Raw genomic sequence first — 144179 nt, 5'->3', positions numbered from 1 at the left:
AACTGCAGTCCCCATCCCCCCCACACACACAAGCGGCACCCCCTCCCCTTTCCACTCCATCCAGCTTTCCCACTCACACCTGAGGCTCTGCAGTGAGGGAGAAGCGGACAATGCAGCAGATTCTCCATTAACATCCAACTCTCTCAACTTCATTTCCAAAACAAGTCACAGCGCAGTCTGTAATATCTGGCTGCACCATTGAATACCTCAGGAATCGACTGGAGTTTTAAAAAAAGTATCAATACGCTTTATGCACAGCATCCTTCACTGGGCCACTCAACCAGTTGCAAGATGTTAATGCTGTCCTCTCTTGCTCCATTCTGCACTTAATATCACTCCCTCCATCTCATCTCCTCCCTCCCACCCCCATTCAACACCATGCGTCCCAGAGTAGTAGAGGTCCACAGCACAGAGAAAAGACGTCCAGTTCATTGCATTTGCTCTGGTTAAAAACAGCCACCTAAATATTCTAAGCCCATTTTCCAGCACTTGAAACGTAGCCTTGAATACCTTGTTAAAAATCACGGACACGGACATTTACTATAAACCGACCGACTCCCACAGCTACCTAGACTACACCTCCTCCCACCCTGCCCCCTGTAAGAACGCCATCCCATATTCCCAATTCCTTCGTCTCTGCCGCACGGCGGCACGGTGGCACAGTGGTTAGCACTGCTGCCTCATAGCGCCAGAGACCCGGGTTCAATTCCCGCCTCAGGTGACTGACTGTGTGGAGTTTGCACGTTCTCCCCATGTCTGCGTGGGTTTCCTCCGGATGCTCCGGTTTCCTCCCACAGTCCAAAGATGTGCAGGTCAGGTGAATTGGCCGTGCTAAATTGCCCGTAGTGTTAGGTAAGGGGTAAATGTAGGGGCATGGGTGGGTTGCGCTTCAGTGGGCCGGTGTGGACTTGTTGGGCCGAAGGGCCTGTTTCCACACTGTAAGTAATCTAATCTAATCTATCTCTGCATCTGCTCCCAGGAGGACCAGTTCCAAAACCATACAACCCAGATGGCCTCCTTCTTCAAGGACCGCAATTTCCCGCCAGACGTAGTCGACGATGCCCTCCACCGCATCTCTTCCACTTCCCGCTACTCCGCCCTTGAGTCCCGCCCCTCCAACCGCCACCAGGACAGAACCCCACTGGTCTTCACCTACCACCCCACCAACCTCCATGTACAACGTATCATCCGCCGTCATTTCCGCCACCTCTAAACGCACCCCACCACCAGGGATATATTTCCCTCCCCTCCCCTATCAGCGTTCCGAAAAGACCACTCCCTCCGTGACTCCCTCGTCAGGTCCACACTCCCCACCAACCCAACCTCCACTCCCGGCACCTTCCCCTGAAACTGCAAGAAATGCAAAACTTGCGCCCACACCTCCCCCCTTACTTCCCTCCAAGGCCCTAAGGGACACTTCCATATCCGCCACAAATTCACCTGCACCTCCACACACATCATCTATTGCATCCGCTGCACCCGATGTGGCCTCCTCTATATTGGGGAGACAGGCCGCCTACTTGCGGAACGTTTCAGAGAACACTTCTGGGACACCTGGACCAACCAACCCAACCACCCCGTAGCCCAACACTTTAACTCCTCCTCCCACTCCACCAAGGACATGCAGGTCCTTGGACTCCTTCATTGCCAGACCATGGCAACACGACGGTTGGAGGAAGAGCGCCTCATCTTCTGCCTGGAAACCCTCTAACCACAAGGGATGAACTTAGATTTCTCCAGTTTCCTCATTTCCCCTCCCCCAACCTTGTCTCAGTCAAATCCCTCGAACTCAGCACCGTCTTCCTAACCTGCAATCTTCTTCCTGATCTCTCCGCCCCCACCCCACTCCGGCCTATCACCCTCACCTTGACCTCCCTCCACCTATCGCATTTCCAACGCCCCTCCCCCAAGTCCCTCCTCCCTACCTTTTATCTTAGCCTGCTGGACACACTTTCCTCATTCCTGAAGAAGGGCTTATGCCCGAAACGTCGATTCTCCTGTTCCTTGGATGCTGCTGACCTGCTGCACTTTTCCAGCAACACATTTTCAGCAAAAATCACAAAACACCAGGTTATAGTCCAACAGGTTTAATTGAAAGCACACTAGCTTTCGGAGCGCTGCTCCTTCATCAGGTGGTTGTGGAGGACACAATTAAAAGGCACAGAATTTAGGCATCTCCAAATTTTGAATGCCTTGGCATTGCAAGTGTACATTTAAATGCCTAGCGTCAGAGAGCTGTGTAGCGTGGAAACAGACCTTTCGGTCCAACTCCTCCATGAAGACCAGATATCCGAGATTAATCTTGTCTCATTTGCCAGCACCTTGCCCATACCCCTCTAAACCCTTCCTATTCATATAACCATCCAGATGCCTTTTAAATGGTGAAATTGTACCAGCCTCCACCACTTCCTCTGACAGCTCATTCCATACACGCACCACCCTCTGAGTGAAAAAGTTGCCCCTTAAATCCCTTTTAAATCTTGCCCCTCTCACTCTAAACCTATGCCTGCTAGTTTTGGACCCCCCTACCTTGAAAAAAGAGCTTGTCTATTTACTCTATCTATGCCCCTCATGATTTTATAAGCCTCTATAAGGTCACCCCTCAGCCTCCGACGCTCCAGGGAAAACAGCCCCAGCCTGTTCTGCCTCTCCTTATAACTCAAACCCTCCAACACTGGGCAACATCTTTGTAAAAATGCTCTGACCCCTTTCAAGTTTAACATCTTTCCTTTTGCAGGTAGGAATTGAACAAAGTACTTGGGAAAAAGTATTCCCAAAGTATTCCCAAGTATTCCCAAAGTGGCCTAACCAATGTCTTGACATGACATCCCAACTCCTGTACTCAGTAAAGGGAAGTACTGACCAGTAAAGGCAAGCAGACAAAACACCTTCTTCACTATCATGCCTACCTCTGACTCCACTTTCAAGGAACTATGAACCTGCACTCCAAGGTCACTTTGTTTGGCAACAGTCCCCATGACCTTACTGTTAAGGTTAGATCCCCTACAATGTGGAAACAGGCCCTTCGGCCCAACCAGTCCACACCAACCCTCCGAAGAGTAACCCTACTCTGACTAATGCGCTGAACACTACGGGCAATTTAGCATGGTCAATTCACCTGACCTGCACATCTTTGGATTGTGGGTGGAAACCGGAGCACCCAGAGGAAACACACGCAGACACGGGGAGAATGTGCAAACTCCACACAGACAGTCACCTGAGGCTGGAATCGAACCTGGGACCCTGGTGCTGTGAGGCTGCAGTGCTAACCACTGAGCCACCGTGACGCCCTGATTATAAGGGTATAAGTCCTGCCCTGATTTGCCTTACCAAAATGCAACACGTCACATTTATCTAAATTAAACTCCATCTGCCACTCCTTGGCCCACTAGCCCATCTGATCAAGGTCTCATTATACTATGAGATAACTTACTTCACTGTTCACTACACCTCCACTTTTGGTGTCACCTGCAAAATTACTAACCATACCTCCTATATTCACATCCAAAACATTAATATAAATGACAAAAAGCAGTGAACTCAGCACCGATCCTTGTAGCACACTACTGGTCACAGGCCTCCAATTTGAAAAGCAACCCTCCATCGCCACCCTCTGTCTTCGACCTTCAAGCCAATTTTGTATCCAATTGGCTAGCTCCCTCTGGATCCCATGTGATCAAACCTTGCCAACCAGTCTACCATAGAGGAGGACGTAAGGACTGCAGATGCTGGAGATCAGAGTCGAAGAATTCCTGATGAAGGGCTTATGCCTGAAATGTTGAATCTTCTGCTCCTCGGATGCTACCTGACTGGCTGAGCTTTTCCGGCGCCACATTCTTCAAACCAGTCTACCATGTGGAACCTTGTCGAATGCCTTACTGAAGTCCTTATAGACAACGTCCACCGCTCTGCCTCATCAATCTTTGTCACTTCTTCAAAAAACTCAGTCAAGTTCGTCAGACGTAATTCACACTTCTTCAATGTTACGCTGTATCACACTTACAGGGCAGTGAGTTCCAGATTCTCAACACATCTTTCTTGTACAGTGGTGACCAGAACCGCACACAGTGCTTCAGTGTGGCCTAACTAACGTCACATACAGCTCCAACATAACCTCCCTGCTCTCATACTCAATGCTCCAACAAATAAGGACAGGTATCCTACGTGCCTTCTTAACTACCTTATTTACTTGTCCTGCTGTCTTCAAGGACCTATGGAAATGTACGAGTTCCATCTGATCATCTGTACATCCAATGGGCCCTACCATTTACCATGCACTCCCTTCCTCATTAGTTCTTTTAACCTGGTACCAGAAACAGCAATTGGGATGAATAAGATACAGAGAGTTAATCGACATTCAGAGGCATTTGCATACTTATTTGGATGGAAATGGTATGCTGAGATATGTGAGAAAGGTAGGGGATTGGATGGAACTCAATAGTAGAACCAGTGCAATCAGGATGGGCTGAATGGCCTCCTTCAGTGCCGTAGCATTTCTGTGGTTTAAGGAGAAGCCATTTAAGTCAGTGTAGGATGGAGGAGAGGAGGCTCAAGTTTGACTGTCAACATTGTCCATTTGTTGATGGACTCTTCCTGTCTTGGAGATTTGAAATAATTCGGTGACCAGCCCCCCACCTCCCCACTGTGATTACTGAGGCTCTTTCCCCGAAGAAGCAGTGACCACCAAAAATAAAAAGCCCAACGAACAGTAACTTCTAAGAGGTGTTTTTCAAATGCAGCTTTGGCCTGGGGTCAGAATTGTAGCCAGTACCAAGATCAAGGTGCTATGTTGGTGTAATGACTATCTCACAGCTCCAAGGAGGAGAAAGGCATCTCCAGTGAAGAGCATTGGTCTTTCGCTCTCAGCCCATTGTTTATCAGAGTGATCTATTTGAAACTGATACATTAAAGCTCTGCTACAATTCCACCGTACAGTGCCTTGACGTCATCAGTAAGTGAGTCAGCAACTTTGGTGTTCTGATGCGGCAAGAGCACATCCAGCACCTTTCCTAACTTTTAGCAGAACCCAAGGTACTTCATAGCTCATGAAATTCCCACCTCGGGTGACTGTGTGGAGTTTGCACATTCTCCCCGTGTCTGCATGGTTTTCCTCTGGGTGCTCTGGTTTCCTCCCACAATCCAAAGATGTACAGGTCAGGTGAATTGGCCATGGTAAATTGCCCGTAGTGTTAGGTGCAGTGGTCAGGGGTAAATATAGGGGAATGGGTCTGGGTGGGTTACTCTTCGGAGGGTCGATGTAGACTTGTTGGACCGAAGGGTCTGTTTCCACACTGTAGGGAAACTAATCTAATCGAACAAAAAATCTAACAAATACTCTTTGAAGTGTTATTACTGCTGTACTGTAGGAAATAAGCAAAGCAGGCTCCCACAAACAGCAATGTGATGACGCAGAGATTGAAATAACTTCATAGAGGTCAGTATCCCATCACCAAGTCACCTTTTATTTACGCATGAACAATCCTTGACAATGGAACTGCCTGGTACAGAGTCAGGCATCTACTTACTCCATTTTAATTTTCTTTTTCTTTTTTTTTCCTTCTTCTTTTTGAAATCCCTTACAGTACTGCCAAACAACAGTAACGCTTATTTCTTGCCAGCATCCATATAGGTGCAGGAACATCAAATGCAGAAAACTAAGAAGGATAAGTCCCTGAGTGGCCAGTAACAACCAGTACCATGCTCACCCCTTTTTATACATCAGTCAGGGCTCCCTGACTGGACCAGATTAATAGCCCCAATCAGGGAACTCATATTCTCTGGGGTTCAGCTGGCCGACCTTGATCAGCTGATTTTTTGGTGACATTGTTTGAGGGTAACATTCTTCACAGTCGAGGCATGTTCCACCTGAAAGGGCAGATCAGGGCTGGTCTTCCACGCAGTGCCTCCAGCAGTACAGCACTCCCTCAGTCCCACACTGAAAGCATCATTCTCAGTATTTATGCTCAGGACTCTGGGGATGGAAGGTTGAGCCAACAACATTCTGGTTTAGAGACTGGAACACTGACCACCAAAACCACAGCAAACGCTGTAACTAAATCCTGGCAGAACTTACAACTCTGCCAAAGATTTGGGACCTGTCGCTCCTAATCGGTAAATCCATACGCTGTCTGCTGGCAATCTGCCACCACTGCACCACATCTGTGTCACTCTACAGCTGGATTAATATAAATTGGGAGATTTATACTGCTTCAGTCAATCAGAGGCCACTTGGGATGAATTAAATGATTTTTATTATGGGACGTCATGATTGCCTATTAATTTAGTCTTTCTGCGTACCAAACCTTTCTAGGAATAGAGACCATTCAATCCCTCTAGTCTGTCCTACAAGTCAATTAACTCATGCCTCATCAGAAGTTTATCCCCCACCTTGGCTCTGTACTTGCCTCCCTTCACTTGATCCAATAGCATATATATCGAACAGAAACAGAACTTTTTTAATATTCATTCATGGGATGAGAGCATCACAGGCTAGACTAGCATTTATTGCCCATCCCTAATTACCCAGAGGACAGTTAAGAGTCAACCCCAATGCTATGGGTCTGGAGTCACATGGAGGCCAGACCGGGTAAGGATGGCAGTTTCCTTCCCTGAAGGACATTGGTGAACCAGATGGGTTTTTCCGCTAGCAATCAACTCATGGTCATCATTAGACTATATATTCCAAATTTTTATTGCTTTCAAATTCGACCATCTGTCATAGTGGGATGCGAGCCCAAGTCCCCAGGACATTACCTGGGTCTCTGGATTAACAGCCCACTGATAATGCTACCTGGCCATCACCTCCCCCATTACTGGAGAAACTCAGTGACTCAGACAGTGTCTCCTGTGGTGGACGGAATCCACGTCAAGTGGATATATCCTTAAAATTAGGGCTGGACTGTTCAAAGTGATGTCAGGAAATGAACCAAGCAGAGTGCATGGCTGGAACTCATTACCCTACAACTGTAAATTTCTAAGTTGAAATTGGTATGTATCCTACAATAAAACAAAGAGCTGTACATGTTGGGGATCTGAAACAAACAAAAACAGGAATTGCTGGAAAATTTAGCAGGTCTCGCAGTGTCAGTGGAGAGAGTTAACGTTTCGAGTCCGGTGACCCTTCTTCAGAGCTCAAGACTTTATTTCAAAAGGGTTGAATTTGTCATTTATATAAATGATTTAAATTTGAACATAGGTAGTATAGTTAGCATTGGTATAGTTAATAAGTTCGCAGATGACATCAAATTTGGAGGTGTACGGGACAGTGAAGAAGGTTACCTATGAGTATAATGTGTTCTTGATCAGATGGGCCCATGGGCTGGGGAGTGGCAGATGGAGTTTAATTCAGATAAATGTGAGGTGCTGCATTTTGGAAAAGCAAATCAGAGCAGGACTTATACACTTAAAGGGAAGTTCCTGGGGATTGTTGCTGATCAAAGAGACCTTGGAGTACAGGTTCATAGTTCCTGAAAGTGGAGTCGCAGCTGGATAGGATAGTGAAGAAGGAGTTTGGTATGCTTTCCTTTATTGGTCAGAGTATTGAGTACAGGAGTTGGGAGTTGAGAGCATGATGCTGGAAAAGCACAGCAGGTCAGGCAGCATCTGAGAAGCAAGAGAATCGACGTTTCGGGCATAAGCCCTTTATCAGGCAGCTTGTGGGCCAGGAGGCTGAGAGATAAATGGGAGGGGGTTGGGATTGGGGTAAGGCAGATGAGAATGCAATAAGCAGATGATGGTGAGAGAGAAGGTGATAGGTTGGACAGGAGGATGGAGCGGATGGAAGGAAAAGGTGATGAACAGGTTAGGGTTGGAGCGGAGGGAGTGGAGGGCTGTGCATTGTGAGGGTGAGAGGTTGGAGTGGGTGAGGACGGTGGACAGGTTGAGATGGTCGATGTCATAGCGGCAGATAGAAATTAAGAGGTCAAGGGCAGGTAACAGGCCAGTACGGGCTGTCCAGTTGGATGGGGTGTGTTGGAGGTGAGAAAAAGGTGGGTGGGCAGGAGTCTTGATTGAAAAGTGGACTCGGAGGCGGCGGAAGAAATGTTCAGGTCATGATGTGTGTCAAACCCATTGCTCTGGGAGCATAGAGGGATGAAGGTCCGGCCTCATTCCTGATGAAGGGCTTATGCCCGAAACGTCGATTCTCCTGGTCCTTGCATGCTGCCTGACCTACTGTGCTTTTCCAGCACCACACTCCCGACTCTGATCTTCAGCATCTGCAGTCCTCACTTTCGCCTATAGGAGTTGGGAGGAGATGACATTGGTTAGGCCATTTTTGGATGAGTGCGTGCAATTCTGGTCTCCCTCCTATCGGAAGGATGTTGTGAAATTTCAACTGGTTCAGAAAAGATTTACAAAGATTTTACCAGGGTTAAAGAATTTGAACTAAAGGGAGAGGCTGAATAGGCTGGGGCTATTTTCCCTGGAGCGTGGGAGGCTGAGGGGTGACCTTGTAGGGGTTTATAAAGTCATGAGGGGCATGGATAGGATAAATAGACAAGGTCTTTTCCCTGGGGTCGGGGAGTCCAGTCCGTTCCACTTAAGGGATAATGCAGGAAGCTGCAGACAAGGTAGAAGGGCAACCATGATTTTGGGGTAACAGGCTTGAGGGGCTGAAGGGCCTACTCCTGTTTCTTATATACCTGTGTCTGAAACACTTAGGAGTTTAAGGTGAGCACGGGAAAGATTTAAAAGGGGTCGAAGGGGCAGCTTTTTCACGCAGAGGGTGGTGTGTGTATGGAATGAGCTGCCAGAGAAAATGGTGGAGGCCGTTACAATAACAACATTTAAAAGGATTTGGATGGGTATATGAATAAGAAGGGTTTAGAGGGCAAATGGGACTGGATTAGGTGAGGATATTTGGTAGGCATGGACTAAAAGATCTGTTTCCTTGCTGTACATTTCTATGTCCAATGGTGTGTGGTTCTCACCATAAAACTCAGACAGAGCAAAGTTTAGGTATTTTTCGATTAAACCTTTGCAGTGATGCCGTTGCATATCACTGAAATCGAACCCATGCCTCCTGGTTTAGGGGTACGGACACTACCACTATCACTGAGACCCAATGATAGATATTTTCAAAAACTTGTTCAGGAATGTTATGGTAGAACTCTGGACTAGGTAGCTCTTGAACCCTGATCTCCTAGCCTAGAGAAAGGGACACTACCACTGTACCACAAGACGTTCAGCCTATTGAGTAATAGGACTGGAAACAAGGACTTCTGCTTGAAAGATAGGGGCACTACCACAATGCCACAAGAGCCCTGAGTGTAAAAGTCTATCCATTCACATCACAAGTAACACAGAAAATAGCTAATTTTTAATTAACTCTCAGAAACCATCCATAAGGCACTGTGGCTCATAAAATTGCAAAGTAGATTTGAAACATCTATAGGTTGGCGGAATTCTCTGTCTCTTCTTTCAGATTAATGGGCCATCCCAGACTTATTTCAGTTACAGGCAGGCTCAACAAGCAATTAAGAAGGCAAACGCTAAGTTAGCTTTTGTTGCAAAAAGATAGCAGTTGAAGAATAAAGATGTGCTAGCAGAGCGATGCATGGTATTGGCCAAAACCACACTTGTGTGCTGTTTTAGCTCTCTTTACCTAACAGAGGGTATCACTTCCCCAGAGGGAGGGTACCAAAAGTTCACAGGACAGGTTAGAGCTGGTACATTGACAATACGAGACCTATTCATCCTGAATTTGGTACTCACCACACTGGTGAGTATATCCCTATTGTCAGTCAGCCACCTCATCGGAGCTTCTTCCTGCATTTAGCTGGCCAGCCACGTGAATTATTTACCCTGTCAGAACAGCAGAAGATGGATGCAGTCCATGGGAAAGGTGGGAAAAGATGGAAAACATATCGTCCTGATAGATGCTGAAACTGCGGGCAACACAGCTCATTCTGACTGACAAAGGGGATATACTCACCAGTGCGCTGAGTACCAAATTCAGAATGGCCAGAGGAATTGGATGAGGCCATTCAGCCCTTCCAGCTTGTATTATACTTCAGTTAGAGCCGACCCGTCTGTACCTCAACATTTCATCTCTTTGTTCAAGATAAAAGTCTATCCATCTCGAGCTTGCATTTTTAAAATTCAGAGGAAAATGTTTCTCGCGGAATGGGCAACTAGAACACACAGCAACCCTCTAAGAAAGAACAGGTTGGCCATTGAAAACAAGAAATGAGAAGATACTTTGACATGCAAAGAGTTGTGAATCTTGGGATTCCTGCCAGTGACACTCAGTCATCAAGTGGGGAGAGGGACCAGGTAGATTCTGCTGAGACTGAACCTGGAGTATTGTGCACAGTATTGGTCACCTGGTATAAGGAAGAATGTCAAGGTATTAGAGGCAGTTCAGAGAAGGTTTCCCAGACTTATACCTGGTATGGGCTGTGCTGTCTACTCAGGAAAGGTTGAACAAGGTAGGCTGGGGTTTTGAAGTCATGCTTGCAGCGTATATGACCCTGAGGGGTCTTGAAGTGTGGACACAGAGAAGCTGTCTCCTGTTCCTGCAGAACCAAAACCCAGGAGTCGTTGTCTGAAAATCAGATTAAAACAGAGATGAGAACATTGTGCTTTTCTCTCAAAGGGTTGAGAATCTTCTGGAAAATGTGGCAGAAGCAGAGCTTTTGAATAGCTTTCGAACAGAGGTAGCTAGATTTTTGTTAAGCAAAAGGTTGAAAAGTTATCAGGGGTGGTCAGGAATGCAGATTTGAGGTTGCAGTGAGGTCCACCATGATTTTATTGAATGGTGTTAGCATGATTAAGGCCTACTCCTGCTCCTAATCCATATTGTACGTCCCACTTAAGGGATAAAGCAGGAAGCTGTAGATAAGGTAGAAGGGCAGCCATGATTTTGGGGTAGCAGGCTTGAGGGGCTGAAGGACCTACTCCTGTTTCTTATATTCCTATGTCTAAAGCATGTAGTTAACCTGTCACATGTTTTAACAGTCTCCCACACAATTCACAGTGAAAGACAAGCGTAATTAATGGTCCTCATCAACGTGACAACCTACTTCGTCCATTGTATCTAAATCCCTTCAGTCATGTTTTTTCATCTGAAACAGCACTGCAATCCCCCCGCGCCCCCCCTCCCCCAATGCAGAAAGTGTGAATCATGTGACTGTGACCACTACCTCTCCTTCGCCTTCTCGACCAACTGTCCTAAGTTTATCCGCATCATGCTCCTTTCGGCATGTTGAGTATATTTAAGATTGAGGTCGAGAGGTTCTTGAGTATCAACGGGATCAAGGGTCACGGGGAGAAAGAGGAAGAATGGGGTTGAGAAACGTATCAGCCATGACTGAATGGTGAAGCAGACTCGTTGGGCTGAATGGCCTAATTTCTGCTCCAATGTCTTACAGTCTTATGGCATCCAGCAGCACAGGTTCCATCCCAAATCTTCAACTGCATGGAAAGGATCTCCTGCAAACTTCTCTTCCTGCCCCTGCACCGTGCACTTGCAGTGCTCCACCAAGGATCTATCCCTGGCTCCCTCCTGTTGCTTATCTACATCCTATTACTCAGCAACATCAGCTGAAACCAATCAGTCAAGTCCCACATGTACACTGACATGAGAATTAGAAGCAGGTAGGCCAATCAGCCCCTTGAGCCTGCTACCCCATTCAATACAATCATGGCTGATCTCATTGCGGCTCCAGCTCCACTTTTCTGCCTACTCTCCATAACCCTTCAAGTTGTAACTAATTAAAAATCCGTCTCCCTCTTTCTTATGTTTATTCAGTGCCCCAGCATCCACTGCACACTTGACAGCAGTTACAACTCAACAAAAACTTGTCTTCACCACTGAGGTTGAATTCTCTCCCACAAGAAACTGTTGGAGCCAGTTTGTTTGGTATAGTCAAGAAGGAGCTGGACATGGTCCTTGAGGCTAAAGGGATTAAAGAGTTTGGGGAGAAAGTGGTAGTGAGATACTGAGATTGCATGGTCAGTCATGATCATATTGAATGATGATGGAGATACGAAGGGCCAAATGGCCTATTCCTGCATGCATTTTCTATTTTCTATGTTTGTCTAAAGTCTGGTCTTGGTTGAGCCAAAGTTTCCTTTAAATTTTGGCAAGTTCATTGTCTTAAGACAAAATCCTCCCTACGGATTCCAGCCCATTCTGTTTAAAACTGGACCGGTCTGTTCATAGCCTCAGTATCGTTTTTGACCCAAGGTGAATTTGTGACCACATAACCATGCCATCAGGAATCACACCAGCTTCCACCTCTGACATATCACCTGACTGCCTCCCTACATCAGCCCATCTATTGCCCCTATCCACCTCTAGGATCAGCTGTTCCAATACACTCTGACCTTTTACCCTCCCTAAAGTCAAGCTCATTCAAACCTCTGCTGGCCGTGTTCTCAACCACACCAAGACCCCTTTACCACATCACCCTTTGTCATGGTGTCATACAGCACAGAAGTGGCCATTTGACCCATCAAGTCTGCACCGACCTATCTATAATAATTTCCCAGCACTCAGCCCATAACCTTGAATGTTGTGACATTTATCGAATCCTACAGGGTGGAAACAGGCCATTTGGCCCAACAAGTCCACACTGACCCTCCAAAGAGTAACTCACCCAAACCCATTCCATTACCCTATTTCTCGACATTTCCCCTGACTAATGCATCTTATCTACACACCTCTGAACACTGTGGGCAATTTGCCATGGCCAATTCACCTGGCCTGCACATCTTTGGACTGTGGGAGGAAACCCACGCAGATACGGGGAGAATGTGCAAACTCCACACACAGACAGTCGCCCAAGGATGGAATTGAACCCAGCTCCCTAGCACAGTGAGGCAGCAGTGCTAACCACTGAGCCTCCATGCTGCACATTTCAATAACCTATCTCTCCATGTCCTTTTTAAACATTTTGAGGATTCCTACCACTCCTAATCTACTTTGTGCTCACTCGTCTGGTTCCTGCTTATCTAGCATTCCATTGTGGACTTAGAATCCCTCTCCTTAGAATCCCTCTCCTAGCCTTTCACTCACCCTTCAATATCTCTCCATCACCCCTTCAGACAAACTCTGTGGTCCTTCAAAGCTTGGTCTCCTGTGATTGCCCAACTTCCTTCTGCCCACATTTTTGGCAGCTATGCCTTTAGCTTACTCTGTCCCAAGTTCTGGAATCTCTCCTTAAACTTCTCTGACTGTCTACCTCACCCTGTCTCCTTGTTTAACTCCTTAAAACTTGCCTCATCCCAACTATTCATCGCATGTTCTCAAATCTCCTCCTTTGGCTAGGTGTTAGATTCTGTCTGATACCTCGGTGGTGGATAAGTTGTTGAAGGAGATTCTGAGGGACAGGATTTACATGTATTTGGAAAGGCATAAATTCATTAGGGACAGTCAACATTGCTTTGTGCATGGGAAATCATGTCTCACTGACTTGATTGAGTTCTTTGAGGACACAACCAAAAGGATTGATGAGGGCAGAGCAGTAGTCATGGTCCACATGGACTTTAGTAAAGCCTTTAACAAGGTTCTGCATGGTAGACTAGTTAGCAAGGTTAGATCACATGGAATCCAGGGAGAACTCACCATTTGGATATAAAATTGTCTTGAAGGTAGGAGACAGAGGGTTGTGGAGGAGGGTCATTTTTCGGACTGGAGGCCTGTGACCAGTACTGTGCTGCAAGGATCTGTGCTGGGCCCACTGCTTTTTGTCATTTATATAAGTGTTTTGTCATTTATATAAGTGAGCATAGGAGGTATAGTTAGTAAGTTTGCAGATGACACCAAAATTGGTGGTGTAGTAGACAGCGAAGAAAGTTACCTCAGAGTACAACAGGATCTTGATCAGATGGGTTGATGGGTTGAGGAGTAGCAGATGGAGTTTAATTAAGATAAATGTGAGGTGTTCCACTTTGGAAAAGCAAATCAGGATGGATGTATAGATTTAATGGTAGTATCCTGGGGATACCAAACAAAGAGACCTTTTGATCCAGGTTCATAGTTCCTTGAAAGTGGAATCCCAGTAGACAGGGTAGTGAAGAAGGTGTTTGGTACGTTTGCCTTTTTTGGTTAGTACATTGACCTTAGGAATTGGGAGGTCATGTTGCAGCTGTACAGGACATCGGTTAGGCCACTTTTAGAATACTGCATGCAACTCTGGACTCCCTGCTATAGAAAAAATGTTGTTAAACTTGCAAGGGTTCAGAAAAGATTTAGATCAGATCCCCAACAGTGTGGAAACAGGCCCTTCGGCCCAAGCAGTCCACACCGACCCTCCAAAGAGTAACTCACCCAGACCCATTTCCCTCTAACAAATGCACCTAACACTATGGGCAATTTAGCATGGCCAATTCACCTGACCTGCACATCTTTGTACTGTGGGAGGAAACCCACACAGACACGGGGAGAATGTGCAAACTCCACACAGACAGTCGCCCGAGGCTGGAATTGAACCTGGGACTCTGGTGCTGTGAAGCAGTAGTACTAACCACTGAGCCACCACGCCACCCTAAAAGATATTTACAAAGATATTGTCGGCATTGGAGAGTTTGAGCTATAGAGAGTGATTTAATAGGCTGAGATTGTTTTCCCTGGGGAATTGGAAACTGAGAGGTGACCTCGTGACATTAGTAAAATAATGAGGGGGATGGATACAGTGAATAGTGAAGGTCATTTTTCCCAGGGTCTGGGTGCCCAGGAACTAGAGGGCATAGGTTTAAATTGAGAGAGGGGAAAGATTTAAATGGGACCTAAGGGGCAAATTTTTCTCGCAGAGGGAGGTGCATGTATGAAATGAGCTGCCAGAGGAAGTGGTGGAGACTGGTACAATTATAACATTTAAAAGGCATCTGTATGAATATATGAATAGGAAGGGTTTACAGGATATGGGCCAAATGCTGACAAATGGGATTAGATTAGTTTAAGATATTTGGTCGGCATGGCGAGTTGCACCGAAAGGTCTGTTTCTGTGCTGTACATCTCTACGACTCTATGATTCTATACTTACCTTGTGAAGCACCTTATGGTATTCCGCCACATTAAAGTTTCAACATAGCTACTAGTTACCATTGTCTCCATTTGGTCAATGGAGGTTGCTTGCTCTTCCTTCTTCAGATATCCTAATGAACGGTCATCACTCCTCTCTCCAAATTCTTCTGAACCTGCTGAGTATTTGCAACAAATTCGGCTTCTATTTGGCACTGTACCTGACCTGGGAGTGTTTGATGGGGGACAGTGTAGAGAGAGCTTTACTCTGTATCTAACCCCATGCTGTCTCTACCTTGGGAGTGTTTGATGGGGGACAGTGCAGAGGGAGCTGTACTCTGTATCTAACCCTGTGCTGTCCCTGTCCTGGGAGTGTTTGATGGGGACAGTGCAGAGGGAGCTTTACTCTATATCTAACCCAGGCTGTCCCTGTCCTGGGAGGGTATGATGGGGGACAGTGCAGAGGGAGCTTTACTCTGTATCTAACCCGGTGCTGTCCCTGTCCTGGGAGTGTATGATGGGGGACAGTGCAGAGGGAGCTTTACTCTGTATCTAACCCCATGCTGTCCCTGTCCTGGGAGTGTTTGATGGGAACAATGCAGAGGGAGCTTTAGCCTGTATCTAACCCCATGCTGTCCCTGCCCTGACAGTGTTTGATGGAGACGAGGCAAGCTGCATAATTGTGAACCTAAGTTTGAAAGAAAGCAGCTAAGTTGATGCTTTGACATTTCACAGGGTTAAGGTCAGAGGTGAATAGCTCTGGCAGTATCAGATTATATCACAGGTGCCTGACTCCCTTTGAATTAGCAACTGCACACTATGGCTCTTAGCATCCCTGCTGATCCTTCCCTGAGGGGAAAATCCCAGCGGAACCAGTAAAGACACAAGTGCCTGCTGTTAATTTTCTATTAGACCTTTATTTAGATTTAATCAATGTGGCAACTTGAGGATAATGGTTTATTTGCAGTGTGCAACTCACAGATTGAAGCCACATTTAATCACACTTGCCCTTTAGTGAGCACTGTGTTTGTCACATTGAGTAAGTAAACACACTAATCCTGGCCTCAAGATTAATGAGGCTGGAGGGAGAGTTCGGCCTCTATATTTCTCTCATTCGGTTTTCAGCTATCTGACTGTCCACTGCATGTTTATTTTAAAGGAATGCTGTTTCATTAAAAGGGTTAATGAACTGGCACTAAATTTCTGTTCCCTTTTTCTCTAAAGGATGCAGAAGAGAAGGTTTACCTCTTCACATCCCACTGTTCAGCAATTGAAGTTGTTTCCAATTCTCTGTTGTAAGGCAGGAATCACAGCATCAAGTCTGTGCCTTGCCCTGCCATTGGCGATGAGGTAAAGGAGCCAGTCACCTGTGTTCAATTTGGGATTTCTGAATCGAGGGAGACCAAGCCACCAGGGAGCATTTTCTTGCCTTTATTTGAGGAGCAGCCATGTGCCTTCCCAGATATACGACCATTTAACATTATGCCTGAAGGATGCAGATAGGAGCAAAATGTTCGAATGTCCATTCCCTTTGTATCCAAGTGACTATGTTGGGCCTGCAAGTGGATGAGAGACCATTGATTGGAAACAACGCCCCTCTTTCACTTTGAGCTAAACAAGAAGAATGAATATTGCCGCATAGTAACAAGAGGCGATCATTCAACCTCTGAGGCTTACTGTTCCCATTCAGTCCAGATTATAACTGATCTATAGTTTAACTCCATTTACCTTGCCTTGCTCTCAAATCAATTGATATCATTCCCTGACAAAAACCTTTCATCTCTTTTTTGCTTTATTCCCTTTTCCCTTCCCAAGTGGGACTTGCTGCTGAAATGTCAGAATATTTTATGGGACTTCAAATGGCTTCGCTGTTAATTTATTCCTTTCAAGTTATAAATTTAACGATCAGAGTCATTAAACAGTCTCAGAAACAGCCGAACGTCCTTCACATGAGAATAAGAAACAGCAAGAGAGAGGACAGAGAATCCTTATGGTCTTAACCACTCGATAAAAAAGGCTGCGTGGGGTAGCGGAAGATGTTGCTTGCTGACCTTATACAACTCAACGAGGCAGTAGTGAGGGAAATGCAGCCCCAGTCCACATTAGGTGAGAGTTTAGCTAAAAGATCGAAGAGCAGAGTCTTCGCAAATAGTATATTCAAGCAAGTACCAGAAGACGTGCAATCAAGATAGATTAACACCTTTATTGTTCCTTTTGAAAGGTTTTTCTTGAAGAGATTACCGTTTTGAACTACATCTGACTCCCAACCAGTACATCAAACATTTTACAAGGTCTTCACTGAGTCACAGATTCATACAGCATGGAAACAGATCCTTCGGCCCAACCCATCTGCACCAAAACAGACATCTCAATCTGACCTAGTCCCATTTACCAGCATTTGGCCCATACCCTGCTAAACCCTTCCTACTCATGTACTCATCCAGATGTCCTTTAAGTTGGAACCAACGACATTGGAAAGGAAAAGGTTGAGCTTCTGAAGGGAGATTACAGAGAGTTTGGCAGAAATTTAAAAAGGAGGTCCTCAAGGGTGGTAATATCTGGATTACTCCCAGTGCTATGAGCTAGTGAGGGAAGGAATAGGAGGATAGAGCAGATGAATGCATGGCTGAGGAGCTGGTGTATGGGAGAAGGATTCACATTTTTGGATCATTGGAATCTCTTTTGGGGAAGAAGTGACCTCTACAAGAAGGACGGATTGCACCTAAATTAGAAGGGGACTAATATACTGGCAGGGAGATTTGCTAGAACTGCTTGGGAGGATTTAAACTAGTAAGGTGGGGGGGGGGGGGAGGACCCAGGGAGATAGTGAGGAAAGAGATTGATCTGAGAGGGGTACAGAACAGAAGTGAGTCAAACAGTCAGGGCAGGCAGGGACAAGGTAGGACTAATAAATTAAACTGCATTTATTTCAATGCAAGGGGCCTAACAGGGAAGGCAGATGAACTCAGGGCATGGTTAGGAACAAGGGACTGGGATATCATAGCAATTACAGAAACATGGCTTAGGGATGAACAGGATTGGCAGCTTAATGTTCCAGGATACAAATGCTACAGGAATGATAGAAAGGGAGGCAAGAGAGGAGGGGGATTGGCATTTTTGATGAGGGATAGCATTACAGCTGTGCTGAGGGAGGATATTCCCGGAAATACATCCAGGGAAGTTATTGGGTGGAACTGAGAAATAAGAAAGGGATGATCACCTTATTGAGATTGTATTATAGACCCTCCAGTAGTCAGAGGGAAATTGAGAAACAAACTTGTAAGGAGATCTCAGCTATCTGTAAGAATAATAGGGTAGTTAACTTTCCAAACATCAACTGCGACTGCCATAGTGTTAAAGGTTTAGATGGAGAGGAATTTCTTAACTGTGTACAAGATAATTTTTTGATTCGGTATGAGAATGTACCTACTAGAGAAGGTGCAAAACTTGATCTACTCTTGGGAAATAAGGCAGGGCAGGTGACTGAGGTATCAGTGGGGGAGCACTTTAGGGCCAGCGACCATAATTCTATTCGTTTTAAAATAGTGATGGAAAAGGATAGACCAGATCTAAAAGTTGAAGTTCTAAATTGGAGAAAGACCAATTTTGACGGTATTAGGCAAGAACTTTTGAAAGCTGATTGGGGGCAGATGTTCGCAGGTAAAGGGAAGACTGGAAAATGGGAAGCCTTCAGAAATGAGATAACGAGAATCTAGAGAAAGTATATTCCTGTCAGGGTGAAAGAGAAGGCTGGTAGGTATAGGGAATGCTGGATGACTAAAGAAATTGAGGGTTTGGTTAAGAAAAAGAAGGAAGTATATGTCAGGTATAGACAGGATAGATCAAGTGAATCCTTAGAAGAGTATAAAGAAAGTAGGAGTATGCTTAAGAGGGAAATCAGGAGGGCAAAAAGGGGACATGAAATAGCTTTGGCAAATAGAATTAAGGAGAATCCGAAAGGTTTTTATAAATATATTAAGGACAAAAGGGTAACTAGGGAGAGAATAGGGCCCAAGCTGAAAATGTGTTGCTGGAAAAGCGGAGCAGGTCAGGCAGCATCCAAGGAACAGGTGAATCGACGTTTCGGGCATAAGCCCTTCTTTAGGAATGAGGAAAGTGTGTCCAGCAGGCTAAGATAAAAGGTAGGGCTTGGGGGAGGGGCGTTGGAATTGCAATAGGTGGAGGGAGGTCAAGATGAGGGTGATAGGCCGGAGTGGGGTGGGGGCGGAGAGGTCAGGAAGAAGATTGCAGGTTAGGAAGACGGTGCTGAGTTCGAGGGATTTGACTGAGACAAGGTTGGGGGAGGGGAAATGAGGAAACTGGAGAAATCTGAGTTCATCCCTTGTGGTTGGAGGGTTCCTAGGCGGAAGATGAGGCGCTCTTCCTCCAACCGTCGTGTTGCCATGGTCTGGCGATGGAGGAGTCCAAGGACCTGCATGTCCTTGGTGGAGTGGGAGGGGGAGTTAAAGTGTTGGGCTACGGGATGGTTGGGTTGGTTGGTCCGGGTGTCCCAGAGGTGTTCTCTGAAACGTTCCGCAAGTAGGCGGCCTGTCTCCCCAATATAGAGGAGGCCACATCGGGTGCAGCGATGCAATAGATGACGTGTGTGGAGGTGCAGGGGAATTTGTGGCATTATGGAAGTGTCCCTTGGGGCCTTGGAGGGAAGTAAGGAGGGAGGTGTGGGCGCAAGTTTTGCATTTCTTGCGGTTGCAGGGGAAGGTGCCAGGAGTGGAGGTTGGGTTGGTGGGGGGTGTGGACCTGACGAGGGAGTCACGGAGGGAGTGGTCTTTTCGGAACGCTGATAGGGGAGGGGAGGGAAATATATCCCTGGTGGTGGGGTCCATTTGGAGGTGGTGGAAATGACGGCCGATGATACGTTGTACATGGAGGTTGGTGGGGTGGTAGGTGAAGACCAGTGGGGTTCTGTCCTGGTGGCGGTTGGAGGGGCGGGGCTCAAGGGTGGAGGAGCGGGAAGTGGAAGAGATGCGGTGGAGGGCATCGTCGAATACGTCTGGTGGGAAATTGCGGTCCTTGAAGAGAATAGGGCCCCGCAAAGATCCCGGTGGTTGACCTGCTGCGCTTTTCCAGCAACACATTTTTAAGCTCTGATCTCCAGCATCTGCAGTCCTCACTTTCTCTCTCAAAGATCCGCAAGGCGGCCTTTGTGTGGAGCCACAGAAAATGGGGGAGATACTAAATGAATATCTTGCATCAGTATTTACTGTGGAAAAGGATATGGAAGATATAGACTGTAGGGAAATGGATGGTGACATCTTGCAAAATGTCCAGATTACAGAGGAGGAAGTTCAAAGTTTGTGCGAAGATTTGTAGCTCGGGTGCTCGTTGTTGTGGTTCTGTTCGCCGAGCTGGATGTTTTTGTTGCAAACGTTTCATCCCCTGGCTAGGCGACATCATCAGTGCTTGGGAGCCTCCTGCAAAGTGCTGGATGCCTTGAAACGGTTAAAAGTGGATAAATCCCCAGACCTGATCAGGTGTACCCGAGAACTCTGTGGGAAGCTAGAGAAGTGATTGCTGGGCCTCTTGCTGAGATATTTGTATCACCGATAGTCACAGGTGATGTTGGAAGACTGGAGGTTGGAAAACATGGTGCCACTGTTTAAGAAGGGCGGTAAAGACAAGCCAGGGAACTATAGACCAGTGAGCCTGACCTCGGTGGTGGGCAAGTTGTTGGAGGGAATCCTGAGGGACAGGATGTGCATGTATTTGGAAAGGCAAGGACTGATTCGGGATAGTCAACATGGCATTGTGCGTGGGAAATCATGTCTCACAAACTTGATTGAGTTTTTTGAAGAAGTAACGAAGAAGATTGATGGGGGCAGAGCAGTGGATGTGATCGATATGGACTTCAGTAAGGCGTTCGACAAGGTTCCCCATGGGAGGCTGTTAGCAAGGTTAGATCTCATGGAATACAGGGAGAGCTAGCCACTTGGATACAGAACTGCAAATGTACCAGCCTCCACCACTTCCTCTGGCAGCTCATTCCATACACATGCCACCCTCTGTGTGAAAAGGTTGCCCCTTAGGTCTCTTTTATATCTTTCCCCTCTCACCCTAAACCTATGACCTCTACTTCTGGACTCCCCAACCCCAGGGAAAAGACTTTGTCTATTTACCCTATTATTGCCCCTCATAATTGCCCCTCTATAAGGTCACCCCTCAGCCTCCGACACTCCAAGGAAAACAGCCCCAGCCTGTTCAGCCTCTCCCTATAGCTCAAATCCTCCAACCCTGGCAACATCCTTGTAAATCTTTTCTGAATCCTTTCAAGTTTCACAACATCTTTCCAATAGGAAGGAGACCAGAATTGCGCGCAATATTCCAACAGTGGCCTAACCAATGTCCTGTACAGCCACAACATGACCTCCCAACTCTTGTACTCAATACTCTGACCAATAAAGGAAAGCATACCAAATGCCTTCTTCACTATCCTTTCTACCTGCGACTCCTCTTTCAAGGAGCTATGAACCTGCTCTCCAAGGCCTCTTTGTTCAGCAACACTTCCTCGGACCTTACTATTAAGTGTATAAGTCCTGCTAAGATTTGCTTTCCCAAAATGCAGCACCTCGTATTTATCTGAATTAAAATCCATCTGCCACTTCTCAGCCCATTGGCCCATCTGGTCAAGATCCTGTTGTAATCTGATGTAACCCTTTTTGCTGTCCACTACACCTCCGATTGAATGGCCATTTGCTGTGTCCTATACCCTATTGGACCCAATGACATTTCATCGAAGGGATTTTGCTTTGGCTCAAATTGGCTGGATGTCAAGGGTCATCCTTTCAAAGTTCTTTGTTGTATGTGCATTGCTTTGAGACATTGCCTGGCAACATGCTGTAGAAATGCTCAGATGGCTTAGCACTCTTACCTCTGAGGCCAAAGGTCACAGCATCAATCATCATAGAATTCCTACAGCGTGGAAGCTGACCATTTAGCCCATTGAGTCCACACCAACCCTCTGAAGAGCATCTCACCCAAACTCTGCATTTCCCACAGCTAACCTACACATGCCTGGATACTATGGGCAATTTAGCATGGCCAATCCATCTAACCTGCACATCTTTGGACTGTGGGAGGAAACCGGAGCACCTTGAGGAAACCCACACAGACACGGGGAGAATGTGCAAACTCCACACAGTCAGCCACCCAAGGCTGGAATCAAACCTGGGTCCCTGGCGCTGTGAGGCAGCAGTGCTAACCACTAAGTCAACCATCAAGTCCCACTTCAGAGGGACTCAAGGATAATCTCCAGTTTAACTTCCCCAACACAGGCTTGAGGGAGTGCTACACTGACAGAGGTACTGTATCTCAAGTGAACTTTAAACAAAGGCACCATCTACCCTGTCAAAGGCAATGATGTGAGGAATTCATGTGCTCTACTTCAAAGAAGATTAGAGGGGTTATCCCTGAGCAGCTAGTCAAGATTAATCCCTCAACTAACATTGCTGAAAAAGAATACAAATGATCTGGTCATGATCATATTTTTTTTGTGGGAACTTGCTGTGCCCAAATTGGCTGCAACTCTTCAGTTTGAGTTATAAAGACAGGCTGGATAGGCTGGGACCTTTTAAACAGGAACATGGGAGGTTGAGAGGTGACCTGAAAGAGGTTTACAAAATAGGGAAGGGTATATATAGAGTTAATGGTAGTTGGCTTTTCCCTAGGATGGGGGATTTCAAGACTAGGGGGCACATTTTTACAGTAAGAGGAAAGAGATTTTAAAAATACATGAGGGACAATTTTCTTACAAAGAGGGTGGTTTGTGTATGGAACGAACATCTGAGGAAGTAGTGGACGTGGGCACAATTTAAAAGACATTTGGATAAGTACATGCATAGGAAAGATTTGGAGGGATATGGGTCAGGAGCAGGCAGATGGGACTAGTTCAGTTTGCAATTATGTTCGGCACGGATTGGTTGGACCGAAGGACCTGTTTCTGTGCTGTATGACTCTAAGATTCTATGACATTGGTGAGAGCATGTTTAAAAAGTTATATTACTGGTTATAAAGTCCTTAGGATCCTGATGCATGAAGGTTGCTACAGAAACACAGGTGTTTTGATCTTTCTAACATGTTCTTCATAACTCTCAAACCAAAAAAAAGGACATGCTGAACCAAGATCCCATGGTATTAAGAAAGCAGGGTAACTCCGGGCTCTTGCTGTGCTCGTATTATTGGAGTCCTCGATCTTGTCTGTCTTGCATGCCATGAGGCATCTTCACTGCACAATCTCTGTCAACACAATGGAGGTTCACCACAAAGTTGTTCGTTTATTTCAAATCAAAATTGCTGGAGCTATACAGTGTGTCCACTGGCATCTGGGGAGAGAAAGCAGAGTTAACATTGCACCACTCAAAGCATTAGATTAGATTACAGTGTGGAAACAGGCCCTTCGGCCCAACAAGTCCACACCGACCCGCCGAAGCGAAACCCACCCATACCCCTACATTTACCCCTTACCTAACACTATGGGCAATTTAGTATGGCCAATTCACCTGACCCTGCACATCTTTGGACTGTGGGAGGAAACCGGAGCACCCGGAGGAAACCCACGCAGACACGGGGAGAACGTGCAAACTCCACACAGTCAGTCGCCTGAGGCGGGAATTGAACCCGGGTCTCTGGCGCTGTGAGGCAGCAGTGCTAACCACTGTGCCACCGTGCCGCCCACAAACTCTACATCTCTCTCCACACATGCTGCCAGTCCTGCTGAGTTTCTCCAGCAATGTCTGGCTTTATTTCTGATCTCCACCATTTAAGGTTCCTTATTTCCTTTGCGTGAATTTGAAATGGTGGAAATTCATTAACAGCATGCTGTCTCTGCAGCAAGAATTCATTGAAAGGTGAAGAATAAAATTCATTTGACGGTCCTCCCCCATCAACAGATGGGTCATTTGAGGGGTATATTACTTTCATTACTTCACTGCTGTCTTCCCAATTTCCCCACTTATGATCTGCTTCATTTGTTAATTTGCCTGCCTGTTTCGAGGGTCTTTGGGCATTCTATTCGATTACAATGCAGCCCTGGACTGATATTAATAGGAACTTTCTGTCATCTTTGCCAAATGAGTGCTCATTAAACCCTGTTAAATAATAAATTTCTTCCAACAGCCATTCTTCTCCACTAAATAAAGAAACACAAATGAACAGGAGTGTCATTTTTTAATCTGATTTTAATGACCTGTCCCGCTATCTCTTCAACCAAAACAAGAAAGGAAAGGAGAGAGGGAAGAAAAAGTTGCATTTGTGTAGTGTCTTTCACAATTTTAGAACGTTCCAAAGTGCTCAACAGTCAATACGATGTTTATTCACTATGGTAATGTTAGCAACATTGCAGCCAATGTTTGCACACAGCAAACTCCCGCAAACACTAATCTGATTGTGATCTTGATTGAGGGATAAATATTTGATAAGAGATACTGGGGAAAACTCCCCTATGCTTCTATGAAACAATGGCTGTGAGATGTTTTACATCTGCCTGAGAGAGGATAGAGGACCTTAGTTTAATGTTATGTCAGAAAGATAGGATCTCCAACATTCCTTCAGCATTGACCCTTCGACATGCCCTGAGCTCTGACCCTCTGACAGTGCAGCACTCCCTCAGCACTGACCCTCTGACAGTGCAGCACTCCCATAGTACTGACCATCTGACAGTGTGGCTCTCCCTCAGCACTGACCTTCCAACAGTGCGGCACTCCCTCAGTACTGACCCGCGCTCCCTCAGCATTGACCCCCCCGACAGTGCGGCACTTTCTCAGCACTGACCCTCCGACAGTGCAGCACTCCCTCAGCACTGACCCTCCGATAGTACAGGGCTCCCTCAGCATTGACCCCCGGACAGTGCGGCACTTTCTCAGCATTGATCCTCCAACAATGCGGCACTCCCTCAGCACTGACCCTCCGACAGTGCAGCACTCCTTCAGCACTGACCCTCCGACAGTGCAACGCTCCCTCAGCATTGACCCCCCGACAGTGCGGCACTTTCTCAGCATTGATCCTCCAACAATGCGGCACTCCCTCAGCACTGACCCCCCGACAGTGCAGCACTCCCTCAGCACTGACCTTCCAACAGTGCAGCACTCCCTCAGCACTGACCCTCCAACAGTGCAGCGCTCTCTCAGCACTGACCCCCCGACAGTGCAGCGCTCCCTCAGCACTGACCCCCCGACAGTGCAGCGCTCCCTCAGCACTGACCCTCCGACAGTGCGGTGCTCCCTCACCACTGACCCTCCGACAGTGCAGCGCTCCCTCAGCATTGACCCCCCCCGACAGTGCGGCACTTTCTCAGCACTGACCCTTTAAGATGGAAAAAGAGAAAGAGGGGGTAAGAAATAAAGCAAAATGGAAGGAAAGAAAGACTGGGTTGAGAGAAGGGATAAATAGAGAGGAAAAAGAGAGGGGATCAAAGTGGGAGGAAGAAGGAAGAGAGAAAAAATAAACGAAGGAGGAGAGCTGAAAATGGTATGTCATTGTCAGGATTTGAAGCAAGGTTTCAGAGTGAAGGGACAGAGATGAATTTGCTAGGGTGTTGGGGTTGAAATGGTGGCGTGCTGTATTGCGACAGTGAGACCGGGAAAGATAAGGACAGGCTGGCATCTCTGCCTCAGCTGCCCAGCTCTCGGTTATGTATTATAACCGCAGCTTTCAAGTTCACAGGCACATTCCCAGGCAGAGTGAGTAATGATGCTGTAATGATATTAGGCTCTGAGCAGCATTTCAATGAGTCCGCAGCAATGGCTTGCTGCTGCAGTGTTGCTGCATCCCCGCACTACATCACTGCTGTCACCAAGGTCCATTTCTCTTCAGATGAGTGGCGACTGGATCTGGTGTTTCAGACCCTCGAATACAGCCATACACACACACACACATAAAGACTGGACCTGAGGCACTTTGTAAATCTGCAAGGGATTCAGTTAAAGCAGCCAGTCAAGGGCAGAAATTTATTTTTAACAAGTACTTCGATTGAGAGCTTTAACAAGTAGCCCAGAGCTTTGATCTTGCTACGTAATGGGTTCACAAAGTTTCTACAAACTAACGGCGAGAGACGAAATTGCAGCGATTAAGATGTATCCTTTTAATCGATGTAACAAAACGGCCTTGACCAATTGCAAGTTCCGAGTAGCGTCATGTGACTGCTGTGGATTTTACGCCTAGCGCCAAGTTGACCAATCAGCACGGGACAATCATGTGGCATGACTAACATAGCAACAACCCTGCTCACAGATCAAAAACTGGGCAGTGAATCACAGAAAGACAGAAATAAAAACAAGAGAAACAAACCACAGGGCAAATATTTCAGGAACTCTTTACATCCTGATAATTGATGGTTCTCTTGCTCCGCTTCCAGCGTTTTCACAATGAGATGGGATTCACATTCCAGCCAAATCTCGTGTCTACGATGCTCTCTGATAATGAAAGGAAGACTTGCATTTATATAGCACCTTTTCAACATCTCAAGGCATTCCCCCAAAGTGCATGGCAGTCAATGAAATGCATTTCTTTTTCAAGGAAGTTTATAAAGTCATGCAGCACGGAAACAGACCCTATGGTCCAACGAGTCTATGTCCAACATAATCCCAACATAATTAGTGCCACTTGTCTGCTCCAAACAAGTGCAAAAGCAATTTACAGGATGAGGATAGATTGAGTTTTGAGAAGATTTGTAGCTCAGGTTGAGGTTCTGGATGTAGGTTTGCTCGCTGAGCTGGAAGGTCCATTTTCAGACATTTCATCACCATACTAGGTAACATCTTCAGTGAGCCTCTGGATGAAGCACTGCTGATGTTTCCTGCTTTCTATTTGTATGTTTGGGTGTCCTTGTGTGGGTGATGTCATTTCCTGTGATGATGTCATTTCCTATGGTGATGCCATTTTCTGTTCTTTTTCTCAGGGGATAGTAAATGGGGTCTAAGTCAATGTGTTTGTTGATAGAGTTTCGATTTGAATGCCATGCTTCTAGGATGGGTCACTTCATTAGGCAGCTAAGCAACAACCACATTGTTGTTGCAATATCCCTTTAAGTGAGAACATTATAGTGAACAAGAATGCAGAACATTTGACCAACAGCCACTCTGAGTATAGACTGTAGCATTTAGTGTTAGGGATTGTGGATTCACTTTTTTAATTCTATAGTAATAGTTTGCTGAGCTCAAATCCATCTCTTGTGACAGATCTTAAAATAAACAGATCAGTATTGCCCATTTGCCAGTCGTGTAGTGAAATTGGTAAGTTTGTGTGAGTAAACGCAAATGTACAGCCATTGGATTCTGGTGTCACATCAAGGTCTGCTACACAAGAGAAGATCACGTAGTGTAGAGAGTAGCGTTTTAGCATGGATCAAGGGTTGGTTCACTAACGAGACACAGGGAATCTTTCTCTAAGTGGATACAAGGACAGTTACAATGTTTAAGAGATATTTAGATAGGAACAAGATTAAGAAATGTTTGGAGGGATATGGGTCAAGTGCAGGCAAGTGAGACTAGTTTAGTTTGGGACTATGGTCAGCATGGACTAGTTGGGCTGAAGGGTATGTTTCCGTGCTGGATGACTCTATGGGTCTGGAACTGGTAGAGTGCCACAGGAGTCAATGATAGGGCCTCAACTAACAACTGAATAAGCAGAGAACTGTTACAGAGCAGAATGAGGCCATTTGGCCCATAATACCTGTGCCACTTTGTGCATCAGCACCTACTGTCAATCTTCTTCTTTATCGCCATACCCTTGCACTTTTAATTGTATCCAAATAATTATCTAATTCTCTCTTGAATATCTCAACTGAACCTACTTCCACCACACTTCCAGGCAGTGCATTCCATACCCTAACTACTTGCTGTGTGGAAACATTTTCCCTTACTTCACCCCTTCTTCTTTTGCAGATCACTTTAAACTATGCCCCCTCATTCTTGTTTCTTTTTCCAGTGGGAACATCTTCTCCTCATCAAGCCCTGGTCATGACTTTGAAAACCTCTATCAAATCTTCTGACGGAAATGTGTTGCCGGAAAAGCGCAGCAGGTCAGGCAGCATCTAGGGAACAGGAGAATCGACGTTTCGGGCATTAGCCCTTCTTCAGGAATGAGGAAAGTTGGTCCAGCAGGCTAAGATAAAAGATAGGGAGGAGGAACTTGGGGGAGGGGCGTCGGAAATGTGATAGGTGGAAAGAGGTCAAGGTGAGGGTGATAGGTCAGACTGGGGTGGGGGCGGAGAGGTCGGGAAGAAGATTTCAGGTTAGGCGCTGTACATGGAGGTTAGTGGGGTGGTAGGTGAGGACCAGTGGGGTTCTGTCCTGGTGGCGGTTGGAGGGGCGGGGTTCAAGGGCGGAGGATCGGGAAGTGGAAGAGATGCGGTGGAGGGCATCGTCGACCACGTCGGGGGGGAAATTGCGGTCCTTGAAGAAGGAGGCCATCTGGGATGTGCGTTTTTGGAACTGGTCCTCCTGGGAGCAGATGCGGCGGAGTCGAAGGAATTGGGAGAATGGGATGGCGTTTTTACAGGGGGCAGGATGGGAGGAGGTGTAGTCCAGGTAGCTGTGGGAGTCGGTTGGTTTGTAGTACAAACCAACCGACTCCCACAGCTACCTGGACTACACCTCCTCCCATCCTGCCCCCTGTAAAAACGCCATCCCATTCTCCCAATTCCTTCGACTCCGCCGCATCTGCTCCCAGGAGGACCAGTTCCAAAAACGCACATCCCAGATGGCCTCCTTCTTCAAGGACCGCAATTTCCCCCCCGACGTGGTCGACGATGCCCTCCACCGCATCTCTTCCACTTCCCGATCCTCCGCCCTTGAACCCCGCCCCTCCAACCACCACCAGGACAGAACCCCACTGGTCCTCACCTACCACCCCACTAACCTCCATGTACAGCGCCTAACCTGCAATCTTCTTCCCGACCTCTCCGCCCCCACCCCAGTCTGACCTATCACCCTCACCTTGACCTCTTTCCACCTATCACATTTCCGACGCCCGTCCCCCAAGTCCCTCCTCCCTATCTTTTATCTTAGCCTGCTGGACCAACTTTCCTCATTCCTGAAGAAGGGCTAATGCCCGAAACGTCGATTCTCCTGTTCCCTAGATGCTGCCTGACCTGCTGCGCTTTTCCGGCAACACATTTCCGTCTCTGATCTCCAGCATCTGCAGACCTCACTTTCTCCTCTATCAAATCTTCTCCCAGCCTTCTTCTCTCCAAGGAGAACTCTCCCAATGTCTTCAATCTACCCTCATCACTGTAGTTGTTCATCCCTGGAAGCATTCCTGTAAGTTGCTACTGCGCTCTCTCCAATGTATTCATAGCCCTCCTATAATGCATGATCTTGATTGGCAGAGCGGCCTCAAAGAGCCAAATGGCCTAATCCTACTCGCACGTCAGTGGGGCACAGTGGCTCAGTGGTTAGCACTGCTGCTTCCAGTACTAGGGACCCAGGTTCGATTCCATCCTCAGGTGATTGTCTGTGTGCGTTTCTCCCTGTGTCTTCATTGGTTTCTGCTGGATGTTCCAATTTCCTCCCATAATCCAAAGGTATGCAGGTTAGGTGGACTATCTATGGTGTATGCATGGTTATGGAATTACGGCTGGGTCTGGGAGGTACACTTTTTGGAGGGCTGGTACAAACTTAATGGATTGAATGGCTTCTTTCTGCACAGTAGGCATTCTATGATTCTAATATGATAGTAGGCCGTCTTCGCAAACCTCCATAGTCTTTGTGTTGTAGGACCCCCACAATGTTGGGTCAGCACAGTGGTCCGCACGACACCAGGGGTCCTGGTTTGATTCCACTCTTGGAATGGCCGTTTGTGTGGAGTTTGCACATCCTCCCTGTGTCTGTGTGGGTTTCCTCTGGGTGCTCCGGTTTCCTCCCACAGTCCAAAGATATGCGGATTAAGTGGATTCGCCATGGGAAATTGCCTGGAGTATCCAGGGATGTGCAGGCTTGGTGGGTTAGCCAGGGGGAATGGAGGCTCACAGGGATACTGTAGGTCTGGGTTGGCTGCTCTTTGGAGGATCAGTGTGGACTCAATGGGCCTGATAGCCTGCTTCCACTCTGTACGGTTTCTATGAAGCCCTACATTCCTATAGTTAGACCAAGAGCAATTAGAGGGAAGGAGAACAACTGCTGCTCTTCCGCACACCCCATGAAAGAATAAAGATAAACTGAATAAATCAGTTAGGATAGTTTTAAGAGCTTCATGGAAATGATTTTCTATTTTTTCCGAGTTTTAGTTTGGATTTAACAGGAAGATTTCAGTTCAGGCCTCAGGGATACTTGCTCCATGTACATATTCCACCCTCCAACATGGGAAATATTCCAAGGCTTGAAAAATAAGGGTTGTGTTGCAATGGGGGAGCAGATGTAAGACAAGAAGCAGATTTTGGATAACAAGGGGGAACATTTTGGAAGAGGTGCCCCTTTAACCCGCTCGACATTAAGGGGTGAACTGGGGGGGGGGGGGGAGGGTCTCAAACTGGCATCCAAGCTTAAAGCCTGTTTTTCCTGGGGGAGGGGGTTTTTGGATTAAAATCAGGATGTGGTCTCACTCAGTGTGAAGCCAAGATGGTTCCTACCCCACAGCCAAGAGTTATAGAGTCATACAGTACAGAATCAGACCCTTCGGTCCAACTCATCCATGCCCACCAGATATCCTAAATGAATATAGTCCCATTTGCTAGCACTTGGCCTATATCCCTCTAAACCCTTCCTATTCATATACCCATCCAAATGCCTTTTAAATGCTGTAATTGTACTAGCCTCCACCACTTCCTCTGGCAACTCATTCCATACACACACCACCCTCTGGGTGAAAACGTTGCCCCTTAGGTCCCTTTTAAATCTTACCTTAAACCTATGCTGTTTAATTTTGGACTCTGCTACCCTGTGGCAAAAACCTTGGCTATTCACCCTATCTATATCCCTCATGATTTTATAAACTCCTATAAGGTCACCCCTCAGCTTCCAAATCTCTGGCAAAAACAGCCCTATGGAAGGAGAGACTTGAAGGATACTAATGTTGGATCAGATTCAGGGGAGATTGGGAATAGAATCACTTGATAGCACTCCCATTTGCAAGTTACAACTTCAATCGCCAGATTGCACCCCATCCACAAACATTCCAGGGATTTGAGCATCAAGTCAAGAATTCCCAGAGTTACTGAGGGAGTACTGCACTGTTGGAGGGGCAGTCTTTTGAGAGATACATAAAACTGATGATCCATCTTCCCTCTCAGTCTGAGGATGCTTCAGGCCTGTGTTTGGAAGAGGTGGGGCATTTACCTTGGATAGTGATTATCTATCAAGAAACATTGCCATTTGTGGGATCATGCTGTGCACACATTGGCTGCCAAATAATTATCTAGAGTGGTGGATTGCACGTCAGAATTTCTCTGCTGGCTTTGAATTGCTTTGGGCTGGCCCCAGGGCTGTGAACGACGCTATATGACTGTAAGGTTTTTCAACCTAACCATGTTTTTCAACTGGATATTGTCAATTTCTGGGGCAAAAGGTTTTATTTTCAGTGCAATCTGGGAGAATTCGAGGCCTGGTTGGATAGAACTGGCCTTTGTAATCTGTCACGCTCCAAATGGAAATGGGAGCTAGCAGGGAGTGTGTGAAAATCTGTTGGATAATTGAAAAGTTTGGATTTATGTTCAGGATGTTTGAGAGTTTTGAGTTTTTTAGACATCAGCGAGTGAAGCAAATTGCACTTGGGTATAAAAATGAATTTTTCCAATTTGGAAACTTTAAACAGGGAAGAAGGACTTGGATCAAGTGAGGACTGCAGATGCTGGAGATCAGAGTCGAGAGTGTGGTGCTGGAAAAGCACAGCAGGTCAGATAGCATCCGAGGAGCATGAGAATTGACGTTTCCGGCATAAGCCCTTCATGCAAGGACTTGGATGCCTGCCCAAAAATCCAAGACCACCCGGAGGGCAAAGAGCCAGGGATGTACAGTCACTGGTGTAATACAAGACAACATGGCAGCCAATCTGAGCATAGAAAGGTCCCAAGAACCAGAGTTTTTCATGGACCAGACTAGTGCTCTTTTCTTTTTGTGAAACTGGGTAAGGGACAATGAAAGCTTTGCTGAAAAAGTAACATCGTTGACCGGTTTTTTTTTCTGTCTTGCACTGATCAGGACAGAAGCAAGAAAGCCAAACTTCGAAAGGCACAGCAGTTTCCACTGCAGTAGAAAAGCGCACGCTGATTGGTTGAGAAGTTCATTCCGATTGCTCGTGGCATTACCATGGAGAATGCCAGGGAACTATTGGTCCCCCATAACACTATCTCCAAGCTTTAGAGTCATAGAGATGTACAGCTCCGAAACAGACCCTTCGATCCAACTCGTCCATGGCGACCAGATATCCTAAATTAATCTTGTCCCACTTGTCAGCATTTGGCCCATATCCTTCTAAACTCTTTCTACTCATATACCCTTTCCAGATGCCTTTTAAATGCTGTAATTGTACCAGCCTCCACCACTTCCTAAGGCAGCTCATTCTGTACACGCGCCACCTTCCGGGTCCCTTTCAAATCTTTCCCCTCTCACCTTAAACCTATGCCCTCTAGTTTAGTTTAACTTGAAAGAGGAACAATGCCTACAACAGAAGATCATGTTACATTTGCTTGCAGAAACCAAGCTGCTGAGTGTGAATTTGTATCGTTTCTCAGCAGTGTGAGATGCATTGCAAGGTTGGCTGACAATCTCAGCTTGATTGTTCACATAATTCTCAACATATTGCTCAAAAAGAGATAATAAAAACTGCAGATGCTGGAATCCAAGGCAGGCAAGCAGGAGGCTGGAAGAACACAGCAAGCCAGGCAGCATCAGGAGATGAAGGGTTACACCCGAAGCTTTGACTTCTCCACCTCCTCATGCTGCCTGGTGTGCTGTGTTCTTCCAGCCTCCTGCTTGTCAATATTGCTCAAAAAAAGCAGGAAGAACTCCCCTGCTGTTTAAATATTGCCATGGGGAGTTTTTAGGCACACATCTTGAAGGAGATAGAGACTCCAGTTAAACAGCGCAACCAAATCCTGGCACCCCCAACAATGCAGTGCGGACTGACCATCTGAATTAGATGTCAAATGTGTTGTGTGGTGCACAGGCCCATGGTTTTCTATCTCAGAGGCAAAGTGTGCAACCCACTAAGTCATTGCTGATAGCCGAGGAAAGATGGTATCTTTAACACCTGCAAGTTATTTCTTGAAAAACATGTCGCTACTTTGGAATCAAGGAACTGAGAAGTCATCCAGTAGCATTGCAGGTTTTCCTGTGTTCCCTGTTAAACTCAAGTAGAAAGCTGCCTCTTGGCAGTTGGTCACCGCGTGGTGGGTCCGGGTTGAATCCTGTGCCTTACCCAGGAGTCCCTGGTGAAGAGACCACCACTGCACCATGAACCTTGCCTCATCGACTCACCGCATTGCCCACTCCTCCCAAACCCCACCACCACACCGGTCCCTGCAAGGATAAATCTCTTTAAGCAGGAGTGTGTTGGCTCAGTGAGCTGGACTGTGTACAGCGTTTAATCATTTTCTGCACCCACAGGGAGGCTTTTGTGGTTAAATTTAGAAGCTTGTAATGAAACAAGCTGTACACTGTCACACTAATCTGTGAGCCAAGCATTTACAATACCTGGGTCAGCATTGCTGCACACAATCTATTGAGAAATTGAGAACTGTGAGCTCCAAGAAAGATTGAGTGACCATGATCACTTTGACACGCACCCTTCCCCCTGCATCTCCCTCCCTCTTGTTCTTCCATTCCCTCCTCCTAGAAATGAATTACAGACATGTTGATGTACTGTGGTGGGAGGTGCTTACCATGGCAATTGCACAAAACAATTGGCTAGTTAATTTCACAATGAATGTCATTCAAGGTTAATTGGGGAATGACTTAGTCTCTGTGTGTACAGTCAGATAACTAATCAGATCAGAGGTAAACTGGTACATTTAATCCTCAAAACCTCTCAAGGTTCTTGGTTCAAACGAAGGCAAAAATGGAATGTTTTCTCACATCTTAAAGATAAGAAAGCACCTGATCTCTGATATCCCCAATATGACATATGAAGGGAGACTGGATCAACTGGGCTTGTTTTTGCTGGAATTTAGAGGAATAAGGGTTGGATCTCACAGAAATGTATCTCAAATCCCTTTCTGATGAAGGGCTTTTGCCCAAAATGTCGATTCTCCTGCTCCTCGGATGCTGCCTGACCTGCTGTGCTTTTCCAGCGCCACACTCTCAACTCTAATCTCCAGCATCTGCAGTCCTCACTTTCGACTTGTAACTCATAGAAGCCCATTCATAAAAAGCTCAAGTATCAGACAACACCCATTTTCAAATTTTTCATAGAAGAGGCTGTGGGAATATTTTTGCAAGCAAGGAGTGACCTGTGTTTGGAATGCAGTGTCTGGAAGAGTGATGGAGCCAGGTTAAAATGGGGCATTCAAGAAGACATTGAATGATTGTTCTAATAGAATCAGTGTACAGGGTGACAGGAAAAAGGCAGGAGATTGACACTAACCTAAAATGTTCTGAGAGCCAGTGCTAACACGATGGGCTGAATGGACAATTCTGTGCTTTTTTGATTCTGCAAACCACACCAAACCAGAGAGAATGGGCTGCACCATGTGAACTGGCAAGACAGCTGGGATACCACAGATTGTCTTAACATTCCTGATCCAGCGACAGGAAGCAATGCCAGGCTCCATGTGGGAGTATTATCAGGTACATTGAGTTGGTATAAAGAGGGTGGAGTGAGGCCTTCGACCCTTTTGGCATATGAACTAACCGGTGACAATTTTTTAATGTTCATTCATGGGATGTGGGCAGCTCTGGCTGGGCCAGCCTTTCTTGCCCGTCTTTAGTTACCCCTCAGTAGACGGAGGTGAGCTGCCTTCTTGAACCTCTGCAATCCATGTGTGGAGGTACACCCACAATGCCATCACTTGCTCAGTGACCTTTTCTTGGTTTGTTGACAGGATGTGGGCATCACTGGCAAGGCCACCAGTTGTTGCCCAACCATAATTGCCCTCAAGGAGGTGGTAGGTAGCTGTCTACTTGAGGTTGAGGTCCATTAGATAGCAGAACAGAATTGGGCCATTCAGCCCATCGAGTCTGCTCTGTTAGTCAATCATAGTTAATATGTTTCTTAACCTTGTCCTCCTATCTTCTCCCCGTAACCCTTGATTCCCTTACTAATCAAGGACTTATTTATCTTTTGTCTTAAATACACTCAGTGATTTGACCTCCCAATCTTCTGTGGCAATGAATTCCACAGATTCACCACCTTCTGACTGAACAAATTCCTTCTCATCTCAGTTCGAAAGGGTCCATGTGGTATAGGTGCCCATTGTGCTGACAGGTGAGAGCTCCCAGCAACAGTGAAAGAAAAATTAGATAGTTCCAAGTCAGGATGGTATGTGGCTTGGAGCATGAGCCCATGCATCTGCTGCCCCTGGCTAGGCACCGACCTGACAGCAAGGAATCTCGTGTCCTAACTCCTGTCCCAGATGCCAATGCGCATGTCGAATATCAGTGGTACTGAGCTAAAGTTAGTAATTATGTATGGAATTGCTGGAATTTGCTGGAATTGGTTGGGTTAGAAGCAAGGTGGTGATGCGGAATCCCATCCCATACCCTCCTACACCAATAAATACCCTCTACTTCCAAGCCCATCTCAGATGACGACATTACATTCTATCCTTTATGTGCAGATGTTTTGTAATTTTTCTTCTGGAAGGTCTGGCTTTAATTTTTGGACCCTGCTTCCTAGTCCTAATTTTATTTTTAAAAAGAATCACAAATTTCATATTTTCACCTTGCACCATTCAGGACAGGATCACAAGAAATCAAATTTTGAAAGAGGAACACCAATTGAAATGTTTGGTTTCTCTTACCCCTGTTCTGAAGAGTCAAAAATGAAAACTTCCAAATTTGTCAATGTTTAAGTTCCTTTCGTCATATCTAAGTTCTCTATTACCAAAAGATTATTCCCCAATCACTGAAAATAGTTTCCATCTAACCCTATAGGTCTCCCTTACTATTTCGAATCTTCAACTATAATCTCCTTAATCTTCTAATACAGGCTTTCATCCTCAGTGGCTCAGTGGTTAGCACTGTTGCCTCACAGTACACGGAGCCATGTCCAATTCCAGCCTGGAATGACGATCTCTGTGGAGTATGCATATTCTCCTGTCTGCACTGGTTTCCTCCGGGTGCTCCCGTTTCCTCCCATAGTACAAAGATGTGCAGGTTAAATGGATTGGCCATGTTAAATTGTCCAGGGATGTGTGGGTTAGCCATGGGAAATGCACGGCTATGGTTGGGAAGGGTCTGGGTGGGATGCTCTTTGGAGGGGTGGTGTGGTCTGCTTCCACACTGTAGGGTTTTCTGTGATCCTTTAAAAAAAACCTTGCTGGAAGAATTTTATTCTCACTTTCAGATGAACCACTGCATAGATCCACAGAGCCATATTGCGGGGAAAGTGCGCAGCATTCCACCGAAAACCAATTGGATCATTGTAGTCCTGGATATCTCTGTGTCTTTTATTAAATATTCTTGTGGAAGAAATTGTGTTAATATCACTGCCACTTATTTTCAAAGAACTGCGAACGTAGGCTGTGTTTATATATAGATGTATAAATGATGCTTGTGTAGCTGAAATGATCCAATATATATTCCTTGAACACCAACACAGTAAAAATAACACTAAAACTGCAATGGTAAGCAAATAATGAACTAAACAAAGGATAAGTTACATTGATAATATGGTCTGGTTGCTTGAGGTGAAACTGGAGTAGAGAATGATTCATTTGATGTGATTTGAAAATGAATTCCCAATTTATTTGGCTTTACCCTTTGCTTGCAGAAGGACATTATTACCAGCTAATTATTCTGCAACCTCATTAGAATCTACGACCTGAAAGATGTCTCTCTTTAGCAGACAATCGAAAGGCAATAACTTCAAGCACATTAGCATTTAAAGCAAAGAGCTCACCACACCAGAGGGAGCATGCCCTGCTTTAGGTGTTATATAAATGCTCCGAAAACAATATTGGGACTAAAAGGGTTAATTTATGAGGACATGTTGTATTGTCTAGAATTAGACAGAAGATTAAGGGGTGATCCAATGCAGGTGTTTAAGTTAATTAATTAAAATAATCTTTGGGGTGGGTAGCAAAAACCCAGGTCATAAAGTAGAGATTTCTGTCGGTTCTTCAAAGGGTGATGTGAAAATCTGTAACTCTCTCCCCTAAAATGCCATCAACATATTTTGTATCCCAGGATCCAGGCAATCATTTAAGAGTGTTGCAATATGAGATTGATAGATTTCTGCAGGGCGAGGGCTATTGAATTACTAGATCTGTTTGGTTAGCACAGTAATAGTGCCACACAACATGATGGAGGGTATCCTCAATGTGAAGGCGGGGGCTTTGTCTCCACAAAGACTATGCAGTGGGTCACTCTTAGAGATGGGTCTGTTGCAGACAGTGCACTCTACACCTTTGCCACTCTGAGTGCTTCTTCCAAGCGCAGTTCACCAGTGGGAGGGAGCACTGACTCAGCAGGGGAGAGGGAGGTAATAGATGGTAATCTGAAGTTGGTTTCTAGGCCCATGTTTGACCTGATGCTGTGAGACTCCAGAGTCAATGCTGAGGAATTTCAATTCACACCTGACCAATGTGCCACCACCTCTACTGCCAGTGGAACACATCCAACAGAGAGATGGTGTTGGTGTTGTCTGGGACATTGGGTGCAAGAAAGCTATAGCACAAGATCCCAGATGTTAGTAAAGAGAATATTTCAGGCTTTGTCTTAGTCAATGTCAGGTGACATACCATTTCAAAGTCAACCCCATGATGGCTGGAGCAGGTAAGGATAGCTTTTGGGAAACAGTTTTTTTTTTGTTAAAAACTTGATCAACAATTGTTTCATAGTTATCATTAGACTTTTAATTCCAGGTTTTATTTGATTGCCATGGTGAGAATCAAACCTGGGTCCTCAGTGTATTACATGACTCTCTAGATTACTAGTCTTGGGTCAACACCACTAGGCCATCACCTTTTTACTGGATTACTGGCATCTTCATTGATCAGCACATAGAGTCATACAGCACAGAAACAAACCCTTTGGTCCAACCAGTCCTTGCCAACCATAATCCCAGACTAAACTAGTCCCACCTGCCTGCTCCTGGCCCATATCCCTCCAAACCTTTCCTATTCATGTACCTATCCAAATATCTTCACCAATCAATAGAGTACAATTGAGATTTACATGTCTGGCTCACTTCAAGACAAGCCCCCATGGCCTTGCTTGTTTCCTGATAAACTTTGAGAAAGAGGCAGCAAGTAACTGTGTAGTGAAGTTGAATGAAAATGCATGGTTGAACTTCAAAGGCCCAGGGATGGAGGAATTGTACAGTTTTCCAGATCTAAGGGCACAGGAATGGGAGAAGACCATTCAGCCCATCCAGCCATTCAATACAATCAAGATTGGTCAAACACTTTTGTCCAGCTCATCCTTGCACTCTGTTGGTAATCAGATATCCATTAATCTCTACCTTAAACATACTCGAAGATGAGCTTCCTCATTGCCTTGGGGTAGAACATTCAGGGGTTCACAACCTCTCTGAATTAAGAAGAAGGCTCCTTATCTCATAACTAACAGGTTTCAGTCTGATTTTAAATAATTGGTTGGTTGTGGGATCACTTAGCCCTGTCAATGACATGCTGCTTCTGCTGTTTAGCAAGCAATTAATCCTGTATGGGAGCTTCACCAGATTGACCCTCCACTCTGAGATAGTTCTATGGTCACCAAAGGTGCTATTTAAATGCAAGTCATCTTTTTTTATTGTGAGTGCTTCTGATCATTGAAGTGTACAAATATTCCATTGCATGTTCAGAATCTCTTGGTATACCACTCCAGAGGATTCAAACAATGCCCTTCGCTGTCCGAGCTGCTGAGAGCTAGGGGGATCCATATTGCAAAAAGTAGACAGGATGGCTAATAAAGTTAAAAAAACAAACAACTGCAGATGCTGGAAACCTGAAGCAAAAACAGATATTTCTGGAAAAGCTCAGCAGGTCTGGCAGCATCGGCAGAGAGAAATCAGATTTAATGTTTTCGGTCCAGTCAACCTTCTTCAGAACTGAAGTGACCGTTCTGAAGAAGGTACCATAGACCTGAAACGTTAACTCTGATTTCTCTCTCTACAGATGCTGCCAGACCTGTAGAGCGTTCCCAGCAGTTTCTGTTTCTGTAGGCTATTAATGTAATCTGCAAGGTTGCACACCTGAGTCCACTCTCTGTGGAACCTTCATCTTGGGAATGATCACATTTGGCAAGGTCACAATGGGCTTCACTCATTAAGATGTGACCATTTTAAGTTTATTAAGTGTCGTGTGCGGCAGGGCTGAGGAACAGAACCCATTCTCTTCGGGTTCTGTTGGCTCAGCATTGCTTCATCACTGGAATCGAACCTGCAACATTCTTGGTCTTGTGACTCGGTGACTGATCATGTGATGTGCTTGTTCTCTGAGGTCAGTTCAGTGCCCTACCACTCTCCAGATGATTAGCTGCACCTTCTGGCCTTACTGACTCTCAAGCCCTCTCTAAGTTAGACCTAAAGAGTGTCTCTGAACCCATCCAGACTGTATAATGCATCCTGAATTAGCTCTTGCATTATTGGAATATTGTCCTGATTAAAAGGCTGCCTTGTGGAAATCTCCTGTTTCCCCCCACCACCCCCAACATTAAATCAGCAACATCATCAAGTCATTGAAATCACTTTCTTTTTTGCGGCTCAATGATAACTTAAACTCCTGGCCCTGTTCCAGCCTTCCATTTCTGTGTGAGGAGAAACATCTGAGCTCAGATTCACCAACGTTTAGCCCTGGCTCTCGTCCACACTCTCAGAAACTGATATTCGGCTCCCACTGACGTATCTCTGCTCTTGGAAAGATTGCTCTCAGCTTGGGTCAACTCCCTCAGCGCTATAAAAGGACAACGTCCACTCTCCGATGCCAGGTCTCACTCTCCCCACCCAGCCCCACAGCCATGACCCCTACCACACAAAGCGTGAGGAGGTGGGGGCTGCAAGGTCAGAGCGGGAGTTCAACCCCACGCTATTGGCAGCAAGTTGACCCACACTCACCCTCCAGCCAATGCCCAAAGGATCTGAATTGATTTGATTTATTGTCGTCACATGTACCTAAGCGAAGTAAACCCTTCAGTCCAACTCATCCGTGCCGACCAGATATTCTAAACTAATCTAATCCCATTTGCCAGCATTTGGCCCATATCCCTCTGAGCCCTTCCTTTTTATGTCCCCATCCAAATGCCTTTTAAATGTTGTAGTTGCACCAGCCTCCACCACCTCCTTTGGCAACTCATTCCATACACGCACCTCTGTGTGAAAACGTTGCCCCTAGACTGAGCAAAGTTTTGTTTTGTGAGCAGTACAGGCAGATCATAGCAAGCAAGGACGTACACATCATAGGGTACTTAGACAGAGTGAGGCATACAAGGTTACTGCTGCACTAGGGGTGCACAAAGCAACATCAACATTAACGAGAGCAACATTATTTGAAGTTAGAGAAGGAGACCATGTTGATGTGACAAAGCACAGTTTTTATCTGCATTGTGTGGCCTACAGCTGTGGATGCTGATGGGAGATGCACAAGTTTCCTCCATCTCATGGATTTCCAGGAATCTCTCCTTCCTGTTTTCCATCAATGCATGTTGGAATAATTTACAATTACTCAATCTTCTCAGTTGTAGTGATTGGAACAAGGCCCAGGTGGATCTTTGACTATGAGTTCCCTGATTGGGGTTGTTAACCTGGGGCCTTTCAGGGCATCCTGGCTGACAGAGATAAACAGAGATTCTGACAGACTCCTCAGTCTAGGGGTAACTTTTTCACGCAGAGGGTGGTGGTGTGTATGGAATGAGCTGCCAGAGGAAGTGGTAGAGGCTGGTAAAATGACAATATTTAAAAGACATCTGGATGGGTATTTGAATAGGAAGTACTTACGAGGGATATGGGCCAAATGCTGGCAAATGGGAGTAGATTTATTTAGGATATCTGGTTGGCATGGACGAGTTGGACTGAAGGATCTGTTTCCGTGCTGTACATCTCTATGATGGCTCTGAGTTGGCTGGTCAGAGCCCATGAACTGGGCAAGAGTAAATAAAGGGTGACATGACGATGGAGTGTGGTTTTCTTGACCATCAAGTCCTGGAGTGAGGTTTGAACCTAGAGTCTCTGGCTCAGGAGCAAGTGTTGCTACCCTTACATCATAATACCTCTTTCCTGTTGATGTCAATCAACTAAAGATGTGACTATATGTTGGAGACATTTAAGAGAAGATCACAGGCCATCTTCTTGTCCAAATGGAATATTAGTGCGTGACCACACTGTGGCTGTAAGAGCTGTATTTTGTTCAGGTTTTCTTTATGAAGGAAGGTTGAGACAGAGGCACTGAACAATCTGCTCCAAGGCCAATAAAGTAAATAGCACGCGAGTCACAAAGTCATAGAGCTGTACAGCACGGAAACAGACCCTTCGTTCCAACTCATCCTTGCCAGATATCCTAAATTAATCTAATCTCATTTGCCAGCACTTGACCCATATCCTTCCAAACCCTTCCTATTCATATCCCCATCCAGGTGCCTTTTAAATGTTGTAATTGTACCAGCCTCCACCACTTCCTCTGGCAGCTTATTCCACACACGCACCACCCTAGGAGCAGGGTAGGAGTAGACCATTCAGCCCACTGAGTCTGCTGTGGCATTCAAGGAGATCTGATCATCCTCAACTCCATTTTCCTGCCTTTACCCCAAGTCCCTCGATTCCCTCACCGATATCTGTCCTGAGTTAGCATTCCAGCAACCAACTCAAGTACAGTCCAATTAACTCGAAAATAGCAACTCTCCCTATTGATCAACATCAAAGAGCAGACTCTGTTGCATCTACCTTCTTCTGGAATTCTCTGTTCAAAGTCAGGTCTAACTCACAGTGCTCCAATATCCAGCCGAGCTATATCAAGGACACAGGCCCCAAATCCATCCCAATCGGAATTCTGTGCTGCCAGTCCCAATTGATCCATAGTAACATAGGAAAGAGGAACAGGAGCGGGCCATTCAGCCCTTTGAACATGACCCTACTCTTCGGCGGGTCGGTGTGGACCTGTTCGGCCGAAGGGCCTGTTTCCACACTGTAGGGAATCTAATCTAATCATTCAATACGGCTGATCATCCCACTTTCTCTCCATGTCCTTTGATCGCTCTAGCCTTAAGAACTATACCTAAATCCTTCTTGAAAACATTCTGATCAAAGTTTTAGCTCAAAGCTCAGCCAGACACTCTCCAAGGATCACAAGTTCTTTGTGGCAGTGCATCTTTTTTCCTGCATGTTGTAGTCTGCAGCAACGGATTGTGTTGCGAGAGGCTCCACCTTGCTTTCTGTCGTAGACTGATACTCAACATGTTTTAGCTGCAAATTGTTCTTTGGATCCTGGAATGGGACTTGAACCTACAGCTTCAGCTCAAGGATCATAAGATATAGGAGCAAAATTAGATCATTCAGCCCATCGAGTCTGTTCCACCACTTGATCATGGCTGATATGTTTCTCAACCCTATTCTCCTGCCTTCTCCCTTGATCCCCTTACTAATCAAGAACCTATCCAACCTCTGTCTTAAAGACACTCAATGACTTGGCCTCCACAGTCCTCTGCGACAATGAGTTCCGCAGATTCCCCACCCCATTGCTGAAGAAATTCCTCCTTATCTCAGTTCTAAAGGGCTGTCCCTGCACTCTGAGGCTGTGCCCTCGCATCCTAATCTCTCCTAATAGTGAAAACATTTTCTCTATGTCCACTGTACCCAGGTATCTCAGCATTCTGTAAGTTTCAATCAGATCCCCCGCATCCTTCTAAACTCCATTAAAGGGAGGCTATGGTCCAGTGGTATTATCACTCAACTATTAATCCAGAAACTCAGCTCATATTCTGGGGACCCTGGATCAGATTTTGCCACAGCAGATGGTGGAATTTGAATTCAATGATTACCTGGAATTAGACTCTAATGATGACCATGAAACCATTATCAATTGTCAGAAAAACCCATCTGGTTCACTAATGTCTTTTAGGGAAGGAAATCTGGTCATCCTTACCTGGTCTGGCCTACATGTGACTCCAGGAGAAAGTGAGGACTGCAGATGCTGGCAATCAGAGCTGAAAATGTGTTGCTGGAAAAGCGCAGCAGGTCAGGCAGCATCCAAGGAGGAGAATCGACGTTTCGGGCGTGAGCCCTTCTTCAGGAATGACATATGACTCCAGACTCACAGCAATGTGGTTGACTCCTAAATGCCCTCTGGGCAATCAGAGACGGGCAATAAATGCTGGCCTAGCCAGAGATGCCCTATTCCCATGAATTGAAAGAAAAAGAGTCCAGACCCAGAGTCCTCAATCACTCCTCATATGACAAGCCCTTCATCTCCAGGATCATTCTTGTAAACCTTCTCTGGACCCCCTCCAACAGCAACACATCCTTCCTTAGATACGGGGCCCAAAACTGCTCACAATATTCCAAATGTGATCTGACCAGAGCCTTATACAGCCTCAGCAGTAGATCTCTGCTCTTCTGTTCTAGCCCTCTTGAAATGAATGTTAACATTGCATTTACCTTCCGAGCTGCCAACTGAACTTTAAGACAATAGACAATAGACAATAGGTGCAGGAGTAGGCCATTCTGCCCTTCGAGCCTGCACCACCATTCAATATGATCATGGCTGATCATCCTTAATTAGTATCCTGTTCCTGCCTTATCTCCATAACCCTTGATTCCACTATCCTTGAGAGCTCTATCCAACTCTTTCTTAAATGAATCCAGAGACTGGGTCTCCACTGCCCTCTGGGGCAGAGCATTCCACACACAGCCACCACTGTCTGGGCGAAGACGTTTCTCCTCATCTCTGTCCTAAATGGTCTACCCCGTATTTTTAAGCTGTGTCCTCTGGTTCGGCACTCACCCATCAGCAGAAACATGTTTCCTGCCTCCAGAGTATCCAATTCTTTAATAATCTTATATGTTTCAATCAGATCCCCTCTCAGTCTTCTAAACTCAAGGGTATACAAGCCCAGTCGCTCCAATCTTTCAGCATAAGGTAGTCCCGCAATTCCAGGAATTGACCTCGTGAACCTACGCTGCACTCCCTCAATAGCCAGAATGTCTTTCCTCAAATTTGGAGACCAGAACTGCACACACTACTCCAGGTGTGGTCTCACCAGGACCCTGTACAGCTGCAGAAGCACCTCTTTGCTTCAATACTCAATCCCTCTTGTTATGAAGGCCAGCATGCTATTAGCCTTCTTCACTACCTGCTGTACCTGCATGCTTACCTTCATTGACTGGTGTACAAGAACACCCAGATCTCTCTGTACTGCCCCTTTACCTAAATTGATTCCATTTAGGTAGTAATCTGCCTTCCTGTTCTTGCCACCAAATTGGATAACCATACATTTATCCACATTAAACTGCATCTGCCATGCATCCGACCACTCACCTAACCTGTCCAGGTCACCCTGTAATCTCCTAACATCCTCCTCACATTTCACCCTGCCACCCAGCTTAGTATCATCAGCAAATTTACTAATGTTATTACTAATACCATCTTCTATATCATTAACATATATTGTAAAAAGCTGCGGTCCCAGCACTGATCCCTGCGGTACCTCACTGGTCACTGCCTGCCATTCCAAAATGGAGCCTGAATCAAAGGTAGAGATGCCACAAGAGCCTCCTATAATTTCTGTCTATGAGTGAGAAAGTTGTAGGAACCTCCCTCCCAATATCCTGGTGTTTTGAGACTAAACCTCTAGCTCTGAATCCTGGGTGATCTCCAGAAGAATACTCCCATCTGATTGGTTTGTGACCTCTCCCTTCATCAATTGGTTTATTACAGAATGTTCAAGACTGAACACCAATCAGCTTGGACAAAAATGATCATATCCATATTAAGACCTATCAAACCATTAATTTTTGCACATGATTGAATGGCGGAGCAGACTTGATGGGCTGAATGGCCTAATTTCTGCACCTATATCTTTTGATTTTATTTCACTCTGTTCCTCAAGGTAAGAGTCTGAAGTTATAGCAACAGCATTACCAGCACCAACCTCTAAGATATTGAGGATTTATGCTGGGTTCATGACAGGTTTTGGGCTTCAATTAGAATTTATATTGACAACGTGCAAGCCCAATTTTACATGGGACCCCTCTCAAAGCAAACATCGAACAGTTATAACATGACAGGAGGTCATTCAGTCGGTCCTGTCCATGCTAGCTCTCTGCAAGAGCAAATCACCAGTGCCTACTCGTCTACCTTTTCCACATAGCCCTGCAATTAATCATTTTGGATCATTAACCAAAATCTTTTTCAATTGACCCAGCCTTCAGCACACTCTCAGGAAGAGTATTCAAGATGGGCAGCATGGTGGCACAGTGGTTAGCACTGCTGCCTCACAGCATCAGAGACCTGGGTTCAATTCCCACCTCAGGCGACTCTGTGTGGAGTTTGCACATTCTCTGTGTGGGTTTGCTCCGGTTTTCTCCCACAATCCAAAAATGTGCAGGTTAGGGTGAATTGGCCTGGCTAAATTGCCTGTAGTGTTAGGTGAAGGGGTAAATGTAGGGGAACGGGTCTGGGTGGGTTATGCTTCGGCAGGTCGGTGATAGACTTGTTGGGCCGAAGGGTATGTTTCCACACTGTAGGGAATCTAATCTAACTCAACCACTCATTGCATGGAAGAGGTTGTCTCCGTTGCTTGTTTTGCAATTGCCTTCACCCCTTTCACCAATAGGATCAATTTCTCCCTACCTGCTCTCTTTGGGCCTCCTGTAATTTTGAACGCCTTTATCAAATCTCCCCTTACTCTGCTCCTCTTCCAGGAGATCAGCTTCAGTGTTTCCAATGTATCCATGTGAGTGAAGTCCCCCATTACTGAAACCATTCTTGTGAATCTTTCTCCCCACATCTTCATCCATCGACCAGTCCGGACTGGTTTCCGATTGAGCTTAAAGGATATCAACCTCTTGGATCAAGTAATCACACCAAATGCTTTTGACAGGAAATGTAAGTGGTTTGATTTGCAACGAATTCATGATTTGCGATGTTTAAAAGATAACTGCATTTCAGAATCTTTCAAATTTGTCGGTGGGGTTAGTGGGGTCTGGGGCTTTTTGGGAGCTTGCTGTGCACAAATCCTCACCATCACTCCCTTGCATTATAACACAAAGAGTCTGGTAGGCTGTAAACTGCTTTGAGATGTCCTGAGGATGTGAAGGTATTTATCCAAATGCAGTTCCCTTCTTTCTGACTAAATAATTGTCATGGAAATGTGTAAGGAAGGAGTCCATTCCACACAAATGGTACAAAGTAGCATTTAACAAAATGAAAGGTGTGTGATCTTATTCAGAAATACAGGATAGAAGTTTTTTTTTAATCATGGTTTGGTCATAGCAGAGGGATGTAAGTGTATAGGTTTCCTGTAATCATAGTGGCTGGTCTCCACTAACACTGCCTGGCATTTAGGGTATCTAGAGAAAATGTGAATGCACAGCAAACTGGGAGACTTTGATCCTTGTGCCTGAGTGATCTAGTTGCATTTGTAATGCCCGTCTGTAATTGTAACTTCCACTGTTGATGTTACAGCTCATTCGGGAATTGAAGAGAAATCAACATTTATTGGTCAGTCTTAAAAAAAAAGCAGATCATAGAATAGATTCATAGAATCCCTACAGTGTGAAAGGAAGCCTTTCGGCCCATCGACTCCACCGAAGAGCTATCCCTGTAACCCTGCATTTCCCATGGCTAATCCACCTAATCTACAAATTCATGGTCATTACTGGTAATTTAGCGCAGTCAATCCAACCACAACCTGCACATTTTTAGAGGAAACCAGAGCACCCGGAAGATACCCAGGCAAACGTGGGGAATAATGTGCAAACTGCAGACTGTTGCCCGAGGATGAAGATGCCCAGTAAAAGCAGGGTGGTATTGACAGGGTTTTTGGATAGCATGCCTCCAACACCACAATTCGAATAGCACACCTCCATCACAAATGTCACCCACTTCAAGCTACAGAACATCATCTAATTCCATCCCTACCTCAGCTCATCTGCTACTGAAACCCTCGACCATAACTCCCAATCCATTTTGTTCAATGCTTTCCTTACAGCCTCTGTACATTTAAGCTCATCCAAAGCTCATGTCCTGACTTGCCATTCGCTTAACTGCACAAACCTACACTGACTCTCTAAACCTTCTCTTCAAACCTCTCTTTGGCCTCTCCCACTCATTTTGAATCCTTTACAATCCTCATAGTTCAGTAGATTAATAGGTGTCAGTAATCTATAGGAAAGATGTGGTGAAATTTGGAAGGTTTCAGAAAAGATTTATAAGTATGTTGCGGGGTTGGAGGGTTTGAGTTAAAGGGAGAGGCTGGAGAGGCAAATGCCTAATGGTATTATTGCTGTTTTGTTAATCCAGTGACCCAGGTTTGAATCCCACCACAGCAGATGATTGAATTTCAATTCAATAAAAATCTGGACTTAAGAATCTAATGATGACCATGAATTGATTGTCAGAAAACCTCACTGATGTCCTTTAGGGAAGAATATCTGCCATCCTTACCTGGTCTGGCCTACATGTGACTCCAGACCCACAGCAATGGCAATTAGGGACGGGCAATAAATGCTGGCATTGCCTGTGGCACCATCATCCCGTGAATGAATTTTTAAAAATTGGCTGGGGCTACTTTCCCTGGAGTGTCAGAGGCTGAGGGGTGACCTTACATACCCAAAATCACAAGGGGCATGGGTAGGGTAAATAGACAAAGTCTTTTCCTTGGGGTAGGGGAGTCCAAATGTAAAAGGAATAGGTTTAAGGTGAGCGGGGCAAGATTGAAAAGGGACCCAAGGGGTAATTTATTTCATGCAGAGGGTGGTGGGTGTATGGAATGAGCTGCCAGAGGAAGTGGTGGAGGTTGGTACAATGACAACATGTAAAAGGCATCTGGATGGGTACATGAATAGGAAGGGTTTGGAGGGATATGGGCCAAATGCTGATAAATGGAACTAGCTTAATTTTGGATTGCTGGTCGATGTGGATGATTTGGACTACAAGGGTCTGTTTCGATGCTGTACATCTCTATGAATCAAAGGTTTAGGACACAGGCAACAAATCATGGATTGAAGAGTTTGTTTCCGTGCTGTGTGACTCTATATCGTTGGACCGACAGAGGGTAAAAAGTAGGAAATGAGCCAGGAATGCATTGGAATGATCAAGTCTGGATGTAACAAAGGTGAGGACAAGGGTTGCTGAAGCTGATGAGCTGAGGCAGACACAGTCAGGCAACATTACAGAACTGTTTTGCAAACAGCTGCATTTCAGGTTCAACTCTGACATAAACCTTGCAAACCATCTGGGCCTGCATCAGTCAGTCAGCCTGACAACGGTAGGCAGGATAGGCTGGCACCTTTCTCATTGGAGTGTAGGACGTGGAGAGGTGACCTTACAGAGGTTTGTAAAACCATGAGGGGCATGGACAGGGCGAATAGTAGGTCTCTTTTTCTGAGGATGGGGGATTTCAAGACTCGGGGACACATTTTGAAGGTGAGAAGAGAGGGATTTAAAAAGGACATGAGGAGCAAATGTTTTACACAGAGGGTTGTTTGTGTGTGGAATGTACTTCCTGAGGAACCTTTTTATATTCATTCACAGGATGAGAGCATCGCTGGCTGGGTCAGTGCGTTTCGCCCATCCCTAATTGCCCAGAGGGCAGTTACACGTCAACCACATTGCTGTGGGTCTGGAGTCACATGTAGGCCAGACCAGGTAAAGGACATTAATAAATCTGATGGCTTTTTCAACAATAGAGTCCTGGTCATTGTGAGATTCTTAATTTCAGATTGAATTAAAATTCCACCATCTGCCACGGCAGGATTCAAACCCGGGTCCCCAGAATGTTATCTGGGTCTCTGGATGAAGAGTCCAGTGATAATACCACTAGGCCATCACTTCCCCTATAAAGGAAAGGTGGATGTGGGTACAATTACAATGCTTAAAAGACTTTTGGACAAACACATGAATAGGAAAGGTTTGGAGGGATATGGGTCAGGAGCAGGCAGGTGGGACTAGTTTAGTTTGGGATTATGGTTAGCATAGACCGTTTGGACCAAAGGGTCTGTTTCTGTGCTGATTGACTGTATGAGCCAGTACCGAGGGAACAGAGTTTATGGAAGGTAACAGGTTTGATCTCCCCACAATATTATTCAGAAGAAGTTTCTACTCAACACCGTACTGGATGGTGGACAAACAGTCTGATCATTTACAGACTGAGGACAGTTCAAAAGCAGTGGTGCTGAGACAGAGGAGTGAGAACTGACATTGTGTTTTCAAGTGATGTCTTGGTGGCACACCAAGTGTGGGTTCTTAGAGGTCACTAGAGATGAGTGAAAAGAGACATCATTGCAAATGAAACTCTAGCCACCGAGACTGGGAAATAGGGTGAAATGTCATTAGCAGAAGCAGCAGATTGCACGCACCTTAACTATATAAAAAAAACACTCCACGCAGTCAGATCTTTTCCCCATTTATTCAGAGAATAGTGTGATTAAGAAATGTTTTACAGTTCTGTACATTTCTCTAACTCTACTCAATTTATAGGCATTCGTACTGGGTTTTTTTTGTTTCTGCAGATGTCTGGACAATCAAAAGCATGCACAGATTTTTCAGAGCTGTAAATAACAGTCCATACTCAAAAGGTTCATACCTGTGTGTTGTTCTGTTTCATTTTTCTTTTGGCAAGTTTTTAATTCATCGGATTTGTTCCAGATGTCTGAGAATCTCTCAACAAATTGTTACAAAAAGAACTGGGAGATCATCTTGTAAATTTCCCTGATTGCCTCAAGACATTCAGTGTTTTCCCAACTCGACCTTCCCTCCCACTCCCATTGTACAAAAACCTGTAACACTGCTCGGGCCCAGCTTTTTATCAGTAAATGTCTTGATGATATCTCTACGGTCAGTGTCACCAGGGATTCAAGGAGATATGTGCAGCACAGAGCTCCCTCTACACTGTCTCCATCAAAAACTCCCAGGATAGACACAGCATGGAGTTAGATACAGAGTAAAGCTCTCTCTACACTGCCCCCATCCAACACTCTCAGGATAGAGACAGCAAGAGGTTAGATACAGAGTAAAGCTCTCTCTACACTGTCTCCATCAAACACTACTAGGACAGGTATTGCATGGAGTTAGATACAGATTAAAGCTCCCTCTACACTGTTCCTATCAAACATTCCCAGGGCTGGCATAGCATGGAGTTAGATACAGAGTAAAGCTTCCTCTACACTGTCCCCCATCAAACACTCCCAGAGATGGACAGCACGCGGTAGGAAGAAGGAAAGCTGCCTCTACTGCTGAAAGAATCTTCCTCCAATCAAATGGAGTTGACTCCAGAGTAAAGCTCCTCCCACACTGTCAGACTTGCAGTGTATTAATCACTCTTGGGCTAAAATTCATCTTCCAATGCCCTAACCCAATCTCTCTCTATCCACGTAAACTGAGAGCCAGTCGACTCTGTACACATTGGACAGGAACAACTTAAGCCTAAGAAAGGCCAACTTTTCATAGCTAAGAGCTTAGGGACGTACATCTCCTTCTGTCTCCGCTGTTTCAAGCCCTCATAAATCCAGAGATACTTATTGAGAGGGTGGGGAGAAAAGGCAGAACATTCGAAACATTCCTAACAATCACATCTGGGATCAGTCCGATTTTAAAGATATTCTCAAACATACTTCTGTACATTGTAAGTTTTACCCAATGCATATCTAAAAAACACCAGTGTTGATTTAAACTCTGCAGAGAAACACTGACTCCCCGGCAATGATTCTCATATTAATATTCTCCAACAATTTATTTTATTTTCCTGTATGATAAAATGTCACCCAAAAATATTGCACAAATACTTTGTACATTTTCTTTTCCTGTAAATTTTTTGATGTTATTGCGCATAACCTTTCTGTTAAAAATGATTGCATAAATATCAACACAGATATCACATGAATATCAGTCAAGGGGGATTTGAAATCACATACACAAAAATAAGGAGGGCACGGGGCTCCAGGGAACACCCAGGTCCCGACACTGAGGGCTCCACCACTGAGGCAGCACTAGCCCCCGGGGGGAGGATGTGAGGTGGACAGGCAGCGGGTTCTGATGGAAGACTGGCATTGGCGGGTCCTGGGCTGCATTGTCGACGGGCACGAGGCTATTGAGGGAGGAGTGTGGAGGGGAGTGTGGAAAGGGGCAGGAGATGTCTGGGGAGAGGGATGGGGACAGAGAGGAGGGTATATTAGGTGAGGTTAGTGCAATAAGGGAGGAGAGCGTGCGTGGTAAAGGAGGTTGGGGGGCGAGGGGTAAGGAGTGCGGAGTGGAGGGGAGTGTGGAGGCTAGTGTGAGTGTGGAGAGTAATGGGGTGTATAGTGGAGGGGGAGAGTGTGTTGGGGAGTGTGGGATGTCCGGGGAGAGGCAGAGGAGAGGGTGTAGGGGAAAGGAGTATGGAGAGGGAAGATGGTGTGGCGGGAAGTAGGTAGGGCGCATGGAGGGTGAGGGAGGGAGAGTCTGTTGAGGGAGGTGCACGGACAGAGGAAGGGAGAAGTGAAGGGGGAGATGGGGAGTACAGAGGGAAGAAGTGGGGGAAGGGGAGTGCAGAGGGGGGAAGTGGAGTACAGAGGGGGAAGGGGAAGGGGAGTGCAGAGGGGGAATGGGGAAAGGGGAGTACAGAGGGGGAATGGGGAAAGGGGAGTACAGAGGGGGAAGAGGGGGAAGGGGAGTACAGAGGGGGAAGGGGAGTACAGAGGGGGGAAGGGGAGTAAAGAGGGGCAAGTGGGGAAGTAGAGGCAAAGGGTGGACAGAGGGTGAAGTAGGGGGGAGTACAGAGGGGTGTACAGAGTGGGGAAGTGGGAGGTGTGTACAGGGGGTGTAGGGATGAGGGCAGTACAGAAGAGGGTCTAGGGAGGAGGGGAATACAGAGAGGGGAAAGGTGGAGGAGGAGGGAGACGGGGGTACCAGTGTGGGTAAGACTGCCTCCACTCCCCGCGTGTGAAACCAGTTGAAACATAATGTTTCGCCCTTTCTCAGTTTCACGAACCCACTAATATATGGCCATTTCCAGTAAATCCCCCTCTGACGTTACTAACGTGTAACTGAGAGCCCATCCCTTCTGCCCTCCAAGTCTCAGCAGCACCTTCTCCCCGCCATGCCCCAACTTCCCCTACCCCCATTGCCCTCCTCACGAAGGTTCCTCAGGGCCTCCTGAGCTGTCCCCTTTGTGTCTGAGCCACATCACAGAGTGGCGTCAATGACCCAATGAACATCATTTAATGAGAGAGTTGCCTTTTGTTTAAGTGTTGACCTGGTCTTGGGTTGCAGACACACGGCATAGCTCAGGGTGTCTCAGGTCACCTTTGCCATCTGTTGGTTTAGGTTTGATGTGAAAATCCTTCCCAGCCCCCAACCCCACCAATTCAGCTCCACCAGCCCTCCCATTCACCTCCTGCCCTTTCTCCTCTTCTGTCTCCCCAGCCCACGTGATACTTATCGCTCCTGTGATCAGGCCATCAAGATGGCTCCCCGCCACGTCTTTCCCATGCTACTTTCGATGAGTCATGTCGGGTCAGCCACTTGACAGGTGGAGCTCCCATTCCTTTATAGCCTCCGCTCCACAGAATAAGAGGTTGGGTTAGGGAGAGATGGAGGTGGGGGAGGGGACGTTAAATGGTCATTCAAAACCTCAAAATGGGTTTGGATTTCCACTCACACAATACAGCCAGAATGCTGGTGGAAATATCAGAGTTCTGGCCTCATTACCCCTAGAGTTTGCACCAAGTCCATTATCCGTTGCCCAGAGTACTTCATCCCCACTTCACCAATCCCGGGTTATCAACCTCGTGCCAGTGATCCAATCAGTGACAGACCTGGCGCCCCTAGTGCCCAGCACCCCCTGAGCACATCTACAACACCCATTGCAAGAAAGCTTCAGGGCAAAGAACAGAAAGACTTTAAAGTAATTTCTTTCCCTTTCAATCTCATAGGTTTAAGGGGGAGGGTGGAGTCTGACCGACCACAGGCATGCTTAAAGGAAAGAAACATTCAAAAAGGGATCAAAAAGATTCAAAAATGCATAAATATTTCAGAGCAAAATTCAGCAAGGCCAAACTGGTTGAGTGTTACTGCAGATCCATTGCTGGTGATGTTTCTCATTGTTCAATAATTCAGAACCTTTATAATTCAGAATTCAGGTTCATTTCACCAGTGTTGACTATGTCGGCTGCAAATGGCCATTGTCAATTCATGAACCTGGAGAGTATTCGCACAGTGTCTGTCTTTCCAGAGTGGAGGCCTTTCGCTATCTCTCTTCATCCCAAGTTCTCCCACTGTTTTTAGGATGGTGCACGCCTCACCGTAGCGGGAGGGAGCCACCTTAGTGGGCTTGAGTGATGACCCCGCGGAGCAACAAGGGATGGGGGAGGGAGTGCAAAGGAATGGGCAAGCCCAAGTACTCCTAGAGGGTATCTGAACAGAAGGCCAAATCATGAGGGGCTCAAAGGACCAAACCCAAAAGGGCATCATTATTGTGACAGTGGGAATGGCCTTCAGTGGCAAAGGGAGGGAACTGGAGGAGCAGGTAGCATTTTTGGAAATGTACGATCTCTGTGGGGAATGGGGAGATTTGACAAAATGGTACTGTAAGGTGACACATCTGAGAAGAGATTAAACCTTTGTATTTTTGATATTTCTACTCTCGGACAGATTTCCTGCTAGGGGAATGTGCTGAAGTGATAGCTCTGCACTAAGCTGAATAAAACACAAGGGAACGCCTGTAACTGGAATTGTCAACTCTCCTCCCAATACCGAAGCTTACTGGGAAGAGGAGCTTGAATCCAATTTGTGTTTAAGCCTCAAAGAATAAATTTAATAAACTGGTACCAAATCGGAACCCATTCGCCTTTGCAAGCAAGGGACCCAATCATTTCATGAAAAGAATCATCAGCACCAAACATGTAAATGGATATGTGTCATGGTTTTTGGAGGGAGGGTCTACCATAAATCTGTTCCAATTCCCAGATCCCAGGCGTTCAGAACACCAACACAGATTCAAGATGAAGTATGAATGCTTGCTATAATCCATCATGTTTCCAATGAGATGGTAGCATCTGCTGGCAGAAGCTAAATACTGCATCAACCTTTAAGCCCGTTGAGAGCTACAATTCTCCCTCTGAACCTCTTGGGGCCAATTGGTTGCTTAATCAGATGTATAACCCCCCAATCTATTAAGATAAGGAAAACTCTACTCTTCCACTCAAATGCTACAAGATTTCCTCTTTAATTACACGTTAACCAATTGGCTGTACTTTGGAAATCCAGCAGATTTCCAATCTACCATTTATTGATTTTACGGGACGCAGGATGGAACTCCTATCAGCTTGGGCTGACTTAATATTTTAAAACTGGAAATACAAGGAGCTAAAATGCAGTGCAATATAAAGTTTATAAATAGCTGGACAGTGGAAGACAACAACGACTGGTGATGCCAAGTTTTGGTGTCAGGAACCGGAAGATTGTAGGAAGGAGAGAAGACAGGGAGAGCTAAGGTATCCCACGGTTTTGAGGTCTTAGCAAAGAATGGTTGTTGAGCAGGAGACAGAGAAATGAGTCTCAAGGAAGAGACTGAGAGATCGGACAGTGGGAAGAGTAGGGTGTGGGCGTGATCCATTAAAGCGGTCAGTGTCTGCATCTTCCAAGGATCAGAACGTTCCCGTGGAAACATTCTCTCCTCAAATCTCTCTTGCCATTGCAACTCCTCATAGCCAATCACATCAAATCGAATTAGAAATGACAATCTGATTAGGAGTTTGGATTTGAAACCGCTATAGCCCGTAATAAATATGTTAATGCTTATCTTAAAACAAATGTCAAATAGGCTGCGTTAAACTTTACTCTGCTGGCTGTGACTCCCCAGATTATATAAATCGATCACAAAAAGGAACCGAAACGTGAAAGTGGAACAGAATTTCTGGTTGATAGATTAGAATGAGAATTTGTGTTTTTAAGCAAGACAGATGATGCATATTTGTGTGCATTAGTGTGTATGTGCTTGTGTGGGCATATGTACACAGTTCACGTGTGTGGGTGCGTGCATGTGTGTGGGGTTGCCTGCATGGGTGGCACATATTGCTCTGGTTCAAGTTCCTGATTTTACTGTAACCAAATTTACAGTGAAAATATCAGTATAGTGATAATTCAAGCAGGCAGCGGAATAGCCCTGCCTGACACAAATGCAACACCACCTGATCATCTGACCCTTCCATTTCTCAAGCCCATGCAATTCCACAAGGTCAAACGATCAGAACAGTTCAATTGAAAGGCACTCCATTTCCCTGAAAGTAGTTCTTCCATTGATTGGACATGGCACAGAAAGAGAAATGTGTTTGAGAGAGGGTTTTGTCCATTCTGGGGATTAAAGGGTGTTCACAACTGTCCCCTCAGAGAGTGTGAGGAAAGAGGAGGGGGGGGAAACGCACTCCTGAATGTGTAAACGTGGTTAACACTGCAGCACAACTGTCACTCTCCCCACCACACCCAACATGAAGAAGACAATTTTCTGGCTGAATCCTAACTCAGTTCTGATGGCCGTGAAGACTGAGTTAACCACACACCCTATCAACTGCCCCAGTGAGTGGGCGGCCTCAATATTACACTGCACAGTGTGTGTCTACAGAGTCCTGTTGGATTGAGCTATGGAGACGTCGCTGAGTATCAGCACAGTGACAGAGGCTTTAATGCACTGTACAACACATTTTACTTCAGTTATGATATTCTGTAGCTTTTGATACTTTGAATATTAGCATCAAATGTTGTAAGTTGGCAAAATGAGGATTTTGGCGGGCGGGGGGGGGGGGGGGGAATGGAGATTGAAATGCCAAGTTATTGACCTGAGACTGTTCTGACAGTTCTGATCCCTCAAAAAATAGGCCAGCTTTACTCAGCAAAGTTGTCTCCACACTACCTTTATGAACAGAGGAGTCCTCAATCCAACCCGAGCAGCACTTAGCTGCCTGCAGTCAGGTAAGCTTCTTCAATAACAGCCTTGCCGGTAATTTGGAGTGTGGGATGCAAACAGGACTCCTGGTTCCCTTAGCAACCCGCAACCAATAGAAGAACCAATAGAATGTACTGAGTCCTAAATGCCCAGGGCAGCCTGATGGAGATGAATTCTTTGGGAAGCTCCTGTCTTCGTGGGCAGTGGTCAACCCAATGGCAGGAGCTCTAGCTGACATAACTCAGATTGTCACATCTCCAGCTCCATCCCTTCTCAGCACTCCATTTTCATGATTTTCCACATGCTTTTGACTGAAGTCTCACTGACTGCATGACGGAAGAACTGATGATCCTCACTGGGAGAGTGTCCAGTTGCAAACTCTTGGGACAAAGTGAAACCCTGGGTTCCAAATCCAGACATCACTGGGATCTGCAACGTAACACTTAACATATTGTTTATATCTCTCCATTTACTTAATTAACGTGCCAGGGAGAGAGGAACAAAGCAAGACAGACAGAGAGTGGGAGAGTAAAACAGAGGGGGAACCGGTCAATATGACCTAATAATGACATCTTTCTTATATACAAGCCTTTTAATATTAATTCTGATTAAAAAATAGAAAAAAAGTGCTGCATCCTTTCAATAATACTGTTTTATATGATAGATTAAACTCTTTTTTTTGTTTTTTTTCACATATTTTTCATCGTGTTTTGCAATCTGGAAGGAAAATATAACTTTTTTTGCATATGACATTAAATATAATCCTTACAGTACGTCATGCAAAGTCATGCTGAGGCAGAGAGAAAAATGCACCTTTTAAATATATATATTTTTTTCGATTCTCCCCCCCTCGTACAGCATTTTTTCCCCCCATTTGGAGATTTCTGACCAGACGTTTCGTCTCCATTCCACCACAATAGTCGCACCTTGGTGTGTCCTCTGAGCTCCTGCGTTGGATTTCCAACAAAACTCCACGTCCTTCGATTTTCCTCTTCAATCATTTTCTTCTTCCGTGCCGTCATCAGCAATTAGGGATTTTTTTTCGTTGGGGGCGTTTTTTTGGAAGGGGGTGATGGGAGAGGGAGCCATCTTTTTTTGTTTAGATTTTTTTTTAAATAGAAAAGAGTTTCCCTGCTTGAGAGCGAATGAGACGAGCAGGAAAGAGGCGACGGAGGAGGAGGAGGAGGGAGGGAGAGGGGAAGGATTGGAGAGGGATGGGTTGGAGAGGGAAGTAGCAGCGAGAGAGGAGAGAGAGAGAGAGAGCAGGAAGGACTCTGGGGTGGGAGAGCAAGAGGACGGAAAGGAGGGGAGTGGGTGGGGAAGGAAAAGGTTTTGCAGCAGAGAAGGGGATGGGAGTCACTAGTTGACTGTCACGGCCTCCAGTTGCATGTATTTAGAAATCACTGGACTGTCCTTATAATTATCTGTGAGTAGAGAAGAGAGCAAAAGATCGCTAAGGGACAGCTTTGACCACAACCTCGCACTTGCATCACAAACATGCAGCGGCGGGGGCTGAACACTCCACTTCAGACAGAACCTTGCGTTTCTTTTTTGTTATATATTAAAAAAGGAAACAATTTTTTTTTCGATTTTTTTTTGTTTTCTCTCTGTGTAAATTGTTCAACATGCACAAGGCAAACGTTTCTCAGTTGCTTATTGCTTGCAATGGAGCTCCATGCATTAGAATGCGAGGAAGAGGCGGGGGAGGACGAGAGGGGAGAGAAATCCCAGCTCTGGTCTGAGTAACAAGTCCTTGTACGTATGTGTGTGTTTTGGTGGGGAGGGGGTCTTTTTTTTTTAAACTGTCCGTACGGCCCGTATATCCTGAGTGTACACTTTTATTTAAAATTATTTAGTCAAGAGTCACACAAGTGGTCCTGGAAAAAAATCTGCATCTTCCCTACGTTCACCGTTCCATGAAAGCCAATCTCTCTTTCCACCTCATTTCCGATTTTCTGTGGGGGTGGTGGAGATAATCTATTCGATTAAAATATAGAAAAATTCCACCTTCTTGTCCGTGGGGGAGGGGTAATGGGGCTAGTCCTTGAATAAGCCAACAGCATGGCACAAATTGAACCACTTTAATTTACCACTTGTCAGTAGAAAGCAGATTCTTCAACAGTCATTTGGTATATGCAGCCTATTGTTCTAGCAATGGTCTCTTGTTTTTTGAAAATTCCTTTTAAATGATTTTAAATAGTCCTAGATATATATATATATAAATATATCCATATATATCTATATAGATATAGATACATACACACACACAGATATATTTTTCTAAAAAAATATTTCCCACTCTTTTGTATCGATGCTACAGTATGGATGGAATGGGTGATTGAGGTCGCCTCAAAGGGCAAGGCGAGTTGAATGGCGTGGTGACAGGAGACAGTCGCAGTGTATTCTCACTCATGCCAGATATGTTGTTTAGGCTTCTCGACTTTTCATAACCTTGGGTGTCAAAAAAAAAGAGAGAAGAAAGCAATTTTTTTTGCACGTTTACCAAATAATGAATGAGTGATCTAGACTCCGAGACACGGCTTCTAACTCTCTGGAGCAAGTCTGCACAGCCCCACACCCTACGGGGCTGGAGTGAGGAAAATCAGGAACCCCAACCCCCCCCCCCCTCAAAAAAGAACAAAAACCCGCCAATCCTGCTCTTCGATGCTTGGGTTAGATTCCTCCAAAGTGGGTCTTCGCTATTCTGACAACGGTCTCAACTTGTTCTGAGGAAGGGTCCCTGGACCTGAAACCTTAACTCTGATTTCTCTCCACTGATGCTGCCAGACCTGCTGAGCTTCTCCAGCTTTTGTTTCAGTCTCAACATGATTGGCTCTCTCACTGATGATAAACTCTATGTTGTCGTTTCTCTCCCCTCTTCAGCAGAAATCCAAACCTATTCTCACCACCAAATGGGGACAATCTTGAAGCCCATCTCCATTTACTCACCTACCACATGAAACTTAAGATGGCTAACAATTCATTTTCTTTTTGCAATTCAGATGGATGTCAATCTCACTGGCTGAGCAGATGAGGTTGGAACTTCCAAGGGTCACAAGTTTTGACTAAAATCTAACTGTGTAACTAGCCTTATACTAACAAACCGCACTATCAATGAGCAGAACCTATTTTACTTTCATGGGGTTGGGGAAACTGGAAGGAAATTGCTTAAACCCACAACACATACTTCCAGTTCACCAGTTATTGATTGGTCACTGACACGACACAATAATGACAGGCCACACTGGTTGAAACCACAAAAAAAATGTCAAAAATGGAGCGGGTGGCATCACCAAGCAGAATTGAAAGATGTGTGAATTCATTCTGTCAGTGGATGGGAGACTGGCTCTGTGAGGAATGGAACATTTAACATCCATCTCAGCTGTGATCACATCAAGCAGTTTATCCACAATGTTAAATTCGGAGTGTAGCTCCCTCTCAACCATCCTGGCAAGCATTCTCATAATGGATCAGATGTGGGGTGAAGCTCCCTCCACCCTATCCTATCAAGCACTCCCACATGAGGTAAGATAGCCCAATGAGCTGGCATTAGATTGATAGCCCTCCCTCACTGCTCTGATTCTCAAAACACTCCTTAACTCCAACAACGAAGAACGCACTAAAGAATGCACTAATGTAATACGCTTCTGTACTCAGCCACCTTTGTGATGTCACCAGCATGACCATTTGTGTAGGCTCACAGCCATTAGGTCAAAATTGTCCCAAACTCACTTTATGTCAGACCTCATCATACACTACATATTCAACCTGTGACTGTGCGCCAGATCCTGACACGAAAGAACAACATTCCAATTGGTTATCTGACTAAATGCAGAACACAATGTGTAACACAATTTTCCTCTGAATTATCAAAGCTTTGAGTGAGAGATCTGACTAATTGTAATGCTCTGGGTAAACAATCTCCTGCAGTTCACCTTCTTTAGTATCTCCCCATCATTGTGAGAATTGCCAAAGGTGATCTTTCGCCCATGTCTCTGGGAGGATTACGTGCCAGTGGTTACTGTCCATATGATGTATGTATGATGATGTTTGTGCACAATTGCGTCCAGCAGAGGGTGGAAAAGTAGAGGATCACCTCACCACCCCACCCCCTGACCAGAATCACCAAATCTTGCAACTAAAGGCACTTGGCCAGAGTGGACCTCCCTTATTTGGAATTCTATGGGGAACTAAAGCAGAGACTTCTATCAGGGAGTTAAAAGATGTCTCAGAGTCAGTCATGGCAATATCTTCTATTTCATACATTCATGCTAACAGAACAGCTCTGCATTTTCTTCTCTACATGGATTAGGCGCAGACATATGAACAACTAAAATTTCTTATAAAACTTCAGACAACTTTGCTTAAACATCTTGTGGCATCTTTTTCTCTTTGTCCTTCCTCTCGCTTCCAAAACCAGAGGCTCCCACCCTTTTTCAGCAAAAGAAAATTACCTCCAAGAAGAAACTGAAGACTCCACCCCAACCCCCCACCCCCTTCCGGGAGAAGTGAAGGGCTCCATTCCAACAGCCCCACACCCCCCTCCGCGCCCCCCCCCCAACACCCAGAGAAAATAGTCAATAGTCAGGATCATCTGAGTGGGGAGAAGTGGTAACAGGAGGCCTGAATGTGAATATCAGTCCATTTCTCCTGGATGGACTGCTACACTCATAAATGTTTCCCATCAAACTGTTTCATCTTCACCCATTCTCCAAAGATCAACCGTGAGCTCTCTCCTACATGTCTTACTGCTGGGGTATGAACTGCTGGATTCGCTTCTGCGATATCTCCATCACAGACCTCTGACACTAAAGCCCCAGGCAGCCCCTTTGTCTGTTTCTAGTGTTCAATTGCACTGAGATGCCACATGGAAATTGAAATTGGGAAGTGTCAGTGTAGGGATGGTATCATGCAGCTTGATAAGGCATTAACTGGAGATTAGAGACGGTAAGGCATGGCATTGATGAGGCCATGAAAATGATGCATTAGGGAACCGTCGAGGCAGCAGAATGTGCAAAGGAACGGCTTTGGTGAGACCAGAGTGATCGAGTTCTAATGTGGAGGCACAATTAATGGAAGCCTCCCCTCGGGGGGAATCTGGGAACTGCAATATGAAAAGGTTCCAGTAAAGTCTGCAAGCCAGAACGACATCACTGTCCTTGCTGGGGGATGCAAAGGCTGGGAATTCCTCACGAGGAGTAAACAAAGAACGTCAGTAGCTAAGTAAAGTCCAGCAGCGAATCTCACATTGGACATCCTACAGCCCAGTGTGAGGACAACAAGCCAGCACTCCTTTCAATGATGAGTCCTCTAGAAGCATAGAGAAACAGAGAAAAAGTAGCAGGGATAGCCTTTCAAGCTGTCTCTGCTGTTCAGTAGCATTATGTCCAATCATCCAACTCAGTCTGCTGCTCCTGATCTCTCTCCCAAACTCTTTGATCCCGATAGCCCTAAGAACTATATCTAACTCCTTCTTGAAAACATTTCTCAACCGCTTCCTGTGGCAGAGAATTCCACAGGCTCTGGGTGAAGACATTCCTCATCTCAGTCTTAAGTGGCCTTCCCCGTATCTTTAAGCTGTGACCCGGTTCTGACTCCCCTGTCATCAGGAAAATCCTTCCTGTGTTTACTCTGCCAAGTCCTGTTAGAATTTTATTTCCCCCCTCATTATTCGAAAAAGAAAGCTCCACTGAGTATAGGCCTAATAGATCCAGGCTCTGTTCATACTGCTGATCAAAGCCTGGACAACAAAGAGCTTATGTTTTAGAGTCAACCTGACCCAATTCATTACACAAGGCAGATTACTTTTCTCAAGCTGTCTTTGCTCCCAGGGACCCCACAGGGTGGCCACACTGGCTACCAGATTTTAGCGCTTAACCTAAGTTGGAATTGGCATCCAACACAAAAGGTCACTGAAATCCTAGTGCAGGGAGACACTGGACTTGTCCAGTGGTCAAATCCAAACACCACAATGGCTATGGAGCAATATTCCATTTGCTTTCTCATGAGGATCCTTTTTTGGATATATATCTCTGATTTAAACGTTGGATCCTGGACCTGTGGAACTTTCAACCTTTGTACTCTGTAAATCTGTTGAAATCTCTTGAGTTTTGTATAAGATCTGAAGCTAACCCCACTGTCCAGTGACAATCAGAACTTTAATGATTGGTATAAACCATACAGCATTTCTCGTGTACATCTTTGGACACTTTAATTGTGTCTAATTATGTTTGGTTGGCTAACTATCAGGTTTCAAATTGTGAAGGTTTCCCCTTTCCTTGTTTACATTATGCAAATTGTAGCCAAAAAATTGGTTCTTTCCTCTCAAGGAGTGATTTCAAAATCTAGTCCATCTGCCGAGCCAAGTCCAGACTCTTCGATGGCCATATTGAAGTTTTCCTTTATTACAAACATCACAGGACAGAAGAATTCATAAAACCATCAGAAATAGGAGCAGGAATAGCCATTCGACCCCTCTAACCTGCTCCGCCATTTGAACAGATCCAATATTCCTCACGTCCTCTTTCCTGAATCATGAATGTTTGTTTCAAACGTTTTTGGGAGCTCATTGCAGAGCCAACATTTTAGAAATCAATTAAGATCTGAATTTGAACTTGGACCTTTTAAACTGTGATAGGATTCAACTGTTGTAGTGCACCCCAGCTAGAGAGATCAAAGAGTTCTGATATCAGGGTGATGAAGGAAAGATGGTTAGTGGGAGTCAAAAATACAGTTTAGCCCTGATCCGAATGAAACCTGTAGAACCCAAGTCACTGTTTCAGAAAGAAATAGGTAGGTTACTGGAGACTAAAGGTGTCAAGAGAGAGGAGTATGGTGTTGAGATTTAGGGTCAGCCATGATTATGGTGAATGGGAGATCAGGCTTGATGGGCTGAATGGCCTATTCAGAATTCTGTTCCTGTTTTCTATGTTTTTAAACAGATTCATGGGCCTACTCCTGTTTCTAAGTCTTTAGGGGAGCTATTAATGATGTTTTTGATGACAAAAATAAGATACTTAACCTCACTCCATCAGGAGGCTGGGTAATTAACTGAACTACCATACCCTCCAAAATGCCCTCATAAGAGACATCACTCTAAATTATTACAGCTTTTGATTATCTGAAGAGGATAACATAAATATCATTGGCTCCCTTGTCCCTGAAGGTTTGATCAAGGTTTGAATCATTGTCATTGCCAATTTGTCTTACAAGATGATCCAACTCAGTGTGTTTTATCAGCTGAGAGTCTAGATCTGTAATGTTGACAGCTGGGAGCAAGAGGCCAATTGCCTAGAGCTTGTTATTTGTCAGGTGATGTAAGCCTCCTGTCCTTAGAGCCAATGGAACCTGATCTCTATCACCCAGTTGTTATAAAACAGAATGGGCCACACCCCCACCCCCCCACCGCACTTCTTGTCATGGTAATATCCCTATCCCTATACAGGGAAGGCTGCGTTCAAGTCCAAAAGGTGTGTAATAACAGATTGATTAGAAACTAGATTAATAAAAGTATATAGAACAGAATAAGGCCGTTTGGCCCATCCTGCGTGCTGCTGTCTTTCTGACTGAGCAAAGCGATGCGGGCTGTTCTCCCACCTTCTCCTCATGTCACTGTGAATCTTCCATTACAGATGACAATCCGATTCCCTCTCCAATGCGTCCACCACAGACTCAGGCAATGGATTCCAGACCCTAACCACTCGCTGTGTGAACGTCTCTACTCACACTGTCTCGTTGTTGCATCTTTTGCTCACAATTGTCAATCTGCAACTCCATGTACATATTCGTTCCACTTTGGGGAACAGTGTCTCCCTAGCTGCACTGTCCAGGCCCATCATGGTTTTAAACAAAACCAACTCTCCAAACATCACATCTCCAAGGAGTGCACTCACCAACGTCTCCAATCTATCCACGTAACTGAAGTTAAAAATCACACAACACCAGGTTACAGTCCAACAGGTTGATTTGGAATCACTAGCTTTTGGAGCGCTGCTCACACAACCACCTGATGGAGCCGCACTCCGAAAGCTAGTGTTTCCAAATCAACCTGTTGGACTGTAACCTGGTGGTGTGTGATTTTTAACTTTGTCCACCCCAGTCCAACACCAGCTCCTCTAAATCATGTAACTGAAGTTACTGAACTTAAGGCACAGCACAGGTGGAGCAAAGCTTTCTATATACTGTCACCACGAAACACCCCCATGACAGGGACACCACGGGGTTAGATACAGAGTAAAGTTCCCTCTACACTGTCCCCATCAAACACTCCCAGGACAGGGACAGCACAGGGTTAGATACAGAGTAAAGTTCCATCTACACTGTCCCCATCAAACACTCCCAGGACAGGGACAGCACAGGGTTAGATACAGAGTAAAGCTCTCTCTACACTGTCCCCATCAAACACTCCCAGGACAGGGACAGCACGGGGTTAGATACAGAGTAAAGCTCTCTCTACACTGTCCCCATCAAACACTCCCAGGACAGGGACAGCACGGGGTTAGATACAGAGTAAAGCTCTCTCTACACTGTCCCCCATCAAACACTCCCAGGGACAGGGACAGCACGGGGTTAGATACAGAGTAAAGCTCCCTCTACACTGTCCCCATCAAATACTCCGAGGACAGGGACAGCACGGGGTTAGATACAGAGTAAAGTTCCCTCTACACTGTCCCCATCAAACACTCCCAGGACAGGGACACCACGGGGTTAGATACAGAGTAACGTTCCCTCTACACTGTCCCCATCAACACTTCCAGGACAGGGACAGCACAGGGTTAGATACAGAGTAAAGCTACCTCTACACTGTCCCCATCAAATACTCCGAGGACAGGGACACCACGGGGTTAGATACAGAGTAAAGCTCTCTTTACACTGTCCCCACTAGATACTCCCAAGACAGGGACACCACGGAGTTAAATACGGAGTAAAGCTCTTTCTACAATGTCCCCATCAAACACTCCCAGGACAGGGACAGCACAGAGTTAGATACAGAGTAAAGTTCCCTCTACACTACCCCATCAAACACTCCCAGGACAGGGACAGCACGGGGTTAGATACAGAGTAAAGCTCCCTCTGCACTGTGCCCTTCAAACACTCCCAGGACAGGGACAGCACAGAGTTAGATACAGAGTAAAGCTCCCTCTACACTGCCCCCATCAAACACTCCCAGGACAGGGACAGCACGGGGTTAGATACAGAGTAAAGCTCTCTCTACACTGTTCCTGTCAAATACTTCCACGTCAGGGACAGCACGGGGATAGATCCAGAAAAAAACTCCCTCCACTCTTTTAAACTTAAACTACACTGACCCCATCAAAACTTCCCAAGACACATATAGAACAAGATTAGGTGCAGAATAAAGTTCCCAGTACTCTGTGGCCATCAAACATTCTCAGGACATGCACAGAATGGGATTAGATACATAGTAAAGCACCATCTACAGTGTCTCCATCAAACACTCCAAGGATGGAAACAGCACTGTATTAGCTATCAAGTAAACTGCTTCTACTATCTGAAACTGTAAGTAACACTTCCTCTACAACCATCTCCCTCAAATGGTCCTCAGATAGGGACAGCAGGGTGTTAGATACAGAGTAAAGCTCTGAAACGGGTGTTAGCTCAGTTGGCTGGATGGCTGGTGTGCAATTACAGTGATGCCAAGAGCCCATGTTCTTTTTACCCACTGAATTCACCATGAAGGACTCTCCTTCTTAACCTCTCCCCTTGCCTAAGTTGAACCCTCAGGTTAAACTACCATTAAGTTATCATTCTCACTCATTGGTCGTATGGTGGCTCAGTGGTTAGCGCTGCTGTTTCACAGCACCACAAACCTCGGTTCGAACCCAGCCTCGTGCAACTGTCTGTGTGGAGTGTGCACATTCTCCCCATGTCTGTGTGAGTTTCCTCTCACTGTCCAAAGATGTGCAGGTGAGAGGAATTGGCCATGGGAAATTGCCCATGGGAAATTGCCCATAGATTCCAGGGATGTGCAGGCTAGGTGGGCTAAATATGGGGGGGCTGGGTCTGAGTGGGATGGTCTTTGGAGGGTCAATGCACACTTGATGGGCCAAATGCTCTCTTTCTGCATTCTATGATTCTAATGAGATAGTAATTCTTTGGGCTAAAGTGACTTTACCAATGCGATGGAATTTTTGGGTTCTTAAGTAATCACATGGAGATAACACTGTGTGATGTAATTGAACCATTGCTTACATGACACAGTAGTGACCTCCCGTGTTCACAGAGCTGAGTATGACTATAACATGTGTAAACAAGAACTCAACAACCAGACCCTGCCACAGTTCTCAGATGGAATGTACAATGCCGGTTCCTCTCTGCTTCCCAGAGATTTCTCACAATCATTTTGTAGATTCCTTTGATTCTGTCACTAAAGGAGCCCTCACTAAATAGGTGTTTGTTTAATAAGGAAATCCTGAAAGGACTTACAGATCCCAGGCTGGGAACCAAATGCTTTGTGGGTTCTATAAAAATCCATTTCCCCTGCCCCCCCCAGCCTTAAAAGCAAAAATAGCTACTGGAAATGTATATGGGTCGTAATAATTAATTCAAATGTTAATTTCAATTCTCATTGTTTCAGCTAAATGAGATCATGCCTCAACTTGACTGATCCTGGGTATTTATCTTAATTGGCCATTAACCAACCAATTGGAAACAGCTTTGCTCATGGTGTGATATCCCCCCACCTTTATTCTCCTATTTAAAATTTATCAGTCACAAATTATGGATTCACGAAAGAAATATTAACTTAATTCATGGATTATATTCCTGTTCTCGGATCAGCCAGCAGTTGAAAACACTAAAAGTTTTCCTCAGTTCTTGAGACAGAAGCTGAGGAGTGACCATATCAAGGTTTAGAAAATCATGAGGGATACGGATAGGGTGAATAGCCAAGGTCTTTTTCCTAGGATGGGGGAGTCCAAAGCTAGAGGGCATGGCTTTAGGGTGGAGGGGAAAGATTTAAATGAGACCTAAGGGACAACGTTTTCACACAGAGGGTGGTGAGAGTATGGAATGAGCTGCCAAAAGAAGTGGTGGAGGTGGTAGAATTATAACATTTAAAAGGGACCTGGATGGCTACATGAATAGGAAAGGTTTACAAAGATATGGGCCAAATGCTGACAAATGGGACTAGGTCAGATCAGGATATCTGGTCAGCACGGACGAGTTGGACCAAAGGGTCTGTTTCCGTGTTGTATGACTCCAGAGAAGTGACCTATTGAGGCTTTGAAAAGTATTGAGAGTAAGGACAGAAGATTACCTCTCCGTTGAAAGTGCCCTATATGCAACCCAAATACAGAGCATGCTTCAGAAAATCAAAGATGCCAGATGAGCTATAGGGAGAGGCTGAATAGGCTGGGGCTGTTTTCTTTGGAGTGTCAGAGGTTGAGGCTTTACCTTATAGAGATTTATTAAATCATCTGGGACGTGGATAGGGTAAATAGACAAGGCCTTTGCTCTGGTGTGGGTGAGTCCAGAACTAGAGGACATAGGTTTAAGGTGAGAGGGGAAAGATTTAAAAGGGATTTACGAAGCAATTTATTCACGCAGAGGGTGGTGCGTGTATGGAATGAGCTGCCAGAGGAAGTGGTGGAGGCCACTACAATTACAACTTTAAAAGGCATCTGGATGGGTATATAAATGGGAGAGGTTTAAAGGGACATGGGCCAAGTGCTGGCAAATGGGACTAGATTAATTTAGGATGTTTGGTCAGCATGGACGAGTTGGACCAAAGGGTCTGTTTCCGTGCTGTACACCTCTATGACTCTGTGTAAAAGGGTGATATGCCAGGATTCTGTTTGTGTGAATTATTTCCTTCAGCTGAGGGAGTTGGATTTTAATGGAGATCACCGGAGAGGATCATTCTTTCAAGTTATGCAAGGTTGATTCCCCAAGATAAAGAGTTTGTCTTACGAGGAAAGGTTCAGTATATTGGACCTGTGTCCATTGGAATTTAGAGAAATAATAGAAACCTAAGGTCCTGAGAGAGATTTGATGCAAGTGTTACAGGAAAAGGCAGGCAAGTGGAGTTGAGAATTTCCAGATCAGTGTGATCCCATTGAATGATGCAGCAGACTCGATGGGCCGACTGGCCTACTTATGCTCCTATGTCTCATGGTATGAGGTGCTGGGCTGGAAATTACAGAGATGGAGATTGCTAATGGACAGCTCATCCCAGGAGAAACGTCAGTGTCCAGCTGACTGGTTAGAATCCCACCCCACAACCATGACTCTTTGTGGGCAGCTGATACAAGTTCCTACAGCTATAAGATGTATGAACAGAAGTAGGCCATTCAGCCCGCTTTGTCAATCAATGAGATCATGGCTGATCTGATAATCCTCAACTCCACTTTCCTGCCTCTTCCCCATAATCTTTGATTCTTTGATGATTTAAAAGCTATCTCTGCATTGAATATACTTAATGAGCCAGCCTCAACAGCCCTTTGCAGTGAAGAATTCCTCATCTCTCTCTTAATTGTGAAATTATTCTGAAATTATCCCCTCTGGTCTTTGACTCTCTCTTAAGAGGAAACAATCTCTCCACATCCATCCAGTCAAGTTTCCTAAGAATCTTACATTTCAGTGAGATTGCCTCCCATTTTTCTCAGCTCCAATAGGTACAGACCCAGTCTAGAGTCATAGTAGTCATAGAGTCATGGAGTCATGAAGCACAGAAACAGACCCTTCGGTCCAACTCGTCCATGCTGACCAGATATCCTAAATTAATCTACTTCCATTTGCCAGCATTTAGCTCATATCCCTCCAAACCCTTCCTAATCATATACCCATCCAAATGCCTTTTAAATATTGTAATTGTACCAGCCTCCATCACTTGCTCTGGCAGCTCATTCCATACATTCACCACCTTCTGTATGAAAAAGTTGCCCCTCAGATCCCTTTTAAATCTTTCCCCTCCCACCTTATACCTATGCCCTCTAATTTTGGACCTGCCCCACCCTGGGGGAAAAAAATACTTTGGCTACACAACCTATCCATGCCCCTCATGATTTTATAAACCTCTATAAGGTCACCCCTCAGCCTCCGACGCTCCAGGGAAAATGGTTCCAGTCTATCCCTCTAACACAAACCTTCCAGTCCCGTACATCCTGCTACACCCTTTCTCATTTAACAACATCCTTCCTACAGCACGGCAATCAGAATTGGGCGCAGTATTCCAAATTAAAATAGAAATGTACCCAAGACAAAAGGCAAGAAAATTGGCCTCAGATTATAACGTTTCTCTAGCTCAATTGCCTGAGCCACTCCTCACTGGTAGCCTGTACCATTCTCATTAGAATGCAGAATGAGACCGCTGTGTGTCTTCACAGATGAACCTGACCCTGTCCTCATCCAGACACCCTGTCATCGGGACACTGGCTACTGATCGGGAAGTGGGAATCACAGCTGCTCTTCATCTCTGGGAATTGAGATCGCTGTGCCCCAGATTGTAACTCTGGGTGAGATCAGGAAACCTGGGCACAATGCAGTGATATCCTGGTCTGAATGAGGACTGCATGGTTAACTACTAAATGAATGGATGAGCTAACTCGCTAAACTAGCTCTAAGTCTAGTCACCTGGCTCAGTGAGTGCAGACAGGCACAGGGAAGCACCTACATAAAAACACAGGCAGGAAGCAACATAATAATTCCATGTATGAGTGTCAATGACAGCATAAATCCAAGTCTTATTTCAGTAAGGGAATCCATCGCTGTCTGTTCCTTGTCCTGTGCATGAAATCTACTAAACAAGATAAGTAGCCTCTGACTGTTCCCAATTCTATCTCGCAAAGGTATGATTCAAAGGTCGCATGATAAAGGGATTATTCCCCCAAGGGTCTTGTTGGGTTAACCGACTTGCATCCAAGATGATGATGAAACAGTTTCACTTTCTCTCCATTAGGCTTACCCCATCCCTTTCCCTCGACTATTTTTTGGGGGGGAAGGAGTGGTTCTTCTCATTGGGAAAGTTACGTTTAAATGCCGGTCAAGTCTGAATCTCCAACCTCTTGATGGGCAGATATTCAGATCTCCCAGGGGAAGGGTTAATTTGACTGGCATTGTATCCATTAGGTGGCTGCATGGATAAAGATGCTCAGGAATGTCTCCTTGGGGTGTGATGCCAACAATTTGATGGGGCCTGTGGATCCTACCCTGCTTCACAATCTCCCACTCCACTGTAACCATCAGCTCCTGCCATCTAACCTTCACTCTGGTTCATAGACCTCCTTTGCTTTGGCCATTAATCAGACGGACACTCCTTATTCCTCATTTCCTCCTACTCCCCAGATCCAAGAAATGGGACAGATAGACCACACAGAAAACAAAACACTGTAAATGGTTATATGAAGGATGGGGTAGTGAAGAAAGCCTTCATTCCAGCTCACGTGCTGATAGCCTCTACCTTTGCTGACCATCTTTGGCCATTTAACCTCCGTAAAGGTCCTCTGTGATGACCCCAGAGTGAAAGTTGTACATATTCCCATCGCTTTCAATTCACAGATTGGTATAATATTTTCACCCCTTCTCTCTAAAGTTTTGAAACCATTAATTATCCCTTGAGCAAAGTCCCCAGCGAGTTTCTGAGGGTTAGATCGGTTCATTCAAATATGTCCATCTTATTTTAAGAAACTATATTTTAATTTCAGCTGTGTCACTTCCAATCATAGCATTGGTTTCAGAGATCAAAGATCTTGGATAGTGAGTGCTTTAGTGGCTGGCAGCCAAGATTTCCAATGATTCTATGACTGGAGCCTGGGTTCAGATTTTTCTAGTAGAGGAACAAGGACTGAGGTCTGGGTTCAGATTTATTAGCAGAGGGACAAGGACTGAGGGCTGGGTTCAGATTTATTAGAAGAGGGACAAGGACTGAGGGCTGGGTTCAGATTTATTAGCAGAGGGACAAGGACTGGGGCTTAGGTTCAGATTTATTAGCAGAGGGACAGGGACTGGGGCCTAGGTTCAGATTTATTAGAAGAGGGACAAGGACTGAGGGCTGGGTTCAGATTTATTAGCAGAGGGACAAGGACTGGGGCTTAGGTTCAGATTTATTAGAAGAGGGACAGGGACTGGGGCTTAGGTTCAGATCTATTAGCAGAGGGACAAGGACTGGTGCCTAGGTTCAGATTTATTAGCAGAAGGACAAGGACTGGTGCCTAGGTTCATATTTATTAGCAGAGGGACAAGGACTGGGGATTAGGTTCAGATTTATTAGCAGAGAAGCCTTTCTTGATGGCTTCAGCATACAACTAAGAGTCTGATGGGTTCTGGATCTGAGGTTTCACACCTGGTTGATGGCAGGTAGAGAAAGTCAAGATTAGAATGGTGCTGGAAAAGCACAGCAGGTCAGGCAGATCTGAGGAGCAGGAAAATCGATGTTTCCTGATGAAGGGCTTTTGCCCGAAATGTCAATTTTCCTGCTTCCTGGATGCTGCCTGACCTGCTGTGCTTTTCCAGCACCACTCTAATCTTGACTCTTATCTCCAGCATCTGCAATACCCACTTCCGCCTGGCTGTTCGAGAAAGGTCTGGCTCAAAGTGATGGGATGAGGAAGGTGGATCTTCATAAAACTTTTTGACGTCACCAGGACCTTTGACTTTTAAAAATTACAGTTGAGTGAGCTTACAAGCCCAGGGAATAGGAGTGACTGGACGCATCTGCATATTGGAAAATTGCAGTCAACAGTTTGTCAAAACGACCTTTGGGAAAATTCAGCAATTTCAGCGGGTGTGATCCCAGTGAATAGCACCCAGAGTAACTGGGAGTAACTCTTCCTCATAAAGCCAGTTTAACTCTTCTCAATCATTTTGACCATATTCATGGTGCCCACTCATTGGAATCTCAGTGATAAAACTGGGCATGATCCCAAATAAATCATTACCCCTGTTTCCCATGGCAACGGTTACCTTAGGAGAAAAGAAGTAGAAGAAGGGGGTGTTGGAAACTCACCCATCGGCTCTGGCCTAGTTTGGCCATGTTTGTGATGGAAAACAGGAAGAAGCAATTCAGATTAAGCCCAGAGGGTATTCTTGCCTTGCCTGGGGTTTCCACAGCGTCTGCCAAGGGAAGGAGTCTCATGACATCTAAAGATGGTCAATGCTTTAGGAGTCAGGAGATTTGACAGGAGCAGGAAGCCCAGGCCTAGGAGACACAGCATTCAAGGCCTAGTAGTAATGTGGGATCCTGCAATGCCCAGTTAGAACCATCTAAATAGTCAAAATGGAGCCCACTTTGAAATTACAGGCCTATACTGAAGTCTCAACCTCTCCAAGTGATTCAAAATTTTTACAAGATCATTCCAGAACCTCCCAATGATGAGCAATCGGCACTGACGTTTTATTTTGATTGCTGGTAGAGTGACCAGCAACTACTTAACCCTCAAAAAAGGGGCTGGATTTTTGTTAGGAGTCTCCAGTAAGAGAAGGGGTAGAGATCTACCAGGGGCCCTGAATGGATTATGAGGTAACCTGTGTCTCCTTGACCCTGCAGCACTGGCATTGGTTTAAGGAGCATCCTGACACTCACTGTGGGATGGATGATCCCAGGTATCCAGCAAAACCCCTGGGCCTCCACCAAGGGCTGAAGATGTCGTCACAAACCAGCTGCTCAGCCAGACTGGCAGCAATGCCTCAAAAATCCCCCAATGGGTGTGGGGTCAGCTATCTGACCACTGACCACCAGCTGTGTCAGAATATGTGCATCCTTGAAAATGGAAGTTGGTGTGTTTGTGTGTGTGCACGTGTGCGTGTGCAATTTGCAACTGAGTGGTTGTACACATATGTGAGAATGTATATATGTATTCACGTGTTTATGTGACTACAGAACAACCTCGGTTATCCAAACATCAATTATCCAAATTTTGGATTATTTTAACAAGTTCTCAAGGTCCTGTCAAAACTTTATCCGTTATCCAAACAATCAGTTATCCGAACAAAATACTCTCCGCCCATCTTATTTGGATAATCGCGGTTTTTCTGTATATGTTTACATGGGAATGTTTGCAAGTCTGTGCATATGTGTGTCAGCATGTGTGTGCGTGTCTGTGCATGTCCATATGAGAACTTGTGTTTATTTGTGTGTGTGTGTCTGTGTGTGTGTGTGTGTTTGGAAGACTCAGAAAATGAGTGAGAGGGATTGGGTGTGAGAGAGAAAGAGTATATTGGAGTGTGTATGAGTGTGTGTGTGAGAATGTTATGAAGAGATAGAGAGAATGTGTGAGACAGTGAGTGTGTGTAAAAGTGTGTGATAGACTGTATGTGAGACTGTGTGTGAGAGACAGAGGAGGTGAGTGTGAGAGTGTGTGTAAGAGAGTGCATGTGTGGCAGTGTGAGAACAGGGGATGAGTATGAGAGAGAAAGTGTGTGCGTATGTGCATGTGTGTGGAAGGGGGGTGGATGGTGAGGTGGAAGGCTTGCTGTGTTCATTGTCTATTTGAACAGACCACACTGAGTTTAACCAGCCTGTATCCATGGTCAGACAGCTTGCAGGAATTCACTTCCTAAATCCAAATGTAGCGTGGATGCGGTGTTGAGGATTCCTGTGTGACTGTAAACTCAGCAAATATCAGTACCTTCAGGAGGAAACTGACTAAAGGGACAGAAGAGGTTGATGTTTCCTACAACCCTCCACCAACTGAACTAGGATCATGGTAACCAGTTTGTTTAGATGAGGGATATTTGATTCTTTCTGGGATGTGAGTGTTGCTGGCTGGTTCAGCATTTATTGCCCATTCCGAAGGCTTGGTGAGCTGCTTGGCAAACCACTGCAGTTCATGTGGTGCAGAGAAACCCACAGTGCCCTGAGGGAGGGGGTTTCAGGACCTTGACCCAGTGACACTGAAGGAATGATGTATTTCCAAGTCAGGATGGTGAGTGGCTCGGAGGGGAACTTCAGGGGGTGGTGTTCCCATGGATTTGTTGCCCTTGTTCTTCCAAATGGAAGTGGTCATGGGTTTGGAAGGTGCTGTCTGAGGAGCCTTGGTGAGTTGCTGCTGTGCATCTTGTGGGTGGTACACACTGCTGCTACTGCAGGCTGGTCCTTGACCTTTCTTTTCCTTGTGGACTGGAGTCATGTATGGGCCGGGAAGGTCAGCGGTTTTCCCGCTCTGGGCGGGATGGGAGAACGTGGGTTTTGAACAACAGTTTGACCTTAACCAGGCTCAGATTCCAATTCTCAGAATTTTCCCACCGAGATCCTTTTCAAAGTGAGAGAGGTGAAATTCTGCAGTTCTTGGGCTACTCATCCAGTGAACATAACCGCTAGCCCTTCAGAACACTTCTTCGCTGAGAGACAGATCGGAGTCAATCAAGCCTCCCCCCAACCCCAATCCTACCCCTCACCACTCAATTCCACCCCCACCCACCTCCCCCACTCTGGATCATCTCAAGGACCACACGGAGGTTAACCCAAAGGATCCCCCACCCACATCCCACCCACCGATCTGTATTCAGATTATGGACCTTGCTGTATCCCTTTTCCATTTGGGCTTGGGGGGGGCGTCATGTGGTACCTTTGCGGATACTTCCATCAGGAGAGTGTTCGAAGTCCCCGGTGGTCAGCAGGAAGCAGGCTCTGTCCCGGGCGTACTTCTCCCTCCCTCCAGGCGTCACGGGCTGGTTCTCCTCCGGTGATAGGGCCTGATCAATGGTCGGACAGTCCTCATTGGCCAAAGCAGCATTGGCAGCGTCCCCATTTTGCTTTGGATCTTCCATGCCAACAAAATAAAAAAGCACACACACACACACACAAGCGTTAGTCACTGGCTGTACTAAGAATTCCCTCAACAGCATGGTATTAAGTTGACCATAGATGAGCAGAGATCCCTATCTACAGAGCAACTTTCCAACCCATGCGATGTGGACGTTGCTGGTGAGGCCAGAATTTGTCACCCAGCCCTAGTTGCCCTTGAACTGACTAGGTCATTTCAGAGGGCATTGAGATTCAATCACATTCAAGTCACACGTACAGGTCATTCTGCTATAACGTGCATTTCATTAACGTTAATTCACTGTAACGCGATTGATTAATTGGGGACACTGTTTCTAAAGTACAAACTTTTAAAATGTGTGTTGGCTGTAATGCGATTACATCACCAGCACTTGTTTCTAACTTGTGATTTTTCTATTACTCAGGGTTTCACAAGAACTCAACCATCAGGTTATAGAAGAACTACCTGTAAGCCAGGCCAGATAAGGTTGGCAGATTTCTTTCCCCACAGCATGTTAGTGAGCCAGATACGTTTCTGTGACTGTCAATGGTCTAGCTTTCAATCTCACATCTTATGAAATGAATACTTCATTGACTGCCATGGTGGGATTTAGACCCATGTCCCAAAACCTTTGGAATTCTCTTTCTGGAAAGATGGTGGATACCAATTCCATAAGACATTTTGAAAGTGTAAGTGGTTCGGTACTTGAGCAAGGAGAGCTCCTGGGTTACAGGCCCAAAGCTCAGGTGCAGATCGAAGCAACAATTGCTCTTCCAAAGAGCCAGCACAGCACAGTGGGCTGAATGTCCTTGTTCTTACTGTAAATACCTTTGAACAAGTTTTTAAAAAAATTATAACTAATAAATCTATTGAGAGCTGGCCAGATAGAGCCCCTTTAATATTAGGGTCAGAAGTCACACAACACCAGGTTAAAGTCCAACAGGTTTAATTAAAATCACAAGAATTTGCAGCGTTGCTCCTTCATCTGGTGAAGTGGAACAAGACTCCAAAAGCTTGATTTTAAATAAACCTTTTGTACTATAACCTGGTGTCATGTGACTTCTGATTCTGTCCACCTCAGTACAACATTGGCACCTCCGCATCATCTTTAATATTAGGAATGAGCTGGACTAGTTGGTTGCGGAAAGAATGTTTCCAGTTTTTGGAGAATCTAAAATCAGGGACCAAGACAGTTACTTATAAAAGCAACAGGATACATTATTTTAGAGTGAGCAATCATATATTTTTAAGCAACTTTGTTTATGCCCCACTGGATAACACTTTGTCCAGCCCATGCATACCATTGTGTATAACACTTACTTACAGAAAGGGATTATATTGGACACTGAAACACATTTCCTCGTCTATATACTTCCCTGTGCAACCGAATTTTTCAGTTCATATCCCTCCAATGTACAATAGTCTAGTAAAAGAAATGCTGCAAACACTCATGCAACATCTGTGGGAGAGACAGAGTTAGCGTTTCAATTTGATGACCTTTGATCAGAACTAGAAAAGAACAAGACTTTTTCTCATTCATGGGATGTAGGGCATCACTGGCAAGGCCAGTATTTATTACCCATCCATAAATGCCCTTGGTCTTAGCAGCTTGCAAGGGCAGTTAAGAGTCAACTATATTGCAGTAGGTCTGGAGTCACGTGTGGGCCAGATCAGATAATGATGGCAGATTTCATAGAATCCTTACAGTATGGAAGCAGGCCATTCGGCCCATCCCATCCATACCACCCCTCTGAACAGCATTCTACCCGGTCCCACCCTATTCCTCTAATCCTGCATTTCCCGTGGCTAGCCCACATAACCTGCATACCTCTGGACATTATGGGCCATTTAGCTTGGTCAATCCACCCTAACCTGCATATCTTTAGACTGTGGGAGGAAACCACAGCACCCGGGGATACCCCACAGACATGGGGGAAAATGTGCAAGCTCCACATAGACAGACACCCGAGGGTGGAATCGAACCCGGGTTCCTGTGAGGCAGCAGTGCTAACCACTGAGCCACCGTGGTTTAGTCCCTTCCCTAAAGAACATTAGTGAATCACTACAAATATGAAGCTAAACACTTCGAGGTGGAAAACAGAAAGATAGATTACTGCTTAAACTGTGATATGTTGGGAAGTGTTGGATGTACAAAGTGATCTGGGTCCCTGTACACCAGTCAAAGAAGATAGGCAGGCAGCTGCAGAAAGCAATTAGGAAGGCATACTGACCTTCATTGTGAGAGGATTTGATTTCAAAAATAGGGACATCTGACTGCAGTTATACAGGGCTTTGATGATACCACAACCAGAGTACTGCATGCATTTATGGTCTCTCTACCTAAGACACAGTATACTCTCCTTAGAGGGAGTGTAGTGGAGGTTCATTAGGATGATATTGGGAATGGCAGGATTATAGTACAAGGAGAGATTGGTTTGGCTTAGTTTGTATTCACTAGAGTTTAGAAGGATGAAAGGAGAGTTCTGACTGAAACATACAAAGTTCTAATAGAGCTGGTCAGGCTAGATTCAGGGAGGATGCTTCCGCCCTGGGTGGGATGGTCTAAAACGAGGGGACTCAACCTCAGCATACGGAGTAGGCCATTTAGGACTGAGATGAGGAAGCATTCCTTCACTCGGAGGGTGGGCAACCGGGGGAGTTCTCTTCCACACAGGCCGGGTCACTGAGTATGTTCAAGACAGAGATTGATACATTTTTAGATGTTAAAGACATCGAAGAGTATTGAGAGAAGACAGGAATATCGCAGTGATGTAGAGAGTTAGTCATGATCACAATGAATGGTGGAGCAGGCATGAAGGCCTAGCTGAATGGCCTATTCCTGCTCCTAGTTCCTATCGATCAGATGAGTGCTGCACTATTATCCTAATTCCACATTCATTCAATGAATCGGATTCATTTTCTGCAGCTATCTTGGTAGGATTTGAACTCAAGTCGAGGGATCATCAGTCCAGGCCTTTGGGATTACCAATCTCTGTGCTGCCATGAATTATCTTTCTCACTGTCTGTTTAATCCTTTCAGTTTCACTGTGTAGCGCCCAGTCCATACAACCGCCTGTGTAACACACTGTTCAGTACTTACACCTCCCTGCTGTGTAGCACTCTGTCAGTTTGTACTCTTTCCCTTCACTATCCAGTACATGGAATGAGCTGCCAGAGGAAGTAGTGGAGGTTGGTACAATTGCAACATTTAAGAGGCGTTTGGATGGGTATATGAATAGGAAGGGTTTGGAGGGATATGGGTCGGGTGCTGGCAGGTGGGACTAGATTGGGTTGGGATATCTGGTCGGCATGGACGGGTTGGACCGAAGGGTCTGTTTCCATGCTGTACATCTCTATGACTCTATGACTATGACATACTTATCCTTTGTAACAATCTATCCACTTTGTACAGATCCCTCTGTAATGCACTGACCCAGTTCAATCGAGCAACTTAGAAAGAGCAGAGTAGCCCATTGAGTCTGTTCCACTGTTCAGTGTGATCATGGATGACAGAAGACCTCACGATATAGAAGCAGAATTAGGCCATTCAGTCCATCGACTCTGCTCCACCATTTGATCATGGCTCATATATTTCTCAAGCCCTTTTCCTGCCATAACCCTTGACCCCCTTAAGAATCAAGAACCTATCTATCTCGGTCTTAAATACACTCAATGATTTGGCCTCCACAGCCCTCTGCAGCAATGAGTTCCACGGTTTCACCACCCTCTGGCTGAAGAGATTCTTTCTCATTCATTTGCTTGTCATCTATAACCTTTAATAAAAGGATGATCAATGTCAGTCCAAAGGTGTACAGGTTAGGTGGATTGGCCATGTTAAATTGCCCATAGTGTCCAGAGATATACAGGCTAGGTGGGGTTAGCCATGGGAAATGCTGTATTACTGGGATAGGATAGGGGTTAGGTCTTGGCAGGATGCTCTTGGGAAGGTCGTTGAGGACCCTCTGGGTCAAATGGCTTGCTTCCACACTGCAGGGATTCTATAATTCTATGTACAATCAGGTTTAAAACTGATCTGGCATCAACAGAAGAAGGAGTTCCAAATTGCTCTGAACTCTTGTGAGTGGGCTAATTCTCCAATTCCATTCTTGCAAAGTCTTTAATTCGCCCCCTTATCCGAGACTCCCGAACCAGGGGTGTAGTTTCTCTCTATCTACTCCACCTTTCTTCCCTTATTATCTTGAAAATTTTGATCAAATCATTCCCTTAACAGTATACCCGGTGTGTGTATTCTTGTGAGTGAGTGCAGACATCATTCTGAGAAAGCAGCACCACACTGTCTCCAAGGCCAATTCATAAAGGCAAAGTACAAAGGGATCTGGGAGTGCTAGTCCAGGATTCTCTAAAGGTTGACGAGCAGGTTGAGTCCGTGGTTAAGAAAGCAAATGTAATGTTGTCATTTATCTCAAGAGGGTTGGAATATAAAAGCAGCGAAGTGCTTCTGAAACTTTATAAAGCTCTAGTTAGGCCCCATTTAGAATACTTCGTGCGACTTTTGGCCCTTCACCTCAGGAAGGACATACTGGCACTGGAGTGTGTCCAGCGGAGATTCACATGGATGATCCCTGGAATGGTAGACCTAAAACAAGATGAACGGCTGAGGATCCTGTATTCATTAGAGTTTAGAAGGTTGAGGGGAGTTCTAATAAAAACTTACAAGATAATGCATTGCTTAGAAAGGGTGGGTGCTGGGAAGTTGTTTCTGTTAGGCAGGGAGACTAGGACCCACGGGCACAGCCTTAGAATTAGAGGGGGTCAATTTAGAATGGAAATGAGGAGACATTTCTTCAGACAGACACTGGTGGGCCTGTGGAATTCATTGCCATGGAGCGCAGTGGAGGCCGGGATGTTAAATGTCTTCAAGGCAGAGATTGATAAATTCTTGATCTCGCAAGGAATTAAGGGATACGGGGAAAGTGCTGGTAAGTGGAGTTGAAATGTCCATCAGCCATAATTAAATGGCAGAGTGGACTTGATGGGCCGAATGGCCTTACTTCCACTCCTATGTCTTATGGTCCATCTTTTTTTGTCCTTGGAATATTGGTGTTGTTGACTAGGCTAGAGTTTCTGACCCATTCACAATCACCCACGAGAGTCAACCACATTGCTATGGATCTGGAGTCACATGTAGGCCAGACCAGGTAAGGATCACAGTTTCCTTCCCTGAAGGACATTAGTAAACCAGATGGATTTTTCTACCAATCGATAACACATTCATGGTCGTCATTAGACTATTAATTCCAGATATTTTATTGAATTCAAGTTCTACCATTTGCTGCAGCAGGAATCGAACCTGGGTCCCTGGCACGTTAGGATTGCCCCTTGAGAAGGTAGACTTGAGCTGCCTTCCTGAACCACTGCAGTCCATTGGAGATTAGAAAAACTCACAATGCCCGAAGGGAAGGGAAGGGAATTCCAGGATTTTGACCCAGCAACACTGAAAGAACGACAATATTTTTTCAAGCCAGGATGGTGAGAAATTCCCTACAGTGTAGAAGCAGGCTATTCGGTCTATCGTGTCCACACTGACCCACCAAACAGATTCCCATCCCTGCAACCCCACATTTCCCAGCCGGCACAACTTTGGACACTATGGGCAGTTTAGCATGGCCAAATCCACTTAACCTTCGGATTGTGGGAAGAAACTGGGGCAGCCGGTGAAAACCCACGCAGACCCGGGGAGAAAGTGCAAACTCCAGACAGACATTCGCCCAAGGATGGAATCTAACCCGGGTCCCTGGCGCTGGAAGGCAGCAGTGCTAACCACTGAGCCACAATTTAGTTTTTCCTGACCAGGAATTGAATCCAGGCTGTGGCAATGAGAGCACCGATTCCTAACAACGAGACCACCAGCGTCCCATTAGTTGGGTCTCTGAATTAACAGTCCAGTGATAATAGCAATAGGTCTTCACCTCCTGAAATCTGACTGTCTATTTTTGAGCCAAGGTCCTTAGCCACAGAGAGATGCCTACCTGCCCTGTTTATTTCAATGATCTCCTCCTGAGCTAGAGGGCAGGAATCACCCTGGGCACTCCTCTGGGGGGACTTGATGTCAGGCTTGCAGTAGTTGGGAGACCCCGGCTGAGGAGCTCGGGGGATGTGTTTATTTTTCTTCTTTGGTAACTTCTGCTTGGCCATGGCCAAGGAATAGTACATGCCAAAGTTATTGACAATAACAGGGACAGGCATAGCAATGGTTAGCACACCAGCCAACGCACAAAGAGCTCCCACCAACATCCCAGACCAGGTCTCCGGATACATATCCCCGTAGCCCAGCGTTGTCATGGTGACCACGGCCCACCAGAAGCCAATGGGGATGTTCTTGAATCTGGTATGTTTGCTACCCGTTATGTCTTCAGGATCAGCCCCTATCCTCTCTGCGTAGTAGATCATGGTGGCGAAGATCAGGACCCCGAGCGCAAGGAAGATGATGAGCAGGAGGAACTCATTGGTGCTCGCCCTCAGCGTGTGGCCCAGGACCCTCAGGCCGATGAAGTGGCGGGTGAGCTTGAAGATGCGGAGAATTCGAACAAAGCGCACGACACGCAGGAAGCCCAGGACGTCCTTGGCAGCCTTGGACGAGAGTCCACTCAGGCCAACCTCCAGGTAGAAAGGAAGGATGGCCACAAAGTCAATGATATTGAGGGTGTTCTTGATGAACTCCTTCTTGTCCGGGCAGAACATGATGCGCATCAGGAACTCAAAGGTGAACCAGATGACGCACATGCCCTCCACATAGGTGAGGAAGGCCTCGGTCTCAATCTCCACATCCTCCACCACACTGGTGACATTCCCCGTGGTGACCATCTCGGTTCTGTTTACCTTGTGGTTGAACGCTTCATGGGTCTCAAGGCAAAACGTAGTGATGGATATCAAAATGAAGAACAGTGATGCAAACGCCACGTACTGCGAAAGAAAACAGAAAACAAACACAGGGGTGGTAAATAAAAGACAAAACTAAGAACACCCACATATCACCATGGGAATACTTGGACTTGTGGGTAAAAGTGATGGATTCCCGCGACAGGCTGAATTCTAGATTGATGGGTGATACTTAGGTTATATGAGATTCAGATGCCTAACCCAAATCTTATTACCACTGTTCAGTTCATGTTTATATCAACCCTTTGAAAGTGCCATCCAACTCATTCATAAGTTCATAAGGTATTGGAGCAGAATTAGGCCATTCGGCCCATTAAATCTACTCTGCCATTCGATCATAGCTGATATGCACCTCACCTCCATTTTCCTGCCTTCTCCCTAACCCTTCAACATATTACCAATTAAAAATCTGTCTAACTCCTCCTTAAATTTACTCACTGTCCCTACATCCATCGCACTAGGGGTAGCGATTTCCATAGATTCACCACCCTTTGGGAGAAGTGATTTCTCCTCAACTCTGTTTTAAATTTGCCCCCCCTTATCCTCTCCCCACAGCACTGCAAATCTCTCCTTTATAACTGCGCATTCAATTCCCTTTCAAAAGCAATTGACTCAACACCCTGTGAACTTCCAGGTAAGTTATTCTATGTCATCGTGACTCAATTTATTGAGAAAACTTTCCCTCCTCCACCAATTATGTTAAATCTGTGCTTTATAACCTCCAGCAATGGAAATAGTTGCACCATATTTACTGCATTAAAACCAGCATCATCAAACACCTCCCCCACTCTGGTAATACTCTCTCCCAACCTCTTCCATCAGGCATAACACACAGAAGCTTGAACACATGTACCAACAGTTCAAGAATAGCTTCTTCTCTGCTGTTATCAGACTGCTGAATGGACCTCTCTAATTCCAAATCTACTGTTGATCTTGCTTTGTGCATTTTCTGTGCAGTGTAACCTGTGTACCTCATTCTGTCTAAGCACCCTATGGTCTGCATGTCCTTGTTTGCTATGGTCTGCCTGTACTGCTCACAAAACAAAGCTTTTCACTGCACTTAGGTACATGTGATAACAATAAATCAAATCAAATCCTTCCTTCTCCTTGAACCCTTGAATCCCTTATTAATCAAGAACCTATCAATTTCTGTCCTAAATACACTCAATCACCTGGACTCCACAGCCTTTTGCAATGATGAGTTCCACAGATTCACCACTGTCTGGATGAAGAGGTTCCTCCTCATCTCAGTTCGAAAGGGTCATCCTTTCACTCTGAGGTTGTGCACTAATTTAATGCTGATCTTGCTTTTGTGCACCTCCTGTGCAGTCTAACCTTGTATGCCTTGCTCTGTCTAAATCCCCTATGATTTGTATGTCCTTGTACATTATGATCTGCCTGCACTGTTCGCAAAACACAACTTCTCACTGTCCTCAGGTAAATGTGATGACAAGAAATCAAATCAACATAATTTGGAACACGTGGAGAAAGTGAGGACTGCAGATGCTGGAGATCAGTGATGGAGAGTGTGGTGCTGGAAAAGCACAGCAGGTCAGGCAGTATCCAAAAAGCAGGAGAGTCTGTGTTTAGAGCATAAGCTCTTCATTGGGAATGTAATGAAGGGCTTATGCTCGAAAGGTTGACTCTCCTGCTCCTCAGTTGTTGCTTGATTGGCTGTGCTTTTCCAGCACCACACTCTTCAATAATTTGGAATGCCTCAATTAAACTTCTCCTTAGTCTTCAGAATGTCTGGAAAGGGTCAGTGGATCTGAAATGTTTATCTCTTCACAGTCGCTGCAAGACCTGGTGAGTTATTTCAGCAATATTTGTTTTTGTTTCATAAGAGTCGTACAGCAAGGAAACAGACCCTTCGGTCCAGTCGGTGGTGAACATAATCTCCAGCCGCCTTGTATAGAGGCCAAGTTTCTCAGTCCCTTCCCAACCACTTGCCCTATCTGCAGGCCTATGTTTTGTGATTCATGTCCAAGGTCACCCAGATCCTTCTGTACCTCAGGATTTTGTGGTCTCTCGCCATTTAAATAATAATTGAGTAACAGGATACCCCATCTCAGCTTTGGATTTACAACCGTTTTGTGGGCTCTATACTCTGGGGTTTAGACGAACGAGGGGTGATATCATTGAGAAATACATGGTTCAGGAGGGGGGAATCAGCCAGAATGGACATTGAGAGGGTCTTTCCCCACAGCTAGGGACTCTAGGGCATAGTGTTAGGAAAACAGGAGGAGAAACTTCTTCACTCAAAAGGTTGTAAATATTTGAAGTTCTCTACCACAAAGAGTAGTGTATAACCCGTCTTTCAGGTTGCAATAGAGTTTGATCTCTCAAGGCATCTGGATGGGTGTATGAATAGGGAGGGTTTAGAGGGATATGTTCCCTTGAAGGTGGAGTCGCAGGTAGATAGGATAGTGAAGAAGGCGTTTGGTATGCTTCCCTTTATTAGTCAAGAATATTGAGTACAGGAGTTGGGAGGTCATGTTGTGGCTGTACAGGACATTGGTTCAGCCACTTCCTATCGGAAGGATGTTGTGAAACTTGAAAGGGTTCAGAAAAGATTTACAAGGATGTTGCCAGGGTTGGAGGCTTTGAGCTGTAGGGAAAGGCTGAACAGGCTGGGACTGTTTTCCCTGGAGAGTCGGAGACTGAGGGGTGACCTTATAGAGGTTTATAAAGTCATCAGGGGCATGGATAGGATAAATAGACAAAGTCTTTTCCCTGGGGTGGAGGAGTCCAGAACTTGAGGGCATAGGTTTAGGGTGAGAGGGGAAAGATATAAAAGAGAACTAAGGGGCAACCTTTTCATGCAGAGGGTGGTACATGTATGGAATGAGCTGCCAGAGGAAGTGGTGGAGGCTGTTACAATGACATTTAAAAGGCAACTGTATGGGTATATCAATAGGGAGGTTGAGATGGATATGGGTCAAATGCTGGCAAATGGGACTAGATTGGGTTGGGATATCTGGTCAGCATGGACGAGTTGGACCGAAGGGTCTGTTTCCATGCTGTATATCTCTATGACTCTAAATGGGACTAGGTTTATTTAGGATATCTGGTCAGCATGGATGAGATGGACTGAAGGGTCTGCTTCTGTGCTGTATATCTCCAAGACTCTATGATAATGAGGAGCGGACTGGACGGTGGAGTTGAGGCTACCTGTCAGCCACAGTCATACTGAATGACAGAATGGACTTGAAGGGCTGACTGGCCCACAGTTCAAATCTGTTATGCTCTTATATTGAGTATCCCCAGTTAAATGAGTATATAAGAACATAACAAAACTACATAAGGAATGCCTGCTTAAATAAGCCTCCCATGTTCTGAGACAGAAGATTAGACCAAAAGATTTATAACAACAAAAAAATGCATGTCAATTAAGACTGTGCTGGTAAATCTGCAGCTCATCGCTGTCCTGGAAACTGCAATTGCCGCAAGTAATAAGCAGGCATGTTCTAAACTGTAGTAGTAATCACTCAACCTCTCGATCCTCTCCGTGGCATCATGGCTTTCCCCACAGGCTAATTGGAAGAAAAATCTCAGAGCAATCACTATACACATCTCAGGTCTCAGGGTCTCCCCTACTGTAGGCAGCTCCAACTACAATCCTTTTGCTTCATACCTGCTGTTTCTTTTGTCCAAATTCTTTCCTGGTTTCTCTGGAGCCATTAACTTTGGTGGAAGCCATTTTGTCAACTGTCACTGGACTGCACCATAAATGCCTGATGTACCCGAATTTTTCTTCTTGTATGGGGTGTGTCTGTCGCTAGCAAGGCCTGTATTTGGGAGGTTTGGCAACCTGTAATTGCCCATTTTTAATTGCCCTTGAACTGAGTGGCTCACTAGGCCATTTCAGAAGGTGGCTTGGAGTCAAGATTGGGTTATGGCGGCAGATTTCCCTCCTGAAGCATATTAGTGAACCAGTTGAGTTTTTACTGCAATAGACTAACTTCTAATTTTGTTTTTAGTTGAATTCAAACTCCACATGGGATACACACCCACACTCTCAGAACATTAAGCTGACATCTCTGGATTTACTGGACTAGTAACCTTCCCACTACATCACCACCTCCCCAACGTGTGTTGCTTTAGTTGCTTTTCCTTTAGTGTTTGTTCTTTGTTAGCCTCTTTCCTCCCAATTTATGGCTCATTACAGTTTGCTAACTCTCCCAAATCATTCTCAAGCAGTACAGAAATTAGAATTAAAGCATTGATTAGCCACAAGAAAATCACAGTGATTTTTCCATTTGCATTTTACTCTGACGTGGACATCAAACCCAGAATACATCCAGCTGAACCATCAGGTACAACCACATGTTAGATAGAGTGATTTCCGCAGGCAAAGGGGATTATGGGTATCACATCCGCCATTGACCAGTTGACATATTGAGAGCATGAGCCTAGTGAGAGTTGCTTTATAAAGAACAAAAAATACAGAATAGTACAGCACAGGAACTGACCTTTCAGTCCACCAAGTCTGCGCCGACACATGATGCCTTTCTAAACTAAAAACCTTTGCCTCTACACTGTCCATATTCCTCTCATCTCTACCTATTCACACATCTATTCAGAAAAGAGTTTTGCTAGTTTTTTTTTCATTTTGGAGATGACAATTCTTGTCACAAAACCTGCTAGCACTCAGTCCAATTGAAGTTATTAATGTTCATCATTATTCAGTAACTAGTGTAGGAAATCTATCCTGTAGATATGACAATCAAGAAGGCACAACAATGGCTTTTCTTCCTCAGGAGGCTCAGAAAATTCAACATGTCCATAAGGACCCTCACCAACTTCGACAGATGCACCGTTGAAAACATACTGCCTGGGTGCATAACGGCCTAGTATGGCAACTGCTCTTCCCAGGACCGTAAGAAATCTCTGCATCTACCTTGTCAAACTCCCAAAGAGTCTTTTCTGTTTCATGAGGTAACATCTCATTTTTCTAAATTCCAGTGACTACAAACCTAATCTGTGCAACTTCTGCTCATAAGAAAATCCCTCAATACTCAGATCAACCAAGTGAACCTTCCCGGTACTGCTTCTAATATCAGAAGAACGTTCCTTAAATAAAAGGACTAAACCTGTTCACAGTACACCATCCCATCATTTCATATGATGAAGTATCATATTTCATATACCCAACGGGTACATACATCTTCCATATTGCCAAGGTCCAAAACTCTTCCTGTTCACTCCCATTGTTTAAAAATCTTGCCAATCCAATGTACTGAAGATATTGTGAGCAGTTTTGGGCTCCATATCTAAGGAAAGATGTGCTGGCATCAGAGAGGGTCCAGAGGAGCTTTTCAAGAATAGTCCTAGGGACGAAGAGATTCTTGTATAAGAAGTGATTGAGGTCTGTACTTAATAGCGTTTGGAAGGATGAGGGGGAATCTCATTGAAACGTATAGAATACTGAGAGTTGACATAGAGATGTTTCCATTAGGAGGAGAGACTAGGACCCAAGGGCACAGCCTCCGAGTGAAGGGATAACCCTTTAGAACTGAGATGGGGAGGGATTCCTAGAGCCAGAGAGTGGAGACTCTGCGGAACTCATTGCTGCAGAGGGCTGTGGAGGCCAAATCATTGAGTGTATTTAAGACCGAGATAGATAGCTTTTTGATTAGTCAGGCGGCCAAGGGTTACAGGGAGAAGACAGGAGAACGGGATTGAGAAACATATCAGGCGTTATCAAATAGCAGGGTAGACTCAATGGGCCAAATGGGCTAATTCTGCTGCTATATCTTTTGGCTTTATACTCTATGACATTATGACACACATCTGGAGCAGTTGGGGACTTGAACTCAGAATTATCAAAACTAGGGATAGGGATAATACTACTGCACCACACGAGCCCTTGTGTTCTGTTGTACAGAATTGATCACGTCAGCTAGTTTATGAAACAGAGCACAAGTTCAATTCCTTCATTACTGCAATAGCCTTGAAGGTCACCCCTCAGCTGAGATGTGGTGACCCTCAGGTTAAACCTGCCATCCCTCTCTAATGTGAGAGTGGGCCTATGGTGACGACTTATTTCTGTAGAAAATACGTGCATATAATTTTCTTAATTGCTTTGTTATATTGGACACAAATGAGTTGAATTGCCACCTACACTATTTTGAATTTCCTTTAACTAACTTAGATGACGGGATCCAATTAAAATGTTTGTAACATTTTTTGAAAAATAGCTAAGGATATTTATACAACATTCACAACCTAGAGAGTGTCAGCCAATCTCATACAGACACTCAAAAACAACATCCCTGCAGAAAACAAACTACAAATTGGCTCCAGATCTCGTATCATCCTCTCTTCAGTCAATTTAGTGTAAAAGCCTCAAATAAATTCAAACAGAAGTCCCATAAATGGAACCAAAATGTTGATTATTTCAAATCCGTGAATTCTCGCCAACTCAGAAGTAGCTTGGATTCCTCCCCATTAGACACAGTCTGTTCCCTAACAACTCTGTGCCAGAGAAATCTCTTCACAGTCTAATCACTTCTCGGAGTAATCTGTGCTTTTGTTTCTCATGTTCTCTTGCTTGTGTTTCGAGAGTAGGACAGATATTTGCAAATTGTCTGTAATTACTTGCCATTTGAAGACAAAGTGGAAGATAATAAGTGTGAAAGAACCTCAATAAACCAACGTGTTGTAACCATTCGAGAAAAATATCCAACTTTTCTTCATCTGAGCTATCACACAAATCATACACCATTAGATATCTGTACACCATCTGGGGCCTTACTTTATTTCAAAGTGTGTTTTGCACCTTTTCTTATTTCCACCTCACTCTCCAACAGTTTCTTCTCTCTCTCTGTGTTTCTCCTACATAATATTTTTCTTTTAATTCACCCATGGAATGTAGGCATCGTGGCTGGCCAACACTTATTGCCCATCCCCAGTTGCCCTTGGGAAGGTGGTGGTGAACTGCCTTCTTGAACTGCTGCAGTCCACCTGCTGTGGGTTGACCCACAATGCTTAGGTCAGGGCTGTACTCCAGAACAGGCCTCACCAATGTTCTGTATAACCTCAATGTGACTTCCCAACTGTTAAACTCAAGGGACTGAGCAAAGAAGGCAAGCATGCAAATGCCTTTTTAACTACCCTGCCTATGTGATGCAAACTTCAAAGAAATATGTACCTGCACCCCTAGGTCCCTCTGTTCTACAACACTACCCAAGGCCCTCACATTAATTGTATAAGCTCTAACTTTGTTTATTGTACCAAAATGCAAAACCTCTCATTTATTTGGATTGAAGTCCACCTGCTATGTTTCAGGCCATTGACCCTTTTGATCAAAATCTCTCTGTAATCTTAGAAGACCTTCTCCACTGTCGAGAGTGCAGTGCTGGAAAAACACAGCAGGTCAGGCAGCATCCGAGAAGCAGAAGAATCGACGTTTCGGGCATAAGCCCTTCATCCAGAAGCCTATGGGACCTATGCCTGAAATGTTGTCTCTCCTGATCTTTGGAGGCTGTGTCTTTCCAGGACCATATCTCAACTCTGATCTCCAGCATCTGCACTCCTCAAATTTTGCGAAAACTTTCTTCACCATTTACTATGCCACCAATTTTGCTGTCGTCCACCAACTTATTGGCTGTGCCTTCTATAATCTCATCCACATCATTTGTGTTTATGACAAACAAAAGAGGACTCAGAACCAATCCTTGTGGAACACTGCTGGTCACAGGCCTCGAATCCGAAAAGCAACCGTCCACCACAACTCTCTGTCTCCTGCCATTAAGCCAATTATGTTTCCAATTGACAAGCTCACCCCGAATCCCATGTGACTTATCCTTAACTCATTGATCTATCAGGTGGAACCTTGCCAAAGGCTTTACTAAAATCCAAATAAACAATATCTACTGCTCTTCCATCATCAACCTTTTTGGTAACTTTCTCAAAAACTCAATCAAGTTTGTGAGACACGATTTTCCTCACACAAAGCCATGCTGACTCTCCTTAATCAATTTTTGCCTCTTTAAATGTCCATAAATCCAATCTTTAAGACACCGATGGATAGATTTTTGTTAGGTATGAGAGTCAAGTGTTATTGGATGTAGGTGGGAATGGGGAATTTGAAACAGATCATACATGATCTCATTGAATGGCAGAGAGGGCTTGAGGGGCCGAATGGTCTACTTTTGCTCCTATTTTGTTTGTTAATACGTTCAACAGCTCAGGCCTGTTTACCAAGCCATATATATGTTGTTGGAATACACAGAGTGTAAGGTATTCTTTCAAAATGAAACAGTCTAGTGACGGCATCACAGCTAAAGCAAAGCAGGAAGTCTTAATAACGTCCCTTGGGGCAGAATCAAAGGTTTGTTCGGGACAGACACATCCAGACTTCCACGAACCTCAGTGGTTAAGAAGTATTCATGGCTTTCCCACCTGAAATGTGATGATATTCACTTTGGTGGCAAAAATAGGAGGGCAGATTATCATTCAAATGGCTCTGATGATAAGGCGTGTGGGTGCAGCAGGCAATAGAGAAGGCAAACTACATGTTGACCTTCATAGCAGGTGGATTTGAGTACAGGAACAAGGATATCTTGCTGTAATTACACAGAACATTGGTGAGGCCACACCTGGAATATTGTGTACAGTTTTGGTCTCCTTATCTATAGATTGCTGTAGAGGGAGTGCAGGCAAGGTCTACCAAATTGATTCCTGGACTGGCAGGACTGACATTTAGTCACAGACAGCACAGAAACAGATCCTTCGGTCTAACACGTCCATGCTGACCAGATATCCAAAATTAATCTTGTCCCATTTGCCAGCACTTGGCCCATATGCCTCTAAACCCTTCCTATTCATATACCCATCCAGATGCCTAATGTCGTAATTGTACCAGCCTTCACCACCTCCCCTGGCAGCTCATTTATGAGGAGAGATTGAGTCGGTTAGGATTGTGTTCACTGGAGTTTAAAAGAATGAGGGGGGATCTCATATTGACCTGTAAAATTCTAACAGGACCTGACAGGTTGTGCTTGATGGGAAAGTCTAGGTCCGAGGTCATAGTTTAAGGGTAAGGGGTAAACCTTTCAGGATTGAGAAGAGGTGAAATATCTTCACCCAGAGCGTGGTGAGCCCATGAAATTCACTACCACAGAAAGCTGTTGAGGCCAAACCAATATGTGTTTTCAAGAAGGACGTATACATAGCTCTCACGGCTAATAGGATCGTGGGGTATGGGGGGAGGGTGGGATTAGGGTATTCAGCTTGATGATCAGTCATGATTCTATTGAATGGCAGCACAGGCTCAAGGGGCTGAATGGCCTACTCCTGCATTGTCTGTGTTTCCATGAAAGGCCTGACTCTAATTTAAAGCTAATGTCCTTCTTGTGCTTGATTTGCCCCTCAGGGGACAAAGCTTCCCAGTATCCTTTTTACATTACAAACACATCAATGAGGTGACCATCTTCTACCAGGAAGAACTTCAGCTTATAATTTAGTGTGTCACCTAGGAGAGTCTGAAGTGTCCAGGAATTGTACAGGTACCTGACACAAATTTCCAAACATTTGGAAATGTACTTGGGATCTGATTTGGAGATGCCAGTGTTGGACTGGGATGTACAAAGTTAAAAATCACACAAAACCAGGTTATAGTCCAACAGGTTTATTTGGAAGCACTAGCTTTCGGAGCGACGCTCCTTCATCAGGTGGTTGTCCTGATGAAGGAGCAGCGCTCCGAAAGTTAGTGCTTCCAAATAAACCTGTTGGACTATAACCTGGTGTTGTGTGATTTTTAACTTTGTACTTGGGATCTAATTGACTGAAGAGTAAAAATCCGCACCCTCTCGTATAAACTTTTATGATGTAGTTGCAATACCTTATTGAGGCACAAGAAGACACAGAGCTCCAGGTAGATGGACTGTAAGGTACCTGCCATTATGAAAGGCCTTTCCAACATAGGGTCAGGACCCCAAATGGCAAGATCAGAAGCACTGTCAAACTCTCAGCGATAACTGCTGCACTCCTTCTCGAACAGGCCCCCACTTTCACAGCTCCCATTCACTCTAAAGTCGCACTCATATATTGTGGTAATGTTTCTGAAAGGATTAATGTTGGAGACTGCATTAGGCTCCACCCAGTCTGATGATGTCTTATAATCTTGAGCGGGAAAATGAAGAGTCTAAATTGAGATCCCGATGGGGTCAGATTTGTCACCCCCTTACTCCTTATGGTCTTAGTAATTATATCAAAATAGCTGGTGCAAGTTGTACTTATTGCACTATCATGCGATAAACTACACCTTGAAGGTGTGCTAAGTGCCTCTTCTTGTTAAGACCCCTTAGTGTTTGTTTCTGTGTTAACGGAATAGATCCAGTATAGATTGGAAGGTTAGGGGGATGTTGAACCTAATTAATGTTTTGTTTAAAGGAATTAGAAGGAAGATTGTTGGCACCACTCTCCCCTGGCTATCAGCTGGGGGAACATGTAACATCACTAGCCTCAATCCTCAAGCCTCAAAAAGGGAAGGACATTTGTGAGGTTAATTCCACACCTCTCTTTAATTGGGCCTAATGCTGTTTTAAAAGTCTTCAAAGTCTTTCCTTTTGTTGGCACCTTCCATGTCCTCACCAAAGTGCTTCACAGCCAATGAAGAACTTTGCTGGATTGTAGCATTGTAACCAATTTGTGCACAGCAAGATCCCACAAACAAAAACAGTCAGATCATCTGTTTCTTAATAATGTCGCTTAATGGACAAACACTGGCCAGTACATCAGCGAGAGCTCAATTCTTCTTTGAAGCTGTGGCCATGGGATCTTGTACATTCACTTAAGGGAGAAGATGTCCCTTCCATTTAATGCTTCATCTGACAGCTAGCTCCTCTCAGTGTTGGCACCTGTGTGCATCAGCTGTATTCATTACTCTGACCTTTGGAGTGCTGTTTTAACCCATAACCTACTAACCTATAGGACAAGGGATTTATCTAATGAGCCCCAGCTATTGTAGTTAACATGGAGTTCATACATAGAGGCAAGGAAGATCAGTGCACTTTCAAAAGGAAAATCCAGGGCTCCTATTGCCAGTCTCTGCCATCAGACCTGGACAAGAGGAGGCTGCAAGTTATAGTGTCTTTAGTGCAAGAATGTTTCTCATCAAACTTCACAGGAGCATTGTAAAGAAATTCCGGACACCCAGCTACATGATATGATTGAGCAGAGGACCAAAATCTTGCTCGAAGAGGCAGATTTTGAGGATGATCTTAAAGGAAGGAAAGAGATAAATAGGCAGAGAAGATTAAACAGAGGATTTCGGCGGTTGGCAATGAGCAGTACAAGGCATGGTCTCCGATGATGGAATGATTGAAATCAAGGAGGCTTCAAAGGCCTGACATTAGGAAATTGCAGATCTCTTGGAGGACTCCAGGGGATGGGGTGAGATCTTGATCTGTCATGATCCGTGCGTTATACCAGTCTGCCCATACTCCTAATTCTGGATCAGTGGTGCTGGAAGAACACAGCAATTCAGGCAGCATCCAACGAGCAGCGAAATCGACGTTTCGGGCAAAAGCCCTTCCTGATGCCCGAAACGTCGATTTCGCTGCTCGTTGGATGCTGCCTGAATTGCTGTGCTCTTCCAGCACCACTGATCCAGAATCTGGTTTCCAGCATCTGCAGTTATTGTTTTTACCTTGCCCATACTCCTAAGGCTGCCATGTATACGTGATACTCGGAGAGGGTATTTCTATCAACAGCTGGAATGCTGACTCAGCAGAAGTCAACAATGAAGTGTGGGTCGGGCACCGATGTGGAGAAACAGCTGCCTACAGGGAACAGACCCCAAACACAGTTCCAGAAAATAGTGATGCCTTCCCTGAATGTGCTGCCCAAAGCCAAATATTTCCCTGAGTTCTGTACAACTCAGTTGTAGCTTTATCTCAGTGATGAGGGAAACAGGGACCAGCGGCAACCTATGCCTTTTTTACTTACTCATGGGAAATTGACATCACTTGAAAGGTCAACGTTTGTTGGCCAACTCTAAATATCCCCTTGAATTCCTGCTGTCGGATGGATGTTGTGAAACTTGAAAGGGTTCAGAAAATATTCACAAGGATGTTGCCAGGGTTGGAAGGTTTGAGCTACAGGGAGAGGCAAAATAGGATGGGGCTATTCTCCCTGGGGCTTCGGAGGCTGAGGGGTGACCTCATAGAGGTTTATAAAATCATGAGGGACATGGATAGCATAAATAGACAAGGTCTTTTTCCCAGAGTAGAGGAGTCCAAAACTCGGGGTTTAAGGTGGAAGGGGAAATATTTGAAAGGAACCTAACAGGCAACTTTTTCACACAGAGGGTGGTACGTGTATGGAATGAGCTGCCAGAGGAAGTGGTGGAGGCTGGTACAATTACAACATTTAAAAGGCATCTGGATGGGTATATGAATAGGAAAGGTTTAGATGGATATGGGCCAAATGCTGGCAAATGGGACTAGATTCATTTAGGATATCTCATCAATGTGAACAAGTTGGACTGAAGGGTCTGTTTCCATGCTGTACACCTCAATGACTCTAAGTGAGCAGCTTGCAAAGGTCATTTCAGAGGGCAGTTAAGAGTCAGTTGGGTCACTGTGGGTCTGGAGTCACGTGTGGGCCAGATCAAGTAAGAACAGTAGAGTACCTTCCCTAAAGATCATTAGTGAGCCAGATAGAATTGAAGAACCATCGGGTATTTTTATGATTATAACTAATAAAGCTGATAGTTTAAATCAGATTTATTATCATTCACACGGAATCTGAGTGTTGCTGGCTGGATATTGTCTCGGCACATCCTTCGTTGTCCCCTGAGAGGGTAGTAGCAAGCTGCCTTCTTCAGTTGCTGCAGTCCATTTGGTCTGGGTACACCTCCAATGTTGTTACGGAGGGAAGTGCAGGATTCTGACACAGCAACTAGGCAAGGGTTACAGACTTAGGATGAGGGGTGGCAGATTTAAAACAGAGGTGAGGAGGAATTACATCATTGAAAGGATTATGAGTCTGTGCAATTCACTAATCCAGAGTGTGGTGGATGCCTGGACATTGAGTAAATTTAAGGATGAGACAGACAGGGAATGGGTTAAAACGTTATGGAGAGCGGGCAGGAGTGTAGAGCTGAGAGTGAGATGAGATCAGCCAAGATTTGTATCAAATGGTGGAACAGGATTGAGGGGCTGAATGACCTACCCATGCTCCTATTCTTAGGACACTGAAGGAACAGCGAAATATTTCCCAATGAGGGTGATGAGTGGCTCGGAGAGGAACTTGCAGGTGATGCTGTTCCCATTTGACTGAAGCCCTTGTCCTTCCAGTTAGTAGAGGTTGTAGGTTTGGAAGGTCCTGTTGAAGGAGCTTTGGTGAGTTGCTGCAGTGCGTCTTGTAGACGGTATGCTAATATGGTACATCATTTGCATTTAAATTTCTAACAACCGACAAGGTTTGGAACGCATTGTGCCGAATTACTAGTCCCATGTGCAGTTCCTTATCTGAGGAAAGATGGTTTAGGGTTAAGATTAGAGTTAGGGTCAGGGTTAGGGTCAGAGTCAGGATTAGGGCCAGGGTCATGGTCAAGATTAGGGTCATGGTTAGGTTTAGGATCAGGATCAGGGTCAGGGTCAGGATTAGGGTCAGGTCAGGATCAGTGTTGAGGTAGGTTAAGCATCAGGGTCAGGGTTAGGGTCAGGGTTAGGGATAGGGTAAGGGTCAGGGTTAAGGTTAGGGTTACGGTCAAGATTAGGAAGCTATGGAGCGATTGCAATGAAGGTTTACCAGATTGATTCCAGGGATGGCAGGACTGACTTATGAAGCGCGGCTGGATCGTTTCAGACTAAATTCACTGGAGTTTAGAAGAATAAGAAGGGATTTCATGGAGACCTATAAAACCCTAACAGGACAAGACATGAAGGATGCCCCCAATGGTGGTGTAGTGAAGAACCAGGGGCCACACTCTAAGGATACAGGGTAAGCCATTTAGGACTGAGATGAGGAGAAATTTCTTCATTCAGAGGCTGGTTGGACTTCTCTGTCACAGAAGATGAGGCCAAAACATTGAATGTTTTCAAGAAGAAATTAGATGTTTTCTTAGGGCTAAAGGGATCATTAGATAAGGGGAGAAAGCGGGAACTGGGGACCAAGTTGGATGATCAGCCATGATCATATTGAATGGTGAAGCAGGTATGAAGGGCCGAATGACCTACTCCTGCTCATATTTTTTATGTGTCAGAGCCATTACTATTTCACTTCCTTTCCATGGTATGACGTGTAGTGTCTCACATGTAGTCAAATTACTCTAAGGCTCTCTGAGCTTTGAAATAGAATCCAAGGCAGTACGCAAGAGCAAAGATTTCACCCGGTGTTAGTTTAGTGCCCTTCCAACTCTGAGGTTGGGTAGTTTCTAGTCCCACTCCGGGCGTGTGCTCCTGTAAGATGCAGGGAGTGCTGCATTGTCAGCGATGCCATGTTTCAGATGAGGTATTAAACAGAATGCCCTACCTGCTCTCTCTGGTGGATGTAAAAGAATTTCCAGCATTTCACCGAAGAGCTCTAACCAGTATCATTATCTGTCCCTCAACCAACATCACAATAGTTGGATTATCTAGTCCTTGACATATTACTGATTGTGTGACCACACTTGCTGTGTGAAAGCTCTGCTTACAACACCAGATGGTATTCTCCACAATGTACACTGGAACACCTATTTCCCAGTGGATGTTATCTTCCTCAAAAGGCACATTTTGCAAAGCATTGCAATGTCTATAAAGTGCTATGGAATGTCCAAGGTCCTGATAGGAGGATGTTGCCAGGTATGGAAAGTTTGAGTTAGAAAGAAAGACTGGAGAGGCTGGGATGTTTTTTCACTGGAACGTAGGAGGCTGAGAGGTGATCTGATAGAAGTTTATAAAATAATGAGAGGTATAGATAGAGTTAATGGTAATGGAAATCCCCCACCCTCTTTTCTCGAGGGTGGGGGATTTCAAAACTAGCGGGCACATTTTTAAGGTAAGGGGAGAGAGATTTTAAAAAGACATGAGGGGCAAAATGTTTTGCACAGAGAGTAGTTAGTGTGTGGAATGAACTCACTGAGGAAGTGGTAAACGCAGGCACAATTACAACCTTTGAAAAAAAATGCGGATACGTTCATGAATAGGAAAGGTTTGGAGGGATATGGGCCAGGAGCAGGCAGGTGGGACTAGTTTAGTTTGGAATTATGTTCGGCATGGACTGGTTGGACTGAAGGGTCTGTTTCTGTGCTATACGACTCTGACTCTATGTCTTTCCTTATATTTCACCAGTGTGTCTGGTTTAGCGTAACAGATATCATCACAGTTGAAATGTGGAATGTTAAACAGACAGCATGCAAACTCCCACTCGTCATCTCATTCAGCTTTCTGAGTACTGACCAAGTCTACACTCCAAGGGGACCAGGCAAGCACTAGTCTTTCTGCAGAAACTAACTCAAGCAGCCGCAACGTGATGCTGCCTGCAAGTGGGATTTAGCAGAGAAAGTGCTGCCTGATTTAATGAGCTGAGAGATCACAATGAAAAGCCCAGAGCGCGTGAAGTGCCTGCGTCAGCAGATCTATATACTGCAGTAAAATTCCATCGGCTCTGAACTGCTGTACATCTGTGAGGAGCCGTCACACAGTAGAATGCCTAAACACCTCATCGTATTCTAGACTGATGACCTGCTTCCCTGATGTAACCTCTCTGATTCAATGTGAGAGCAGTTCTCCTTCATCATATACCATAAACAGTGGATGTTACATTCCACTGTATACACAGGAACCACTACTGTTCTCAGCTGCTATTTCCAGCATTGTACATAGGGACAGCTGTTCCATTGTACATACAGCAATTGCTCTTCTCCAGAATACACATGTAGATTGCTATTGTCTGCAGTATGAGGGGGGATTTAAAAGGGACCTAAGGGGCAACTTTTTCACACAGAGGGTGGTGCGTGTATGGAATGAGCTGCCAGAGGAAGTGGTGAAGGCTGGTACAATTACAACATTTAAAAGGCATCTGGATGGGTATATGAATAGGAAGGGTTTAGAGGGATATGACCAGGTGCTGGCAAATGGAACTAGATTTATTCAGGACATCTTGTCAGTATGGACAAGTTGGACCGAAGGGTCTGCTTCTGTGTTGAATGCCCAGGAATTGCTATTCTCCAAATATACACAGGCACTGCTATCCTCTGTAATATACAGTGACTGAAATTCTCCACAGTTAGAGGAAGGATATTATTAAACTGGAGAAGGTTCAGAAGAGATTTACCAGGATGTTGCTGGGTCTATAAGGTTTGAGTTATAGAGAAAGGCTGGATACGTTGGGACATTTCTTCACTGGAGCTTAGGAGTTGGAGAGGTGACCTTATCAGAATTTGTAAATTAATGAGAGGTATAGATGGGGACTTATACAATTAATGGTATGGCCTTGGGTAGAGTTGTAAACAGAAGGAACAAGGGGTTTAGGTACATCATTCTTTGCAGTTTGCATCACATACAGATAGGGTGGTAAAAAAGGGCTTTAGCACGCTTGCCTTCATTGCTCAGTTGAGTATAGGAGTTGGGACGCCATGTTGAGGTTGTACAGGACATTGGTGAGGCCTCTTCCGGAGAACTGTGTCCACTTCGGGTCACCCAGTTGTAGAGATAATATTTTTAAGCTGGAGAGGTTTCAGAAGAGATTTACCAGGATGTTGCTGGGTATGGAAGGCTGAAATTATAAAGAAAGGCTGGATAGACTGGGACATTTTTCACTGGAGTTTTGGAGATCGAGAGGGCGACCTTATGGAAGTTAATAAATTGATGAGGGGCATAGATAGAGTTAATGATAGTTGTCTTTTCCCTAGGATGGAGAATTTTAAGGCTCGTGGGCACATTTTTAAGGTGAGAGAAAAGAGGTTTAAAAAAGACAAGGGGGTGATTTTTTTTACCCAAAGGGTGGTATGATCTTATTGAGGAAGTGGTGGATATGGGTACAATTACAACATTTAAAAGACATTTGGATAAGTACATGAATAGGAAAGGTTTGGAGGGATATGGGCCATGAATAGGCTGGTGGGACTAGTTTAGTTTGGAATTATGTTCGGCATGGACTGGTTGGACCAAACAGTCTGTTTCCGTGCTGTGTGACTCTATGACTGCTATTCTCCATACAGGCAGTATTAACCTCTATAATACGCACAACGCACATAATTCTCCACATAATGCACAGTCATGGCTATTTTCCACAATGTATACAAGGATTGCAATTCTCCAAAAGGTCCTACATGTACTGCTATTCTCCATCATATACACGTGACCTGCTACTCACCCAGTACACACAGGCTCTTTTCCACAGTGTGCTATTCCACAGAATGTACACAGGGACTTCTATTCTCTACCACATATATAGAGACTGCTCTTGTCTGCAATATACAAAGCACATGAGAAACAGGGGCAGAAGAAGATTATTCACCCTTCATCTGTCCACCATTCAACAAGATCATGGCTGATCCTCATAGCCCTCAACTCCCCAATATTTCAACAACTACCTCCTTCTTCTTTAAATAGTTTCAGTGATCTAGCGTCCACAACTCTCTGAGGTAGAGAATTCTACACATTCACTCTCTCCTTGGAGAAAAAATTCCTTTGCTTTTCAGTTTGAAATGCGTGTCTCCCTATTCTGTAAGAATGCCCCCTAGTCCAAAGCCCCCCATTAGTGGAAATATCTTTGTGGGCCGGCACAGCACCTGGGGCAGCACAGTGGCTCAGTGGTTAGCACTGCTGCCTCACAACACCAGGGACCCGGGTTCAATTCCAGCCTCGGGTGACTGTCTGTGTGGAGTTTGCACATTCTCCCCATGTCTGCGTGAGTTTCCTCCCACAGTCTAAAGGTACGCAGGTCAAGTAGATTGACCATGTGCCCAGGGTTGTGTAGGTTAGGTGGATTAGCCAAGGGGAATGCAAGGTTACAGGAATAGGGTTGGGTCTGGGTGGGATGTTCTGCAGAGTGTTGGTGTGGACTTGATGGGCTGAATGGCCTGCTTCCACACTATAGGGATTCTATGACTCTGGCAAGCCCAGTTAGCATCTTGTTTCAATAAGATCACCCTCCATTCTTATAAACTTTAATGAATAAAGGCCTAACCTGTCTAATTGCTCTCATTAAGGAAACCACATCTGAAGAAGGAGCTTTGTGAATCTCTTTTGAGCTGAGTCCAATGTATGTTATCCTTTTTTAAATGCAGGGACCAACAACCTGTATAGTTTCAACATGACTTGTTAATGTTTAAACTCCAAGCAAAATTCCACTTGCCTTCATAAATACATACCCAGGGACTGCTATTTCCTGCAACATACACAGGGTTTGCTATTCACCACCGTATACCTAAGGATCTTAACTTTGCCCCTCACCTGAAGTGTGGTGGCCATCACCACCAATCGTCTCTCTCCATCGGCAGAACATCTTACAGAGCTATTATGACTTGACATTTACACAAGGACTGCTATGCTCCACCATATACAAGGAGGCTGCCAGTTTCCACTCTACACATTCACTGCTGTTCTTCGTAATATACACATAGTCTGCTGCTCTCCGCTGTATACACAGAGACTGCTATTTCCTACAAGATACAAGAGCACTACTGGTTTCCATAATGTACATAGGGACTATTATTTTCCACAGTGCACACAGTGAAATTCTCCACAGTATACCACAAGTGCAGCTATTCTCCATGATATACACAGGGACTGCGTTCTCCTCAAAATGCACTGGATCTACTATCCTTCAGAATATACTTTCTACACAGCAACTGCTATTCTCAACAAATTAGACTGCTCTTCTCTATAATATACAGAGGGATCATTATTTTCCACTGACTGCTATTTAGCATATGATAGATAGATATCGCTATTGTCCAGAATATTCACAAGGACTGCTTTTTACAACAATACAAACAGACTGTAATTCTGCATGGTATACACAAGGACTACTCGTTTTCACAATATATACAGGGACTGCTATTCCGTGTAATACACACAAGGACTAAGGCTTTCCACAATAGACAGGACAGCATTTTCTCTGCAATATATATGCTATTCTTGACAGTACATTACAGGTACTGTTATTTTCCGCAATATATAGAAGACATTTTATTCTTTGGAATATGGACAAGTTGGACCAAAGGGTCTGTTTCCGTGCTGTACATAGCTATGACTCTATACCCTGTAACATACACATGGACTAAGTTTCTCAACAATAGACACAGACATTGTTATTCTGTGTGAAATACACAGAGAGTGTTTCTGTCCACAATGTGCAAGGTAAGTTTGATTCGCCACAAATAGACATGAACTGCTATTCTCGGTAATATAAACAATGGATGTATACTCTCCCCAGTATACAGAAGGATTGCTATAATATACACAAGAGCTGTTACTTCCTTAGAGTGTGAAATCTTTGTTAACAGACAATTCCAAAATAAAACACATGAGTCAAAGAATTTAACTAGTAAAGTATACAGGAGGGAAACACTGATATAATAGTATGAAAATTAAGCATATTCAACCCCTCAAGCTTTCTCTGCCATTCTATAAGATTGTGGCTGATTTGATCACTGCAAGTTCTCACTGATCCCTGACAACCTTTCACCCCACCCTCCCCACCTCCCCCCTCCCATTCCCCACTACTTATCAAAAATCTCACTGCTCTGCCTTAAAAATAACCACATTTGGAGTAAGAGGGTTTCAAAGACTCGTGAAAGAAAATTTCTCCTCATCTGTCTTAAATGGGCAATGTCTTATTTTTAAATGATGGCTCCGAGTTCTAGACTCTCCCACAAGAGGAAACATCCTCTCCCCACCTATTCTGTCAAGCCCTCCCTGTTCTTGTCTCAATTACGTTGCCTCTTGTTCTTTTAAACTCAAGCACACCAACAATGGTGGTTCCTGATGGAAGGGCTCTTGCCTGAAATGTCGATTCTCCTGCTCCTCAGATACCTGACCGCCTGTGCTTTACCAGCACCACGATCTCCACACTAACAATGAACCGGACTAACCAATCCACATAAAACAAACTGCCCTTTCTAGGTATTAGTCCAAGAAACCTTCTCTGAACTGCCTACAAGACATTCATTTCCTTCCTAATAACAATGTAAACATCTCTAATTTTAAATAATGCTGATGTTGCTTTGTGCATTTTCTGTGCAGTGTAACCTGAATGCAACACTCTGTCTAAGCACCCTATGACCTGAATGTTTTTGTTTGCTATGATCTGTTTGTACTGCTCGCAAAACAAAACTTTTCACTGCACTTAGGTACATGTGACAACAATAAATTAAATCAAATCAAATCAAATTAAATAAGGAGACTAATACTATACATTATACTCCAGATGTAGTATCACCAACGCCCTGAATAAATAAAACACAACCTTCCTCCACTTATATTCAATTGCGTTTGAGATAAATGAGAGCTTTCGATTTAAGAACTTTACTTAATTACTTGTTGTACCTTTTGCAATTCATCTATGAGGGCACCAAGATGTCTCTGCATCTCTGAGCTCTGCAATTTCTGATTATTTCAGTCATATGCTGCTCAATTATTCTTCCTGTCAAAATTAGCAATTTTACATTTTCCCACGTATTACTCCATTTACAGATATTTGCCCACCCACCTAATCTATTTATATCTCATTATAGAATCCTTACATTCTCTTCACAACTTACTTTCCTACATCTGTGTCATCAGCAAATGTAGTGACCATATCTTTGGCTCTTTCATTTGTGTTCATTGTTAATAGTTGAGGCCCCAGCACTGATCTACATGGTACACCAATCGTTACATTAGTCAACCAGAAGATTACCCTCTCATGCTTTCTTTCTGTTTCTAGTTAGCCAGCCAACCTTCTCTCCATGCCACTTTGCTGCTCCTTGAACTTTTACTTTCCGCAATAGCCTTTGAATAGGCACCTTATCAAATGCTCTTTGGAAATCTAAGTACATTACATCTACCAGTTCCCCTTTTATCTACACATGTTACTTATTCAAAAATACCTATAAATTGGTTAGACATGATATACATTTCACAAAACCGCGCTGGCTCTGCCTAGTTACCTTAAGCTAGTCTTAGGCCCTAATATGACATTTCTATTAAGAGTTTCTAACATCTTCCCTGTGACATATGTTAAGCCAACTGGCCCATAGTTTCCTGCTTTCTGCCTCCTTCCCCTTTTGAGTGAAGGAGGTATATTTGCCATCTTCCAATTTAATAGAACCTTCTTGAATGTAGGATGTCATAAAAACCCCATCTGGTTCACTAATGCTCTTCAGGGAAGGAAATCTGCCATCCTTACCTGGTCTGGTCTACATATGACTCCAGACTCACAACAATGTGGTTGACTCTTGGGCCCTCTGAAATCACTTCAAGGGCAATTAGAGATGTGCTGGTGTCCCGTGATGACTACATCCCATGAAAGAATGATTCAAAAACAGAGCAACCTGTACCAGATATCTCCTTTTATGGTTGATTCTAATATTAGGGGCCACAGAAGTAAAATTAGAGATTGTCCTTTTTGGACAGAGAAGACTTTTTTCTCTGAGACAGTGGAACTCAGGAATTTGGAAGACAGTGATCGGGGTCCAATTCAAGTATTTGAGGTGACTGTGGTCAGATTCCTGTTAGGGAGGTCATCAGGAATAGGTGGGAGCGGGGTACTCAAACATAAACAGATCAGACATGATCTTATTGAATGGCAGAGCTGATTCAAGGGGCTGAATGGCCTCTTCAGTTCCTATGTTATATGCTCGTATGTCTATTTAATTTGAACCACTTCGTCACAAACCTTCTGGGAAAAGTCAATAGAGAAAGTTTTTCACTAAATAGCATGGATCTGTGGTGTGGGGTGTGGTACAAGTGAGAACAAATTTAGAAAATTCAAGCAAAAGGTCAAGGAGTATTGTGATATGGATAATCATAGTGAGAATGGTGTGGGCTGGACAAAGTCAGAAGTCACAGGACACCAGGTTAAAGTCCAACAGGTTTATTTGAAATCACAAGCTTTTTGAGCACTGCTCCTTCATCAGGTGATGTGATTTCAAATAAACCTGTTGGACTATAATCTGGTGCTGTGTGACTTCTGAGACAGAGAATGGGACTAGGAAGGTAAGGAACATACAGACACAAGACTGCGACAACCAATAATCTTAAAGAAAATTGCAAGAACTCAGAATCAAAAGCTCTTTTAGACGTAAGACCATAAGAAATAGGAACGAAAGGAAGCCATTCGGCCCCTCAGTTCTACTCTATCGTTCAATAGGATCATGTTTAATCCAACATTCCCCACATCCACTTTCCTGCCCTTCCCCCATAATTCCTCAACTGATAAGGAATCTATTGATCTCAGCCTTAAATATACACAAGGATTCCGCCACACCACCCCCCGCCTCCCCCCAACACCACTCTTTTTATGTAGCAATTATAACAAGATAAATAAATAGATAGCATAATTATAAATAAATATGTTTGGCCTGATAGCTATTATAGAGACATGGTTGCAAGGTGACCAAAGCATGGTATGGATATTCAGGGGTACTTAACACTTTGAAAGGCAAAACAGAAAGGGAGAGAGGTTAGACAGGCAGGTTGGTAATTACTGAGACCACTATGATAGTGAGACATGATCTTGGTTCAGAGGGTCAAGCGGTTGAATCAGTTTCGGTAAAGATAAAAAATAGCAAAGGAAAGAATCACTGATTGGAGTGATTTGTAGGTCACATAATAGAAGCCACATGAAGGACAGAGGATACTTCAAGAAATAATGGGACCTGTAAGATGGTACTGGATAATTCTGGGTCATCACATAAATTAGACAAACTAAAGGGGCAAAGGTTGCCTCAACGACAAATTTATTGAATGTTTTAGGCCATTTTCTGAGAACGCTATGTTGTAGAAACAATTAGTAAATAGACTAAATTATATCTGATAGTGCAATGAGACAGGATTAATTAATGATTTCATTGTAAAGGATTCTCAAAGGAAGAATGATCATAACATGATAGTATTTCACTTTCAGTTCGAGCGTGAGAAATGTCAGTGTTACCCTCTCTCTCTTTCAAGTGGTTCTTCCAAGTGAGGAGGATAATTCTCATGCATTGCACTTGGGTACAGAGGGTTTTTTTTGGTGGGGACATTGCTACAGCTGTAACGGCTCACTAGAAGCTCTCTCACTCTTATCACCTTGTCATAGGTGAAATAATTCCGCAGAGGCCTGTAACCCTTCACCATGTCACCTTTACTTACATGTGCAGAGTCCTTGACACTGATCCAGTTCCCTCAGAGCCAGCTGTCAGAGTGAACAGAATGTCTGACACTCTTGTTTATATCTGTCAGCCAGGGCCCCCGATTGGACCAGATTAACAGCCCCAATAAGGGAACTCATATTCTACAAAGACCACATGGTCGACCTCATTACAATCACTACATCCCTTTCCCTCTGAGTGGGAGGATATAGGCCAGTACTTTCCTTTTTTGTAACTCCTCCTTGGGGTGTTTTAGCATTGGGTCAGGTTCCTCTGACTGTGCCTCTGACGTGGGCGGTGTGTAACATACAGGAGCTCCCTCTTCTGCCTGGAGCATCTCGGAAGAAATTCTTTCTGCTCTTCAGGTGGCAAAGGCATCAGGGCAGCAACATCCACTGTGTTCCTCTCCAATTCCGAGATATCTTCAATGCTTCATGGAGAGGGAGAACCCACAGGTTCCGCATCAGTCAGAAAAGCTGTCGAGGAGCCGGGTAGGATTTTTCCCTGCGTCGTTTATGAGTTTGCAGCTTTAATATGGTCCTCATGCTTCTTCAGGATTGTCACACCTACCCAAACGTTATACACGTCACTGGACCTGACCTCGTGTCGACCAAGCCTCTTACCTATGCGGAGCCATTCCCGAGACTCCTACACCTAACTTCATCTCCTGAAGTAAACTGTCTCTCTCGCTTAGCGGAGTCTCGTGTCCAGCATTGATGATCCTGATACAGTTTCACCCTACACCCTCCCAGGTCTGGAAAGATCAGATTTAACCTGGTGTAGAGTCTTCTCCCCATCAGCAACTCTGCTGGAGCTATCCCTGTAGTTGCATGAGGGGTGGTGCTAAAACCAAATAGGAACGGGACAGTTTGATTGGATTAGATTCCCTACAGTGTGAAAACAGGCCCTTCGGCCCAACCAGTCCACATCCACCCTCTGAAGAGCAACCCACCCAGACCCACTTCCCTCTGACTAATGCACCTAACACTACGGGCAATTTAGCACGGCCAATTCACCTGACCTGCACATCTTTGGACTGTGGGAGGAAACCGGAGCACCCGGAGGAAACCCACGCATACACGGGGAGAATGTGCAAACTCCACACAGACAGTCGGCCAAGGCTGGAATCAAACCTGGGTCCCTGGCGCTGTGAGACAGCGTGCTAACCACTGAGCCACCGTGCCGCCCCTTCTGGTATCGAGTGAAGCTGTAGGCTGTTTCTTTAAGCCTGCCTTCAAGGTTTGGACTGCTCTTTCTGCCAGACCATTGGATGATGGATGGTATGGTGCTGTCCTTATGTGTTGAATACTTATTTGACTTTAAGAAATACTCAAATTCCCTGCTGGTAAACGATTGCCTTTTATCAGTTACCAACACTTCAGGGAGTCCATGCATTATAAAAGCTTTTATATTGTCATCCCTAAGTTTGTCGAACAAACTCTATTCATGTCCAGCCACACGAAGTGAATATCCACAACCACTAAGAACAGTAAGCCCATATAAGGACCTGCATAGTTGACATGCAACCGAGTCCAGGGTTTACCCCGCCACTCCCACAAACATGGGGGTAATTTTTTTGTCCTTGTTGGCACTCTGGCACTGTCCCACCAATGCGGCTATGTCTGCATCCAATCCTGGCCACCAGACATAACTTCTCACCAACATCTTCTTTTTGGAAACCCCTGGATGACCTTGATGGAGCTCAGCCAGTATCTGGCAGCAACCTTTGCTCGAGTCAATCACTCTCACTCCCCATAATAACGTGTAGTTCTCGACGGTGATCTGGTCTCTCCAGGTTCGGAAAGGTTTCAATTCTGGTTGTGACAACCTTTTGGCTTCCCCATCACCACCAGCTGCTTCAGTTTTGCCAGGCCTGGATCTTTCTGCATCTAAAGTTTGATACTGTCATCTGTGGCTGGAAGTGTGTCCAGAACATTTAAAGCCATTATGGACTCTTCCAGTGGGAGGTGGGTCAATGTGTTTACACTTGCTACTTGGCCTCAGTGTTCCAACTATACATTCTTAGTATTACAGCCTACCACTGAGTTCAGCCTGAGGCCTTGGATGGCACTACCTTGTCCTCTTTAAATAGACCCAGCAGAGGTTTGTGGGCTGTTATTATTACAAATTTATATCTGTAAAGGTACTGGTGAAACTTTCTGACTCCAAATATGACCAGCAAACCTCCCTTTGCTCTCTGAGTATATTACGCTATGCATTAGCCAAAGTTCTAGATGCATACGCTACCAGACATCTCTCTCCATTGGGCCACCTCTGAGCTAATATAGCCCCAATAGTCCCAAGTCCAGACAGGGAGGCATCACGTAGACTTATCGGGTGCCAACACCTTGGAGGATGATAGCTGTTTTTTCATTTCCCTGAAAGTCTTGGTTACATGACCATTTCCAATGCTGACCCTTTTTTTCAAAGGTGACAGGATGGAAGCCAGGTTATGTATGAACCTTCCATAATAATTTACCAGCCCAAGGAAAGACCTAAGCTCCCATACAGACTTGGGAGCCTAGGTCACTTGGAGTGCCTGGAACACACATTTTTCCCTTCTAAGGCATATGCCTGCCTGGGAGAAACTCATAAGGACTATATCCAAGTTCTCTAAGTGATCCTTATTGCCTTCCCTGTTATTAGCACGTCATCAAGATAAATGGCGATCTGGGGCAGACCTTGTAAAATGTTCTCCTTCGTCCGCTGAAAAATGGCACAGGCTGATGATACCCTACATGGCAGTCTCATGTATTGATAAAAACCCTTATGGGTATTAATTGTAGCTTACTTCAGGGAATCCTCATCTATCCACAATTGCAAGTACACATGGCTCATGTCCAGCATTGCTTATGAATCCTCTATGCGAGGGACTGAGTAATTATCCAGTTGGGAAAAGCAGTTTACCATTGGTTTAAAATCCTCACAAAATTGAACTGACCCATTGAGCTTCACAACCCGTCTGACCCATGCTGCCCACTCCACAACCCGGACTGGTTCAATGATTCCTTCCCTTTCCAGCCTCTTGATGCTGCGTCTAACTTTGCCCATAAGGCAAATGGTACTGGGTGGGCCTCACACAATCAAAGAACTGCTTCCTGGTCACCATGCAAGGCGGCCTTGGCTCCTCTGATTGTCCATAGACCTTCCAGGATTTAATGAGGACTTCACTCAGGCAACCATTTTCGAACTGAAAAATGTTGTACCAATTTAGGCGAATTTTTCTCAACTAATTTCGCACCATCAAGTTTGAGCCCAAGCCTTTTACTATAATCAGTGGGAACTGAACCAGCTGCTTCTTTTAAGAGACTGAAACCGAGTTGTACCATTAATCTGTAAAGGCTCCCCCTTTATTGTAGGTTCTCAGTCTAGCTGAGATATTGAGCAAACACTGGACTCAAATGTCCAGAGCAAATTTAGCTAAAGACTGTTTCTGCGATCACTGAAACATCCACACCAATATCAGCCGTTGGTAACCATTCAACCAGACGTTTATTTGGATTGGTTCTGACTTAGATGTTCCTAAGCAATTTAACTGTTTCAAATCAGATGTAGGTGGACTTTCTGGGGTGTGCACTCTCCTGCATATCGGCCGGTGAGTTCTTTACTCCATTTAGGTCTAATGGAACTCCTCTGCTGTCTCACGTCTGCATACCGACAACAACTATAATAGCTTGCTGGCCCAGATCCTGAAAATAATTTTAACCATTTGGTCAAGGCTTGGCATTGTTTTGCTGTGGGCTGATCTGGAGTCCCTCTGTTCAGGACATGTCCTGTGTGAGGCTTTGCAATTGCCTTCACTGAAGTGGTGTTTCCCCAAGCTCAGTCAGACTGGCGAGGGTGTCCACTTCCATTGGCATTCCTTTTAACTCATATGCCCCACTTAGACTCATAGAGAGTCATAGGGTCCTACAGCATGGAGATAGGCCCTTTGGCCCAAACTGGTCCATGCCGTCCATCCACACTAACCCCATTTCCCTACACGTAGCTCATATCCTTCAACGCCTTTCCTATCCATGTATCCATACTTGTTTCATTTTCCAATGACAGAGTCAAATGTAGTGCCTTTTTAAAGTCCAGTTGGGCTTCAACTAGTGGGTGCATTTGCATGGTTGCATTATCAATCCCACTCCCATCACCACTGAAATGACCCCACAGAGCTGGTATCCCACCACTAAGTCAGCCTTTATTTACATGGGGAGAGTCCTTGACATTGATCCAGCTCCCTCAGAGCTAGCTCCCAGTGTGAACAGGATGTCTGACACTCCTGTTAGCCAGGGCTCCCTGACTGGACCAGATTAACAGCCCCAATCAGGGAACTCCAACTCTATGAGGTCCATATGGCTGACCTTGTTATGATCATTACAAAAGCTATATTGGAGGAATTTGCAGGTCGATAATTAACCTGTTCAGCTGTATAATAAACGCACCTTCTGCAGTCTCAGGTTCAGGAGTGGAATTCAAACCTGGTGCGTCACAGTCAGAGGTAGGAATGCCATTTACTGTGTCAAAAGGTCTCCTTATATTCTAAACTTAAACAAAAGTAATTACAAAGATATGAAGATGGAATTGACTAAAGTGAACTGGGAAACAGATTAAACGGTAAATGGTAGTGATGCAGCAGCAAACATTGAACAAGGTATTTCAACATTATTAATAAAGGTTCATTCCACTGAGAAAATGAAAAGGACACTCTGAGATGAATGAATAATCTATAGTCAATCAACAATGTTACAGATTGAATCAAGTCTTTAAAAAAAGGTCATACAATTTTGCAATGGTTAGTGGTAGTGAACATTTAAGAAGCAAAAGAATATTTAAAACAAGTGAAAATACATCATGACAGTAAACAGGCAAAATAGACAGGAAAAATGTTGACGAGCAAACTAAAAGGAAGAGAGTAGCTAAATTAAGCGTTTTTTTAGTGAATGAGATTAGGATTTAAGAAGGGATGCAAGCAGATACTTTAAACAAGCAAATTAAAAGGATCCCATTAACGCAGAAATGTTCGGGAGAAAGGAAGGGAAAAACATAAAAATATCATCACAAGAAATAAAGGACTAGGCTGAAAGCTAACACATTCCATAGATCTGGCAGCCTGCAACTTAGAGTCATAGAGACAGAAACAGACCGTTCGGTCCAACCAGTCCATGCCGAACATAATCCCAAACTAAACCTAGTCCCACCTGCCTGCTCCTGGCCCATATACCTCCAAACTTTTTCTATACATGTACTTATCCAAATGTCTCTTAAATGTTGTAATTGTACCCACATCTACCACTTCCTCGGGAAGTTCATTCCACACATGACCCACCCTCTTGTGTAAAAAATTGTTGCTCATGTCGTTTTCAAATCTCTCTGCTCTCACCTTAAAAATGTGCCCCTTAGTCTCGAAATCCCCCATCCTTGAGAAAAGACAACTACCATTAACTCTATCTATATCTCTTACTATTTTATAAACTTTTGTCAGGTCGCCTCTCAACCTCCTACACTCCAGTGAAAACGTCCCAGCCTATCCAGTCTTTCTTTATAACTCAAATTTTCCATACCCGGCAACATCTTGGTAAATCGCTTCTGAACCCCCTCTAGCTTAATAATATCCTTCCCATAACTGGGGGATCAGAACTGCACACAGTATTCCAGAAGAGGTCTCTCCTGTGCAACCTTAACATAATGTCCCAACTCTCTATTCAAAGAATTTAGCAATGAAGGCAAGTGTGTCAAACTCCTTTTTAACCAACCTGTCTATATGTGAGGCAAACTTCAACGAATTATTTACCTGAGCCCCTTAATAGAAGTGGCTGCAGAGGCAATAAATGTAATGATTTTAATCTTTCAAAACTAGTGGGGTGCCACAGAGTTTGATCCTCAGGCCCCAACTATTTCCAATCTGCATTAACGACTCAGACACAGGGATACAACGTACTAGACCCACATTTGCATGAGACACTAAAGTCAGTGAGAAAATAAGTTGCAATGAAGAAATGAGAAAATTTACAAATGGATATGGATAGGTTAGGTGAATGAGCCACAACTTAGCAGATGAAGTTTAATGTGAGGGCAACAGAAAGACATCTTATTATCGAAATGGAGAGAAAGTTCAGAGTACTTCAGAGTTCAGGTGGCCTCATGTATGAATGGTAGAAAATTAGTATGCAGGTCCAGCAAGTAATAAATAATTCTGGCAATGCCAGAAACCATTATTATGATTGCAGTGGCATAGAACATTAAGAAATCCATGACAAAACCAAGTTATATCTGCCCGATTGTATGAATGGGAATGCATGTTTGATATTTTTGTTAGAGTTCTTTGAGGGTGCAACATTGGATAGCATGCAATCAGTAGATGTAGTGCATATGGATTTAAAATTCATTCACAGGATGAGGGTATCACTGGCTAAGCATTTATTTCCCGTCCCTAATTACCCAGAGGACAGCTAAGAGTCAACCACATTAACAAAAGCCATTCAATAAAGTCCCACATAGAAGATTACTGGACACAATGAAAGCCTGTGGTTGTTTTAGCATGGACAAAGGAATGTCTAACCAACCGAAAATAACAAACTGGAAGCAATGGGTCATTTGTAGGGTGGCAAACTATAAAGTGTGAAATGCTAAAGGGACCCCCTGACCTATTGCCTCAACTATTTACCATCTACATTAATGACTTGGATGACCAGAGCAACTCTAATGCAGCCAAATGTTGCTGATAATATAATAAAGAGGCAAATGCAGAGAAGGTCCGAGTCAACAAAGGGATGGTGATAAGTTACATAAATGAGCAAAATGAAATTGCAGCTGGGATCTAAGGTAGGAAAATGTGAGGTTATTCACTTCGACAGCAAGAGTAAAATCAGCATATTATTTAAATGGAGAGAGACTGCAGAATACTAGGGTTCATGTCCTTACACATGAATTGCAAAAGGTTAGCATTCAGGTGCAGTGCGTGTTGTTGGAGCTGCCCCCCCATCCAGGCAAATGGGAAGTATTCCACCACACTCCTAAATTGGTGTCTGGTAGATGGTGGACAAGCTTTGGGGTGTCAGGAGGTGAGTACACATAACAGTCACAGAGATGTACAGCACGGAAACAAACCCTTTCATCCAAACAATCCACACTGACCAGATATCCTAAATTAATCCAGTGATTCCTGTCCTCTGACCTGCACTTGTAGTCAGTGTTGTTGAAATGGCTGATCCAGTTCAGTTTCTAGTCAATGGTAATCCCCAGGATGCTGATGGACGAGGAGGTTTCAGTGCTGGCGATGCCAATGAATGTTAGAGGGGTGATGCTTAGATGCTCTCTTGCTGGAAATGATCATTGCCTGGCACTTATGTGGTGCAAATGTTAATTGACACTGTCAGCCTAAGGTTGGATGCTACCCTGGGCTCACTGTGTTTGGACAGACTGTTGCTGCATCTGAGGAAAGTGCTGAACATTGTCCAATCAATGTTATGTTATGGCTGCAAAAATTATAAATATACACAGGGGCTTATATGTCGTACAACGCAAACAGAGGCCACAATATACACAGAGGTTACTCTTCTCTAGGATATACACAATCGTTTTCTCTTAATGTGCAACATGTTTGTTCCCCCCTATAATGTAAAAAAAGGCTGTTATTCTCCAATCACATGCAGATGCATATTTCCTACTGTATGTAGGCTACATGTCCTGTAATATGTACCACTACTTGTATTCCTAATAAGGTACACATAGCCTTTTCTTCAGAAGTAGATGCTACTGCTGCCATTTGGCCCCTCTATACTGTTCTGCTATTCAGTCAGAGTTCAACTGATCACAATTTCACCTTCCTGCCTTGCTCCCAAAACCGACAAGTCTCATCCTTGGATTAATATAAATTCCAAATATTTGGGGGAGCCCTCTAGGATAGAAAGACTTACAACCCTCTGAACAAAGGAAATTCCCCTCGCTGTAGTGTGAAATTGTTGACCCCCACCTAACAGTGACTCTGACTCCCAAGGCAGGAGCAATAGTCTCTCAACATCCACAAGTCCCTCAGAATCATGTATATTACAAAAGGATCACCTTTCAACTCTAAACTCTCCAGAGACCGGTGCTCCCCATTTATACATAGAATACATACTGAAAATTTTATTTTATTTTTGTGGGATGTAGGCAATGACTGAGCCATCATTTATTGCCCCTGGAGAAAGTGATGGTGATCTGCCTTCTTGAACAGGATTAAGGAATGCTGACAATGCAAGGAACCAATATTAAGATTGCCTCCTGCCCATAGTGTCTGTGCCGGTCATCAAGCATCCCCATAGAAACCTGCAGTGTAGGAGTAGGCCATTCGGCACATCGAGGTCACCAACCCTCCAAACAGCATCCCACCCAGACCCAACATTATCCCAGTAACACTACATTTTCCCATGGCTAACCCACCGAGCCTGCACATCCCTGGGCATTATGGGCGATTTAGTATGGTCAATCCACCCCAACCTGCACATCCCTGGGCATTATGGGCGATTTAGTATGGTCAATCCACCCTAACCTGCACATTCCTGGGCATTATGGGCGATTTAGTATGGTCAATCCACCCTAACCTGCACATCCCTGGGCATTATGGGCGATTTAGTATGGTCAATCCACCCTAACCTGCACATCCCTGGGCATTATGGGCAATTTAGTATGGTCAATCCACCCTAACCTGCACATCCCTGGGCATTATGGGCGATTTAGTATGGTCAATCCACCCTAACCTGCACATTCCTGGGCAACCTACAGTGCTGTTTGAGGGGGGATTAGTTCCAGGATTTTGACCCAATGACGGTGAATGGATGGAGGTGTATTTCCAACCCAGAATGGCTTGTGGTTGAGGTCAGGGCTTCTCTGTTTTGTGCACAGGGATAGCTCAGGATAAACATAGCAGTTATTTCATAGAATATAATCACAGGCTGTTCTATTTGTGGATGCTCTGCAGGGATTCATGGATGACCACAGTGGCTGTGATTGTGAAGCTTAAGGTGAGTGCAAGGGCTTGGGGTAGGGGAGGGATAATCAGATGGCACAGTGTGATCCCAGGAGTGAGACAGCACTAAAACCCAAAAATACTGCGGATGCTGTAAGTCAGAAACAAAAACAGATGTTGCTGGAAAAGCTCAGCAGGATCACCTTTCAACTCTAAACCTCCAGAGGCCGGTGCTCACCATTTATACATAGAATACACACTGAAAATTTTAAAGAAATCAAAATTAATGTTTGGGGCTGAGTGACCCTTCCTCAGAATGTCCTGAGGGTCAATGGACCTGAGACGTTAACTCTGATTTCTCTTTACAGGTGCTGCCAGACCTGCTGAGCTTATCCAGCAACTTCTGTTTTTGTTGCAAGACAGCACTGATGCTGCAGCACCAGGTCACAAGCCAAGCAGTGCTCTGTTCCCTGAATAACTCCCACCCACACATTATCATCCAGAATAATTTATTTTCCAAGGCTGAACAAGGCAATGGAGGAGGCTGGGAGCAGAAGTTGTTTCTGGATTCACGTGGCCAGTGATGTTGTCATTTTACAAATTGTTGTATTTGCAGGGGAGGAGGAGGAGGAGAGAGAGAGAAAGAATTTCTGCACTGGATTCTGCACCGACCAGAAAGAAACTTGCTTAAATGAGGGTTAGATTGACAATATAATGGGAAAACTCAAGGGAGACAGAGATTTTCTTGTGAACCCACTTAAAGATTTACATTTACAAAACACTATTCAGGACCTCACGGTGTTTCAAAGTCCCAATTAATTGCTTTCAAAATGATGTAAATGATGCACAGCAAGCTCCCACAAACATAGAATCCCGACAGCATGTAGCAGGCCATTCAGCCCGTCAGGCTCACACCAGCCCTCTGAAGGGCATCCCACCACCGTAACCCTGCATTCCCCACGGCCACCTAGCCTGCACATCCTCCCATGGCCAACCCACCCGAACCTGCGCATCTTTGGATTGTGGGGGGAAAACAGAGCACCCGGAGGAAACCCACACAGACACGGGGAAAATGCGCAAACTCCACATAGACAGTCGCCTGAGGAGGGAATTACCACCCTGCCCCCGTAAGCAGCAAAGTTAAAACATCCAGATGATTTTCTTCCTAAATGACGTTGGTTTTGGCCATGAATATTGGCCAGAACATTAAAGAGACCTCTTCTGCTTCAGCTACATATTGCATCAGTTTTGGAGTTAGATCCAGTCGATTTTGTGAATCAATGACCAAATCTCACTCAAATCGAGCCCTTGGGTCTATGTTCAATTTGTTACTACAGCAGATCAGAGGCGAGCTGTAACAAACCATTCTGATAACAAACTCCCTCCCTGCGTTCACCTGCAATGATCAAGTGCCCATGATCCAGGAATGAATGCCTCCCCCGTTCTAATGAAGGTGTGAGTTCGGGTTCAGTGGAGAGTTTCTGGATCATGATGTTCCTGATTCAAGGCCCAATCTAACCGCTCAAAACTGCAACCTGTGCCAGTGCTGCACTCCCTCAGGTGCCATCTCCTACACAAGACACTAACCAGAGCCCGACTGCTCTCTCACACATCCTGTTACATGGCCTTGAAGACATAGAAACTCAGCAAGTATGTGCAGCAGTAGGCTATTCAGCCCTTCAACTGCACCACCATTCAATATGATCAGGGCTGATCATGCAATCTCAGTATCCCATTCCCGCTTTCACCCCATCCCCCTTGATCCCTTTCACTGAAGGGCCATGTCCAGCTCCCTCCTGAATTTCTCTAATGAACTGGCCCCAACAGCTTCCTGTGGGAGAGAATTCCACAGGTTCACAAGTCTCTGAGTGAAGAAATTCTTCCTCATCTCAGTCCTGAATAGCTTACCCCTTATTCTTAGACTGTGACTCCCTAGTTCTGGTCTTCCCCAACATCAGGAACATTCTTTCCGCATCTCTGAAGAGAACTATCCCTCCTCTCACTGGCCCAGAGTCCTTCCCACTATTTATCCCTCCGTCAGGGGTCACCGGAAAGCAAGAGAATCCAGTCGGTGGCACGGGTGGGATCTTGCTGTGCCTCAGAAAGTACTTCGCTATTCCGTGAACCCCTTTGGGACTTTCAGCAATTGCCCTTTGCCCAAGTCCTATTTCAAAGGAGGGGTCGTACTGGTTTCTGGTGCTTCAAGTTTAACCCTCTGTGTCCCAGTACAGAAGCTGGCTTCTCAACCTCTGCTTTATTCTCTCCCCAAGACTTTGAGGTCTCTCTCTTCCTTCAGATAGCAATGAAGCAGACCATCAGGAGAGGGAGTAACAATCAAACTAACAGTATGACAAATCACAAACCCACAGTGAGTAAGGCAACTGTGGGGTAGGTGTGATTACACATTACGAGTTTGTGGACTGAGTGAGGCCCAGTGAATGCTGCTATCTCTATAAATACAAACTGTATCCATCCCAATCCAGGCCAGGACATTGTTCAGAATCAGTGGTACAGGCATCCCTTACAAATCCGGATCTTTAAATATGTTCAAACTAACTGTTCGGGCCTTGGCATTAATCTCATTTCTTACTGCTTAATTACAGATAATATACAGCCCACAAACAGACCCCATGTCAGTGTTTATGTCTCACACCAGCCTCCTCCCAAACTAATGCAGCTCACCCCATTAAAATATCTGATACTTATTTCTAGAAATAGATCTTTCTCCCTTGTGCGTTTATCCTGCTGAAGGAATCTCCGTTCTACACCTCAACGAGTTCCACATTAGATTCATAGAATTTTAACAGCATCCAAGATGGGCCTCTTGCCCATTGTGTCTGTGCTGGTCATCAAGCATCCTCATAGAACCCTGCAGGGTAGGAGTAGGCCATTCAGCACATCGAGTCCCCATCGACCCTCTAAACAGCATCTCACCAGACCCAACATTATCTCAGTAACACTACATTTTCCCATGGCTAACCCACCAAGCCTGCACATCCCTGGTCATGATGGGCGATTTAGTATGGCCAATCCACCCCAACCTGCACATCCCTGGGCACTATGGGCGAATTAGTGTGGCCAAACCACCCTAACCTGCAAATCCCTGGGCACTATGGGCGATTTAGTATGGCCAATCCACCCTAACCTGCACATCCCTGGGCACTATGAGCGATTTAGTATGGCCAATCCACCCTATCCTGCACATCCCTGGGCACTATGAGCGATTTAGTATGGCCAATCCACCCTATCCTGCACATTGCTAGGCACTATGAGCGATTTAGTATGGCCAATCCACCCTATCCTGCACATTGCTAGGCACTATGAGCGATTTAGTATGGCCAATCCACCCTAACCTGCACATTGCTGGGCACTATGAGCAATTTAGTATGGCCAATCCACCCTATCCTGCACATTGCTAGGCACTATGAGCGATTTAGTATGGCCAATCCACCCTAACCTGCACATTGCTAGGCACTATGAGCGATTTAGTATGGCCAATCCACCCTATCCTGCACATCCCTGGGCACTATGGGTGATTTAGTATGGCCAATCCACCCTAACCTGCACATTGCTAGGCACTATGGGCAATTTAGTATGGCCAATCCACCCTATCCTGCACATCCCTGGGCACTATGAGCGATTTAGCATGGCCAATCCACCCTAACTTGCACATTGCTGTGTACTATGAGCGATTTAGTATGGCCAATCCACCTTAACCTGCACATTGCTGTGTACTATGAGCGATTTAGTATGGCCAATCCACCCTAACCTGCACATATTCAGGCAAGCATCCATCTATTTTATCCCATTTTCCACCATTTGGCCCATTGCCTGACATGCTATGGCATCTCAGGTATTTATCTAAATCCTTTCTTAATGTTTTGAGAGTTTCACCTTCTAACACTCTTTTTGGTAATCAGTTCCAGATATCCATCACCCTCTGAATGAAAAAACCATTTCCTCAAATCCCTACTAAACCTCCTACTCTTTACCTTAAAACCCTTGGTTATGACCCATCTATTTATGGGTAAAGTCTCTCCCTATCTACTATGTCCATGTCCCTCAAAGGTTTGTTACCTCAATCACAGTTCCCTTCAGCCTTCTCTGCTCTAAGGAAAGCAACCCAGCCTATCAAGAAACAAAAACAGTAGTTGCTGGAGAAACTCAGCATATCTGGCAGTGTCTGTGGAGAGAAAGCAGAGTTAACATTTCAGGTCTAGTGACCTTCCTTCAAAAATACTGTTCCATTCTGAAGAAGGGTCACTGGACCTGAAACATTAACGCTGCTTTCTCTCCACATGTGCTGCCAGACCTGCTGAGTTTCTCCAGCAACTTCTGGTTTTGTTTCTGATTTATAGCATCTGCAGTTCTGTTTTTTTATTTGCCCAGAGTATGTAGTCTCTCTACATTAGTGAATTGTTCCAATCCAGGGAACATTTTGGCAAATCCCCTCTGAACCCTCTCCAGTACAATCACATCCTTCCTATAGTGAGGCGACCAGAACTGTACACTGTGGTCTAACTAATGTCATAAACTCCACTCTCACCATTCTTTGGGTAAAGAAGGTTCTCCTGAATTCCTTTATAACTATAGCACTTCCACCCCAGTCCAAACATTTTCTCCATGTCCCACCTCATTAGGCAGAGGAGGATGGATGAATCTTTAGAATTCTCTGCCCTAGGGCTCATTGTTGAATACATGAAGGCACAAGCAAAGAAATCAAAGGTCATCTGGAGTGGACGGGAATTTGAAACACCAACAGATCGACCGTGATAGCATTGAGTGACAGAACTGGTTTGAAGGGCAGAGTGGCCTCCACCTGCTCCGATTTTCCAACCCAGAGTTTTGCAAACTTTTTAGCCCCTCTGTGACCCCACTCTGAGGGTCTAACAATGTCACAGCCCCTCTTGTGAGGGACTGAGAGGACATCAGTATACAGCTGATAAACTCAGTCAGAATCCCACAGGCCCTAAAACGCGAGCGTGCAAGCCCACTCTGCGAAGTGGTCTTCTAACCTCTCCATCCCTCTCATGATTTTTAGATGGGACTTGAATCTTGATCACCTATCTCAGAGGCATGGACACTACCACTGCACCACAGGAATCTTCCTCTCTCAAGATTTTAAAGACCTCTATCAGTCGGCTCATGGTTGGTACTTAAATTGGGTTTAATATTGACTTAACCCTTTGTGTTAAACCTGTGTAGAGAGAGAGGTCAACAAGGTGCCCATTGGGACCGTGACTAAAGTTCAATGAATGAGATGTCTCATTTCACGCTGCCTTGGGGAATGGTTGCAGATCTCTTTCCCTCTCTCTCTGCATTACTGGTTTGTGGAGTTTGGAAACCTGCTACCCTTTTCCGTTCACTCCAGCTCCGAAAACTGCTTGCGCTGTGATTATTAATCGGTAGAAATGCTACCGCTGCTAAATTCTTGCCGCAGCCTCTAATTCTGCAACAGCGCAGTCCTGACCCCTGCCGGCCCGCGCTGGAATTTAAATGCGTCTTTTGTCCCTTAAAACAATCTCTACATCTGCAATTGCAGGTCTATTTTGCTCTCTGTATCTTTTTATAACATTATTTTTTTTGACCCAGCTCAGATTTTTGCTCCTTCCTTTGTTTTAGCTTTCTTCTGTTATTGTTCATCTCTCCCAGCCCCTTTCAATTCATTTATACACCTCTATTTCCTATATTTATCTAATTTATCTCCTTTGCCACTTTGAATCCATCCCTTTTACTCTATTGGATTGCATATTTTAATGCTTCACATCTCTCTAATTGAAAAGGGGAAAAGTTTCAGTTCAACCTTCTAATTCCTATCTGGTCCTCTCAGAACATGCAATCTCTCTCTCAGAACATGATCTCTCTCTCTCTCAGAACATGCAATCTCTCTCAGAACATGATCTCTCTCTCTCTCTCAGAACATGCAATCTCTCTATCAGAACGTTAAATCTCTCTCTCAGAACATGATCTCTCTCTCTCTCAGAACATGCAATCTCTCTATCAGAACGTTAAATCTCTCTCTCAGAACATGCAATCTCTCTCAGAACATGAACTCTCTCTCTCAGAACATGCAATCTCTCTATCAGAACATTAAATCTCTCTCTCAGAACATGATCTCTCTCTTTCTCTCAGAACATGATCTCTCTCTCTCTCAGAACATGCAATCTCTCTATCAGAACATTAAATCTCTCTCTCAGAACATGATCTCTCTCTTTCTCTCAGAACATGATCTCTCTCTCTCTCAGAACATGCAATCTCTCTATCAGAACATTAAATCTCTCAGAACATGATCTCTCTCTTTCTCTCAGAACATGATCTCTCTCTCTCTCAGAACATGCAATCTCTCGATCAGAACATTAAATCTCTCTCTCAGAACATGATCTCTCTCTCTCAGAACATGCAATTTCTCTCTCTCTCTCTCTAAGAACATGTATTCTCTCTCTGAGAACATGATCTCTCACTCTCTCTCGGAACATGCAATCTCTCTCAAACCATAACCTCTCCTTCAGAACATGCAATTTCCTCTCTTTGACAAACCATGCCATCTCTCTCTCTATGCATTCTTCTCTCTCTTTCTCTCGCTTATTCAAAATGTTCTGACTCCGTTTTCTCTCTCAAATCCCTATTCGCAATTTCCTCTCATCTTCCCCCTTCCACTCAGAGTCCCCCAAAATCAGTGCCTTGAAGCAAAGGGCCTGACATTCATTATTTTTTTCAGAAACACAGACTGTGAATCAACTCAATTTAAGGGGGGAGTGGGGATTAGGGAATATAATAGCACACACACACACACAAGCATTACCCGTGCAGCTTTGGATGAGTAGGGGTCCTCGAAAAGAGCCCAGACCTTGGGCTGGAGTTTCTTCCACCAGCCCAGTTTCCTGTTCGAGTCCTCCTGCAAGCACAGTCTCTTGAGATCTCCGTCTTCCTCATCGTCAGGTTCCGGGGTCTCGAAGCTGTCCAGTGCCTCCTCCGCGTCTCGGTGCTGCCTGTAGTTCATCCAGCAGCATGCCTCCACATCCGTCTCATCAATTCCCCAGAAGGCCAACTCTTCCTCAAACAGAGGGCCGCACACATCCGCCGGGCAATGTAGCTTGCCCGTCCTGTAATAATTCAGCACATAGGCGAACACCGAGGGGTGACGGTCAAAAAAGAACTCGTCCGTCTTGGGATTATAGTCAAAGTTGCTAAAAGCGTCCGGCTCTGTTAACCAAGAGAGCCTGGTCCCAGGTAAAGTCTTCAGGGTGCTTCTGTAAGTTTCATGCCTGATACCTCCAACATTGATGACAATCTTGTCGCTTTCCTCGTTCGTGCCCATCTCTGCTTTCAAACATGACTTGGAAGGAGGTTTATTCCCTGACTTTCTCCCACGAAAAGACGACACGCAAACTGAACTGATCATATGGGAAGGATTTTTGCCTGGGTGACAGATTTTTTTTCTCTTCTTCAAAAGCACGTGTTCGCTCTTCAAATCAGGCTGCAGCTGGAGTCAGGTGTCTCTCGTCATTGCTTTCTCTCCCTCTCTCTCTCTCTCCTCCACTCTCCTTTTCTCTTTCCTTCTCTCACTTCTGTTGAGACGAAGGTTGTAGATGGGAAAAGGAGTCGGTGCTGCAGCCCGAGGTTTGAAACCAAGAGGGAAGAGAGAGAGAGAGAGAGAGAGGAGGAAACGGAATTTCTGTTCCCCCCCCTCCCACAAAAAAAAGATGCCCAATTGATTTCCAAAGCAAACAAAGTTTCTGTCAACCTTCTCTCCTCTTTGGAAACCTGCAACAAACAAACACGGGATTGAAAGGTGAATTTAGTTTCAAGTGTTTGTGAAACATTTATTGCAAACTGTATTTTCACTAGGGGGTAAACCCCTTAAGTATGTCATACAGATAAAGACAAGGTGGGCCATTAAGTGCATTCACTGGGACAGGTAAGAGGCTGCAAAGATTTTTATTCTTAGAAGTAATGTTTTGATGTAAGCAATTAACTAGGAACTGGAGGAATCGAGGGTCTCACCTCGCCTTACTGAAGAAATAAGAGATTTTTTTAAAGTCTTTGTATGTTTTTGTCTCTATATATTATCCAGGAAAAGATGGACTGGAAGCAAGAATAGAATTTCATATTGCGCTATTTCCCACGTCAGCATCTGAAATCTGCAAAGCTAGTAGAGGATACAGCATTGCAGCAAAACAAAACTCTCAAATGTTTGAATTTTTGCACTTAGGTTCTAACGATTCAGTCCTGTGAACTTAGTATTAGTTAGATTGATTGGAATATTTCATAAAGGGTTGCACATCTTTTTTTTTTAGTTTTTAGACATGCAAGCATGTTTTTAAAATATCCACAGATTTTTAAAACCTTTTTTAACTACCAGAATGCATTGAGCTGAACTGTTTTTTTTAGAAAAATAATAATTTAGCCAGAATTTTGTGTAAAATAGACTTGGACCATTTAGTGGAACAGACTCTGTATGGTACATATTTTGGGAATTTTAAACAGGAGTAGATAATATTTGAGGGAAGCTTTCAGTCTTGGGACGTGGGCATTGGAGCATATATTTATTATATTGAGATTTTCTCTCTCCCTTCAAATTCAATGGAAATTTGAATTGTTTTTTAAGAAATGGTATCAGCAGTTTCTCATGTACAGTCAGTGAGCTGCCTGCTTGCAGTGAAATCTACTGGAGTGAGAGCCTCTGTGTCTAAATGCTTGTGAAATTCAGTGTTAGTGTGAGATTTATTTCACTAAAGAGTATGATCTGTGTCTGAATGTGTCAGTGTTAATTTTATGTGCGCGTGTAAAAATGTGGATCTTAATTGAATTCAAGAGCAGTGAAGTAAGGAAGAGAATTTGAGAGGTTGAGGGCACCAATTTAAGGCTGAGATGAGGAGGAATATTTTGTCTCAGAGGGTTTGAGTCTTTGGAACTCCTTGTCACAGAGAGCTGTGGAGGCAGAGGCCTCTTATATATTTAAGGCTGAGACAGATTCTTAATCAGTCAGGGAATCAAGGGTTACAAGGGAAAGGGCAGGAAAGTGGACGTGAGGAATGTCGGATCAGCCAAGATCCTTTTGCGTAGCAGAGTCGGCCTGAGGGACTGAACAGCCTACCCATGTTCCAATACTGTATGGTTTTATGGTCTCTTGTGAGCCTGTCAGAATGTGGCACATAGGAGAGTGTGACCGTGAGTGAATGGATTAGATTTCAGGTGCATAAGTGTGCATCTGTACAAACCTAGCTATCGGCATTTCCCTCTGACTGTCTTGGAAGCATGTATGCCTGTGAATGTTGCTTGTGTCAATGTGTATATCTGTCTGCGTCTGAGCCTATATGTGCGTTTGAAGATGTATGAAACAGTATGAAACACTACCTAGCAGTGTGTTGTCCCTGAGTATATCGGTTTATGTGCATGTGCTTCTGCAAATAACTGTGTGTGTGTGTGTGTGTGTGTGTCTGACTGTCCATCTGTGTATGAGTGCGCGTGTGTGTCTTAGAACAATTGTGAATAAATAGTGGTGTTTAAATCTTTGCATATCTGTGTGTGCATAAGTAGCTGTATGAATATGTACATTTGTATTATGAGGAGAGTTTATACAGTTAAGGCTTATTTTCTCTCAAATTTAGAAGGTTAAGGGTTGATCTGATCAAAATCTTCAAGATATTAACAGGAAAAGACAGGGTAGATAAACTATTTTCACTGGTTGGGGATTCTACACCTGGGAGCTGAGAATTAGGGTTAGACAATTAAGGAGAGATGTTAGGAAGCACTTCCATACAAAGGGTAGTTTGGAATTATCTTCCACAAATGGCAGCAGACACAGGATCAGATGTTAATTTTAACAGATAAATTTGTTAAGCAAAGATATTAAGAGATACAGACCAAAGGCAGGTATAGTTAGGCCACAGATCAACTTATTGAATGGCAGAACAGGCTCGAGAGGTTGAATGGCCCACTCTTGTTCCTGTGTTCCCATCCATATCTGTATGTACCAGGGATGTATGCATCTATATGTTTCTGAACATATATTTCTATAGCTATGTCTCATTCTGTCTAGCTGCTTGTTAGGATGTAAGTGGTTAACTCAGAGGTAATTAATTAAACATGAAGCAACAGATAATTGGACTAGCAATCCAGAACCCCAGGCCAATGTTCTGAAAACATGGGTTCAAATCCTATCAGGGCAACTCATGAAATTTGAATTCAATTAAAAAATCCAGAATAAAAAGTTAGCCTGTATGGCAGCCATATTTTACTGTCATTATAAATGATTCAGTTGAGGGAGAAAAATCTCCCGTCCTTAGTCTGGTCTGGCCTACACGTGACTCCAGACCCACAGCAATGTGTTTAGTTCCTATAAAAGCAAAATACTGTAGATGCTGGAATTCTGAAACCAACATAGAAATTGCTGGAGAAACTCAGCAGGTCTGACAGCATTTGTGGAGACCGAAACAGAGTTAACTTTTTGGATCCGGTATGATGCTTCTTCAGAACTCAAGTTCAGTACCCAGGAAGGGGCACTGGTCTCAAAACATTAACTCTGATTCTCTCACCACAGATGCTGCCAGACCTGCTGAATTTCTCCAGCCAGACCTGCTGAGTTTGTCCAGCACTTTCTAATCCTAATCCCAAGAATGAATTTCACAAAGTGGGACGGAGCACAGTTGGCTGCTGCTGAGGAATGTCTAAATCAGTCCTGTACAATAACACACTTGGATAAGGAAGATCTACTGATCAGGGATGCCACCAAGTTATAGGGACAGTGTGTCTGCCCAATCCATGCCAACCCTTCACTACAGGAGTGTACACCAGGCAGACAAAGAACAGTTCAGAAATTACAGCAACCATTTCACTGCACAGTTAATGTTTCTATTAGTCAAAGAAGGAAATCAAGGCCAAACCTGGTGAAGCTAAAACAAAGGGCTAGGATAACTGGACTGGGATACACAGACAAAATTCAGTCTCTGTGTTAAAGACACACATTCCTCCCTCATTTTGATGTCTCTATTCTCTATTCGTGAGGATGCTGGTTAACTCAGATGGCTTTATAACTGGTTAGTGACTGTAACAGTTTGAGTTCAATTCCTGTACCAGCTGAGGTTACCGTGAAGGGCTCTCCTCCTCAATCTCACCCTTACAGCAAGGTATCACTCAGATTATACCACCACCAGTCATCTCTCTGTAATGAGAGAGCAGCCCTATTTTCTGACAACTTGACCTTTAATTATATTCTAGTGTTTACATTTATAATAGAAATGGCACTTCTAGTGGTGGGAAGTTGTAACTACAGTGTGCACCATGATTACATAGGACTGTTTCATTATAAACTTGGGCTTGTGAATTTACAAACAGGAGGAGCTACCAGGGTGGCTGGCACACATTCAATGCAATGTTGTGGCGTGACACCCTTGAAAACAAGGTCATATTTGACCCTAAGGTCAAGTGGAGGTGAAGGCTGGGGAAGATTTAGGCAATGGGGGTCTAGATTAGAGTGATGCTGGAAAAGCACAGCAGGTCAGGCAGCACCCGAGGAGCAGGAAAATCAATGTTTCCGGCAAAAGCCATCCCTATTTTAACTGCATGCATACTGTTCTTTTATCTGTATTGTGTATATTTACATATTATTCATTTTGACATTACAAATGTCCTTGTGTATATTTATAATGTATATTTTCTATGTAAACTTGTCACACAGTAATTATACCCTCCCATCAGTGTGCTGCTGTGATGGCTGGGTGTAATATTGTGACCATTTTGTTTGGGCCATTTCCATGATAATAGGTAACAAAAGAATTTGTAAAAGTCGAAGAGAGGCAGGTGCAGAATGACTTCAGTTGATATAAAATTTTGTATCCGAGATGGGTGGTGGGGGCTCTTGTGACAGAGTGGTAATGTCCCTATCTCTGAGGAAGGCAAAGCAGTCCTGGTTCAAGTTCCACTTGCTGATGTGGAATAAGGCTAGCAAGAACAGTCTCCAACTAGAGAGAAATTCCTTCTCATAAATCTTGCTCAATGTTAATTTAACTCCAGTGCACAGTCAATCAATGATCAAACTCAATCTAATCTATGAAGCACAGGTCTAAGAATATAAATTATAGGGGCTTGAAGACATAAACTGCTTGTGTAAATGTTGCTGCCTTGGTTTAGATGTTTTTAACCCCTTCCTTGAGATTGACTCTTTATCATTTAATTTCCTATATCCAATTAGGAAGTCAGAAACCATCCCATATGAAAGGAATTCACAGCAGCAGAGACAGGTGGACAGAAAGAGGTGTGGGTTCACAGAGAGGCAAAGATAGAGACAAATGTCACAGCAAAAGAAACTAGACCATGGGGCAGACGGGGAGACACAGTCTCTCATACAATGGGTACTCTCTATGTAAACTGGTCACGCTGTAGTTACGCCCTCCCACCCATGGCGGTGTTGCAGTTCCCTCACTGAATAGGGGTGCAGACTGGAGGGGGGAAATGAATTGATAAATGAGGCAGTCACACAGAAGCACAGACTGACGCCTAAAAAGATGACAGACAGATAGATGTAACTAGTGATGATGGAGAGTCAGCCAAACCAGTTGCACAGTGCAATCGCTTTGCTGCTCACTGAGTGTCGCTAAATGCATTCGCTTCAAGTGAAACCCCTGTGAATTTTGCAAAAAGCTAGTCAGCCAATTACAGGGAGCAGGGAACCTAGCGTTTGGTCCTTTTTTTGGCAACGGATGTTACATACGGTCACATTAAAAGACGGGATGCAGTGAGGGAGGGGAGGGTGGTGGTCTTTAGAGACGGTGCCTTGTAGAAACCTCCCCTCCCAAGTCTGCAAATACATTGACAAGATTTGGTGTTTGTGTGTGTGTGTGTGTATTTTTCTCTTCAAACGAGTAGCCATTCGGTAAACCTCCCCTCGGTACAATAACCGAATGGAAGCAATGTCTCCCTAACAGCAGATTTTTTTTTCAGAAAAGGGTTGAAACTGTGGCAGTGAAAGGGAGGTGATGGGGTTGGGGGTGGGGGGTGCAATATCCTGTTTATAACTGTGCAAAAGGAAACTGTCACCCGCAATTTTAATGGCACCGATCGATGAGCGTTGCTAAAGAACGCAGTATCAATGGACCAGATGCCTCACTGACTTGATGCAATTTTGCTTGCAATGGGCTAAATCCCAAACATTACAAACAAATCCCGCGTCCAGCCCAGTTATATAATATTTTATCCCAACATTTAATTGGTTTTTTTTCTCTCTTGCATTTGCTCCCTTGCCCGCGGCGGGGTTTAGACCCAGTTACAAAATTGCTATTTTTTTTTATTTTAAGAGCTACATCAAGGGTTCTGTAACATGGAAAGTACGAAAGGAAGCGATACTCACTTCACTGCAAGATCCCAGTCAAAATATTGCTCCCTTGGTCTGTTGCAATCGCCAGTTCCACCGGAAAGTGACAAAAAAGATTTTCCTCGCTTCTCTGTGTCACACACTCTCTTACACACACACACATACAAACACTCTCACTGACGCGCACTCACATAGGACTTAAAATGCCCAAGAAATAATTTCATATTCCCCTTTTTTTATCTAGACATGAAGGTACACATTTGCCCTTGAACTCTCGCCGGCTGTTCTCTTTTTTTAGATGTATCTTTAACACACAGCCATACCCACTCAAATATACTTTTTTTCCCTTCCCTTTCTGACTCACAGTGAGAGTGCTACACACTGTTCTGGTGTCTGGGGCTGCTCTCTCGCTTTTTTCCTCATTCTGCGGCAGAGGTTTGTTCATGACGTAACTCGGCACAGTTTACCAGCCTCAGAGATGGATTTTTGCTCCTGGAACAGGTTGCTTCTGTTTTATCAATAAGAGCTCTCCCTCTCTATAACCGTGCATCTACTTTTTTGTTGTTGTTGTTGTTAAAGGATCTGCAGACTCCCCTTTTCATTTCTGTGTGTGTGTGTTGTTTTAATTGAAAAACTCCTCCACAAAGCAATGCAGTTTGTCCACAGTGGGGTGTAAGGAGAGGGTTGATTTAACCACATGGGCACCTGATTTACAGAGAGACCAGGGTCCACCTTAGAGACTTCATTCAGACTCAAAAACAGAAATTGCTCAGCGGGTCTGGCAGTCATCTGTGGAGGGAAATCAGAGTTAACGTTTCGGGTCAAGTGACCCTTCCTCACCCCCTTCATTCAGACTCCCCAGTGCGTTCACTGATCCGGCTATTGTGGTGCTAGAGACGGGAGGGTTAATTTTAAACATTTGCATGTTAAAATTCATACGATGAAAATCAATAATTCAGGTGAATACATGTGCTCTCTCTGTCACATCACTCAAACGCCTTGTTTTATTGCATATTCATTAGCCTCAGTCGTTCCTATTAGACCAGAAGAAATGAGAACAGGAGGAGGCTATTCAGCCCCTGCACCTGTTCCATTCAACAGGATCATAGCTAATCTGACATTTCTCCCTTTCCCCATAATCCTTGATTCCCTGGCAGATCATGAATCTATCGCTGTCAGCCTTAAATATACACAAGAAGAGGAAAGGGTTTCAAGGGATAGGGACCAAATAGGACTGGGTCAGATTGGGATGTTTAGTTGGCATGGATGATTCAGACCAAAGGGTCTGTTTCTGTGCTGTATGAATCTGTCTGTAATCTGTGACTCTGCCCCCCCCCCCCCCCCCCCACCACTCCCCGAGCTCTCTGTGGTAAGGAGTTCCAAAGACTAACAATCCTCTGAGAGATGAAATTCCCCCTCATCTCAGGCTTCAATTGGTGCCCCTTTATTCTGAGATTGTGCCCTCTGCTCCTGGATCACTCTTACCTGCAGATGGGAGGAATGAAGAGGGCTATTCACTCTTGCATCCAATCCGTAACCTTACATCCACCCCCAACACCCCTCCCCAGCCCAGACTATTACACACACACCCTCCCCAAAAATCAAACTGCGATGCCTTCTGTCGTTGAATTGCCTAAAGGAATGGGAGTGAGATATTGAAGTGAGACTAATAGAAGTGGATACCAATCAGATTTTGCTCCTTCCTTGACAGAGAGAAAATTAAGTTGAAAATATAATTGAATTGACCTGGATTATATATCCTTCCTCTATCCTTTGTAACATTACTAAGACACAGGAGGGATGCAGCAGCTAGTATCTCCGAGTTGCTAGAAGCAATAATGGTGACATCTGGAACACGATCAGTTCCTGAGGGCATCATAAGGGCAGGGCTTTGTGAAGACAATTCTCTTTCTACAGCCCCAAGCCAGGAATGATGGGAGGAAAGGAGGCACATCAATTACAAAGCCCGCAGCCTCAAGGAAGGTGGGAAAAGTGAACAGTGTATGGTAGACATCCCCAGAATCAGTAGGGCACATTAGAAGGACATTCAGCCCATCACCTATCTACCAGTTCTTTGCACGAGCCCTTTTTTTAAATCAGCATGTTCAGAGATGTAATGACACTCCTCTGGAGCAAGTAGGGCTTGAACCCATATCTTCTGGCCCAGGAAGAGGGACACTACTATTGTGCCACAAGGGCAAACAATTGACTTAACGCCATTCTCCTGCCCATTCTTCCTTTTTCAAATAACAATCCAATTTCCTTTAGCTTATTTCAGTTGAACCCCCATCCCTAATCCCTCACATTCATTCAAACTAACTTTTGACAGATTTTTTATTCTTTCATGGGGAGTGATGTGAGAAAAAGGTTTCTCCAAACAGCGAGTAGGTAGAGTCTGGAATGCACTGCCTGGAAGTAATGAGAGAGGCAGGTTCAAATATGGCATTGGTGATCCTTTGGATAGAAGTGGTATATAGGGATATGGGAAAATGGCAGGGGATCAGTGAGATACAATGGGCTGAATGGCCTCCTTCTACACTGGAACAACACTGATTTGGTGAAATAGACCTCTCTGGCAAGTGCAACCCATCTCTTGGACTGAGGAGCTTGTGAGGATTATTTAAGAGAAACCCACATTGTTGTGTTGGCCTGGAATCACGTGTAGCTGAAAATGTGTTGCTGGAAAAGTGCAGCAGGTCAGGCAGCATCCAAGGAACAGGAGAATCGACGTTTCGGGCATAAGCCCTTCTTCAGGAAGTGGTGTATAGGGATATGAAGAAGGTCTTTTCAGCTCTGATCTCCAGCATCTGCAGCCCTCACTTTCTCTCATGGAATCACGTGTAGGCCAGACCAGGTAAGGACAGCAGATTTTCCTTTACCCTTGAAAGGAAACCACAATCGCAGCTACCGGCTTTTTAATCTGGATTTAATTGATCATTAAGTTCCAGTCACTGCTGCAGTGGGATTTGCACCTGGGCCCCCAGAGCATTATGCCGGGACTCCTGGATTACATGCCCACTGAACCACCAGCTTCTCCAGTCACTGTTCACCAGCTGAGTCCATTTTCCTGCCTCCCAAAGTGACAAGGGAATGTTACAAGGGAACTCCTCTTTCTGAGGGCCCTGATGTAAAGTGTGGGTGAACTGTCTTTGAGCAGACCCCCTGGCCTGGCTAATTCCGGACTGTGAACAGGATGGGTGAGCATCACTCGCTGCTTATCCTCAGCTGACATTTCACGTCATACTATCCAAGGCGGAGGGGGGAGGGTCACTAGCTGATGGACAAGAGACCGTCGTGTTGTGGCAATATCAGGCTAATACTTTCTGAATGTGGGTGCACTCCCAAACTGGTGGAATTGAAATTCATAGAGAAACAGACCCTTCGGTCCGACTCGTCCATGCTGACCAGGTCTCCCAAACTAAACTAGCTTCACTTGACTGTATTTGGATCATATCCCTCTAAACCTTTCCTACCCACATACTTGGCCAAATGTCTTTTAAAGATCATAATTTTATTTTATTCATTTTGGCATCACTGGCTGGGCCAGCATTTATTGCCTGTCCTTAGTTGCCCCTTGAGAGGGTGGGGGTGAGCTGCCTTCTTGAACCGCTGCAGTCCACCTGCTGTGGGTTGACCCATGAGGGAGGGAATTCCAGGATTTCCAGAACTTTACCTGCATCTACCACTCCCTCTGGCAGATCATTCCATACATGTTCCACCCTCTGCATGTAAACGTTGCTCTCAGTCCTTTTCCCCTCTAGTTTTGAACTCCCCTGTTCTAGGGAATTTAATAAGTAAGTTAGTCTCAGTTATGTTGAAAATGTAATCAATTGTTGTTAAAATTCCAACTCATTTCCTAATGCCCCTCAGAAAAGAAAATCTGATGCTCTTTCTTCATAGAAGAAGGCTATTGGTTCAGTGTGCCAGGACTGGCTCGTTAAATGAGCAGCATCACCTAGTGCCAATTTCCTGCCTTTTCCCCAAACCCTTGCCCATTATTTCAATGCAAATAGCCATCCAAAGCCCCACTTGAATGTCCCAATTGCACCTGACTCCACCACATTCCACACTCTCACTGTGTGAAAATGTTCTTTCCTCACTTCACCCTTGCCCACAGTACTTGAATTATTTTGTTTAGAAAGAGCTCCGGCTCATTTCCATGAGATGAGCAAGCTGGAGAGTCATGGCTCATTCCCCCCCGCCCCGCTCAAGTTTCAATTCCTGACCACTAGCATACAGGTTCATGGACCCAGCTCCCTACCCCAGTAACACCAGGGCTAGCCCCCTTAACTTGCATATCCCTAGACAGTATGGGCAATTTAAGCATGGCCAACCTACTTAGCCTGCATATCTTTGGATGGTGGGAGGAAACCCACACAGACACAGGGAAAATGTACAGGCTCCACACAGTCGCTTGAGGGTGTAATCGAACCCAGGTCCTTGCCGCTGTGAGGCAGCAATGCTAACTACTGTGCCACCCCTTGTGGGAGAGTAGAGGACCAGAGGGTATCATCTCAGAAAAGGAAGTTCATTTAAGTCAGAGATGAGGAGAAACACTTTCTCTCAGAGGATCATGAATCTGTGGAATTCTTTACCACAAAGGACTATAGATGTTGGGATGTTAAGATACTCAAGGCTTAGATGGATAGATTTTTAATCAGGAAGGGTTATGGTGAAAAGGCAGGAAATTGAAGGTGATGGTTATGAGATAGCCAACATCTCTTTGAATGGTGAAGCAGACTTGATGGGCTGAATGGCCCACTTCGGCTCCAATATCCCACGGTCTTACAGAGTTAGAACTCCCTGGAGTAAGCTTTGAAGTGTAGTGCTACTGTTCTCCTCTTCTGCAGTACATAAGGGCCTGAAGGGGAAGAAAGCCTGAGGGCTGAACAAAGCCTGGGCCCCAAGGCTAGGACTGAATCCATTGTGTCTCAGGCAGAAAGTATCACCCGGTTGAACATCAGCTCAAGTTGTACAGTACAAAACGATAGAAGTTCAAGTAAAATGACAAAATTTAAAGGCTTTTCACTTTCCAACCCCCCCACCAACCACTGGAATCTAATCAAGGCAATTTGCTGCATTTGGGAAGAAAACAAAAATGAGTTGCATTTAGCAAGCACCTGCCTTAACCTCAGGACCTTCCAAAGTACTTCACAGCCAATGAAGTAGCTTACTGCAAAATACAGCAATTTATACACAGCAAGCTCCAATAAGCCACAGTGGGACAAGGAATGCTCCTCCTCAAATCAACGTTCCTTTGACAAGGGTTAGGTAGGGCTCAGTTTAATCTCTCAGGTGAAAGACGGCGCCCCCAGGGTGCAACCTAGATGGCCAGCCCAGTTCTCTGGATTGCAATCTGAATCTGTGACCATCTGACTCAGAAGTGAAAATACTACCCACTGAGCTGCAGATGGTAGTTTGCAGAATAATGGCTATCTGGACTGTACAGTTGCAGCTTGAAATCTAATCTTCCTGGGAGACTTGTGTGTATTTATATACATAAAATATAATGGTTACCTAAAAGATAGTTGTAGACTAGAATCTAATTAGGGGCTTGGGTGGTTTAAAAATAGAATGATGGATGTCTGGGAATGAGTTAGAGGTGGGAATTGTATGAAAGATTTAAGAAAGATACTATCTAAGGGCCAATCCAGCCACCTAAGCAAAATTGCCGATCAGGATTACAGGAACATCCTGGAGAGAGCAACTTAATTTTCCAATTGAGCAAGTTGACCTGATTAATAGATTTACACAGGCTTTCAATCTAATTAAGGATTGTACAGGAACCACTATTACAGCAAGGGGCTGCTAGCCTGGATTGACACACTGTCCTTTTCATATGTCCACTGCTCCCATTTTACAGTTGTACAGGACATTGGTGAGGCCTCTTAGATTAGATTAGATTAGATTACAGTGTGGAAACAGGCCCTTCGGCCCAACAAGTCCACACCGACCCGCCGAAGCGAAACCCACCCATACCCCTACATTTACCCCTTACCTGACACTACGGGTAATTTAGCATGGCCAATTCACCTAACCTGCACATCTTTGGACTGTGGGAGGAAACCGGAGCACCCGGAGGAAACCCACGCAGACACGGGGAGAACGTGCAAACTCCACACAGTCAGTCGCCTCTTCTGGAGTACTGTATCCAGTTCTGGTCGCCCTGCTATAGGGAGGGTATTACTAAGCCGGAGAAGGTTCAGAAGAGATTTACCAGGATGTTGCTGGGTGTGGAAGGTTTGAGTTATAGGGAGAGGCCGATACTTTTTCCACTGGAGCGTGAGGCTAAGGGGTGATCTTAGATTAGATTAGATTAGATTAGATTACAGTGTGGAAACAGGCCCTTCGGCCCTACAAGTCCACACCGACCCGCCGAAGCGCAACCCACCCATACCCCTACATTTACCACTTACCTAACACTACGGGCAATTTAGTATGGCCAATTCACCTGACCTGCACATCTTTGGACTGTGGGAGGAAACCGGAGCACCCGGAGGAAACCCACGCAGACACGGGGAGAATGTGCAAACTCCACACAGTCAGTCGCCTGAGGCGGGAATTGAACCCGGGTCTCTGGCGCTGTGAGGCAGCAGTGCTAACCACTGTGCCACCGTGCCGCCCACAGAGTTGGGGTCAGACAGTGATTTGTTAACAAAAAGGGGGCTCAGATTTGTTAATACTTTTTGTTTATTGTTCACTGTTCATGTTAGGAAAATAAGTGGTGGATTAAGGTACAGATACAGCATTTCAAAGACATTCAGATAAGTACATGAATAAGAAATGTTTGGAGGGGTATGGGCCAGGACAGGCAGACTGGGACTAGTTTAGTTTGGGATTATGTTCAGCATGGGCTGGTTGGACCAAGGGTCTGTTTCCGTGCTGTATGATTCTATAAAGGACTACAACAGCGTCAGCAGTAAATCACAACACCTGCAGTAAATGTGGTCTGTGGCATCATAATTCTTCGAGTTGATGAATTACTTGCCGCATTTTCCAAAGACTCTAACTTTCTCCTCTCACTATGAAAATTGTCTTGAAATTCCCCAACCTAGGGAAAAAATACCTGCCATTCACCTTATGTCTACCCCTCATGATTTTATAAACCTCTATAAGATCACCCCTTAGCCTCATGCTCCAGTGAAAAAAGTCCCGGCCTCTCCCTATAACTCAAACTTTCCACACCCAGCAACATCCTGGTAAATCTCTTCTGAACCTTCTCCAGGGTTGGAGGGAGGTGGGCCAGTACAGGCTGAGGAGAGAATAATGTATGAGAAAGGGAGACATTATATTGAGAGCACTGAATGCATCATAGGAATGACCAGTGCCATCTCTCCACTCATGGCTTAAACAGATATATAACTGAACCACGTGCTACTCTCTCATTAGAGAGAGACAACGGGCAGTGGTTTAACCTAAGGGTTACCTTACCTGAGGCAAAGGGAGAGATTGAGAAGCACACCCCTCCATGGTAACCTTGGCCTGTGTGAAAATTGAACCCATTCTGTTGGCATCACTTTCCTTCACAAACCTGCCATCCAGCCAACTGAGCCATCCTGGTGGGCAGTATTAACTAAAAATGAAGGGACAGGAAAGAGGGAGGGGTCTTAATCAAAATGGAAATAATGCATCCTTATCCCTACAGAAGTATCCAGCTCTTTTATATTGTTAAACAACCTGCTCAGAATTGTTATTACACATTCCTAAAGCAGGTGGGACCTGAACTCAGGACTTCTAGTTCAGAGACAGGGATACCACCAAGGCACCATAATAGCCTTCATGTAGCTCGCTCTTTTTTTAAATTAGACCATCACCAAATTACCAGTGTCTCTAATTAAACTATAAATGAATTACACGCACTCTACCAGGGGCAGTGCAACATTATCAAGGGGAAGAGAGGGAGAGGAATACATTAGAATAGAATTGGAGTGTGATTTATTTTCTAAACAGCTCACAGAATGATGTCATTATATATCTCTGGAACAGGTGGGACTTGAACCCACGTTTTCTCACGCAGAGGTAGGGATTACTTGCCTTATCACTCCAAACCATAGGGGATCCATGCTCTGACCTCTCCACGCTACAAAATAACTTCAGAATTTGTAATCTGACCAATGCTCTGTACAACTCCAACATAGAGAATCTAATCTAATTTAATCAAATCAAAATTACCTCCTTGCTCTTATTCTCCCTACCATCACTGATGAAAGCAAGCCTCTTAACTGTCCTGGAAATGTGTTGCTGGAAAAGCGAAGCAGGTCAGGCAGCATCCAGGGAACAGGAGAATCGACGTTTCGGGCATAAGCCCTTCTTCAGGAAGGCTTATGCCCGAAACGTCGATTCTCCTGTTCCCTGGATGCTGCCTGACCTGCTGCGCTTTTCCAGCAACACATTTCCAGCTCTGATCTCCAGCATCTGCAGACCTCACTTTCTCCTCTTAACTGTCCTATTCATGTGCTCTGCTGACTTCAGGGATCTGAGAATAATTACCACAAGATCCCTCTGCACCCCTAAGCTAGCCAGTGTCCTGCCATTTGTCATCTGTTCACGGGTGGCATATTTCCTTTCTTTGTCTAACTGAACTGCTACTTCTGAACAAACTACGTGAAAATCACTTACAGATGGTCAACTGCCTTTTTCAGGTTGTTGCGATCACATGTTCTCCAAGTTTAAAACTGGTGTTAGGAGCGGGGTGTACGGAAGTCAGCGTTTAATTGGCTTCATTTTGAGAAGCTGGGAAACAGCACTTTTAAATTGTACATAAACATGTGTTGAGTAATTCTTAAGTGAAATCAGGAAGATGCAATAGCATTTGCATATGTGAGAGAGCAGTTGCTATGAATTTGATCATGAAAACTGGGGTGTTGGACCAATGAGGTTTAATCATTTTCATAGCCATTCATGGAATCATACCTATGATGGGAGCTTTCAGAGCTGGGTGAATTTCATTGACTCATACAGAGCAGAAAAAGGCCCTTCAGCCCATCAAGTCTGCACATAACTACCAATAACGACAAGTGAAACAACTGTACAGACCCATATCTCACCTTTAAGTCACCATTTATTTACTCATGCACACGACATGGACTCTGACCAGCCAGCTCAGAACCAGTCCATAGAATAAGGAGACTCTCCAACACTCCTGTTTATTTTTTTTTCACAAAAGGCAATGCTAACATTCCTGTTTATCTCTGTCAACCAGAGCTCCCTGATTGGCCCCAAGTTAACAACCCCAATCAGGGATCTCATAGTCAATGAGATCCACCTGGCCCTTATTCCAATCTCTACAGCTCACTAATCCCAATTTCCTGCACTTGTCCCATATCCTTGAACATTGTGATATTTGAAGTGCTTATCCAAACATTTTTTAAAGATTGTAAGGTTTCCAGCCTCCACTACCTTCCCAAGCCTTGTATTCCAGATTCCCACCAACTGATGAGTGAAAAGGTTTATTTTCCCAAGTCACCTGTGAATCTCCTCCCCCTTACCCTAAAACTATGCCCCTCGTGATTGACCCCTCATCCAAGGGGAACAGCTGCTCTCAATTCACCCTGTCCATAACCCTCATATGCCTCGATCATGCGCCCCCACAGCCTTCTCTGCTCTGAAGAAAACAATCCAATCCTGGTCTCTCCTTTTAGCTCAATTTCTCCATCCCAGGCAATATCTGGTGAACATCTTCTGTAGCCCCTGTAGTACTATCATATCCTTCCTGTAGTGAGGTGACTAGAGCTGTACACAGTATTCCAGCTGTGGCCTGAGCAACACTCTATACAACCCCAACATTACCTCCTTGCTCTGATACTGTATACCATGACAGATGAAAGCATGAGCTATATGAAGAGGCTGAACAGGCTGAGGCTGTTTTCCCTGGAGCATTGGAGGCTGAGGGGTGACCTTTATAGAGGTTTACAAAATCATGAGGGGCATGGATAGGGTAAATAGGCAAAGTCTTTTCCCTGGGGTCAGGGAGTCCAGAATTAGAGGGCATAGGTTTAGGGTGAGAGGGGAAAGATAAAAAAGACACCTACAGGGCTACTTTTTCACACAGAGGGTGGTGAGTGTATGGAATGAGCTGCCAGAGGAAGCAGTGAAGGCTGGTACAATTGCAACATTTAAGAGGCATTTGGATGGGTATTTGAATAGGAAGGGTTTGGAGGGATATGGGCCAGATGCTGGCAGGTGGGACTAGATTGGGTTGGGATATCTGGTTGGCATGGATAGGTTGGATCAAAGGGTCTGATTCCATGCTGTACATCTCTATGACTCTATTACTCTAAGTGTTCTGTACACCTTCTGCACTAACCTATTCACACACTCTGCCAACTTCAAGGATCTGTGAATAATTACCCCAAGATCCCTCTGTTCCTCTGAGCCACCCAGTGTCCTGCCATTCGTTAAATACTCCCTCATCTTGTTTCTTCTTCGAAAGTGCATAACCTCACACTTATCAGGGTTAAAGACCATCTGTCACTGGTCTGCCCATCTGGCCAACCCATCTATATTTTACCCATCTGTTAACCATCTTCTTTGCTATTAACTTGTCTACAAATCTTTGTGTTGTCTGCAAAACTGTTTAACATTCCCCCCACATTTTAATCAACACCATTTATATATAACAAACACTAAGGGTCCCATTACTGATCCTTGTGGTACACCGCTGGACACTGGCCTCCAGTCACTTAAACAGCCTTCTACTACTACCCTCTGTGTCCTATTACTAAGCCGGTTTCTGATCCATCTCACTATGTTTCCCTAAATTCCATGTACTTTAACCTTCTCAATCGGTCTCGCATGTGCGGCCTTGTCAAAGGCTTTGCTAAAATCCATATAAATGACACCAACTGAACTTCCCACATCCACACACTTGATCACATTTTCAAATAAATCTAACAAAGTTGTTAGGTATGACCTCCCTCTGACAAAGCCACGCTGACTATCCCTAATTAACACATGCCTTTCCAGACACTGGGTAGCTCAGAGGAACAGAGGGATCTTGGGGTAATTATTCACAGATCCTTGAAGTTGGCAGAGTGTGTGAATAGGTTAGTGCAGAAGGTGTACAGAACACTTAGAGTAATAGAGTCATAGAGATGTACAGCATGGAAACAGACCCTTTGCTCCTTCAGAATTTTCTCCAATAGTTTCCCTACCACCGAAGTGAGACTCATTGGTCTGCAATTTCCTGGTTCAGCTCTATCATCCTTCTCGAAAAGTGGAATCACATTTGATGTCCTCCAGTTCTCTGGCACTTCCCCTTGTGGCCAGAGAGGATTTAAGAAATTGTGTCGGAGCCCCTGCAATTTCCTGCCTTGCGTCCCACAGCAGCCTGGGATAGAGTTCATCTGGGCCAGGAGATTTGTCCATTTTTAAGCTCACCAGAGAATCCAGTACCCCGCCATTTCGTCCAATACCTCCCCATTTCCTCCAATACCTCCCCATTTCCTATGTCAAACTGTGCTCATTCCTCACAGACCCCTTTTCCTAAAATTGGTAGCGTCCTTCTCTAAGATGTTAGAGTATCTGGACAGGTCGTATCTGCAATTGCGCCCAGCCACAGTCTGTCTGTGGAAAAACCTCTCAGGTATGTAAAAGTCCTACTTACACTATTTTTCAAGAAGTGTGGTAAGAGGTAGAGGGAACAGTTCCCTCTGGGTTGGCACCAGTCCCTCAGACACCATCACTTCAAAGAAAAACTGAAGAACCAGCCATTAGAGTTATGGGAGCTTGCTGTGCAAACTGGCTGCTCCATTTCCTATATTAGAATGGCGACTACACTTGAAAAGCTGCCCCAATGGTGATACATCACTTTGGGATATTCCAAGGTTAGGGTAGATGCTACAGAGATGCAATTCCTTGCTTTATATATTGGAACGCCCTGAGAAATTCCCACACTGAGGAACTTGCCTCCTGCAAGTCAAAAAAACAGCAGGTGCAGTGGGAAAAGGCGTGGATAAAAACAGTCTTTCAGTCTAAGAAAACAAAGAAGGCAAAACATCTGAAAGAACTATTGCAACAACAATGCAAAGATATTCACAAAAAAAATGTTACTCCGAGCTGTTAGCAGTCAGGCTAACGTGAAGAAACATTACTGTCTTGCTGGGACAGTTCTGGTTTTTCATTAAGTGCCGCATTCTCTCAACAATTTCCAAAATGTTAGAATCATTAGAATTCCCTACAGTGTGGAAACAGGCCCTTCGGCTCAACAAGTCCATACCTACCCTTGACTAATGCTCCTAACCAGCACATCCCTAAACACTACGGGCAATTTAGCACGGCCAGTTCCCCTCACCTGCACATCTTTGGACTGTGGGAGGAAACCAGATCACTCGGAGGAAACCCAAACAGACACGAGGAGAATGTGCAAACTCCACACAGACAGTCACCCGAGGCTGGAATCAAACCTGGGACCCTGGTGCTATGAGGCAGCAATGCTAACCACTGCTATCATGCCACCCTAAAATGTCACACAGCATGGAAACAGGCCCTTTAGTTCAATTTGTCCATGCTGACCAGGCTTTCCAAACTTAACTAGTCCCATTTGCTTACATTTGGTCTATATCTCTCTAAACTATTCCTATTCATGTACCAGTCCAAATGTATTTTAAATGTTGTGATTGTACCCACCACTATCACTTTCTCTTGAAGTTCATTCCATATACACACCACCCTCTGCATGAAAAAGTTGCTTCTCAAGTCCTTTCTAAATCTTTCCCTTTTCACCTTAAACCTATGCCCTCCAGTTTTGGACTCATCCATTCTGGAGAAAGGACCATTGCTATTCACCTTATCCATGCCCCTCATGGTTTTATAAACCTCTGTAGGGTCTCTCCTCAGCATCCAACACTCCAGTGAAAAGAGTTGGAGCCTTTCCAGCCTCTCCCTATGACTCAAACCCTGCAATGTTTTGACTTGCCTGACCCTTGCCAACTCTGACTGGACGAATTCCTGGAGACAGCATCACATGACCTTCCACCTTCATCTCTGCTCTCCCAGACTCCTACCACTGACTGCTTAACATGTCAATCATCAGGGACATCCTACCCTTCCCAGTTTGTTGAATTCTGGCTATTCTAAGCGTATCTTAACATAAACCCACAGTTATATGAGGCAGTTAGCCTGCAAGGGTTAACTCAAAAGATTTGAGATCACAGCTGGAGTATTGTGTGCAGTTCTGGTCACCACATTACAGGAAGGGAGTGCAGAGAAGATTGACTAGAATGTTGCCAGGGCTGAAGAATTGTAGCTACGAGGAGAGGTTGTGGTTGTTTTCCTTGGAACAATGAAGGCTGAGAGGTGACAGGATTGAGGTACACAAAATAGTGAGGGGGTAGAGTTACAGTAAACCGAAGGAATCTATTTCCCCTGGCAGAGAGTTCAAAAACCAAGGGTCAAAGATTCACGTTAAGTGGCGGAAGAATTAGAGGAGAAATAAGGAAAAATGTTTTTATGCAGAGGGTGGGCAGTATCTGGAATTCGTTGGTGGTGGTGGCAGAGACAGGGCACTGGGTTGTGTGCAGGAAGGTGGGGTGAGAATGGGCATTTGGGTGGCATGGACAAGATGGGCCAAATGTTCCCCTTGTGCATTGTATCAGTTCTGTGGTTCTATTTGGAAAAGCTCTGCCCACTTATGTAACTCCAGGAGGAGCTTTCTTCCATATGAATTGGCTCAGTGGGTAGCACTGCTGCCTCACAGCGCCAGGGACCCGGGTTCAACTCCAGCCTCAGGTGACTGACTGTGTGGAGTTTGCACATTCTCCCCGTGTCTGCATGGGTTTCCTCCGAGTGCTCCGGTTTCCTCCCGCAATCCAAAGATGTGCTGGTTAGGTGAATTGGCCATGCTAAATTGCCCATTGTGTAAGTTATTAATCAGGGATAAATAGAGGGGAATGGGTCTGGATGTGTTACTCTTTGGAGGGTCGGTATGGACTTGGTGGGCCAAATGGCCTGTTTCTAGACTATAGGGAATCTAATCTAATCTAGGTTGCTGCTAGTCAGTTCCACAGTCTACAATCATGTCACATAGAAGGGCTTTTGCCTGAAACGTCAATTTTCCTGCTCCTCGGATGCTGCCTGACCTGCCGTGCTTTTCCAGCACAACACTCTCGACTCTGATCTCCAGCATCTGTAGTCCTCATTTTCACCTAATCACGTCACATAGGCCCAGCTACTCCATCTTAGGAGATAACAATGCCTCTTGCCTAGTGTTAGAGTTGTTAATTAGTCTTAAACTCATAAGACCGTAAAATGTAAAGCAGAAGTAGGCCATTCAGCCCATCAAGTCTTTCCCACTAATCAATGAGATTGTGCTGATTGGATAGATACATGAATAGGAAAGGTTTGGAGGGATATGGGCCAGGAGCAGGCAGGTGGGCCTAGTTTCCTTTGGGATTGTGTTCAGCATGGACTGGTTCGACTAAAGAGTCTGTCTCTGTGCTGTATGACTCTATGGTAATCCTCAACGCTATTTTCTTTCTTTTTCCCATAACACTCAATCCCTTTACTGATTGAAAAATCTGTCTATCTCAGCCTTAAGTATACTTAACGACCCAGTGTTGACAGCCCTCTGTGGTAACCTATAACCTGACATGTAACCTGTTACAGAACTATTAAGTAATAAACTACTTCTTGTTACCCAATGAGATGCTTCACCCACTGAAGGCTGATTAGTGGTTAGTCCTTCACCGCTTCAGACCGGTAACCTCTGTAGATCTGATTTTTAATCAGTAAACAAATCAAGGGTTATGAGGAAATGGCACCTGAGAATTATCAGATCAGCCACAATCTTATTGAATCGCAAGGTTTGTGAAGGTTTGTGGCTCAGGTTGAGGTTTAGGGTGTAGGTTTGCTCGCTGAGCTGTAGGTTTGGATATCCAGACGTTTCATTACCTGGCTAGGTAACATCATCAGTGGCGACCTCCAAGTGAAGCGAAGCAGGAGAAAGCAGGAGACAACAGCTTCGCTTCACTTGGAGGTCGCCACTGATGATGTTACCTAGCCAGGTAATGAAACATCTGGACATCCAAACCTACAGCTCAGCGAGCAAACCTACACCCTAAATCTTATTGAATGGTGGAACAGACGTGATGGGCTGAATGGCCTACTTCTACTTCAATATCTTACGGTCTTATGAGTACAAGACTTGTTGACTACTTTAAAACTAGGTAAGAGACATTGTTATCTCCTAAGATGTAACAACTGGGTCTATGCGACATGACTGTGGACTGGAGCACAGATTAACAACGAGCTTGAACAAAACTCCTCCTGGAGTTGTATAAGTGGGCGGAACCACAGAAATGGTACAACACAGAAAGGGGGCGATTTTTCCCATCTGTCCGCGCCGACCCAGGAAAAGTTGTCGGTAGCAACTCTACCAAAAGAAGATTCTAGTGGAACAACAACCCCATGGAATGGGTGATGCTTTGATTCGTTTATGGGGGAAGTCTTGATAGGGATATGAACAAGAAAGGAAACTGAAGGACTACACATGGCAGAGTTGGGAGAGCTCCTTATAATGGGGGGAGGTTCAGATCGAATGTAGGCATTGGGCAGTCAAGCCTACTGTTGACTGTATGTAGGAACACAGGAACACTTGGAGGCCATTCATTCGATCAGTGTCTCTTCTGATATTCCAGCAGAGAGAGTTTATACAGCATGGAAACAGATGCTTTGGTCCAACCAGTCCACGCCGACCATGTTCCCAAACTAAACTGGTCCCACCTGCCTGCACTTGGCCCATATCCCTCCAAACCCCTCCCATTCATGAACCCATCCAAATGTCCTCCAAACCGTACCTGCATCCACCAGATCTCCTGGCAGTCCATTGCACACACAAACCACTCTGAGTACAAAAAGTTGCCCCTCCTGTCCCCTTCAAAACCTTCTCCTTTCACCCCAAGAAATCTTGGCTGATCTGTGCCTCATTTACTTTGTATATACATTGACTTCACCCTACAGCCATCCATTCTCTCACCCAACACAAACCTGCTGATCTTTGCCCTGACATTTCAATCGATCAGCCTTTTTGAGGAGAAATTTTCAGTTGTTCACACCATTTTCCATTTCAATATTATTCAATTCCCAGAGGCCAGAGCACCAAATATCTCAAATGCCAGTTTTATAATACATGAATAATGATTATGATGTGTAAACAACAGAACAATTCAGAAAAACAAAGCAGACTTCACCATGGGACCAATTGGCATGAGACTGACTTCAATTAGTTACAGACTGCAATGGGATTATTGGACACTATACAGAGGCCTTGAATTAGAGTTGTCTGAAAGCTTTAAGCCATGGAATCTAGGCAATTCAGGCTGTTCACTCAAGCAATAGGTGGACAGAAATAATCCTTGGACTAGCCTTGTAGAATATTTGATTCCTGGGAGTGAGTTACAGACTGGAATCTAATCAAGGGGTTCATACAGAGAATAACAGATACCCAGGAGTCGGTTACAGACTGGAATCTAATCAAGGGACTCATACAGAGAATAGCATTTATCAGGGAGGAAGCTATGACTGGAATATAATTCAAGAGTTTGGTTACAGGTTCTATACAGATACCTGGGAATGGGTTACAGACTAGGATCTAATTGAAAGGTAAGAAGGTAAAACAGAAACCGCCTAACAGGTATGCAGGCTGGAGGGAATGGGAATTCAAAAAGTGGTAAAAACTGGAATGTCAAGGGGCAGGCATCCAGTACTTTAGAGACGATAAGATCTCTAACTTGCGGACAAAAGCAGCAATCCAGCAAAAATCTTCGAGGTTTATAAACAGCTTGCTCTTGCGGTGTAATCTATACTGGACAAGAACTACACTATCTAGAGGAAGACCAAATCGAAATAAACTGTGCCGAAGGTGTGAGATGGCAATCGAGACAATCTCACACATCT

The 144179-nt window shown here is 44.8% G+C and overlaps 1 protein-coding gene across 4 annotated transcripts; it reads right to left on the bottom strand.

Annotated features, from left to right (window-relative positions):
- Window positions 1-49620: 49620 nt before the first annotated feature.
- On the bottom strand, window positions 49621-127665 carry LOC122542133 (voltage-gated potassium channel KCNC1-like). 4 transcript variants are annotated; one of them, XM_087978244.1, is made up of 7 exons: window positions 127323-127665; window positions 120777-121738; window positions 98451-98474; window positions 80852-81785; window positions 74664-74858; window positions 58439-58590; window positions 49621-57563 (listed from the first exon to the last, which is right to left on the bottom strand). In XM_087978244.1, exons 2-6 carry the CDS (start codon window positions 121374-121376, stop codon window positions 58454-58456), a joined length of 1890 nt encoding a protein of 629 aa, XP_087834370.1. In that variant the 5' UTR covers window positions 121377-121738; window positions 127323-127665; the 3' UTR covers window positions 49621-57563; window positions 58439-58453. The 4 variants fall into 4 exon arrangements, with proteins under 4 accessions (XP_087834370.1, XP_087834368.1, XP_087834371.1 ...); XM_087978242.1 differs by having other exon boundaries at window positions 49621-58590; XM_087978245.1 differs by lacking the exon at window positions 58439-58590.
- Window positions 127666-144179: the final 16514 nt, after the last annotated feature.

Source organism: Chiloscyllium plagiosum, unplaced genomic scaffold, assembly GCF_037043375.1.
Source record: "Chiloscyllium plagiosum isolate Xiang-an unplaced genomic scaffold, Cpla_swu_hap1 HiC_scaffold_33, whole genome shotgun sequence".
In the NCBI taxonomy this organism is placed as follows: Eukaryota; Metazoa; Chordata; class Chondrichthyes; order Orectolobiformes; family Hemiscylliidae; genus Chiloscyllium; species Chiloscyllium plagiosum.
The sequence above is the reverse complement of the archived record's forward strand: the minus strand, read 5'-3'. Positions and strand labels throughout refer to the sequence as shown.

Coding starts and splice junctions, on each gene's coding strand:
- LOC122542133 (XM_087978242.1), bottom strand. CDS start 121,376: ATGATCAGTTCAGTTTGCGTGTCGTCTTTTCGTGGGAGAAAGTCAGGG. Junction 98,475..120,776: donor ACTCATCCAAAGCTGCACGG/GTAATGCTTGTG, acceptor TTATAATTTCAG/CCTTCCATACCCAGCAACAT. Junction 74,859..80,851: donor CATTGAAATAAACAGGGCAG/GTAGGCATCTCT, acceptor TTGGCATGGAAG/ATCCAAAGCAAAATGGGGAC.